General features: G+C 46.4%; 5 protein-coding genes and 2 long non-coding RNA genes across 10 annotated transcripts; 1 reads left to right on the top strand and 6 right to left on the bottom strand.

Annotated features, from left to right (window-relative positions):
• Positions 1 to 1,064: 1,064 nt before the first annotated feature.
• MRPL23 (mitochondrial ribosomal protein L23) lies at positions 1,065 to 13,025 on the bottom strand. The gene is made up of 5 exons (XM_062609384.1): positions 12,888 to 13,025; positions 12,584 to 12,706; positions 11,723 to 11,805; positions 9,812 to 9,885; positions 1,065 to 1,412 (listed from the first exon to the last, which is right to left on the bottom strand). The coding sequence occupies exons 1-5, from the start codon at positions 12,914 to 12,916 to the stop codon at positions 1,254 to 1,256; spliced, it is 468 nt and encodes a 155-aa protein (XP_062465368.1). The 5' UTR covers positions 12,917 to 13,025; the 3' UTR covers positions 1,065 to 1,253.
• A 2,073-nt stretch (positions 13,026 to 15,098) lies between these two features.
• TNNT3 (troponin T3, fast skeletal type) lies at positions 15,099 to 24,726 on the bottom strand. Its single transcript, XM_062609380.1, has 9 exons — positions 24,677 to 24,726; positions 23,848 to 23,893; positions 22,941 to 23,057; positions 22,537 to 22,614; positions 22,179 to 22,292; positions 21,865 to 21,974; positions 20,908 to 20,998; positions 20,175 to 20,215; positions 15,099 to 15,498 (listed from the first exon to the last, which is right to left on the bottom strand). Exons 1-9 carry the CDS (start codon positions 24,709 to 24,711, stop codon positions 15,450 to 15,452), a joined length of 681 nt encoding a protein of 226 aa, XP_062465364.1. The 5' UTR covers positions 24,712 to 24,726; the 3' UTR covers positions 15,099 to 15,449.
• Positions 24,727 to 37,906: 13,180 nt separating this feature from the next.
• LOC134158937 (uncharacterized) lies at positions 37,907 to 40,075 on the bottom strand. The gene is made up of 2 exons (XR_009962960.1): positions 38,014 to 40,075; positions 37,907 to 37,956 (listed from the first exon to the last, which is right to left on the bottom strand). It is a non-coding gene; the product is annotated as an uncharacterized LOC134158937 (long non-coding RNA).
• Positions 40,076 to 40,180: 105 nt separating this feature from the next.
• Positions 40,181 to 46,617, bottom strand: LOC134158913 (uncharacterized). The gene is made up of 3 exons (XR_009962950.1): positions 46,399 to 46,617; positions 41,696 to 41,730; positions 40,181 to 40,579 (listed from the first exon to the last, which is right to left on the bottom strand). It is a non-coding gene; the product is annotated as an uncharacterized LOC134158913 (long non-coding RNA).
• Positions 46,618 to 47,538: 921 nt separating this feature from the next.
• PRR33 (proline rich 33) lies at positions 47,539 to 64,651 on the top strand. The gene is made up of 3 exons (XM_062609418.1): positions 47,539 to 47,649; positions 53,340 to 53,475; positions 62,878 to 64,651. Exons 2-3 carry the CDS (start codon positions 53,455 to 53,457, stop codon positions 64,522 to 64,524), a joined length of 1,668 nt encoding a protein of 555 aa, XP_062465402.1. The 5' UTR covers positions 47,539 to 47,649; positions 53,340 to 53,454; the 3' UTR covers positions 64,525 to 64,651.
• Positions 57,352 to 108,561, bottom strand: LSP1 (lymphocyte specific protein 1). Of its 4 annotated transcripts, none has more exons than XM_062609352.1 (11): positions 108,390 to 108,560; positions 82,326 to 82,478; positions 78,877 to 78,966; positions 75,603 to 75,798; positions 74,475 to 74,600; positions 71,269 to 71,312; positions 71,010 to 71,091; positions 70,505 to 70,645; positions 69,632 to 69,712; positions 68,608 to 68,722; positions 57,352 to 58,734 (listed from the first exon to the last, which is right to left on the bottom strand). In XM_062609352.1, the coding sequence occupies exons 1-10, from the start codon at positions 108,467 to 108,469 to the stop codon at positions 68,633 to 68,635; spliced, it is 1,083 nt and encodes a 360-aa protein (XP_062465336.1). In that variant the 5' UTR covers positions 108,470 to 108,560; the 3' UTR covers positions 57,352 to 58,734; positions 68,608 to 68,632. The 4 variants fall into 4 exon arrangements, with proteins under 4 accessions (XP_062465336.1, XP_062465338.1, XP_062465339.1 ...); XM_062609354.1 differs by lacking the exon at positions 108,390 to 108,560 and adding an exon at positions 95,119 to 95,322; XM_062609353.1 differs by lacking the exon at positions 57,352 to 58,734 and adding an exon at positions 64,624 to 65,173 and having other exon boundaries at positions 108,390 to 108,561.
• Positions 108,562 to 109,329: 768 nt separating this feature from the next.
• On the bottom strand, positions 109,330 to 111,208 carry TNNI2 (troponin I2, fast skeletal type; the record flags this gene model as incomplete). The annotated part of the gene is made up of 5 exons (XM_062609417.1): positions 109,330 to 109,570; positions 109,875 to 110,051; positions 110,186 to 110,275; positions 110,636 to 110,764; positions 111,032 to 111,208. Coding segments are annotated over 5 exons (672 nt in total), but the record flags the coding sequence as incomplete, so codon positions are not given.
• Positions 111,209 to 115,491: the final 4,283 nt, after the last annotated feature.

The following is a 115,491-nucleotide window of genomic DNA, read 5'->3' as shown; positions in this document are numbered from 1 at the left end:
CATTCCCTACCCTGCCAATTGCTCCAAATGGCAGAATTCAAAAGCCGGGGAAATATTAGCTGTATGTTTAACCCTGCATGTGCTTGTGTTATAGCCAGCGGCCTGCAGAAACACATCTTTCTCCCTCTGTTGGTGAAGTCCTTCCTAATCCTCCTATTCCCCCACCATTTCTGACACAACAGCAGAGCATGCTGCTTGACCAAGGCAAAGAGGAAATACCCTCATCAGAGTAAGGACAAAGAGCCACAGAGCCAAGAAACTGAAAACCTGAATGTGGCGGTCCTGAAGGCCTAGAAAAGTTATACCACTGCCCTGGCATCAGCAACTTGGAAGTAGAGGAAACTGCACCCGAAAAAGTCAAAAGAGTCTTTTTATTAGAACTGAGCACAAAACAGCCTACACTGGCAGAAGCATTTCTATGCCAATCCAACTGTGTCCACACAGAGCTCTTGCCAGCACTGCATGGTAGCTGCGGACAGGGGAAGGAATACTAGTACAACAACATTCCTACGGCAGCTGGCCACAGAAGGCAATTACCTGCACTGCACCATAGCAAGCAAAGACTGTGCACCACCTCTGTCTGTTCCTTGAAGCTTCTGGGGATCAAATGCACAGGTGCCCGGTCACAAGCCTATCTTATAAACCCTGCCTCCAGAACATCACAAAATCATTAAATGAGTGCAATTAGACTACACACACATCTCCAGGAATGAAGGGGTGTCCTGGGTTCAGCTTAACTACAACAAGGGGTCACTTTGCAAGAAAGGCAATACCCAGGATGGTAGGACACAGTAACTGACAAATAGGCAATCCTATGTCCTGAGCCTATAGTCCCGTTCTCTACACCTTTCTCTGTCCACCTCTGACTGACCTATGCATTTTATCCATTCTACAGAATGCAACTACACTTACCCTGGGAAATTAAATGACTCCTACTCAAAACAAAGCCTAGAAGCAGGAACAAAGTAAGCAAAATGACACTCTCATAGTCGGAAACAACAATGAGCAATTCCACATTTTAGAAATTGTCCACAAGTTCACAGGAAAGACCTGATGCAGTCAGATTTATTTTACCTTTTTATTTCTTTAGGGCCATTTTGTCATACTCGTGCACAAACAGCCAGGAAAAAAGACATGCTAGCAAGGGCTGCTCTAGAATAAACATTCAGTCATTACAAGAAGAGAAGAGTGCAAGTCTGCTGATCAAAATCCCTCTGAGCCTCAAGAAAGGCAGCCGGCTTGTTGCATCAAAGTCAAAACCAGTCAGGAACTCCACCTCGTCTGGGGTCACCTTCCTGCCTCTGCTTCTCTCTCTCCATATATTTATTCTTGAAGTCATCATGACAGCGAGCTTCTGCATCTTCTTCTTTCTCTGGAAATAGGCTGGGAAACTGAAAGGTTTGTCCTTGGCCCTAATGAGAAAACAAATGGTCAGAGAGACATTCCAGCCTTTCTGCGGTAGCTATGATGAATGTACTTACAATGGAAGACCACCCTGAAGTTTCAACTAGTGCAAAATGGTACCTCCTAACCTCCCAAGACCTCTTTCTACCCCTCTCCCACAGATACACATATATCCCTCCACCTCCCCAAGCTACCTTTCAGCCTCTCTTCTTTGTGTGCTAATTAAGACACTGACATCTTTTTTTTGTTTGTTTTACACATGAATGGTCAGGAGATGAACACCTCTTCAAAGACTTTGTACCAGCTCAGAGATGTTGTATGAGTCATACAGTAAAAGCAAGATGAGCAAAATAGGTGATTTTGTTAAAGTAACACCACCAGGGAAATACATGGTGGAGTAGGCATTCGTTATGTTAACACTCAGGGTATGAGCAGCAGTTATAGTTGTTTAGATCTCAGCTAAGGATAAGAGAGAACAGTCCTAGCAGCTGTTATTGCAGGGCGTAATGTGGGAATACAGAACAACAGATATCAGAGGTCTCTTATCAACAGGAATAAAGACTATAGTGTAAAACAATTACAGTGGGAACAATCTGTCTAATACATTACTAATGAGATTAAAGTGATTACATCTGCATCAGTCATTCTGCCTAACAGACAAGTAATTTAGTGAAACATCATCATCAGATCTATGTCTCCCACTTGGAAAATAAACACTTGCTTGGTCTCTGTTTTTTATCTAACAGCAGGAAATCATTATTCTGTGGAAATGTGCTATCCCATTAACATTACCTACCTACTTTTTAGTAGTGTTTGCACTAAGCACAACTTCATCAAACTCCGCAATAACAGTCCTTCCATTCTGTATGGGTCTTTGCATAAAACTTATAACTAATAATACATAAGTCTAAAATTACTCTCCAAAACACTTACAAACATTACCATACATTAACTTCTTTGGCCGCATACAGAAATCTTAAAAAAAGCATTTAACTGCTTCAGATGAAAACAGTTTGGGGCTTGTTTTTTTTTGCCAGTTTTGTTTTGTTTTTCAGATCAGCCATTCCTTACATTTGCGCAATAAATGCAATCAAACATGAGGCCCAGCTATGAAGTAGTTCCACACAGGACATGAAAGGAACCTTCCACAACACAGCTACCTATACTACATTTCGGGATCAGAAATGTGACGTAATTAAATCCCCCCCACCCCCCCCCCCCCACCCCATGTCCCTGACCCAGCTGAATGTGCGCTATGTCTCATTTAGCCAAATACACTCAACCTGGTAATTTACAGGTGTGAAAGAATTTAAACCTCAAGCATACACTTTGGAAAGAAAAAAAAAAAAAACAAAACAAAACTTATCCCAGTTGAGCTTATCCAGACTGGAATCTAGGAAATACCAACTCATACCCAGCAATGCTCTGGTTGTTTTCATAGTGCATATTTCTTGGGGGTTTCCTCAGAGCCTGACCATACTACAAAAAAAACAAGGGAGCTGCTGTCTACATTGCTCTTTCCTTGATTCTAGCCTGGTTAAGATCAACTGGAACAAATCAAGGTTTTCCTTTCCATGGTGTACACTCTGAGGTTTCAACTCTTTTGTACCTTTAAATTACCAACAGGTATGCTTATGTTAGCTGTCCTATGGCAATTAAAGTGTAGTTCCATTTCTAGGCACAGAAACTGGCCTTATCAATGTCCCTGAGCAATCTCAAAGCCGTAGCCTACTGAAACTCTTTGTGTACTAGGATCAGCAGCAAGCACCCTTGAGGCCAAGCGCTGCCCAAGATTTTAGCACGCTGAAGCATTTGGAAAAGAATTTGTTTATATTACAAAAAATTACTGTGTTTTAACTGCACTGTGAGTGGGTCACTCAGCCCTGTGGTATCTACAGGATGGACAGGGCTGATTCTAAGGACATCTCTGCTCTGGAGAGGAAGCCATTTTAGTTGAGTACGTCAGAAAACAATTCAGGCTAATATGGTAGGCATACCACCTACACTGAAAACTTGAGAACTATTTATGTTGGTAACAGTGTAGTAAGGGACTGTTCTTGTTATGCAGCACTTCCATTCTGGTATGCTTTCAGGACTAATGCACTTTCCTTACTGAGAATGAAGCAAAGCTGTCCCTAAAGCATACTAACAACATCCATGGTAATTCACTAAGCATTGCAAAACTGTTATTATTTTTAAAAGGGGGGGGGGGGGGGGGGGGGGTGGAGAAAGCAAAACAATAAAAAAAAAGATATGCACTGAAGGCTTTAGCAAACCCAGACAAACCTCTCAGCTGTTTATCAAAGTGCTCACAGTTCCCATATCAAGGCTGGTGAAAGTCAAATATTGAGCTGAAAATGTCAATCTGTATCTGGAGTCTTTTAATAAATCAAAATCAGCACAGACAAGTTGGCTCTTTCCAGCTCTTGTTTTGTGAAGAAATTCTGATTTTGGCTGGCAGCCAGACACAACTCAAAACAGCCAAGACATTACACCCTGAGAACTGAAGGTTGATAAATCTTAAGTAACAATACTGTGCAGTAATATTGCACTGTAAGACTCTGGAGTGATGAAAGCTGTATGAAAAATAGCTGTTGTGCATGCTCAGTAGCTAATTTTCAGAAGAAGCCTGGATCTTGGGTATTTCAAAATTTCAAAAATACCAAAAGGCATCAACTTACATAAAGGACTGAGTCTGCCCAAGCATATTTAGATTCAGTGCATTTTCCACATGATGCCAGAGGCTACTGAGGTTCAAGCTCGTGTGCCATCTTCTCAAAACTGCCTACAAAAACAATGGGGGGATTGCCACTCCTTTACTTAGTGCTTTTTCTTACACATCTTCTAGGTAAACAGCAACCATTTGACAACTATGATAAATGCATCCTCAGAATGAAATCCTAACTGAAATAAAGTAAACAACTTTCTACCAAGTTCATCAGGGTTTTATCTGTTTTGCAGACTGCTAGAACATGAAATGCTGCCATATTCTACCAGAAAGCAAAATTCTGGCTTGTTCATAAACCTTGGATTTGTTCACTGTTTTACCTTTTGTAAGCCATTTAACCAAGGTCACCCTTTTAATTACTGAATTACTAAAATTCACATAAATTGAAATAAGCTCTAAAAAGGCTAGGGTTTGGTCCTCCCTTACAGCTTCTGCCAGCATAATCACCTTAGTTAGAAGCACACAGAAAGTGGGAGAAAATATTAGTATCTTCCTATCTGACATAGCTGTGCTAAAAGAAAATCCTGTGAAAAAAGACAGACACTGGCAAAAAAACTGGTTTTGCTCAGATAATTTAGTCTGTCTTGGAACTGCATGCTGCATTGCCAGCAAAAGACCTTTTTCATCAATGTGAGGTGATACAGTGATACCCGGGAATTTGTCAGGATAAGCTCTACCACCACATGTTCTTAGATCTAAGTGAGCCCTCACAATGTCAAAAAGAAGAAAAATAAAAACCAACCAAAGCAAGTCAGAGAGATTATACTGAAACACCTAAAAAATAAAGGCAATGTGATGATTCTACACATTGCTATTCTCAATGTAGAGTCTTCCCAGAAACTTCCCTTTTCCCTACAAATTCTAAGGTTATGTACAAGTGAGATGTGTGGTCTAATGTTCTGATAACAAAAATGGGGCCCATTAAACTTCTACTCCTGCACAACTCTAATCCTCACTTCAGCATTACCCAAATGTAAAACTGATTTATATACAAGGCCTTAGGAGAATTCACATGTTAAATGCTAACAGCTTTTAAGATAAAAAGTGACCTAAGCATTAAACCTGTATTTTCCCCTTAGATTTCAAGCCTCTGTCACTAGAAAGGGTAAAACGACACCTTGTTCTCTGACTTTGTAGAAAGAGTTATCACATGGAATGGTACAAATTGCCTTCATTCATTTTAATGAGAGGTTAAGTGACCATAATTAGGCCTATGTAGTCAAGTGGTAGCCTTCCCACTGCTGAGGCTCAGGTCAGTAAATTGCTGGAAGGATTACCCAGCACAAACTCACTTACACTTCCCTGACCTTTGCTTCCCTTGAAAAGCTTAGGGACGGAAGGTCAGCACAGATATTATTCTGTAGGAATGATGCAGCAAACACTGATCATGTAAACAACTGCAAGATCTTCTGCTTACTTAGATAACTGAAGTACTTCCTACTGTCCTTCAGAATTAGGAGAAGCAATGTTTATAGTATTGTTAACAAAAAATGTTGGACTCCCAACAGCACGGGATTCAGTCCAGCAGTTGCAGCAAATATAGCTAAGTTTAATAATTCAGTGCATTTGAACAATTCTCCTACCATTGCAGTGGTAACATCTGCTATTAAAATATGCTGCAAACAGCACAGAAAGCAACTTCAAAAATCCACACAGGAATGGGACAGTGTATGGAGCATCCAAGTCTACTCTGAATTCACTACATGTCAAAAGAAAATCACATCTGATGTGCAAACAGGTAACTACTATGAATGTACTGGATACTCTACACAGGGTTTGAGGAGAAAGCATTTACAAAAATATTCCCACCAGTGCCATCATTCATGCAGCTAAATAGGTGTTAGTCCTAATGTTGACAAGGTCAGACTCCCTTTTACAGCCACCTCCATTAGATTTCTCAAAACAGGTTTAATTAAAAATGGGTCTGGATTCCAGAGGCTTGTCTACAGTTGTGCTCCCACGGGTGCTAAAACCTGTTGAGCTAAACCAGCAAGAACACTGAAGGAGAAGGAAGGGAGGGGATGTTGTTGTTTTTTAATTTCCCTGATGTTGATGCAACTGTAAAGTTTCCCATTGGTTTTCTTTGCTCCTTTTTTCTTTAAATAACATTAGGATAATTGTAACTATATTGGAGTCAGGAGAGAGGCTGGAAGTTGCTGTTATTACATTCATTCATCTACTCTGCAAAGACATATAGCTTTGTTTTTAATTAAAAAGAAAATAAAACAATGTAAAAAAGTAGCATTTGATACCCAAGGCTGTAAGTCTCCAAAACTTAAACCTTTCTCACTAAATTCTAAAACGGGAAAAAAAGGCAGACAGGCTCTGGAATAGCAAGATATTGTTGATTCACAGCCTTCTATGATTTGAGGTATTTTTTTAGTGTGAAAATATTATGCTTGGACAGACCACGTATTTGTCCAGTTACTGCCTGAGAATAAAGTAAACAGCTCTGAATCTCCAAGAAATAGTATTCAGAAAAGAAAGGACAACAATTCTTACATGTGGAACAGCTGGGGCACTGATCTGACACTTAAGGGTATGTTGACTACGACTTCATACACCTTCCACTTTTGAGACACTTGCAGTAAGTTAATGGATATGTACACTGCACTGGAACACATCAGGTGATGTTTTATAAAGCAGGGAAGCAAAACTGGAGCATATACTCAATTTCATTCACGTACATCTCACAGCTGTTTACCAAGTCACACTCGGAAGAGCAATACTTCCACCTAGCGGGCAATACAAAGATCAACTCAAGACCTTCCAAAAAAAGTCCTTATTTTTCCAGGCATAAGCAGTTTTAACTTGAAATTGGATTAATGAAAGAAAACACAGCTGGTAAAAATGGTAGGAAACCCCAGCTACTCTGACTCACGACAGATGCAAACTAATTCTCATGAAAATAAGGATTTTACAGTGGTTACCAAAGACCTTCCTAAACTAGGCAGATATTCATAATGGACTGCAAGGGGCCTGTTACAATCTAAATCACACCATGAATGAGAATGAAAGCAAAACCTTTAATTTCAGAAATTACACTGGGCTTCTGGCCTCACCCAGTGTTTAAAGCTAGTGTGAACACAGAACTGGGAGCTCACTGTCTGAGACAGAGGCAGCGATGAAAAGCAAAGAACAAAAGGAGAAAGGGGTGGGAAGATACACAAACCTAAATGTTAAAGGAATTACAGGCACCAACAACAATAGGAAAAAAGAGAGCAAAGAGACCAGGAATGAGGTGAGGGGAAATGCACAGACCAACGTTAAATGACAAGAGTTTAGTAAATGGTCACGATTTAGAATCATAGAACAGCTGGGGTTGGAAAGGACCTTAAGATCATCTAGTTCCAAGCCCCCTGCCATGGGCAGGGACACCTCACACTAAACCATGCCACCCAAGGCTCTGTCCAACCTGGCCTTGAACACAGCCAGGGATAGAGAATTCACAACTCCCCTGGGCAACGCATTCCAGTGCCTCACCACCCTAACAGGAAAGAATTTCCTCCTTATACCCAATCTAAACTTCCCCTGTTTAAGTTTTAACCCATTACTCCTTGTCCTATCACTACAGTCCCTAATGAACAGTCCATCCCCCGCATCCTTGTAGGCCCCCTTCAGATACTGGAAGGCTGCTATGAGGTCTCCACACAGCCTTCTCTTCTCCAGGCTGAACAGCCTCACCTTTCTCAGCCTATCATCATACGGGAGGCGCTCCAGTCCCCTGATCATCATCGTGGCCTTCCTCTGGACTTGTTCCAACAGTTTCATGTCCTCCTTATGCTGAGGACACCAAAACTATATACATTACCCCAAGTGACGTCTCAAAGAGCAGAGTAGAGGGGCAGGATCACCTCCTTCAACCTGCTGGTCACACTCCTTTTGATGCAGCCCAGGATACGGTTGGCTTTCTGTGCTGCTCCTCACTTGCAATGAGATACAACACCAAAAGGTGGTCCCTTGATCCCATTAATAGGGCAGTTGGAAAACATGCCATGTCAACTTATGCTGACACTATAGGGCAATGAAATAAAGGGACATTTGCTGTCTTGTATACCAAAAGTAGTCCTCAGCCACAGTACCACAGTGCTCTGTGTATTGCCCAGCAGACAAAATGAGAGGCTAGAGGAATGACCAGTTACTGCTGTGTGACTGCTTCCAGCACGAAGCTAGTTTGAGTAATTCTTCACTCCACTGTGGAGCTACCTTTAAGGTAACGGCAACTATTCTAGGATCAGAGATCTGATGTAAAGGTACTGTGAATGGCTTGCTAAACAGTGCAGCTGCATTTTGCTTCCCCGTCTTTCCCCATGAGTATCTGTGGGTTGCAGACTACCTCCTTAACTCAGCAGACAAAAAAGACATGAGTGAATAAAAGCAAAAAAGTCACTAGCAAGAGGCCAAGACAATGGAAAGTGCCTGCATCCACCTACTAATGACACTTGAAGAAAGCCACTTCTAAGATGCAACATCACTCCTGGCATACAATTCTTCAGCTGTGCTCTCAATGAACCTTTCATACCTGATCTTTGACAAAAACTTAGCACAGACAATCTAGGCGGGAGAATTTGCCCATCAAAACAGGATCTTCCTTGAAAAACGAACGTGTTTTTTAGCCATCATAATGCAAAATCCTCAGAGAGATGAGGTTGCCTTTAACATAAGCACAGAAAAATGAAGCTTAGTCCTTACCTAAATACAACACCGTTACTTTCTATTAATACTGTATACTGTTCTTTTAAAGGAAAGGGCTGCCTAGAAAAACACAACCTTCTCACTTCTGTTTTCACTCCCATTCTCAGAAGGGGCTTAATGAAAAAACTTCTAAGCACATTTAAATTTTGAAAAATCATAAAGTCATCAGATTTCCCACTGTCTGTGCCTCTTTAGTTTAAGCCCAAGTCCATATGAAGTCTTATGCAGTCTTTTAGATTACCGTGTTCTCCCCATATTGAATCCTTGTCCCAGGATGGAATAACACTGAGGTTGTATAGTCAACAGCAATTTTACAACCATAAATAGCATTCCTTTAATGTAATTTTGGTATGTGAAGGGGGTTTCTGTCAGTGGTTGAATATCTTTTTCACATAGAGACAGGTAAGCCCAAGAGAAGTCTAAGCTATAATACGCTCCTGTTATGAAAGAAACTTGTAAGAACATGAAGCTCCTTTTCCACTGGGCAACCAACATACGTTTCAGAACCCGGTTTAGCCACAATGCATGCTTGTTAAACATGACTAAGAGCTCTCCAAGGAATATGCCTTAGTCTTCTCTGAAATCCAAAAGCTTTAATAAGAAGTTCCCTACCCTTACAATATATTCTTTCACTTACTGGATGTTTCAGCAATCAACCACACAAGTCATGAACCTTCCAGCACACAGAGGACAGGGTCAGCATGAAACTCACTGGCAAAGCTGCACTATATGACATCAGACCATAAGTTACACACAGACCTCAAACAAATACAGGGCTTGAAAACTAATAATTTGTTTGAATTTGATTTTTAGACTAAATCATTTAAATGCCCTTATACATTCTGGAACATATTGAAGAAAATGTCATTATTAGAGGACTGGCAAAAATATTCAGACAGACAGACAATTCACTCAATATTACTTCCAGATTGGCTAGATAACAGTCCCTTCCCTTCTTCCCCACAAGCATTCCTGTTAACTCACCAGCTGTACATAGGCGACCTTATAATCTGGCTTCTTCACTCTTTGATTCTTGTGATTTCTCTTGCTGTTGGAACCTGCAGAAATTAAGAGAATCCCACCTTTTACTTCCCTGGATTTCCAAGTTTCCCAAAGCTAGGCCAAGCTGAAGGGAGGACTTCACTAGTTCTGATTTACTGTTAAGAGGAATACTCCTTCTTCAGTACCAACACAGCAACACAATTACTAAAGTGTGGCATCACCAGACTCAGGCTGCTGATAGCCATAGTTACACAAAGTTTGCAAAGAAGCAAGGAGTTAAGTCTCCTGCTCTCTGAGTAGGGAGCCTGGAGGGATAAACAGCCCTTGCAACATCAACAGCTTCATGAAAACAAGCAGGAAACGACCACTAAACAGCTTCAAACTTGTCAACTTTTACTACTCAACTGATGAGCTGGATCTACTGTTTATACACCAGGAAATGACGCTCCACATCCAAACAAACCAAGGCATTTCAACCTTCTGCAAGTATGCTGGTCACAGGCGAGTGGGAAGTTAAACTTACTCTCTGCGTGTTAGGCAGACATTAAAGCTCTCAAATTAGACATTTTTACCACCTTTCATTTTTTATCCCTGAATATGTACGTTCTACAATCGCTTCCATTAGCAGTGTCAGATGAAACTGTTGCAAAAAACATGTTGTAACATGAATATTTTCCAATGCTGTTTAGACCTTTGTGTTTGTTATTTAAGACTTTACTTAATTCTGGTGGTTTGTTTTTTTTTCCACATAAGCATATTACAGATAATCTTTCTGTTTTCTTTTTCTCCTTTTGTATGTTCTGAGTTCTACAATCTTATTTTAAAGCTTCTTCTTTCATTTTCCATTTTTCACTATTACAGTTTTTTTTTCCTATCCCTTTCTTAACATCATCCCTACTCTTACCATTATAAAACATCAACCCTTTGCTAGTCACTGCATGAAAAAAAGAAAAACCCAGCAATCAAAGCCCTCACCAACAAGTCACTCTCCATTTGAATCACACACTGCCTGGTGATCAAAATGTAGAAAACCCATGAAAAGTATATTCCTGACTTTGCACAGCATCCAAACTGCAGCCAGAGAAGCTCTGGAGATGGAAGCATTCATATGTAAAGATGACATTACATAAGTTTAGCTTATTTCAGTTAGAGTTAGATCCCTCTCCTCCAAGTCAGAGTTCAGCATAACTTAAAGTAGTCTTTTTCTCTTGGGCTGGTTTTGCTGTGTTTGTGGGTTTGTTTCGGTTGGGTTTTTTTGTAGGAGTGGCACAGGGCAACACCACAAGTGGATGCATACAGGTCTGTAGTCGAAATGTGGTGACAAGTGACAAAAACTGGAAGTTTTTCAAGATGTTTTTATGACATTATCTACTGGTCTAACAGAATATTTTTCCTTGCTCTACAAACTGCCTTCTGTTAGACCATAACATCTCCTCTGTGTGCATGCCAGGTAATCTCAACTCAGTTTGGGGGTCCTTTTTAAGGTTATGGCTGAAATTAAATTTAATTACTGATTTCTATGATTCTACGATTTTATTAAGACACATGAAGCACTTCCTTCTGAAGTGAGACACCCACTGGTCTTCAAGGAGAAACAGCACCAATTACAAAAGTATACAGCACAAGCTAGGTAAGTGTCAAGATGAACAAGCTTTTTAAAACTCAGATTATTTTTTAACTAAACTTATGTCATAATATAATCAAAGCATTCAAGTATGAAGCGGCGCATTTTTATTCAAATGGAGAAATAAACAATTATACTGATGGATGTCACCAGCTAAGCACCTGGAACCACAGTTTGCTGAGATCTAATGGATCTTTGGATAGTAAAAATCTGTTCTGGCTGTGCAGGGATGTTGTGGTCATCCCTTTGCACCACTCAACTGCACTTACCATACTGTATCCTGGTCCTCACAGCAGCTACTGGCACATTGTATATTTTTTCAAGGTAATTCTTGACATCTATTCTCGTCATTCTAGGCAATGCAAAATTATTTTGGGAAAATAAAGATGGAAAAGTATAAATATTTAAATAAAATACAAAAGAGCCAGAGTATTTACAGAGTGGTTAATACTACGGAATAAATACATCTCTCCTTTTAAGAAAGGTAGCTCCAGAGCACAAAAGTATAAACTCAACATAGATCGCACACTGCTACAGCCATTCATTATCCATAAACTGTAACAAATATTTTATCCCCTGCAGCCTCAATAGTCAAAATCCCAGATATATTCCTTATTCAGCAAGAATAGGTAGCCTTTCTCACTGTCTGACCCTAGAACCCTTTCTAATCTTCTGAATAGCAGTTTCCCATCTTTCCAAGACCTGCCACAGGCCTGTGGATTTTATCGTGTGCAACCAGACTGTTCAGGCTGAAAAAGTACTCAGAAATACCTACACATCACCTTGTTTCCTATGGATCTTCTTATAAGCACTTCCTTCTTCCTAAGCCCACCCCTGGGAAGGCTGAGCTCCATTAACTCTCAGGAAGAGGCGCACAGCAAAGCTCATAGTTAAAACAGTAAATCCAGGCTAACAGTTCTCTCTGAGGCAGAAGACCCTTCCCCAGGCCCAAAGGGTGCTATCTGGCACCTCATATTCCCACCCGTCAAGATAAGCTGCAGCCCAAAGGGCAGTGTGCCGGGGCGGGTCGCACTGCGGGAAGGGCGTGTGTTCCTCTGTACCCCAGGGGCAGCCCTGAGCCCCTTCCGCGGCAGGCCCAGAGCCATGCGGTGCCCCGTCCACGCACTCACTCCATAGAGATGCGGAACTGGACGGTGTCCTCGGGCTGCGGCACGCCGGGCCGCACCGCCAGCATGAAGAAGTTGGGCCGGAAGATCCGAAGCTGCGGGCCGCCCAGCTGGAATAGCGGGTACCTACGGCGACACGACTCCAGTGACCGACCGACATCCCCTGCAGCCGCGCCGGCCCGGCCTCCCCCCACCACACCGCGGCCCGGCCTCCCCCCACCGCGGCCCGGCCTCCCCGCACCGCGGCCCGGCCTCCCCCCACCGCGGCCCGGCCTCCCCCCACCGCGGCCCGGCCAGCTCTGCTCACACGGCCCTCTTGGCGCCTATCTTTGCCATGGCTGAAGCTCGGCCCGATAGCCGTGCGGCGCCAGAGAGGCTCCCGGCGGGGCGGCGACGGCAGCTCTCGCCCCCTGCTGGAGCGGAGGAGCGCGGTGGGGACTGCGCGGAGCGGCTGTTGGGGAGCCCGGGGTGTCTGACCCTTTCATGGCGGTCCCCTCCTCCCAGGTGCCCCTCGCAAAGATAGCTCGACCCGGGACCGCCGGCCCCTGGGCCCACTCGAGAGGGAATACAGCTTTAGGGCAGAGGAGGACCCCTCAGAGGAGCCGCAAGGGCGGGGAGGTGGGAGGTAGTACCTGCACAGTAGTGCCCATGTGGGACTCGGCAACCGTGGCTGCGTTTCTGGAGGTCTTTTCCTCGTGTGAGACCCCAGCAGGGGTGCTGCGGCCAGCTCGGGGGTCTCCAGCACAGAACAAGCATGGGCCTGTTAGAGGAGGGCCACGGAATTGGTGGGAGGGCTGGGATGCCTCTTCTGCAAGGGAAGGCAGAGCTGATGCTGGTCACAGGTAAGAGCAAGAGCTGGGGAGACCTGATGGCGGCCTGAAAGGGGCTTAACCAGCGAGAGGGTTTTTAGCAGGGGCTGTCGTGATGCGACAGGGGGCGGCAGTTTTAAAATGAGAGGAGATTTAGGTCAGACCCAAGGAAATAACTTTCCGCGATGGGGGGGTGTCAAAGAAGCTGTGGATGTCCCATCACACTGGAAATATTCAAGGCCAGGCTGGCTACGGCTTTGAGTAACCTGATCTAGGTTGTAAAAGACCTTTACGATCATCAAGTCCAGCTGTTCCCCAGCACTGCCAAGGCCACCACTAACTCATGTCACTAAGGGCCTCATCCACACTGTTTGTGAACTCTTCCAGGGACGGTGATTCCACCACTGCCCTGGGCAGCCTGTGCCAATGCCTGAGCACCCTCTCAGGGAAGAAATTTTTCCTAATATCCAATCTAAACCTCCCCTGGCACAACTTGAGGATGTTACTTCTTATCCTAGGGCTTGTAACTTGGGAGAAGAGACTGACCCCCACCTCAGTGCAACCTCCTTTCAGGTAGTTAGAGAGAGCAGTAAGGTCCTCCCTGAGCCTTCTCTTCTCCAGACTAAACACCCCCAGTTCCCTCAGCTGCCCCTCATAAGATTTATTCTCCAGACCCTTCACCAGCTTTGTTGCCCTTTTCTGGACCCGCTCCAGCACCTCAATGTCTCCCTTGCAGTGAAGGGCCCAGAACTGAACACAGGATTTGAGGTGTGGCCTCACCAGTGCTGAGTACAGGGGGACGATCCCTGTCCTGGCCCTGCTGGCTATGCCATTTCTGATACAGGCCAGGATGCTGTTGTCCTTCTCGGCTGCCTGGGCACAACCTGGCTCATGTTCAGCGGCCGTCAGTCAGCACCCCCAGGTCGTTTTCCACCAAGCAGCTTTCCAGACACTCTTCTCCAAGCCTGTAGCATTGCAAAACTGTCCCTGCCAGTGGTACAGGGGGTTGGAACTAGATGATCCTATGAATATAGGATGGCATAGCTTGCGCTAACAGAGAGACAGAGTGTGAACATAGGCACCAGAAACAGCCGCAAGTTTGGAAACATGAGGAAAACGTTTTCGAAACATGATGGAAACCCTGGTGGACTTCCTTCCAAGAGGGTATTTCAAGGACTGGCAAAAAGCAAGAGGCCCTACAGAGCAGCTCACATCCCAAATATAGTAACATCCATTTGTGTTTTGACATCTACACTGAATTAACCAAGTAATTCACACTTTAGTATTGGTCTTTAACATTATATGTAGGTTGATAGCCTTGATAAACATTTTGATATAAATATTTGAATTAATGATTCTCTTTATTCTACTGTGAATTGTCTGCATTTAAGAAATGCCGTGTGCTGAAAACTGCCACTTCTATGGATTTGCTCCTTATACACGATTCTTTGAGTCCCTCCATCACTCAGACTTTTAAGTCAATTTCAATGGTATTTGGCATCCAGATTACAAGCTCCCCCAGAACAGCCAGCTTGTATGGTGGCCGTAAAATAGGCACCCAGTCCTGGGTCTTTGTTGGTGATACTGAGCCTCATTCCCAGTTGTAGAGCTGGATCAAATGATATTAAAGGATTTGGAGCAACTCCCAAATCCTTTCAAAATGGGATGCCATTAAATAAAGTGTGAAACACCGTTCCAGAAGGCTGTCATTGGAGTAGGTACTAGTTGTGCTTTATTTACAAAATCCAGAGATTTGTACACAGCAATCTACAGGACAGCATAGGGATGGTATCAGAAGGATAAATGACATGCTCAGCAGGAATTGAAGATGCCAGCAAGGAGTCATTTCAGTTCCACAGGGAACCTGCTTCCTTTTGACTAAGGAAGCTGACAGACCCCTCCAGGAAGAAAAAGAAGAAAAGCAGCAGCAATAGCCAATGCAGGCTGATGTTGTGATTTTTGTTAGCGTTGATGCATAGGAATACAAGTAATTGGTGAAGGAAGAACGAGGAGACCAGCAGGGTTTTGGCACTCCACTAAGGGCCATCCTGCCTGGTTCTTTACTTCCAGCGCCCGCCAACCTTGCCCTTGGGTGGGCCTGCCTTCTTGCTGATATAATACAAAAGGAAAGAAAAACATGTCAGCGTGATGGAAGCATTGGGACTCTGTGACCACTTATGCATTTCTGACTCTTAGATTAGGTTTGAGCTGCTTTCAGTTCTCACATGTTGGGCACACTTGCCGTAGAGCATGCCCTGAGAAAAATACTGTTGCTTTTATGGGAACGGACTCCTCCTCAGGCTTTTGGTGAAAGGCCAGGTTGTGCATGCCTGAAGGGGGTGAACCCTTCCAGACTCCTGCATTATCACCAGAGAAGTCTGTCTGGTCTCAAAACTAATGGCTGGACTATCCAGCCACAGACTTGATGTGTCCTGAATTCAAATCTGCTATTTTAGGATTTAGAGCTTTTTCTGGATAAAATTTCCTCATTATCAGGAAGCTCTGGACAAATTTCCCAGATGCTCTAGTCATCTAGTAGTGGAGGCAAAAAGCTGAGCAATAATTTAAATACGACTAAGAATTGCTTTGCTCTGGTAAAGGCAGAGTGGCTTCTTCCTTATATGATGAGAGCAAGAGCCTCCAAAACAGTCCAAACAACTTTTTAGGCCTCCCCTCATATCAATGTCCCCATCTTGCTCATGACATGTGTGGGATCAGTGCAGCTACACTCCCCAGACAAAGCACCTGGGGCAAACTCTCCATATAGTACCTTCCTGCACACAAAAGGACAATCCTACATGCAAGCCACTTACCTTCTGACCAAGAAGCAGGCATGCCTGGAGTCAAAGAGGGGCCAGGCATGAAGTTAGTTAAGTTCTGCACTGGCTCCCATGGGCAGCACCTTGGCTTTTGGTGCTCAGCACACCACCAAACCTTTCCATCTCACACATATGATGATGAGGCTGCTTCTTGAACTAAAGCTCATGCAAACTGGGGGCAGCTCTTTGACACAGCAGAGAAAGGGGTTGGGGCACAAGGTGGTACAGCCTTGCTATCAACAGAGAGGCCTTCTTCAAAACCACTCTTTCCTCCAGGAAGCAGAAAAAAGGTATGGACAACACATCTGGGGAGATTTCTGTGGGCCTGCCCCATGAATTGGTTCAAGAGCACTAGCCATATTTACAGAAGGATGTAGCACAGTGACACAGACATACATATAGTGGATACTTTACCTTTTGAATAAGTTAGACTTGGTTGATTTGAAAAATTGACCTTTTACATGACAGAGAGCAGAGCATTTTCTGCTTCTTTTAAATTCATCTCAGTGTCCCATTTGCCAGCCTTTCTGCAGGTTCAAAACCCAGTATAGACTTGTGTAGCTCCTCAAATGAAGGCAGAGTCCTTTTATCTCCACAAGCACCTGTGACGTTTGATGTTATGCCTAACCTTTTAGAGTGTGCTTAAGGAGACTTAAAGTCTGAAGAAAAGGATCACTTGATCCTTGTGTAACACATTCAGCAGGCGCTGCTTTGGAATGATAGCATCTAGTGTGGATACAAATTTAAGTATACAAAAATCTCATGAGCTGTGGGCTTCTCAGTGCAACCTTTTCAAATTATGTCCTAAAATAATACCATGTCTTTTGGGAGAATAAGCATGCAGTAATGGTACAGTCTGTTGTGCATGGTGTGGTAGTGCCCCTCAGAAGAGCAGCAGCACCTAGACAAACCATGATAGCCTTCTGCAGCTGCACATTCTGGTGAGGTTTATCAGCCTACAGGTGTTTACAGAAAATAACATGGGAAGGTCAAGCTGTATGTTTGGCAACTACATACAACTGAGGCCCCAGCCTTACATTCATCTGATAAGCCGGGGTGGCTTGGGGAAGTGGGAAGGCAATGTCTGGTCACGCCTATCATCCAAAGATGTCACCAAAGACCACCACTTCATTCCTGACATGACTTTTCTAAGACGATACAGAAGTACAGTGAAGATCACCACTGGAGAGCTGTCTTCTCTTGCTTCCCTGTGGTTCCTTCTCTGTGTCTGTTAGTTTTCTATAACTCTAACCCTGAGGCTTGGTCTAGCCCTGGTCTCTCATAAGTCCACTGTAGAATAGTTACAGATACACAACTCAAAAATCTAATGAAATAGAAGTCTTGTGGGGGAGGAAAGTGAGGGAAAGATGATGAGTGACAAGAACACACAACAGTAATCCCATTATGTTAGTCTTGTTACACACCATTGCTTATAATCTTAGCAACCACTTGTTTACCCTTTGTAAACAAAGGTTGTATTCCCTCAAGTATTCAAAGCACCTCAGTCAGGTGTTTGAAAACCCCAGCAATAAGCAGATGGAAATCTTGCAGACATGATGTGAAGAAACATTAATTTTTTTGTTAGCTGTTACATTCACTTCAGTTTCCCCTTCATTTTCTCAATGTGAGGCAGGATGGTAGTTGTCCTTCCATCTCTAGCCTCATTTCATTGCAATAAGAAAATGTTGGTGTTGAGGCTGAAGCGACTACTTTGAACACTGAAGAGATATGCCCAAGCCAGGAGCTTGGAAGGTACTTACTGCTTCTGAGCCTGATCGATCCGGTTCCTGAGGGTGACAATCTGCAAACAACATACATGACCAGGGTTTTTAGAGATAAAGAAACCTTGTTCCCTCATGGAGAGGGGAGTTTTACCTGCTGAAATGCTGGAAACAGGTGGCTGAGGTAGAGATTAATACTTCCTTGGAAATAAAAGCTCACCCTTGCTTGAAGGAGAGAATGTTGCTCCTTGGCAATAAATCTGCAAGCCAATTTGATGCATCCAGGGAAAGAGGAACTAGAGTTTTATAACCCTTTTAGAAGAGTTCTGACATATACAAATTAATCTCCTATGAACTCATATGTCAAACTGCAGGCAAGCAAGCTGGAATGAGTGTCACCCTGGCCAGCTGGAAAGCTCTTGGATGGCTCCATCACCTTACCTTCTCACTGTTCTCCTAATCCTACACGTTAGGAAGTGTATAAGCTCAAAGAGCTTCAGTGATTTTTGGATGGAGACCTCAAGAATGGAAGATAGGTTTCAGTTACCAACTTCCCAGCAGCTCATTTAATAAGAAAAGATGACTTTTAAAGGGTCTAAAGAAGAAAATATTCAAGAAGAGCTTCAGCAACCACAAAGAAAAAGGTTGAAGTGGTGGCTCTGAAGACCTTCCCCAGATCTGTTGATGACTGAAAGCCACTAGAGAGTCTTTCTTACAAGATGGAACATCTCTTAGTTTAGCCATGAGTAAATTTCATATTCCAGCCTGATGCATGGGAAAGTAAACATGTACCTTGCACAGGATGAACACCTTATGGTCTGACTTACCACCTCAGTCCTGGCCCACAGCCCTGGGCTCAGTACTGAAAATCCTAGGACTGTCCCAGTGGAGGTACTGGAAAAGCCCACAAAAACTAGGGTGTGATAGAGAGCTCTCTTTTGCCCCTGAAACTTCTCATTTGTAACTGAGTCAGGGTTCTGCCTAGCTTTCCTGACGTAGAAAAATGCACTTGCCAAGACATATGCTTTGCATCTGCTTTTGGCTCTACAAGTCCAAGAACTGATGACCCAACATTTGAGTATTTGAAGTGATGCTTGACATTCTCGAGTCCAAAAGAAGTAAAAACAAAAGTCGTACATTCCAATTGGCCTGACATCCAGTCTTTCGTGGCTTGTTTCTTTCCATGGCAAACAGAACAAAGTAAGAGACTGAAACATTAGCGGGAACAAGACAGCACAAGGAATGAAGGATCAGCATATCACCTGCTTTTGTACTTACTCATAAAAGTTTTGATGTCTGCTGCAGTGGTTTAAATTATTGTTTGCAACCAAGTTTTTCTCCCAAGTGTGGAGGAGGACCAGCTGTTGCCAGTTTGACCCAAGGACTTAAGACTTACCTTCAGTGATAACTTTGTGATAGTGACTATAACACTAACTGTCCAATGAAGCACCAAAGAGCAAGAGGCACTAGAGCTAAAGAACAGCTCTGCTCCTGTGTGTCCCAGTTCCTTCCTTTGTCTCTCCCTTGCATACTTGCTTATATCTCTTTCATTCTCTTTGCTGTTCTCACTTATCTTTCTCCTCACTTTTTTTCCCTGCCATTATCTTCCCTTTGGTTTTCTCCCACTTCTTTTTCTCCCAACTCAGCTGTGCGTTTTCCTTCTACTTTGCTCATTCTTTGTACTTTCTCCCCTTGCTTTTCATCAGCAGCCACCTAGCTTTTTGTTTATGCAGAGGCTTCATTACCATAGCATGTAAATATTCCCTGGCATTGCTTTAATTCCTGTTTTACCACACCCAGTTGACTGTTACCAATATTTTGGATGCATAAGCATGTGCCACAAGGTGGAAAATCCTTCCAAAGCCCATACCATTCTTTTCTGTGAAGTCCAAGCCTCTGCGTGTATCCCAGATACATCAGGGTGATTCCCCCACGCACGCAATACCAGAGGTTTGGATAGGGTATTATTTTAGAGATGGTCTGAGTGGGCTGCGTACTCTGTTCTTTAGCCACATCCTTGTTGGGCCCTGACTCTTTTCCTGAATCACCACTTCATCTCTTTTCAATGAATGGAAGGGGAGAGAAAAAGGAAGGGAGAGACACAAGATCCAGTTTTCTCTTTTCTCTCTGCACTTGAAGCCAAGCACCAGTTTCTGCCTGGCACTGGGCTTCTGACCATGCGGCAGGCTCATGCATTTGGTAGCCTTTGCTGCTGCAGTTATACAGGCAAGTTCATTGTACTTACAATTTGGAAAGCTCCTGCAGCCTGCAACGCATTGTTAAAAGCTAAGAGAGATTGAGAGAGTTACAATGATGTTGTTCATTCCTTGTCAGTATGTGTCTGTGTGTGATTGGGCATTAAAAGGAGAGTGAGACCGAGATCCAGTAGGATTTCTCAGCCACTGAATCCTGAGGTAGGTGAGTGCAGCCCTGTCCTGTGACTATGAAGGAAACACATCCACTTTCTGTTACCATATGACACTTCAGCCAGATGCTCCTGTCTGGAGACAGTTTTCGGTGACTCCAGAGAGCTCAAGTCCACAGGGAATCTGTCTGGGATGGGAATAAAACTTGGAACGTTCAAGTGTGAAAGCAAAGATGGATTTAAAAATACTACTTTGCAATAGGGATGAGTGACTTGAGATCTATTGAATTTTCAGGCCACTGTTACCAATAGATAAACAAGAATGAGCAACATAATGTTTGAGCAGAGAATGGGGAGTCCATTTTCCATTTGGATTGCCTTTGCATGGAGCACTGAAAACGCTGAGAGTGATTTACTCAATTTTAGCCTAAATGTGAAATCCAGACCAAGTATGTATGTAAGGGGAATGCAGTTCCAGGTGTCTTGCTGCTTAAATACTGCAAAAGGGCATTGGAGACCCAAATGATGTCACCAGATGGCTTTTGCTAGAGGAGTCACAGAAATGTTTACATTTTGGACCCAGAGCCATTAGCAAAATGGCTTCTGAACTCACCTCGTATTTTTTCCTCTTGATCTGTTCTGTAAAGTCATACTTTTCAGTCTCCAGCTGGTATAACCAGTCCCACAGTTCCTTAGCCTTGTCCCTGTGTGTTTATGGGGAAAGGAAGATGTGAAAAATACATCACATCATATATTTACTGCGGTTTTTATGGCACTAGTAATGAGGCTTTTTAGGTTTTACTCAGTGTAGTTCACATATCTTCCTGCAAAACCTTTCCATCTCTGAAAGCTACTCACCGTTTTCACATTTTTCTCACCTTCTCACCTTTTATACTTGCACTGCTGCATGAGTCACACACTAACGTAGTTCCTATAGATTTAATTTCCTCTATAACTCTTAATGAAAGAAAAGAGTCCACGTGGATCAGATGAGAAGGAAAGGACTCTGAAGGCCACTCAGATGAGCAGAGCAGCTGCTATTGTTCAATCTCATCTGTTTCAGGGCTGAGGTAAGCCAACCTCATCTTCAGATATGTGTGAACTTCAGTGTGTGTAGTTCAGACTATCACCCGATGACTGCTCTGTCTGCACCAGAGCAATCAGCTCCCAAGCCTCCAGCCTTAGTGGAGATATGTACTCATACCTTAGCAGCAATAATTCCCTCCATGGAAAGCTGCAGATACCAATCTATACGTTTGTTCAACTAAACTCAGATCTGGTTTTAAAGTCTGGACCTAGTTGCATAAATGAATAATTCTAATTAGCAGGAGAGGCTAACCAAGCTACACCAGGAGCATGGCTAGGTGGCTACCAAACCATTTCAGCAATTCCCCACATCTCCATTTCCCCACCATTCTCCAGGTCAAGGAAGGGCAAAACTTAACACTGTTCCTGATGAATTTCAAGGAAGACACTCTCCTCTATGTCCTCTTTTCACCAGGGAAGTTTCCATGACCATAAGACTGAATTTCAGTAGATTACATTCAGTAAGTTAGGATAAGCATGTTACCTCAGCTTGTCTTCACTAAGATGGTCAATGTTCAAGGGCTTGCGCCTCTCTGCCAGGACTTTCTTCTTTGTCTCTCTAGCTGTTTGCTTCTTTCCTCTCTTCTGATCAGCCTATTTTCAGAACATCAATTAATGTCAGACTGCAGAAATTCACCCTGAATGAAACAATCTCAGTGACAGAGCAAGTAAGACAATGCGCTAAGGATCCAGAAGAAGGGAATTTGAGCTCTTTTCTCAAATTGTAATAAAGACTGTTCCCAGTCAACCCTGTGGTTTAACTATTCCATATTTCTTCCTCCAATCCATGCTTTTTACCTTAGTCAGATAGCTGCTGTATGTGGCACCCATGGAGGACAGAGCCTTTTTCTTCTTGAGATCATCCTCAGCTTTTCTTTTGGCATCTTCTTCCTCTCTCCGTGCCTTTTCCTCCTGTGGAGCACAAACACACAGAAGCAGCAAGTTACTCTAGGGGAGACTCACAGCTTCCGCAGCAGCCACTTTCACTGCAGAGAAGCATGTTAATGAGAATTGGGAGCTCCTGTTTCCTGCCCTTGCCTTAAGGGTGGCCATTTCTTCTTTGGACTGAGACAGGCTGAACCTGTAGGTTTTTCTGTCTCTAGAGATCACCTTCAATTTGATGCTGAGACAAGGAGAGAGATGCAAAGACACTTACCGCAAGCCTTGCCTGACGCTCCTTCTCCTTCTCAGCCCGGATTCTCTGTTGCTCTGCTCTTTCAGCTCTACGTTTCTCCTGCAACAGGCAGTGGCAGAGGCATTGAGTCATCACTGTGGCTTTATCTACCTCCAGTATTATGCCCCACCGCCCAGAGCTTTGATTTGTAGAAAGTGAGCTACCTACTCCCTTGCCAGAACATGCAGAAGGGTCCCATGTGCAATTCCAAGGTATAAAACAAGAGGCTGAGAGAGGAAACAGGTAGGGGTAGAAGCCATTTGTTGTTGACTAGAGCAGTCACTTCTGTACATAGCAATACAGCTTTCTGCCAAAGTCTGACTGGACTAATGGATTCTCACTTACAGAGAATTTCTCACTCTAGTACAGGGAAATGGCAGACTCACAATTCTCTCCTTGAGGGCAACCAGCTCTTCCTCTTCCTTTCTCCTGGCTTCAAAGTGGCTGTCAATCAAGGCTTGTAGTTCAATCAGGTCTTTGTTCTGCCTTTTCTTTTGGATGTCCTAGAAGAGCAGGAAAATGCATTAAGTAAGCCCATATTGCCCTGTGAACATGCCCTGGACATTCCTAGCATCCTGCCTACACAGAGAAACAAAAGCAGAAAATGTCTGCAGATATCCATGGAAAACCATGGGATTAGCTTAAACAGCTGTTGATGAAGGTCAGCGACAGTCAGAAGCTGACAGTCAGAAGCCCAGAAGAGAACAGAATTCATACCTCCTATCACACCATATTTTATCCCTGGCTTTGCTTAGCTGCCTCCTCTTTGCTTTGAGATATGAATCTTACCTAGATATGTTCCTGCATTTTTGGCAAAGCAAATATTTCTGTGGAGATTTTCAACACCAGAGTATCTAACAACTTTTTAGGAAGGTCCTTGGATCTCTGCCTATTATTGTCATTTTAGGGAGTATTTCACAGAAACAGATGTGCATATGCCTGTTCTATTTCAATGTGCAACTTTCAGACCATTTACAACAATGGGACAGGGAAATCTGAGACCTCCTAAACCACTGACTTTCTCCTTTCTTCATATATTAGCTTAAAATATTCAAGGAAAATAAAAAAAGAAATATGTGACTTTAGCTTAATCACATTATCAACAAATCCATCTGGAGAGTTTCAGGGAGCAGAGAGTAGTCTTTCACTGAAAACAGGTGGCAAAGCATTCATGCTTTTGTCCTTGACTTTATCCTCAGCAATATCCAACACAAGATGAGTTATGCAGGTTTGTACACATGTGTATAGCTCAGGTACAGACAGACAAACACAGCCAATTTCAAGAATACTTACATCAAAATCTACTTTCTCACCCTCTGGTATTTTAGGAGCAGTCAGTCTGCAGAGAGTCAAAACCAAAACAAACAAAAAAAGGAAAAAAAAAAAAAAAGAGAAGGATTTGAATCTTAAAGAACAGGCAGTTTTTTAAATAGCACATCCTGCCCTGTCCTGCCCTCAGGAATGCTGATGGAGATACAGGGGGGTGAAACAGCAAGTCAACGGAAAACGACTCCAGGACAGCACTAAGGATCATTGTCCTTCATGGAAGGTCAGGCAGGGCAGGAAGTTACCCCTAAAATGCTTCTCATTCCCAAAGCCTATGGTCATTCCCTACCACACAGAAAGACACTGGTCCCCAAGGCTGTCAGCACAGTGCTGCAACCTCCATTCTGGGCAGCTGGCAGAGTGGGAAGGGAAGGTGCTGGGGCCCAGAGTAAGAAGGTCCATAGGAAACCTTAGTTAAACTCAGGTCATCCCACCCAGCATTTGCAGCCCTTCCTACTGTCAGCAATCCTGGATAGATGGGTATTTTCCCAGCCATGGCCTCTCACGGAAGATTTACTGTTGTGTCACCTACTGTGGGACTGCTGTATCTTGGTCAGTTCACAAGTCCTCTGACTGTCAAGAACTGGTCTCAAGACCCTGGCTGGTAACTACTGCTAAGGCATCCTCTGGCTGAAGCAGACATCCTGGAAGGGCATGCAGCAACAGCTGGATGTTGCACAAGGGAGGTTTGGATAAAGGCTTCTAGTGGCCATTTGCCTAATAGGCAATCTAAGGGCTTCTGCTATATAAGAAAAATGATTCCAAGGTTTTGAAACTCTCTGCCCCTCATACTTACTTTATTCTAGGCCTCTCCTCTGTATTTGGAAACATGGCCCAAAACAGGAAGGGAAAAAGAGGGAGAACAGTTAGAACAACAGAGATCACACCAGCTGCTAAAGTTAAAAGGAGGGAAGGGAAATTTAATCTTAGGGGAAACATCCCAGAGAAACTGGTTAAATCTCAAGCACTTCTGAAAGAAATACACACACTCACATACCCCTTTTGGTAGGAGTGAATCTGTTTTTACCCTTGAAACAGAATTTGGCAGAAAAGAATCAAGAGACTGTATAAAAGTCCCAGACATAGGATCTGGAAAGCAATGGTTTCATGTAAATATGAAATTATTTTTCTCAAACCACCCTAACCAAAGCTCTAAGGAGGACAGCTGGGCTGGAGGGTAGAAGAAAAAGTTGCCTTTTCCAAATCAGCACTTCTTTTGCTAATGTTAACCTGAATTAACAGTTGTGCCAATGGTAACTAGGCTCTCACAGTTTTGATCAAGTGCCTTACTTGTAAGCCGGGAGGGAAAAAGCTTCATGACACACATTTTCCCCAGGTTCATTGACTCCCAGGATAGCTTAGGGCACATGTCCCTGAGGTACCTTGGTGCCATAGGGATGTTGCTTATTCTTCTGCACTATGTGGTGCTCCTCAAACCCATCTTGGAAAGGCCATCCTCTCTTAGCAAGCATCCTCTCCTACTGAGGTACATGCAGAATTCCCATAGGCATTAATGGGAATGATCTTTGCATCTCCAAGAGAGGTATAATGCCCTGATAGGTGGGCTAAACCATCACAGAGACTGTCAGCTTGGGCCCTCTGGCAGTCAGCAGTGTTCCCCTGCAACAAGTGACCTTTCCGTGGCTTTCAGAAGTGTGCTGTCTTATGAGTTACTTGCTTAACATTTGTGCTGTGATCAGTTCCCCTCCCTACTATGCTTTTTAAACTTTAGTTATTAACTCCAGTGTAATGCCAGTAAGTTCAGCACTGTTATTCTCACAAACAGAAGTAAATTAAACCTGTGTGTTTATTCTGGCCCAGTCTCACAGGGACACAGGTTGACTTTCATAACCACACACTATGTTTGAACTTTCAGGATGCTGCTGGATCCTACAATACAAGACTCTCCCTGTGTTAGTCCAGTGGGAGGAACTGAGGTAAAAATCTCACTGCCTATTGAATCTGGTAAAAAAAAACCAAACCCAGCAGCTTTTTACAGTAAAAGTAAAAGCAGCCTCCTCAGAAGTGGGTACACAAGCCCTGCTATCCATATCATGATACAGAAAGCTATATTTTTCAAATGTTTATTTGCATCCAGCTATTTCGTGATTGATGGAGGAAATTTGGAATAGCAAATGGAACAGAGTAGGATAAAGTAAAAGAAAACATTGTAGGAAAAAAAATAGCAAAAACTGATAGCAAAAATATTTGGTGGAGACCTTAGTTATAAGGATGATGGATAATAAAAAATTAGAAAGTGCCTGGAAATGAGTTATTGGGATAATTAAGAGAAAAGATTTTAGTGGTGCTTCAAAGAGATCAGAACCCAGCCTTTCCTTTCTTTCACACTTTCCCACACTAATTTCAGTAATGAAATTTTGGGGGGTAGACTTTCCTCATTTACTGCAAGATCACTGCCTACCAAAACAGATCTCAGTTGAAGCCTTTAAATGCTAGAGCTATGCTAATAAAATAAACAACATGTAATTAAAAGAGTGGTGTAGACCAGTCATATAAAGGAAGTCACAAACCACTCCTGAAAAAAAATATCTTTAGCCAACAGCATACTTGTCTATTTCTCCAGTTATTTTTAAAATTGTTTTGCTTTTAAATAGCCAGTGAGCTTCTTAACACATTAGTTTAATTGTTTTCTATCTGGAGAAAGGAAAATGAACCACAATTAACCAGTCTATCAGGGATGTCATTCACACAGGATTCCCTTCCTTTATGATATACCCAGATAATTTTCATAAACATTCCTGTTTAAATTAAAACTGCCAGTTAGTTACACTTCAGAGAGAGGGAGGGGAAAAATTAGACAGGAAATGGCTGGGTTTGTTTGTTGACCTTGGTTGCCAGGATCAACACCTGTCTGTCAATAACAATTTGGTTTCAGCTGCCACCAAATCAGCACTTTGAGCTTAATTAAGCCAACAAACAATTGTAAAAATAAAAAGAAAAATTAAGGTTAGTTTTGTTCTTGAAATAAGAAATTGTAGTTAGAATATTTAAAGGGACCTCCAGAAAACCAGAAAAGGGAACAACAAAGAAATAGAAGCCATTATTAAAAATTTAACAGCAATAAATCTTTCCATTGCAGTGCATGACCCAGCATCAGTCCATACTGTATGCACCAAAAGCAGTTCACGGATGTGATTTCATTTGAAATGCCCCTTCTTTCAAGACACTGAGTCAAGGAACTGGGCCAAAAATTGTTGACAAGCAGGAATTGTCATAGCAAATTCCCGATCCTGTGGTGGATTTTGACTGACATTCTGGTCATTCTGCTGATGAACCATGGGGCTGTGACAAAATCCCCACATACAACCCTGCCAAAAGAAGGCAAGAGCCACTGGAAATCCAAGTACATTGCCCTGGTGTTTAGAGAGTGTGAGTTTCTGGTTTCCAAAAGGGTTATCACAGGAAGAGTACACACCACCACAAATACAATATTGGTTTCTCCTGCCCTATCTATGAAATATTCACACGGTGCTCCCCTTTTCTATGAATCCATCTGAACTGGCTTCACTTTGTTCAGAAATCCCTAAACACCCTCCCTTAATCCCACTTCTCAGAAGTAACATATCTAACTCACACTGTGTCCTTGGGGGAGGGCGAAGAAATCCATATGCTATTAAAAATAAAAGGAAGGAAAGAAAGAGAAAAAGAAGGAGAGAAAGGGGCTCAGAAAAGGTCCTCAGGGTATTTCCCTAAGTAAGAAAAAAGCCTGAAAAATGAGAAAGAAAAATAAAAAAGAAATGAACAAAAAGAAAAAATCTACACACACACACACAAAAAAAAAACCCAACCAAAACAAAACAAGGAAACAAGAAAATGCAGAGTGGTTTCACATGGCAGTGGGCTTTGTCTTTCGAAACAGTTGGCCAGGTGTTGAAGGGGTTGGTGCAGTCAGAACACAACCGAGCTACTTCAAAGGCCTGTAAAAGTCTGTGAGCATCTTTCTGTATATTTAAACTGGTTTTGAATTTGGTCCAGAGGTTCTCAGTTGTCTTGCCCACCTACAAGAGCAAAACTGATTTTGCAAACATTTAGATTTGGTCCTTTCACATGAGTCCTGTCCCCACCCATGTGCTCCAGTGCCCATTCAACCAAGTATTACAAACACACTCTATTATGCCCATGGCCTGCCCCACCAGTCTGAACAAATTTATTCGTGTGCTTGATGTTTAGCACAATTTTAAGTGCATGGCTGAAGCAGAAGTTTAAATATCTGTACATTCAGGCCTGAAGACTATGACCTCCTAAAGTTTAGTGAGGAAGGCACGTCTATGCAGGGCTCATCTCCATTTTCAAGTAAGTGCTGAGATTTAAGAGACTTGCCTGATTTTGGGAGTATGGAGAAGGTTTGCAGCTGAGAGCTATGACACAACAGGTCCTAGCTAAAAGACAAGTCCAGAGCAAGATTTTAGAGCTTGGTTTTCACCATCTACTATCCTAATGAGGATGTACAAGCTTCTCCATACAACAGTGACCCCCCTGAGAATGATTGGATATGCACAGTGAGCAATTCTTTGTGGCAGAGAAGTTTTGGCCCAGTTCCTGAGTTCAAAATCAAGTGACAAACAAATATAAAAGTAGGAGTGAGATGTTAGAAAGATGACTTTGTTGTCCTAAGACAATACTGAACTACCATCATAGTATTCGCCGCCTTCATCAGCTGTAGGTTGAAGGATAAAAACAAAAGAGAAGAAGCACAATAGTGAATTCACAACAAGCACTGTTCTCCTAACAGCAACTGTCCCCACTCCCTCCCTTTTATGCTGGGAACTTTGGACTCTCTGGAGATTGAACAAGAAGAAAGAAGACCTTTTTGGCGATTCAATTTGGCAAACATACAGGCCTTTTCTCCATGTTCATCCAGAGCCATCTGGAGAGACCATTTTCCTCCCATGCTATCTTTGTTCTTGAACAAGGTCAGTGTTCTTAACACTGCTTCCCCAGCACTGAAAGAGAAAAAGGATGAGAGTCTGTAGGTGCATCACATACCTTCTTCAGGGGCTTCTTCTGCTGGTGTCATGGTGAAAGCAGTGGTGGAAAGACAGGAAATAGAAAAAAAGAAGAAACAGAAGAGGTATTTAGAGGTCTTGGAAGCCTGAGAAAGAGACCAGGGAATGCATGAAGGGAGGCTGGGGGAATAAAGGAAGAAAAACAAAAAAAAGGAATTAGTGAATTAAGGCAGAGAGAAAAGGTATCTGGAGAGTCTGTCAGGAGTTAAAAATGCTGTAAGGTTAAAATAGCAGTAAGCATGGAGATTAAAGGAAAAAAGGGCTGCAAGTGATCATTGTGGTTAATATTTGTTTTTCTTGGTTTGTTCTCTTTTACCAACCCAGGTTCTCTCTCACACACACATACATACACACACACACACACACACACACTCATGTTGCAACTAGGTAGAGTAAATCAGAAGTCATGTCACATACCTGGCTCTTGAACTTCAGGTGTGAAGTGTCATGGAACAAGATGCAATGGAAAATAAGAGAATGAGAACAGGAAAACCATTGTTTCACACACCAAAAGAGCTTTTGAGCCAAATGGGAGGAGGGGCAGAGAGGAAAAGGGGAGAGGGGAATGAAGTTAAGAAGTAAACCTGAAGTAAAATAAATCAATGAAATTTGAAACAGCATATAAACAGAAGTCATAGCACAGGAAAGGAATTCAGTTATGTGAAACAGGCAGATTTATGAGACTAGTACATTGCTTAGAAAAAACTTTTGAGCATTATATGACATAAAATACAACTTCAAAGCACAGTGTACCAAGGTTTATCTTCATTTGAAATATGCACATGAACATTGTCAGCACTCTCAAACCACGACTGAATCCATCCTTTTTTACAGTAGTGTTCCAGTCACTTGAAATAAATACAGTGTGTTTCCAAAATCTACTGAAATGCCTGCTGTAACTCATCATCAGCATTTAGCTAATTTCCAAAGAAGCTTGGTTCTCTTTTCTAGATCTACAACTCAGGCCATTTTCTTCCTTGAAGACAACTTTGATGTGTGTATAAATGTACTGCTATTCTTCATATTCATTTGTAATGTAGAATTACAAACAGATTACTTCATAGGAAGAAAGGGTTCATTAAAAGTCTGTGCAGGTCTACATTTCATTCTTCTGTTTTTTTGGCAAAGCAGAAATAGATCAGCAATGTAGATTTGCAGGGCAGATTTTGCTTTTCAGCTCTACATGGATCACGATTTTGCAAGGCAAGCATAAAAATAATGCAGAATCTCACAGTATTTATATTCCCTGTATACAGTCAATAGATTAAACTCTGCCCTGAGATTTGAAACAAAGCTTTCTCATACCACTGTGCAGAATTTAACCATACCACATAGACGCTTTTGCTGAGCTACTCTTTCGTGATAACATATGGGTTCTCCTAGTGTTTAGTAAAATGTGCATGTAACAGGTGAGTTTCCTCCTCCTTACTGCTCATTACATTTCACTGAGGAACAAAACCCCAAACAAACATCATTAAAATAAAACAACCTGAAAGGCTTGCAAGTTACAAGCCACTAGTAACAGATGGGTTGCCTTGCATTCATTTTCCACACACACTGTCCCAGCAGATGGACACTGGGGAGTTTAGAAGTTAAATCACATACCTGGAGGGGGGGCTTCATTTAGTAGGAAGTGTCAGGGGAAAAAACATAGGAAAGGAAGATAAAAGAATTAGAAATAAGTTATTCAGGAAGGGATCATCTCAAACTTTGGTAAGACAGGGTTGAAGGAGTATCATTTGCAGACTAGGTTATAGGGATAAAGTGTTAAGAAGAGTGGAAAAGAGGAATAATTACAGTGGGGTGTGGAGCAGAGGGAAAGGGGATGCCATAGAAAAGGAAGATACAGGGAATTTGAATGTTGATGAAATGAGCAGTTTATATCATGCAAATACATTAACAGTGAGCAATAATGGTAATACTGGTGATCTGTAAGTTTGAAAGAAAACGTACCCAAGAAGAGAGTTTTAAAAGTGTGTAGTGAAACCTATGTTTCAGCTATACACATGCCCTTTTAGCTATCAGAGCAGGTATGGGGATATCAGAGATATTGAAGGAAGTACTGGTTTGGATATATCTCTACGTTTGTGTGTGAAGCTCTACCATCTAAGAACCTCCACTGTCAGATTTGGAGCTTAGTCGGGTCTACACATGGGCTTGTCTCTTCTCCAAAGGTGTAGAAACTGCTTGAGGCTGCATGCCAGGATCCTGCTGCAGGCAATACCTGCAAGTGGAAGCAGCTTGTGTTTCAGCAGCTCAGGTACCTGCTCTCTGCCCTGGCAGAGTAACAGCCCTAAGAGTTTTCAGGGGCACTAAAATCATAGAATCATAGAGCAGTTAGGGTTGGAAGGGACCTGAACAATTATCTAGTTCCATTGTTTCTTCTAAGCTTCTTAGAAGGTTACTCTTTAGTTGCAAATAATAATTATACTTTCCTATGTAAATTTTATGGATTTAAATAAGGGAAATAAATTTTAGGGAATCTTAAGAGTGGATTGATTCTTCATGACTGTTTTTCATCAACATCTTCGAATTCCTATGTATTAGATTCATACTAACGCTTCAGATTAATACATAGGAATTTAGGTGTCACAAATGTGACTTTGGTTAGGTGGAAAATGTCAGCAGAGAAAAATAAAGGAATTAGAGCAAGAACAACACAAAAGCAACAACTCTGAACTCCAAAGTCACACCAAAGCTGTGACTTGGAATATGTGTTAGACAAAACACAGCATGAATAACAGAGAAACTAAATAATCAGACAGTGATATAAAAAGCTGGGACAGTCTCCCTCTGACATAAATGTTTTCTTTTAAGCTTGTTATGCTTACATCTTCTTTGTAAATTTTCCTGTTTGTTATGCTTTATGTTACAGAGGGAAAAGAAAATATGGAAAGGCTGTAGGTATGGCTTTATTGTTAATCAGATTACATCAGTATGTGGTGTTTTGCACATATTTCAAGCTCATATGTATGTCAAAGCTTGAGATGAACACTCAAGTAGTAAGTAGCAGTGAGTAAGCCATTCAATAAATAGCAGGGAAAAGAGATACAGAGGCAGCCAAAGCAGCTGCGGGGGTAGTAATGACCTGTAACTTGTGCAAAACAAGGTCAGAAAAAACTTGAGATCAGGTAACAGACAAGAATGAATATGGGTAAAAGGAGGAGAGAAGGGTGTGAAACGAGAAGCAGTGAGAACAGGAAGGAAATGGGAAGCAGCATACAGATTAATGCTGAAGTGTGAAGTCAAGTCATGCAAAAATCAATCAGATGGTAGCTTTCACCTCACTCCAAGCCTAGCTGAAGTACTGATCTAAACTAAGAGGCTGGTCTCCCTCTGTGGACAGCAGAGTGAAATAGCTGGGATGGATAGCTGCTGAGATGCGGCTGCTTTAATAAAGCTACTGCAAATGGCTCAGACTCTCATTCTCATGGACAGTTCAGAGGGTGCCACAAGTTCAGTTTCGGCTTTCCCAAATAATAAACATTGTAACGTTCCTGTGTGCAGTGTGAGGATGGCTGAGTCCAGTCAGTGGCTATTATTACAGCTTATACATTGAGATGTGTGTTTACAAAGATGTTATTACGGTTTTCATGCAACAGTTAGCTCTTATCCTCATTATTATGCATCACATAGCAGAGGAAATTATTACTGGTGGAAGGTGTAAGGAAGCTGCAAGTTACAGTTTGTCATTAATATTTGATTTTTGTCTTTTTTCTTCCACCATCTTTGAATTCCTGAGTATAATATTAGAGTTACTGGTATCATTTTCCAACAGAAATTATAGTTTCAGTTAAATTTCATTATTTCAGAGCTCATGTAGATTTAGCTAAGATTTTGGTTAAAAACCAGAAACAGTTTCATAACCATAAAAGGTTTCACAGATATTAACAAATCCTAGAACAAAACCTTTCCATTTTTTGCTTGGTAACAATCTCTCATTCCAGATTTATTCTTGCATTACACTATATATACCCCACATTATCCATAAAGTAGTGCTTCAGAAGCATCTAAGATAGAATTTTCATTTCAGAATTTGGAAGTCTTCCATAAAGGAAAGAGGGGGGAGGGGAAGTTGGAACAAAATGTTTTGTTTTGACAAAATAAAAATAAAAAAAAAAATAGTTTTGAATAGCTGCCAAACATGCCATTCCTCCTTTTTTGTTGCTGCTGTTGTTTGTTTGAAAAGTCTTCATTTTGTCCCAATTCAGAACATGACCCAGTTGTGGAATTGCCAAGCACAATTGAATTGCCAGCACACAATAACCCTTCAGATTGATGCAGAGGAATTCAGAAGTCACATACCTGGTTCATGGACTTCTTTAAGAGGGAAGTAGCAAGGAAGGAAATGCAAAGAAAGATAAGAGAATTAGAGCAAGAAACAAAGGATGATTAAAGAACACCTTACACTTTTTTTTTTAGCCAGGGTGGAACGGTTAAAGGGATAGAAAAACATTAATAAAATTAAAAGAGAAATTGAGGGCAAATAAGGATGTCAATTAGAAAGAAGAGGAAGGACAAGGGGATGTTGGGAGATAAAAGATACAGATGACTAACATATATTCGTAATGTTATAAATCAAGTACCATTGGTAGCCTGTGTTTGACATAAATATTTACTTGTATTTAAATCCAGTCCATTACTCATAGGTTTGAATGTGCAAAATGTGTATAGACAACCTGTTCTTATTCATGTGCATACAAATCCCAGCCTCTGCGGAAATCAATGGGCTCAGAGGAGCTCGCATTGATTTCCTTAGTGCCCAGGATTTCACCACTGGTGTGTAGCGCTGTTCACCAATGTGGGAAGGTAAGTACAAGCATGTTACTGCTTTCTGACCTGCAGGATAAAGTCTCTGATGAAAGCCTAGCTGGACATGCAGAGAGGGGAGGTAGAAGGACAATTGAAAGTTAAAGGGTTTGAACATGGTAAATGGGTTTGGGCTGGCAGGCTGATGCTTTCATAAGTATGACTTATTATTTTGCTGATCACACAGACTGTCATACCAGATCTGGACTTCAGTTCACATTATAAAATCAAGCAGCAATGTAACCCTGCTACCCCTGGTTTTGCATAATGCACATTAATAGAGAAAAATACCAATATTTATGGCAAAAGCATGCAACTACATTTTTGTTCTGAATAGGCATTTTCTGCAAATATGCTACAACTAAAACAATTACACTCAATCTAATTCTTAGCCCAACAGAAAAACTAGGTATGCCTTGGTGTCACTTGTTGCTTGCAACTTCAGATTAAGTGTCTCCACTTCCACATATATTGCTGCAAAAGCGGGCTTTGTCACTGCACAGTGGTGGGGGAACAGGAGGAAGAGGTGTGCAAAACCAAGGGACGTAGCATTGCCACACGGCACGGCTGTCCCACCTCCAGCCCTGGTGCATGGTGGAGAGGAAGTAGTTTCAGGAACCCTATCCCCATACCAACTGGTATCTGTACTGATAGCCTGGTTAGAGACATCGGAGTGCAGGGAATATATACACAATGCCCAGCTTGTGCCTCGGGCATTGTTTCCAGAGCAGTGGTTAGTAGTTATTACTCATCATGCCTTTTATCCTACGAGTGCGAAGCAGCTGTCAGCAAGTGTGCGGAGGGTATTTTTGCATCCTCTCCTCTTCAACCACCTCCAGACAGAAACAGAGGAATTTGCAAGTCATGGCACATATCTTCTTCATGAGCTTTAGTGGGTGGGAAGAGTCACAGAGCAAGATGCAAAGGAAGACAAGAGTGTTAGAAATGTCAGAACAACTTTTCACTCATATAAAATGGAGGGGGAGGAAAAGACTAAGAATATATTGCAAGGAAATAAGATGAATATGGATATGAAAAGCACTACTGAAAACAGGGCACCAGTGGTCTGAGAAATTAAACACATAAAGCTGATTTAAGTGGCCATATCAGATGACATTTGTCCTATATGCACATCCCGCAATCCTGCATAAACCCCAGAGCAGCATGCTGTTTCACAACCCTGATACTTGCCCAAATGGATTTACAACCTGAAACCATCAGGTTTCTAGTGGCAGATGGCTGCACATGCAGCCGTGTATAATTCAACCACAGTGAAACGATGGTCAAGAAACTCCATTGCATGAAGAAAAAGCCATCTTCAATCATTTGCAAAGCTAAGGCACCAAAATTCTCACCAGTTGCTTTGTATAACAGAGTTAAAGCTGAACAAAGAGGCAGCTGTAAGGGCTATCATAAGAACATCAGCCCAGCAAAGGAGAGCAAATCCTTACCATGGCTGCAGTGTCAGCAGCTGCTGTAGCAGCAGACCAATCGTGGGCACATCTGCACATCATCCAGAGACCTGACCCACCTCAAATGGTCCAAAATAAGCCACCTAGTGTGGTCCAATCTTTCTCAGAGTGAAGGCTTTTCCACCTTCAATCTCTTAAGAGATTGACATTTTGCAGCAGTTTCCATACTTCTCTATTTTTCATGCAACAATTACCACATAGCATTGCCAGCCAGTGCATTTAGTTTTAGAACATGAAGGAAAGGAGTACAACAAACAAAATAAGCTTTATTCTATATTAATATGCCTATCTTTATCTCCTGTTTCCTTTTACCATTTTATGGCTTATTGGCTAAACCAGAGCTTACTCTGAAAGATGTGAATTCAGGAGTCATGTCACATACCTTCCTCCTGAGCTTCTTTAGGTGGGAAGAGCCACAAGGCAGGATGCAAAGGAACATTAGGAGAAATACGTTATTACATGAACTGATATTACACAGGCTGAAAACCCTGTTAAGCTAGAGGGACAAGTTCTATCCCAGTAAATGATGCACTAATGGCCAGGAGGGGAGGGAATCTGAGGCACATGAGGTTGGGAAACAACTTGAGCATGTGAAGGGAAGAGGCAAAAACGTACCAGAGAGGGAAAACCTCACAGTAAGCTCAAATAACACATGCTGAAATTTCTCTCTGATTGTAGTTTTAGAGGAACAACCTCCTGCCATTGCCAGGATGGGCTTTATGGCAAGCTCTGTGCAGAGCAGGAGGGATAGAGAGGCTGCATTACCACCTAGCTAACATCTGTCAGACCTTGCACGGAATGACAGCATTCTTGGTTGTTAGCCTCTGGCAGAGCTAGTCACAGAGGAGAGGTGGAAAGAAAAGACAACAGGAGGATTAAGGCAAAGTAACAGAGTTCTGATTCTCTTGTACCACCCTTGAATCCCCACCACCACCAAGGAGATGGCAGGGAGAAATTTGGAAGTTGATGGCACATACCTGCTTCTTGAGCTTCATAAGGTGGGACATGACAGGGAGCAAGAACAATGAAATGGAAAACAAGAACAGTTAGATTAAAGAGTGTGTGAGTGCAACAGGGGGTCTAAAAATAAACTGCACAGGGTATGGAATAGAGGAATAGAGAAGATGAAATGGAGACAGGCAAGCAAAGCTCGCACAGGTAAAGAAATGTAAAACCTTCACGATCTGGATGCTGTGAAAACCCTGCAAACTGCCGAGGGTGGGTCTCCCATGGCATTATAAACAGGTTTACCCTTTTTTCAAATATGCCCATAGCTCAAAGCTTTGCAAATGCAGAACCAACACACCCTTTGGCTCCTCATACCTGGAGCACCACATCCTGAACCTCTCAAATGCAAAGGGTGGGTTTTTGTTCCAGCCCTTCTTCTGCCCTCTCTGTCCCACCTTGCAAACGCCTCATGCAATGTAGGGAGCCAGCTGGGGTTGCTTGCCAGCATCTATATAGATACAATTAATAATATCTGCATTCTACAGGATTATTATTTATGTTATAAATAATATTATATATATTATGATATATTATAGTCTATAAACTTATAATATATACAATGTACTATATATAATATTACATATTATAGAATATGTACTATGTGACATATGGCTACACACATACCTTACCACAGATGGATTTTGATTTCAAAATCCATCCAATCATTATCTGCCAAGCTACATACAAGAAACCAGTTGATACCTGATAGAAACCTCTCTAGGCAGACCTCAGTTATTCCACAGCGGGCATTGCCAACACCCAGGGCTATAAATCAGCCTTGGAGTCTGCTGTGGCTTGGATTAAGGGATGGTATCTGCATTTCCTCTGCTGTTCCCTCCCCAAAACCAGAGCATGGATGTCCGCACAGGTATGCTCCGCAAGGATATGGGGCACCCTCAGTGAAACTTCTTCAAGGGACAAGAAAAGCCCTCTGCCTGCAGGTCATCTGTCACAGCATCTTTGTCTTGCTTTCTTCTACCACCTTGCAAAATCAAGGCATACATCGGCACCAAGACCTGCTGCAGGAAAGAGGGGGGCTGAGAGGCATTTCACATACCTTCTTCTTGAACCTCTTCTGCAGATAGGAAAAGTCACACAGCAAAGAGAATGGGAGAAGAAAATTAAAACAAGAAATAACTTATTGGAACATTCTTGAGGTTTGCAAGGCTCTCAGGCCATTATGGTTAAGAATACACAATGATGGGATTACGGGGTGAGAGAGAATGAAAAATAATATTTTTATGGGCATGTGATGGGGTTATAAATGTTACTGAAATATGGGAACATGACCACAAATGAAAACCACATTAAAAAAGGCATTCACTGTTTTATTCTTTATTAGAGCTGGCTAAAATTTCTTAAAACTGACTTCTGGTGCATTTTTAACCAAAATAAAATTTCTGTATTTCTTGTAGTTTAATTTTTTTTTTTCCTCAAATGGCAAAAACTTTTACCAACATTTATCAATTTTTGACATTTCAAAGAAATCAATTCCTGATTTTCAACAGATGGATATAAACTTCGCAGGGTGTCCCCCTCCTTTTTAAAAACATAAGTTTTCAGAAAGAAAGGAGGAGCCTTGGCACTGTTGAGACAAAATTGTCAAGCAGTTCATTAAAAGGGTAGACCAAAAAAATACTTATATTTGTTTCCATATACACAAATACACATAGATTGTATATATATTATATATATGTGTGTATTATATACTTTTTTTCATATACATGCGTATTTTATTTCTTATACATATGTATATCTAACTGTTTTGGGTTCCATTTTTAGACAAAAGGAAAAAAAAAAACAAAACAAACAAAAACCAGGCCCAATTTCCTACCAGCTCAATAAATGACATCAATGTCCATCATTGCATTGATGTCTGTGGCTTGGGACCAAGTCCTGGCCACTGGGTGTGAACCATTTGATGTGTATTTCCTCACACGCATTCTTCCTCCACACTGAGAGAGAAAGAAAGTGAAGCCATGCCACAAACCTTCTTCCTGAGCTTCAGGTGGCAAGTGTCATGGAACAAGAAGCAACAGCAAGCAAGAAAATGAAAACAGAAAACTGTTAGAAGCTGGTATTGGAGTGAGCCGAGGCCTGGAGAAAAAAAGTGGTTAGAAAGTGATGGAGAAAAGTTATGTGGAAAGGAAGTGGATGACTTTGGAAGAGAATGCAAAGGTCACACAAGAGTGGGGAGCAAGAAGATAACACCTGAGAGGAGATAGTCATGCAGATTAAAGGAATAGGAAGTCACCTGCCTATTAATTTCACATTAATCATTAAATTCTTGAAACCCAAAAGTAGACAGGGAAGAAAGAAGAAAGGCAAGAAATGCTTCTCCTTTAAAGAAGGCTTGTCTGTAGGACCATCACCCTTTGCTTACTCTTTGGACATTTGACAAGGCATGAAGGATGGAGCATGAATAGCACCTTCACATCCCTGGCTCTGCCTCTCCAGGCAGGACTAGACGTACGATGTTGACCAAAGGCAGCTCTACAGCCCATTTAACAACTCTGCTTTCTTTCAGTTTTTTTCTGAGCCCTTGACCTCCTTAGAACCCATGATGGGGAATTAGAGACTAAAGAATAATGTACCTTAGGGCGGGAACTACCCTCAGCCTGGCCACAGCCACACCTCCGTTCCTGCTACTGATGGGCATTGGCCAGTTGCAGCAATCTGAGGGAATCCATGGCAAAAAAAAAAAAAAAAAAAAAAAATTGGCAGCTGTGTGTAAAATCCCCTATAGGGCCATTTCTACACAGGGACATGTCTCTGTCTCAGAACTGATCTCACACCCTCCACATGCAAATATTTTACCTCCTAGTAAAGGGTCTTGCTCTTGACCCCTTAGCAGATGTCTGGGACACTAAGGGCAGATCCTGGGAAACAGCCCCAGAGTTTGTCCCCTGGTCCCAGACACCTTGGGAAAATGCAGGATGACAACTGGCAGCTACACTCGCCTGAACTGAGCCAGCATGTCAAAAGTGCCCAGCAAAGACAGTGATACATCTCCATATCTTCCTCTCCCCGCTGCCTACAAAAGGTGAAACAACTCAGGTGAGAAAGGCTTTTCATGCTCCATCTTTCCAGATCGGCTATAGCAGCTTGTCAAATCACCTTTTGCCAGCAAAAGGCATGTTAAAAAACTTCATCTTTGTCAGTCAGTTCTCTGCCTCACCTCTTCTATCCATAGCAGCACCCTGTCAGGTGCTCCTTGGGAGTTGATCAACCTGCTCTTCTTTTCAGTTTCAATATCTAAACTCTGTTTGGACATCGCCAAAGTGAGAGTGGCAGGATTTCAGTGATGATACGTTGTGTGGGCTCTGTGCTAATCCCTGCTCTAAAAGTTAAGGGGCAGGTTAGCTTCCAGGTTTACAACCATCCCTATGGCTCACAGAAATCTGCCATAATGGGAAGGTTCTGCACATCACAGCCCAAACCTAGCTGGTTTTATAATTTCTGACTGATTTACTGATCAAGTCTTTCAGATCACCTTTAGCAGCAAGCACCAAAGAGAAGGGTGAAATACAGACAAGGAAAAAGCAGGACAAAGACTCAAAGAAAGATAAATTACGTTCCAAGGGTTTTTGTTACCTTCTTCTTCGTACTCCTCTGCATTGAAATAGGCGGAGGGAAAAAAAAGAGCAGACAAATCAAACATCAGCCTTGACAGATTGGTAAGATGTTACCAGTGGCAGAGCCCTTTGCTCTCACATGGATGCTGGGCAAGAAGGTCCTTAAGAGGCCATTTGCAATTCACCAAGTAAAATAGCAAGTAAAATGACTTAGAGAAAAAGAGGAGGTATAAAAAGGGGAGGAAGGCCGTATTGTATTGAATTTTTTCTTGGGCGAGGGGAACTCAAGTGTGCACACACATTAGAAGGATTAAAGTGTCAGAGAAGGCCTCAAGGTAAAAGAAAAAAACAGCGAAAAAAAGCCCCATGTGTGTAGTTTCTATGTGTATTGCTTGTATATGGGGGGGGGGGGGGGGGGGGGGGGCGGGGACACGTTTTAAACCAGAAAATACTGTGTATACAAAAGCCTCAAAACGAATTGCCAGCAGATGGCAGTGCCCGTACGAAAAATAGCAGCGTCCCCTGCAAACAGAGCATCAGTACGGGGCTGAAACCCCGAGGGCTGCCTGCAGCACAAAGAGAGACAAGTCTTCCTGTGCTACAAGTGCTGTGAAATCACCAGAAGCTGGTGATAGTCAGACAAACATACACAGAGAAAAGAAAACTCTGATTTGCCTAACGGTAGTGAGACTTTTTGTTAAAATCTCAACAGCGGGCAGAAAGGAGAAGATGGACACGGCCAGCAAATGCTGAAGGCTTGCATGGAAGCAATTAGAGACAGAATTAAGACTTACCCTCTCCTTGCTCCCTGTGAGAGAGGGAAAAAAAAGTTATTGAAACTGCGTAAATATTTCTTCCACTCCATATTGTTGCCAAGCTTTAAATCGAAGCAACCCAATGTACTGTTGTTTGAAGTCTTTCTTCTTTCCCCCATTCTCCCTCTGCTCTCCTAGGAACCATCTGGTTTTAAAAGTAGTAAAGTGACTGGGTTTGGGTTTTATTTTAAATAGCGTTTCAAATTCTGAAGGTGTTTATGGTTCTATATCCAGGAAAAATCTTACCACCACAGATCTACAACATGATACCCACATTTGAGCACTGTGCAGGAACTGATGAAGCTGGACCTCAGCCCCACTGTGCCAGGCAAGCCAGCTTACAGCTGATGGCCCACACCAACCCAGATGTGCTACAATGCTTCATGAACCCTGAGGCTGTTTAATAAAAATTTGGCATAAACCAGATGCTGCTCAGTGTTCATCCTGTGGCTGTTCTAAAACCAGTCTTGTGGCCTGTTCCCATTCCTTGCCCACACTTGCCGGCTTCTCCTGTTTTACCATCACCTTGCAAGAAACCCAAACCCCAGAGCAGCCCTGGGGCAAGACCCTGAATGAAGGACATGTTAAGAGATTGTCTGATAAAGGTGCCAAACCTCATCTTTGGAATTTGTTTTTGAGAGCAGGCTTGACAAAATGACAGGTTGAGCTGAGTTGAGAGGAGGAGGCTTAGTGACCACTGCAAGTCTGCCCATGATCCCATGATTGCCCTAAATCTCCTCCCTGTACCTACTGATGCAAAAATGTCCAATGACCCCATTGGGTTTTGTTATATTACTCTAGATTTGTTAAACCAGGGCAGAAAGTGGCTCCTCCACCACACTGTGTGTTTTATTTCCCTTCTCCAGGTAAGGCCACAGGCTGAGCTGTGTAGAAGTATTTGGAGGATGTCCTGTGTTAGACAGGGAGAGTAACAGGTGAACTTTGATGGACCCTTTGACACTCAAAGCCAAGACAGCCCTTCCCCATTTCCTCAGGAGGCTTTGGGCTGTGCACAGAGTGGCACCCAGGCTCTCCTCCCTGCAGACATGCCCTCACTGCTGCATGGAGCCAAGCTGAACAGATATGCAGGCAGCTTTCTCTCTACTTACACTTCCTCGGTATCAGACATGTTGGCAATGAGTTTCTAGACAAAAGATAAAGAGAAAAAAAAGAAGTGTTATTAGTGAGAGCGTCTCCTAAAAAATGCCAAGGCAGGAGCAGATGGGTTCACATTTGAGGGCAAAAAATCCCAGGCACCTGCTTTCCCACACAGCAGCCAATCCCCTACCAACACTGCCATTTTGGGAGCAGCACAGACCTTTGCCAGCCAGGTCAAAGGAGAAGAGGAAAGACATGCCCTGCCAACCCAATTCCTTCCCACAGGCAGGCCCAGGGGAAACCTGGTCCTGGCTTTAAGTAACAAAACATCCAGAGCTCAGGAGATGGGCACAGATCAGGATGTCCTCTTGCACCCATCTGACATTTCCATCACTCCAGTAAGAACAGACAGGTTTTTCCTTCTTCTACGCTTCCACGAGTGGGAAGGTGCCAGCTACAAAGCATCAGTCAGAGCCAAAAAGAAAATAACTAAAACTACCAATATACCCACATACCTACTTACTTGCCAGCACCCAGAAGTGTGTTTGGTTTATACAGCTGATGAATGAATGAACAATTAGCTGTTAATTAGCTTAAGATGAGAACTTGCCAAATGCCTGGGTAGGCAATTCACATTGGTATAACCAGCTGCGTTTATTGCAACCAATCCTTGCACTGGGGGGCAGAAGTGAACTGATCCATGGTGCTGTTGTGGCTTGCATTTCTGTGCGGCCTGAGTCAGGGCTGCATGCAGACCACCACACGCAGAGAGCTACAGCATGGAAGGAACTCCAGCTGGAGTCAGAAGGAGAAGCATTGCTATGCGAAGCATCATGGTAATACAGTCTGCACTGGGTTCAGTGCAGACTGTGATATTGGTGTGATATTGTGATGGCAGTGGTGCAACACTGTGGTTCTAAAAGCATCAGCTGCTCTGAGGCTAAGGGAAGAGGAGGGGAAGGGCCCCTCAAAACTTCCTCCAAATCCACATCAGGTCTTAAACTAGAAAGCCAGGCTCCTCCTCATTGGGAAACCCAAACTGTGACTTTCATGACTTGATTACTCAGCTGATATATGAGAGATGTCTTGAAGGAGCAGGTGGGCTGACTTATGTTCAAAAGAAACAACTGCAGCTTGGCAGCTTTCTATTTCAGAGGAAGGCAGTAATCCCTTAGGCTCCAACCCTGCCCTATAAGGGATTCTCTCCCTTCCCCAGCAATGACCCTGGGCACCATATATTAACACCAACAGGATTTAAAACCCCCATATTCTAAGCAGTGCTAAACAGCTTGGATTTTTTTTCTTCTAGTTCCTCATTTATTTTCTATCTGAAATTCAGCATTGCCCTGGAAGTAGTGCCAGCAATGGCCATGCTATGACCCAGTCTGAACAGCTTGATGGGAGGATAACTTACTGCAAGGACACATGAGATTTGAGTTCAATGATCTCTTGGTCCCAGGCTGCTTTTAACTTGGCAGCTGTGATCGCCCACTCCTCAAGTGCAACAGGACTACTTTGGGTACTCTAAACCCAAGAGGCAAGAGGAATCCGGGAGGAACTTTGTGTTTGGGAGGAATTTCAGCTCTGCAGAAGGCTTTTCTGCTGCATCAGCTCCTGCTGCATTGATTCCTGCTCCTTCTTCTATTACTTATTTGAATGCTACACCACCTCTGATCTCTATCCCTTGGTCTTTTTATCTAGATCATCCAATCTTCCAGATAAAGACTTCCACTGGCTATTTGCAGAGCAGCTTAGCAGGTCTGCAATCTCATTTCAGCCTCCAAAAATTATTCAGTCTATTAGTAATACATATAGTAACATATTATGTTGGTTTATGCAGTGGGTTAGCAGAGCTTCCCCTTGAAAAAGCATGGAGAGGGAACCTGCCAGATGCCCAGCTGCTGGCTTCTTCCAAAATGTGTGATCTGTAAAGACTCAAGTCAATGGCCAATCCTCCCACAGATTCTGCCTTTAATTTGTAAATTCAGATTTCTTTCTTGCCAAGGTGGAGGGGAAAAAGAGGACTTTTAAAGAGCGCTGGGCTAAACTCTTCTTCCCTCACACTCCAGTGAGAAGTAATACTGCTCAATGGTGGAGAAGAAATCAGCTCAAGAGCACTGCGTATGCACGAAGAGAACAAATGTCTGATCGATGTCTGTTTGGTGTAGGGTAGGCACGTAACGCAGTGTATGCTGTTCTTTCCAAGGCAATTGAAGTCAATGGGAGTCTTTGCAATCAGGCTTTCCATTAACAGTTATTGGAATGAGCTCATCTAGTCTCCAATTTAGCTCTAAGGAGATCTTGCCAACGGTTGCCACATTGGCTGTTCCCCTACACCCTTCCATATTTGTTAATCCAAGCGCTGCAAATGCCAATGGGATTTTGCATGGCATCTGTCTGCATGCTATAAAAGCCAAGAGAGAATGCCAGCACCCCTGACACCATAAGACCCCAACCCTGAGGAGGTTTCTAGGCCCCAGATAAAATGAATTAGTAACAAGTGCATTGGCAGACTTTGTGCAGATGAGCCAGACAGAAACCCCCAGGCTACAGTAAGGGGGACAAAAAAATCAGGGGGACATGGAGATTTCAGCCTTGCAAGGGCCAAACATTCAGCCAAGTTCAGTCACTTCATTAGGAGGAGCTGGCATTTAAGGCTGTAGCTGACTGCCACTGCCCTGGCTGGAAAGCCAAAAAGGTCTCACATCAAGGAGAACAAGGTGTCTGTGCACTTTATAGCATTCAAAAGCCATCTGGTCCCTCAAAGCCAGGGGCAAAACACAGACCATCATAGCAACAGCCACCCAAGATGAGAGAAAGGCTGTTGGATGCCCAGCACTGTCCACGTAGCTAAATTTGTCACCAAAGCAGCCAACAAAACCAAACCATATCTACATCCACAAGGCAATAAAGCAAGCAATCTGCTCAGAGTGGTGTTTTTTGCAGTTAGGATTAAGTTCACTGAAGGCAACAGAAAGTGTCCAGCTGGCTCGAGATTACCCTTCTGTGGAAATTACTTTACACACAGCAAATGCAGCCTTGGATTAAGGCTGTTAGCACCTTAAGGCAATAACTGGGCTTTGTTTGTACAGTGGCAGAAAAATGGGATCTGGTCTTGACTGAGGCTTAAGGATGTAATAAAACCAATTAGTTAATGCTGCCAACCATTTGGAGGGAAATCAAAATACATGGGAAAGTTTCACCAGACCAAAAACTTCCTGCCTGCTCCCACCCTCAAAGGTTAAATCAAAGGTTATTTCCTGCATTTGGTTCAAACTACGCAGGTCATGTCTGGAAGGACAAATACCCAAGTCTTCATCAGTCCCAGATAGGCAGGAATGCCATGTCCCTTTTGGCCCCAAATGCTCCTGTTCTTGGCTGCAAGAGCAGAGCCAGCACATCCTAAGAAGCCTCTTAGCAGCTGAGAATGCACCAGGGAGGGGGAATGGGCTGCCTTACACATCCAGGCCATCCCTGGAAATAACCCGCCCATCAATCATCCATTCCCAAGCCAGGCCATACAAGGGAGGCAAGGTAGCAAGAGGCATACGGAAAGGGGGGAGGACAAAAGCAGCCATGCATGGTCAGTGGGACCCGGCAGGGACAGCTATCAGGCAAGGACTAAGGGCATGGTCCACTAGGCACCACATGTCCATGCTTTCCCAGCAGGAGCCTCTGCAAACCCACTGCATCTACTTTTTTACATACATGTATATACACTAAAAAATAGATGTTCTGTATCTCTATTAAATATCTATATATACTTTTCTATATATAAACATACACCTTTTAAAACCTGTATTTCTTCTATCCCTCTGCCTCCACCCTTTGTTTCTGAACTGCACAGCACTTTCCAGCAGAAAATGTTTCTCTCCCCATGGGCTGAAAAGTGAAGCATCCACTGCAGTGCTGCTGCTGAAACAGGGTAGCAGAACCCAAGTGCTGCTGCAAGCTCCACTGACACATAGCAAAATCCTGATTCCCTGCCCCAAAATGTGTCCTTTATCCTTGTCTTTGGTGTATTACAATTTGGCCGATGCCTGCAGGGGGCTTCCTAGGAACAAAGCTGAGATATCCCCCCAAGGAGGGGGCAGTCTGCCATACCAACTGCAGGGGTTTGAAGCCATGCACACAGGGAGCATCCCATCACCACTCTGAATTAACCCCATCCTCCTGCCCCTCCATAAGCACAAGGAGGTTCTCTCACGGTTTTCTTCTTTTCCATGGGATGGGGCAGTTTTCCATGACCACATTTGTGTTTCTCAGGTCTCCCTCTGGTCCCACACCCCACAGTCTTCCTCGCCTGCCAGCAGCTTCCTAACAATCCTGTCCTGCCTCCCTCCCACCTCAGCCATCCTTTTCTCTGGGTGACAGGGAGGGAAGGTCAGCGCTTCCCTCCTGCTACTGAAGGGTTTTGCCAAGTGCCCCAAGAGATGCCATGTCATTCCCAGCCCCACACTTCGGTTTTGGAAGGGTCTTTTCTCCTACCACTGACCCTTGAGACTTCAGAGCACCTGAGTCACTGCAGGTGACACGAACATCATGCAGTGCCTAACCAAAGCCAGGAAGGAAAAGTGCCTCTTAGGATCCTCTGCCAGATCCCAGATCCTGTGGACCCCAACCCTCCCCTGATGCTTCTCCATTCAAACCAAGACCCAGCCCCTTTGCAGCTTTTATCCCCACAGCAGCATCCCTTGCTGTGGCTCCTGCTTACCTGGGAGGAACAGAGAGAAGCACCGAGCTCCCTGCTGAAGGGGACAGGCAGGCTGGGATCTGCGAGCCTCCCAAGGTGGAGCAGCTCTCAACTTATAGTGACATTTGATCGTATGGAGGAGCCAATTGGCCCCAGGCTCCCTGTGCTGGGCAGGGAAGGAAGCAGGGACGGGGTGGGGGGTTGGAGGGCGAAGCAAGGGAAGGGGATAAAAAGGTCATACCATGTATAGGAGCAGCTGGAGGAATTGCACAGATGAGGCTAAGATGGGAGGGACATGTTTGGAGGAAAAAGAAAACCCAGCTCCAGGGCTTGTGTTTCTATATTTACAACCCCAGCAGGCAGGCAGAACCTAAAGAGGGGTATCTGAGGCAAAGGCACCTCAGAAGCAAATTGTGGGTCCCCTGCAACTCCATGGTGCACGGTCACTGCTTAAAACCTGGTTGTGGCATCCTGGATCTTGTAATCCCAACACAGAGCAGCAGCCTCTGCTCTCCTGGCTGGGCAGGGGTTCTTCCCTGCTGCCCCACTACACGTGAATTAGTTAGAGCCTGTGATGGGCTTGGGGACTTTCTGCTGTCTGACACAAGTGGTCACAGGCATGTAAGAATTCAGAAGCACATAGCACATGTCGTGTGTGGGCTTGTGTGTGGCACACTCTGACCTCTTGCTAAGACTACCAGGGCTCTGCCATGCATCAGGGCTTGAGGAGACCTGGAACAAGAAGCAGGAGAATAGATGTGCAACAAGAGAGCTTGTCTGAACTCAAGCCATGCTCAAAGCATGATATGAAAGCAGTGTTTAAGTAAGAACATCTTACAGACAGCAAACCCCAGATGGCTGTACCCCACCAACAATCCAGGTGCCCCAAGGGGTTTCACTGCCTAAGCACCCTCCACAGTTGCATGGCTCTGCCGGCAGAGGATTGCATTGCCTTGCACAACCCTCTGGCTCATGGTTTCCATTTCACTACCCCTCTCAGGCTTCAGCTCCCCATGCCTTTCCTTGGCAGGGTTCCCTGGTGATGCAAAGCGTGCCCTCCAATGTCCCTGGCAACTCCAGCACCCCTATTCCCCCAGCCTGTAGGAGCAGAGAACAACTTTGGTAGCTGCAGGGCAGGGGTTATTTTTGGCCTTGGTCACAGATTGATTCCTGCCCTCTCTTTCCCTGCTGCTTGCAAGAAAGGGTCCCCAGCTGAGGATGTAGACAAGTTTTAAAGCTGTGGAGCAGGAGCTGCAGCCTCCCATTCACCAGGTAATGTGCATGAGCAAAAACCCCCTCTCCAGCTTCTATTCTCCAGCTGTCAGGGACCTTACCCCCTCGCTTCCCCCCTGCAATCCAGCTCCAGGCAATGCTTTTGTTACTCGTTGGGTGAGAGGGGGACCATGCATCCTCAGACCCCTGCCTTTGGCTGGGAGTTTGCTGGGTGGGGGAGCTGGGGTGAGCACCCCACACTGCTTTGGAGAATGGCACCTGCATGGGGACACATGGCCGGACCAAGTATGGCGGCCTCCATGCCCCCTCCCCAGGTCCCTCAAAGGCACTAACACAGCAAACGAGCTTTCACACTGCGTTCTCAGCACCATCGAGCATTTCTGCCACCTTCCATTGGCTAGTTTTCCTCAGACACTCCACCAGCTGGACATGTCTCCAAGGAATACTGCATTTGCCCAAACTGGCTGCAGAGTGGGGATGTATGGAGGGGAGTCCCCCAGCTGTTTCTCCTTTTATGTCCCCAGTGGACCCAATTTGGCAATGGCATTCACCAGCCTCCTTTGCCTGCCTGCTGTTATAGACTGACAGGGCCTCATGACTCAGGTCTCTACACCAAGGATGGGGTTGATTAACCCCACTGATTAGTTAACAGGAAAGCATGTGTGTGCAAGTGCACGTGAAGCCCTGGCTTAGAGCAGGGTGGTTCTCAGCAGATATGAGGCTGAACACTCCCGTGGTTCTGTCTGGCCCATTTGCTGCCAGTCAGTTGGCAGGAGCAATGTGAGCATCTTGAAGGGTTGCACAGCCTCTGCCAGAGTAGTACTGTTTGTGCACCAGTGGCACTCCACATCACTCAAATTCCCCTCTAGGCATCTTGACAAATGTGATGCTGATGCAAGCTACTAGAGGTAACCAGAGGTTTCTACCTGCTGCAGCTCTATTTTCAAATAGATGAGATGCAAACATTACTGTCTGCAGCATCTTCTTTAGTTCCTATACACTCAGCTCAGTTCCTGATCTGGACATGCTGGACAACTGCTCCACACAACATTCATTACGCATGATATCCATGCTCTGTCTTTCCCATCACCACCCCTTGGAAGCATAGCCCATTACTTCATACTGTCTCAAAGGATGTCTGTGCATCCTATAGGCTACCTGTCAAAGCACTCGTGTCAGTGTCTTGCATCTTGTTTCCGGTCCCAGCATGATCCAGTTCCCTCTTTGCATAGGACTGAAGGTATCTGCTCCATCCCTCAGGTATTTATCTGATGCTCATCCCTCTGGACAGATTGTTTATCTGACGCTCACATCCTCTGTTTGCTCTACTGTCATCTAGTTCACAACTGAGGTTCATTCCTCATTGCCCTTCCTTCCCTTTGTGGGTCTCTCTATCCACTTCAGCACACAACTATAATCCTCTTCAATATTTGTTTCACACCTTCGCAGCATACCCCATGCTTCTCACACATACCTTACATCTAGTCCTTATTTCATCTCTTGATGCCACTGCACAGCAGTTTTATTCACAGCCTGCACCATTTTCATCATCAGCTCTGCCTCACTTTACTGTAGATTGTCCTGCTCTGGGATATATATTTTGCCGTCTTGAAATCATCTCTTCTCCCTTCATCAGCAGCAATGTGTACTTGGGCTGCCCTCTGAGCTGCTGCAGCACAGCCACACAAGCCTTGAGAGCAAGCAAACCAACAGCTACACCTCATGCTTCCTACTGATAGCATGGACCACATGAGAGAGATGATCCCATCTGTAGACACATTTCTACCAAAAACTATCAGATTTTGTTATATGAGGGTGCAGTGAGCACCTGTCTTTGGAGAAGCCACTCTCACCAGCTGCCAGGTTAGGAGACAGCATGCAAGCCAAAAGGAGCATGCAATCAGGTCACACACATGAACCAGGGTCTCAAACTGCATAAAGTCCATCCACGTGCTGACATCAAGCCAGAACCTGGCATGTTTTTACAGTGACAGCATCTCTGCCTGGGAGAGGATACAGCAAACCAGTGTTCCTCCTTGAATAGCAACTAGAGGCTGGGCAGGGATCTACAGAAGTTTCCACTAGGTAACACAGACCAGTATCACATTTCTTTATGATAGGTAGGAGCACCCAGACTGGTCATTTGAGATGGGCCACAGGAATATATGGCATAGCAGGACCACTTGCAGGGGAGCTGCAGTCAGCTCTGCTTATCTTTTCTGGCTTTTGGCTGACCTATTGCAGCAGCTAGTACACTCAGGGCATCAAGACTTTAAATGCAGTGCACACACATTAGCCGTGATAACTTTATGGATTGCATAAAGATGGGCACTTTGGCCAAATGCTTGTATTTTTGGTTGTTTTTTTTGATATCCCCCCCCCCCCCCCTGCACACTAGGTAGTATTTCCATGGATCATTGCTCCTACAACACTCAGCTAGCAAACTAAAAGAAGTGTTGGAAAACTGCATCTGAAAACCTCTGCAGCTCTGGAAGTCTGAAATCATCTGTGGCTTCACATTCATTAAAGACTATAGAGTTTGTAAATAAAATCATCTATGTCCTTCCCATAAAACAGGTGCTCTTTCACAACCCAAGAGATACCTAACTCCTGCAATGAAACAGTACATATCCCTTATTCACCAGCTACTGACCTCCACTGAGCAAACCAGCCTCATACCGAAGCAGGTCCTGCTTTAGCCTCGGAGTTGGGCCAGAGAACCTCCCAAGGTCCTTCCTCACCCAAACCCACCCATGACTCTGCACTTATATCTCCATGCTTGAGCTACAGAGGAACTTCCACTGACATTTTCTGTCATCCAAAAATAGTTACATTATCCAAAGTGAATTTGTTGTAAGAGAAATAGGTTTTACTTGAGTTGTTCTATCACCCACAAAGCCTGTTTCTTTTATCCTCCCTGTCATATTTGAGTGCTTTCAAAACATCTTTTGATATTTTTGCATGATACAGCTATTTTGGTTTTGACATCCACTTACACAGACATCAGCACTGAAACACTTGAAGTTAGCCAGGAAAACGTGTTGATTAAGCTGACTGGAGAAGAGTGGGGATGTGTTTTTCTGTTTTGTGACACTCAATTATAAACCTTTTACCATGATTCAGGACAGGTGGGAAATGGTAATCACAAAAGTCATTTAGGAAGGAAAAGTAAATTCTCATCCACTTCTCTCCTTTCTTCTCTTTATTGCACCCCAGAGAAAAGGATTCTGCAGTGGGGTTTAATCAGCAGTTCAAGGTTAAAGTAGATGGCCTACGTTCACTGAAGCCCTCTTTCCAACTTATTGAAAAACCTGCCAATAAGAAGGCAGATCAGATAGTGACTAAGTAAGTACAAGAGAAAAGGCAGAATATATATATAATTAATTTCTGTTTCTGGGTAAAACCCAGTGAACTGTTTTATGCAGCCAGTCAAGCAGAGAACAGAATAGCCTTAAAATTTAAAATCACCTTCTCTATTTAAGTATCAGCACACCACTGCCATTTTACTGGTGATGACAGGATCCTAAGGAAACTGAAACACAACTGAAAAGGACTGAGCAAAGACTGCTTCCTCTCTGGCTCCTCCAATACCCTTGTTTAGCATTTGGGCTCAGGATCTCAGTCCTCAAATTTGTCTCTTCCTCCCCTAGATAGAAGACACCTGATGCCATCCTTGTGATGCAGAGTGATGAACCTCTTGCAGCAGCCACTCAGATACAGGGGCAAGCAAGCATCCACCAGGTTGGGGATTCACCAACCTGAATCCTGGAGTGAGGCTGGGAAACGTCAGGGTGACAGTAACTTCTGTTGATGGTGGCTCCTTGATATTTCAAAATGTTCAGGGGCATAAATGGGAGAATAAAGGGCAACAAACAAGCTTACTCTTATTAATGACCAAATTACCTATGCATGCCTCCATCCACCTACCTGATACTGCTCTCCTCCTCTTTGCATCTGGAGGGAGTCAATCAAATTTTCCATGGAGGATTCTAATGTGTCTTCCCTTCTGAGAAACTTGGTTGGTAGAAGAATGTGCCCCTTCTTATCTCCTCTTAGACTGTAAGACCAGAAACTCTACGTCTTTACATAAGAAATCTGAGGGATCTGAACACCTCCTGCTTCAGCATCAGATGCAGACATAACCCAGCCTCGTATGTCATTCATACAGTGTGTGCTGCAAATAAACTCATTAGGCTGGTGTGGTTTTGGTGGTGACAGCAGCAGAGCAGGGTACAACATGTTCTTGGGCATTTTTAAATCCTGTTGAAATTTTCTTATTCATAATGGTTTATTCTAAGTTTCCAGTTGGTTTGGCTCTGGTTGTGATTATCTGGGCTTTTTTTCCCCAGCAACACTTTCACTGTTGGAGACACACAAAGTCACTAGTGCTGCTAAACGACAATGGCAGTTTTGAGATGTTGAAGTCATCCAACAGAGGAATTGATTGCATTAGGGTATTTGCATGAAGGATGGAGCACCTGCCCTCCAATCCTTCCATAGGTTGGCATTGTCCAAGCCTTGCAGAGCCTGGCATGATCCCAAATCATGCCACGCTCTGCCAGAGAAAGAGCTCTCCATTTGCAGGAGAAAGAAAATGGAGAGCTCACCTCCCAGTACCAACCCAGAAATAACAGCATCTGCATCCCTTCCATGAGAACTGGCCTCATCAGATGGGCCACAACTCTGACGGATGGGGGAAAGGCTTTGCTACCTTGATCCACAGAGTGACTCAAAGTCAGATTAGAGGTACATTAGCACACAGGGTCAGCAAGACACAAGGCTTAGCAGGACAGTCCTGGAAAAGAAGCAAGAATTTGCCTTCAGATTTGGCTTTCTGTCACAGCTCACCAGCATTTCAAAAGCCAGATGGAACAGTCCAAGCTTAACCTAGGTGTAAAGCTACTTTGTAGACTTCCAAAGAAACTGCTCTGGCATGCCCCCATCTCCCTGCAACCATGTTTAACCTACCCGCTGCCTTGGCACCCACACTACAAAGGCTCCTGAAAGGCTGTGAAAAAGCAAAGCCCAAACTGGGATGACAGCTGGAACAGGGGATGAAACACCCCAGGGCTAATAGATGATAAATAACTGCTGGCATTTGGGCAGCTCACACATTCAGCCAGGGCAAAGGCAGGTATTGAGGCCATCCCTTACCTCACTTCAGCAGCCTCAGCCCTGATCGTCAAGTCAAACCGCACACAGACCCCCAACCAAACTCACCAAACCAATCAACTCCAAACCCCCTCTTGCTCCCAGCACAGCATTTGCCATGCGGGCACCCTGCTCTTACAGTACATCCCTCACCAAGAGGAACCAGAAACAGAGCCAGAGTTTGCACTCTTCCTCTCTAGGGACAGTAACAATCAAAGTACAGCTCCAAAAATCGCATTTTGCAACCCTGACTTTTGCAAAACAGCAAATCTGACCAGCAAACTTGAAAAGCCTCCAACTCGTTTCATTGCCTGGAGTGCCTCTGATAAAGTATCTGTCCTGGCAACATCACCATTATCTGCCCTTCACCTCTCCGGTACTTTAGATGCCGAACTTTGCAGGGCCCAAGTTGGGAGCATGCAGTGGTGTTACTCGATAGCTCTTCTTCATGCTAATTTTAGGTGATGGAATTTTTCATGCTTTCAAAAGAATTAGTTTCATTAGTTTTTGAGAAACCTCTTACCTACTGCCTACTGTAAATACTCTTTTTCCATCTGATGCTTTGAACTTACCTACAGGGCTCCAAAAATCACATGAAAACAGCACCCAAAATGATCTCCAAGAAGCAATGACCTGTTAATCTTGTAAACCGAACCAAGTAACATGCGGTACCCAACATGCAAGTGATTGCAGATGGAAACAAATTACACATCAGTAAGTACTGAATTTCATCTTTCTTCAGTTAATATTGATTCCTGATTTTTGTCGTAGCCAAATGCTGCATCATTTAATTATTCACTCTGGGAGATGTGCTTGCTCCATGTGCTTTAGACATCTAAGGCACAACCACTATGGGATTCAGAAGATCCTCCTTGGACACCCTAGATCTAGCCTAGATAGGTCTCTGAAGATAAGGAATCAGGCTGGACCATTCAAGACACAGCCTGTGTCTCATCCTCAGGCGATTTACACCTAAATGGATGACAGTCTGACAGAGAGGACAAAGTCTGAACAGCAGGATAGGGGTCAGGACCCTATCACAGCCGCGGTTTTGGGCTGCTCCCCAAATGAGGTGGGTGAGGCAGGAGATCAGCCAAGGGGCTCACAGCAGCCACACAGCCTCTCCATAACCTTGGGGAAGGACTACCTACCCAACAAAGCACCTCTGATTCAGTAATTACACTTGCAGTTTGCTGCTTTCATGTTTTAAAGTGCTTGCTCATATTAATCCCAATGATATTTTCCCCCATATTTTGCTTCAACCTCCCCCTATTCTTCTAATCATTCTTAGAAGCCCTCAGCCCATGACACATTTTTTCTCTTTATTTGAAGGATGAAGAGTACGTGTCTTTAGCATTGTTAAACCACTATTACTTAGAGTTATCCTGAAGAGATTAAACACCTTTCTAAAACTTTCATCTAAATCAAATTGCTCCACTGCAACTAGTACCCTCAGAGGAACAAATGCAAAAATCACATGGAAATGCCTGTGGTCTATTTACCATTATCAGGATCCTTGCAATGGGTCCACTGTTTCTGAAGCAAATGCTGGCTCTCATTGCACTTCTTGTCACTGTCAGATCCATTCTTTACCTGCTTTAAAATATATATAAATATACACACTTGTATACCACACCGCATTAGGGAAGGAGTGTTGAGCTGGCAAGAGTTACCAACAGACTAACCTCAGAGCCATGTTCAGCAGCACATCAGCTGCCACCTCATTATTTATAGACACCCCGCTCTTTGCGCTGGTTTATTTTCCTTCCCTAAGGTGGTGGTGGCAGGAGGGGAAGCTCTGACATCCAGCCCCAGGTTTCTCAGAGTCTGACCTTTCCCGCAAAGAGCAGGAACTGCAGACACATTTCAAGGAACAAAGTTATTTGGGAACTCCAGGCTCCTGTGTACACCACCTCACTGGAGACCCAGTGCAGAGCTGCAAGCAAGGGTTGAGTAGATTTGTTAATTAGCCAGCACATACACATAAGGATGGCCGTAAAAGGGAGCCTATAATTATTTTATATCCAGAAAAAGAACCAGATGAAGTTTAGCCCCTAATCTTGAAGCAGAAGAAATGCTATATTAAGACATAACAAACTTGAGGTTTGCATCAGCTAAGCTTTCCCCAAGTTTAAACAATGCTAGTTTATGGTCTGCAGGAAACAGGCATTGCAATGGTTGTGGACCATGTTTTTCAATCCCATCTCATATATGCTCATGTAGAATCATCTGTCAAACTTTGCTGGAAAAAAAAGCAGCCATGAAACCTGGTACAGAATACAAGCACAGCACATTTCATGACTACTGTAGCTCCCAACAGATTTAAAACTAGGTGCTGTACAAAAGGGCATCCCCTTCTGCACAATCTAAACAAGCAGAACAGTGAAAGAGAAATTGGAATGAGGCAACACCTTGGGGTATGCCTCAAGGTCAGAACGCTGACAGCCCACACAGGGGCTCCACCCCTTTCTTTGAGCACCACTGACCTGCAAAGGGGATAGTAATCTGGGATAGGATGGCAGCACAGAAAACAGATTGGCAGCCAACAGATACAGGGGCCAAGAAAGCATCACTCTTCTCCACCAGGCTTTGAGGATAAGCTTAATCCTGCAAGAAAGACTCACTTAATGCCTCAATTTGTCCTCCCTACACTCAAAATAAAACAGTCCCAGGAAAAGATAGAGCTAAGGTATCATAACAAAAGCCTAAGAGATGCCAATGCTGAAAAAAATACAATATGAATGTAGGAAAGATACGGAGCAGTCAGCTACTCAATAAAACCAGACCAGTAATTGTTATAGACAGAACACCCTGCTCTGCTTTACTCACATGAGCAAGATGAGCCCCAGAGCACTCTTCCCATCCCTAGGAGTATGAAGGTCCCAGCAACACATAGAGATGCACAGGAGAGCTGGAAGCAGACTTGACTTTGCAAAGATTGCAGCATAACTTCGCTACCACACACTGGTTTCTTCACAGTGAATTCACCAGCAGGAACTTCTCATTTTAGCAGGAGATGAGCAGACACATTTCACAGATACATTTCAAGACATTTTCTTCTGACATGAGCAATAAAATCAGCCACAATGCCCAGTGCTTGCTGCTGAGGGAAGAAATGAGCTTTCATCCCCAATTAGCATTGCCCAAGATGCACATCCAGAACACCTGGGCTGCAGCATCTCTTTCTGTGGGTGTCTTTCACCATTCTGGTAACCGCACTGCCACTCCCATCACTGAATGCACACCACGTTACTTTATGAGGAGAAACAGCAAACCATACAGTTAATTTAACTGTGGGAAAACTTCCTCTGGCAGAAACAGGTACCTCATAAAGAGCTACACACACGTGCTCCAAAGCAGGCCTTTCCCTGGCTCCTCAGCACTACTAGAGCACTCTGGCCTCCCACATAACCTGCTCACTTCTGTGCTGTAACCAGAACCCGAGTTATGCAGTTGTTTCAGTTGAAACCGCACCTAGGTCCAAGTGGGCTTTAAGTGAGGAAAACATGCCCTGAAAATTAACCCTCCTCAGGGAGGGAATCCCACACAAGCAGCCTCTGGGGCTCCTTCTGCACTCTCCAAGCAGGGAACAGGAATAGTAACAGGTCAAATTTCTGACCATGCTTTCCATCAGCAAACTGCAGAATAGAGCTGCAAACAAATTGGTGCAACCAATTTGCATGCATGCAAGGGCACAGTATCATTGCTTTTGCATTAAATCAGAACACCTCCGTACACCCCATTAGCATGCCTCACTTGAAAACCCCAGCATGGCAGAGAAAGGGCTGAAAGGAGGAACAGCTGAAATGAGGAAGATGGGCCCAGATGTTGTCCACACTCCTCAGTGCTCTCTGAGGAACATGCTCCTTGCATTCTTACCTCCAGGACCTGAAGCAGAGAATGAAGGGGACAAGGGTACCAATAAAGCAAGATGACAGTAAGAAGTGGTATCTGAGAACTTTCCTCGTCCTAACAGTTTAAGAAAGTGTAGGTAAGGGCAGCAGAAACTATTTTCTATCTCTGCACCATAGAAATGTTATTACTTGCAAGGTCACCTCCATGGAAAGGTTTCTTCATTAGATGGTTCCAAATAGGATAGCCAGCTCATTAGAGTGCTGGGTTCCTGCACAGACAGCTATATTGATCTCATCTAAACTGTATAAGCAGGCTATAGAGGATTTTTTCAATATTTTTTTTTTTAAACATTTAACATTACCAGTGCTTTTGGTTGAATCTTGTGATGTTCTCAGGTCCATTAGCTGAAGAGATAGGCTCTGTGCTTCATTTATCTGATCACTCCACGGGTGGTGTTCTGCATGCTGCTCCATCTCTCACCCAAACACCACGCATCCCCATTTTACAGTCAATTACCCCAGTAACAATGAAGAATGAAGCAAGATGACAAGGATTTCCTAAATGGGACAGGCACACAACGAGCCCCTTTCCTGCATATGTTAAGCTCCTTTGCTTGTTGTCACTCAGTCTGATGTTTCTTCTTCTCCACTTTCCACTCAAGCAGAGGTTTGCAAGATCTTGGAAAACAGCTTTGCTGAGGGAACTCCTATATCAATAAACTCAGAGTTGCCATCATTACAACATCTTCCTCAAATTTTATTAAATGCTTACAAAACGAAAAAAGAAACCAATCCAGGATGCAGTAAATGGAGGCAGAAAGCACACTGATGCAGGAGAGAGAGAAGCTGTCCTCCCTCCAGGAAAGCAGAAACAAGTTGCAAAATTATGTTGACATGAGAAAAGGGTAGGAACTAAGAATATAAAGAGGGGATGGGTCATGCTAACACTATGACATATGAAGACATGGGAGAGTTCAGAAACAGCCCTAGGAGCTGATTTACAGACCTCAGGCCCAAGGCCAGAGCAACACTCTTTAGGGGCTTAGTTTCCCCATGTTCACAGCAAGCTCTGACCTCCCCAAACAAATCACTAGGATGCCCTTTCACTGAGGCAGCTTTCAGTATAAGAACAGCCGCTGTTTCCCAGTTATCCTGTCCTCCTTCAGGAGCACTGAGGGTGAACTGTCAACATACCCACCACCACTGCCATTCAGAAAAAGTGTTTCAGTCACTGGCACTGGAGCCTGCAGGTTAGGAACAAACAAATATCTTTCACAGAGAAGGGACGTAATACCAGCAGCCAGCACTCCTTACCTGTGAAAGGAGACTTCCAATCCATGTTAGGGAGAGGAAGGCAGCAGCTATTTGAAACAAAGCTGCTATTGACACTGTCAAGACTGAAAAGTGGCAGGAACATTTTGCCATGGGTATATAACTGCGATTAAAGGATGATCTGGGAAATAGACTAAAAAACAGGACTAAGTTGAATGTGATTTGATGTACACAGAATCCAGTAGATGGAAATCCCTCAAAGCAGATGTTGTAGAAGGACAGAGGCTGCATTGTAAACAGGGGAAGACTTTACCCACAGCTGGCACCAACATGGTGATAAGTGGTCCTCACAGTCGCCTCTTGCTCCGGATATGCCCACTGCCTTCCTTCCAAACACTGATTCTTTTGCTAGGTTTCTGTTGAGCTCCATCTCTCCCACCACCAACCACCAAGAACCACAAAGGTAGAAGTTCTTCATCACATAGCAAAATCCCTGACAGCTCAACAGATCCCCCTCTTCCAGACTTGGATGGAAGAGAGGGAGCAGAGCACAGGCTCCCATCTCCATAGCAGAGCCAGATTGAAAAAAAAAAAAAAAAAAAAAAATGGAAAAAGAAAAAAATGCCAGAGTCACATTGAAGGTTATAACAGGGGTAGGTTTTTCCAGCTGATCTAGTTCCTTCCATCCATCCAGAGGCAGCATGGGGTATTACTCATAACCTGAGAGCAGTCAGGCTGTACCAAAGCAGGCTGGCATCAGGCAGAAGAGAAACATTCTTCAATTATCTTCTATGGAGCAGAGGAAATAGTGGCATTGAGAGTTGCATCGAGCCAGGACCAAGCTCAGCTGAAAGACAAGAAATCAACAGGTTTATTCATACCATTTGGCCTGCAACCAGCCATACCCTGGGCTGTACAGAGGCTGCATCTTGACAGCAATTACAGGTGGTTTTGTTCCACCCATTTAACAGAGCCCTGTGAAACATCCCATAAAGCTTCAGCACTGCAGGACAGCCAACCATGCCACGTGCCCATGGCAGAGTAGATGCTGAGGGCTGCACACCGGGCAGAGGTCACAGCTGCCCAGGCAGAAGGAGGAACATGCTCCTACCCACCCACCTCCTCCCAAGAAGGAGATGAGCAGGTTTCCTTCCAAGCCTGACAAAGCCACTGACATGGACAGCATGCTCCTGCAGCCCCCAGCAGCCATAGCTCGCTTCTTGGGACCATCTGCAGCAGTATCGGGTTCCTGCAGCTCTCCATCTGCTCCACGCATAACAGCTGGTACAGCCGAGGGGCTTCACGTGCAAATGACTTTTCCATCATGTGATAAATGACTCCCCCATGCTACACCCTCCCCACCATTCCTGCTTTTGGGTTGATGCAAAGAGAGTGGACCTCAGGAGAACAGTTGGGCTCCAAAGGTGGGTGACCTCCCCTCCACCACCAGGCATTCAACCAGTAGCAGGGAAGCTTAACCCTTTGAAAGCTTCTTAACTCAGCTTCTAGCTCAATTTCCTTCCAGCTTATCACATACACACCAGAGTTCCCATTCAATTTCCCCTGGATTTTCAGCTCTGGCCTTTCCAAGGGCAATAAAGCAAGTCTGTCTGTCCCTTTGCTTTTGCTTCATTATTCAGCAAGGGGGAAGATGCTCACAAGTCTTGCTCATTGCAGAATTTCTCCTGAGCACAAAGCTCTGAAGGAGACTCAAACAAAGCCAAGCATGACAGAGAAGGCAAATAAATTAAAAGCTGATTTCCTTTTTTTCTGTTTTTAACATCTGTCTCCCTCACTAATCAAACACAAATATGCCAGCACAGTCACATGCCATGGAAGTTACCACCCACAAGATCTCCAGGGCCACAGAACAGCAGGTTTCAAGTCAGATGAGATGCTGAGATAGTAGCAAAATTGATTAAGAGCACTATTGTAAGACACCAAAAATCTGAGGCTGTAGGGCATAAAGCAGCCTTGAACTTTGGGAACAGAGGGAAACCCTTCCTAGTGCATGCAGATTATATCTAAACTTCTTACTCCAAGAACCCCCATGGCCTCCTCAGTAACATCTGGCAGTCTGCAGCAAATCCCAGGCAAAATCCTGCTATGGCCTATACAGGCAGATGCCTTTTTGTGGGGTACAGCAGTCCATAGAAAACACTCAAACAGGTCATCAGTATTTGGGAAGTTCGCTATCCTGCCTTTTTATCCCAGCACAAGCCTGATGCAAATCAACCTTGTAATTTTGGTTTACCAGTGCTGCTAGACCACAGCTCATCTTGTAGGACAGGCTGTCCACAGGACCACATTAAACGGGAGCAGATGAAATCAGCTCACAATCAACCCTAACAGATGTACATCCTAGCTCACCTCGCAGCAGATAAAAATCACACAAGCGATTACCAATTCCTATACAATCTGAACCACAGCAGTGATTCACAAAAGCAAGTATGCACCTCTCCAACTGAGGCATTCTGACTTTCTGACCCAGAAGAACCTAGAATATCCACAAGGCTAGGGAGAACAGGTATATGATAAAGGAATGGGCTCTCAGCCTTTATTTCAGGCTAGTGCAGACTTGTTTCTAAGAGTAGCTCCTGGAATAGAGCAAGTCCTAATCCCAGCCTTGTGCCTAAGGCATGATGCTGATAAGCCACTGGGAATGCCCAACAGTTGTCACCCCCAACTGGCATAAATCCCCTCCGAGCCCCCTCACCAAAACAACAGGAGGATTCTCATGCCTGTAGCCAAAATAAATCCTAGAATCACAAAATAGTTTGTGATGGAAGGGACCTTTAAAGGCCATCTGGCCCAACCCTCCTGCAATGAGCAGGGACGTCTTCAACTAGATGTGGTTGCGCAGAGCCCCATCCAGACTGACCTTGAATGTCTCCAGGGATGGGGCTTCTACAACCTATCCCGGCAACCTGTTGGAGTGTTTCATCACCCTCATTGTAAAGAATTTCTTCCCTATATCCAGTCTGAATCCACCCTCTTTTAATTTAAAACCATTACCCCTTTTCCTATCACAACAGGCCCTACTAAAAAGTCTATCCCAAATTTCTTATAAGAAAAGTTTTAAGTACTGAAAGGCCACAATAAGATCTCCCTGGAGCCTTCTCTTGTTCAGGTTGAACAACCCCAGCTCTCTCAGCCTCTCCTCATAGGAGAGGCGCTCCATCAACTCCAATCATTTTTGTGGCCCTCCTCTGGACCTGCTCCAACAGGTCTGTGTCTTCCTTGTACTTCAGAAATCTGTTGGTAGAAGTGCACTACTTGCTAGAAGCTTCCTACGTCCAGCCCATCACAGCCTATGCTATGGATCACAGCTCATCCACCACGGTGAAAGCTTCATCTTGAAGGCTTTGTGCCCTAAATGCCACCTCTTCAGTCCTTTCATTTGCTGCTGCATTTGTTGGAGTTGGTTTAGTTTTTTGTGGGGTGGTAATTTTGGGGATTTTTTGGTTGTTTGGAGTTTTGTTGTTGTTTAATAGCAGTCATCTTTTCATGCCCATCCACAAATCAGTCTTGTCAGATATACCAACTGCTTGTTCAGTACAGATCAGCTTCCCAGCCCAGTGCTGACAGCAGCACTGCAAGCCCAAAAGCAACACTGAGCAGTCAAGCACAAAAAGCTGTTCTGCACTTTTGAGAGTTATATTCTGGATAGTTTTCTGCAGAGCAGGTATGCTACACACCCACACTAGCCAGAGCAGCTTGGGAGCCACCAGGAAACAAGCAGAGCCAGTAGTTCCTCTGGGCAACCCAGACATCATTCCACTTCTTCATTGTTTTGGGATGCTCACTTGCATCCAGCATAGGGGACTAAGGGGCTCAGTGATTTATGCCTAGTTTCACAGCAAAAGTCAGCAACTCCGTGCTGAGTGAGAACCAGGGTAGTCAGATTTTCTTTGGTAGGCTGCCAAAGAATCATTGCAGGTCAGAGGCTGAGTGTTTGGTGCTCCCCAGCCCTGTTCAGGAAGAGAAAGAGGAGAAGAGAGACTAGTTTCATCTTCCTATCCCCAACACAGACCCTTAGCTCCACTATGCAGGTAATCTGATTGGTGCTCACCGGAAAGGATTTGGTGGCAAGTTAACAACAGAGAGCAGTTGTGCATCTCCCCAGGAGCAGCAGAGTGTTGGCTAAAGGTTGTCCAGCTGCAATTGCTACTGGGGATAAGACCTGACTCAGACCACAACCCATTTCTGTTTCACTGAAGAATGAGTGATACAGGCAGGACAGTGGCAATGCTCCCCAGCGGAAAGGGAAAACTAGGTTTTAAATTGAGTGCAGGAGGAGAAGATTGCCACTGTGCTTGGTGCAACAAGGAAATTACAATCAGAGTTAGCTTTGTGACAAAGCACTAACTCACCAGATAATCACAGCTTTTTAAAGCCCTGCATTTCACAGGGATGTCTTTAGGCCAGCTGAAATTAATCAAGGCCAGTGTTGACTTTGATTCAAATGACACATGTAGTTTATGACTTATGTTGTACATTACATTGTATCAGAGTATTAATAATGGGAATTTTAAAAGCCATGAAATGGTATTAATTTATGCCTCTGGAGAATGTTTTAAAGCTTCAGAATTTCAGACCTGCTCTGTTTCTCTTGACAGTTCCTTCTAAATTGCATTAGGAGTTGCCAAGACACAAATGTCTGGGGTCCCAAGGAGCTCTCACTGGATTTTGCTCTAACACCAGGAGAGAGAGGGCTACAGATTCAGTAATACTGCTTCCCTCACTACATCTCTATATCTGCATCCACATCCACACTACCACATCCCCCATCTATATCCCACACTACCCTCAAGACTGGATGAGGGCTCCTTAGGAGATTAAGGAAACCAAGATGGATGCTTTTCTTCCACAATTCTGACTCTATACTCATAGCTTTTGGAGAGAGGAAAAGGAGGCCTTATGTATGAATATTTCAGATCTAGCCCAGCAGTAAGCCCATGTCAACTCTAAGATTTTTGTTTTCTTTCAGGGGATGCCAATGCTGATAACAGTATCATCCTCCATCCAGCCTGCTCCCATTCACCACCACCTTTCTCCCCCTCCCACCTTACCAAAGCCCAGTAAGGACAACCTGCAGCTCCAGAGGCTGCTGAAGAAGGCAGCCAAGAAGAACGCTATCCGAGCTTCAGAGCAAGCCAAGTCCTTTCGGTCCAGCCTCTCGCCCGTGAATGAGGCCAGCTCTGACCTAGAGCACAATGAGAGCGCTCCCCCAGCAGAGACCCTCAAAACCATCATGCCTGCCTCCACCAGCCTCCCAGCCCGACTCTCCATCAAGCCCACCATTCACCGCATCCCCTCCCCTTTCCGAAAGAGCAAGCCTTTCACGCTGAAGGTCACTGAGCAGAGGCGCATTGCCGAACACCTCATTCTCACAAACTCGCCAGCCATGCCCCTGCTACACAAGCCAGAAGCTCCTGAGACTCCACAACAGCCTGAGGGCACAAATACCCACCTCCCCTCTCTACATGACCCTCAGATATCTATTTTCCCCCAGCCTCCTCCTACCAGTACACCCAGTAAAGAAAGGGCACCAGAGGTTACCTACATCACCAAGGTGCACACTTATTTCCACAGTGTCAAGCCACCCAGAGCTAAGACAGCCACATCAAATCCGACCCAAGGAACCACCAGCCATGAAGACAAAAGGCCTTCTTCACCAGCACCTGAAGCAAGTTGCTCTCAACCATACCCAGGGCAGATACCCACCCTGCTCAATGACAGCAAGGCCACGTCTACTGCACTGGAGCATCCCCTCCTTTCTGCTGCAGAGGCAGAGCCACCTAAGCAAGCTCCTAGGCCTGCTCTTACTGAAGATTCCATCAAGACCCCTTCACCCAAGCCCAGCATTGCCAGTGGTCACACTGATAAGCCTATGACCCATGGAAGTGACACTGAAATATCTGGATCAGAGACAGCACCCAAATTACCCAAGCAAGACCAGGACATCCAAAAACTATCCACACCCAGTGCTCCCTGCATGCAAGCACACCCAGCAACAGAAACCCCAGAACAAGCTGACAGTACCAGTGCCACCTCCACAGACACCAAAGCAGAACATGTCATTCAACCTCAGTTGACCCCCAGCTTGCCAAACACCAGCCCTCCCCTCAAAGATGAGCCAACACTATCACCAATAGAAGAAGCAAGGCCTCCTGGAGCTACTGCCAGTGGCTGGCATCGCCTCAGGAAGCACTTAATGGTGCAGCCAGAAGCACCCAGCTTCCCAGAGTCTGAGCCAGAAAAGTTGGGACAGGAGGAAGGGAGCAAGGAGAAGGAGGAGAACAGCTCTCAAGCAATCACACAAGACTGCAGGCTGTTTAAATCGAAGGCCACAAGAATGTGGGATGCTATTTTATACCAGATGACAGTCAACAAGGAGAGGAAACAGCAAGCAGAAGAGAAGAAGCTGCGAAAGGAGGAAAGCTTATTTCTTCCCCGCCGTTTACCCATCCTTCTACACAAGCCACGTTTTGATGCCCGAAAACTGAGGGAACTGGCTACCAAACCCATGACAAAGATCACCACCGCTTTTGAGGTGAGCCGGTTTAGACCCAAAGCGGTTGAGGAGCACATCGAGATCTTTAACAGAACAGCATCAGGATGGTCAGCCAACTGAAGCCAGGCTGCTTCAACAGGCCCACATCTCTGGAGGTTCTTACACGGCACCAAGCAAGAGAACACCTATGACTAAGGTTTACAGCCCAGAGCCAAGCATCAGGAAAAAATAAAATTAAATAAAATCCCTTCAAGCCAGCAGCCTCATGCTGTGGGTTTAAGGATTACTCTCCATGTGTATATAAACTTAAATGCATGACATACTACATCCACAAGTCATGAGCCAGGAAAACAAACATACACATGCACTTGTTCTAAAAAGAGCAAGCAACAACCACTGTATGCAATAGCACAGGGAAGAGAAGGGAGGCACACAGTGAAGAGGACAAATTGCCTGTAGAAAAAGCCCAATTTAGAGGAGGATGATGAAATTTGAATTTATTTTGTTGTGTTTATTTAAGACCAAGATAAATTCTAGAAAGAGAAGCAGCTGTAGATAGGACAATATGAAGGAATCTATGTCACTCCACATCTCCTCTAGGGAATCTTAGAAACTGAACTCCAAGAATATACGCATCTCTATCTTCATGACTGAAACTGCACCCCACACCATGCACTGAAAACAAGGTGGAAACTCATCCTTCCACCGCAGGCACTGACAAGGGACTCCATAAGATATCCATCCCACTCTCACATAGTGGTTCCCCTGCCTAAAAAAGAATGGACATCATCATTTGATGTCTGCCTTGCTCAGTCTGCTAAATGGTAGTGCACAGAACAACAATTTTATTGCAATAATCAAGTTTTACTATTTATTTGACCATGCTTTTAAAGTATAGCTGGGGATCAGTTTTTCCATGATAACCAACAAGAGCCTCCATCAGCATGTGGGTATCCAAATATGTATTTAACAAGGTGCTGTTTTGAGGAATTCTGCTAACCACATGTAGTCTTGTTTTCAGCGGTAACATCATGATAGTTGTGTACTTACTGGTGCCTAATGTCCTGAGAAAAAGGCTATTTAAAACAAAATCCCCAACTCTGCCCATCCACAGGAGACAACTGTGCTTTCCTTCATTACAGTTACCCTTTGCATCTTCATTGGCAGCAGGCTTATGAGCATGAAAGCTGGAGATCAGCTATTTCTATTTCACAAGGAACTCTGTCATATGCTGGGATGTTCCTACACAGCTAATATAGAATTGCTATGTTTAGTCCAAATAGGAAACTTGATACACAGCTCTTTACATTCTCTTCATTTGCAGAGGATATGGAGCTGACCAAAAATTTCCCCAAGCCCAACTTCAAACAGACTTAGAAACAAAACCAAGAGTCACTTATTCTTCTTTGAAGTCTTCCAATTTTGGTTTATGCTGTAAGAAGAGCTCAGTTATCAAACCTTCACTGAGGTTTTCACTTTGCTGGTCTTATTCTGGTTTGCAATTCCTTCCCTATTCCAAGAAAATAAAAGAGAAGGAAGAATAAAGCAAGTATCTAAATTTTGGACTTCAACATCCCAGTTTTCCAAGAAAAAACTGAAAAGAGGTAGGTTGGAAATGCACCAGTCATCATGAGCGGATCCCAGGTAAGCCTCTGCAGGATAATTCAGCATGCTGCAAGAGAAGGCTATAGAGACAGCAGCAATACAAAATCAAAAAGAGTGCAGCATAAAACATGTAGAATACCTAATGCAGACAAAGATGACCTTACACACAGTGATAAAATAGCACTTTCGTGTAGCACAGCTAGATGGATACCTATGCACGAGAGTTTGCATTTACAAGATCACAGCACCAGCATGAGGCAGAACAGCTAATATTGATTACCCTTGGGAGACTAAGTGAATCCAGCCAGAGAAGATGGTTTCAGAACCAGTTCTGCTTTAATTCACTTTGTCCTGTAGTGAGGACAACCACGCAGAACAAAACAGGGATTCTCACATAAGGCTTATGTTTTGCATCTGCTGGGCTTCCCACCAGGCTGCATCCACAATCCATCCCTACTGCATAGGGATGGAGACTGGCTAGTGAGGGGAGCAGCTCCCACAGTGTGAAGCAGAGAAGGCAGATCTGCCTGCATGGGTTAGTCCTTTTGTCCCAGGAGTGAAGGGCAGGGGCATAGGGCAGGCATGGCAAGTCCTGCAGAGACAGACCCTGGCATGAGAGCATCACAGAAGAGAGAACAGATACCTGGAGACAAAAGACTTCCACCAGCAGCTCTGCACTGGGACTCATTGCAGCACGTCCCAGACCAAGTTGCCATGCTGAGCAAGGGAAGGGGAATGCCACTGGGCACAGAGTTTGGTTGTTTTCAATGTCAAACTGCCTCAGGCAGCTGCTGAGAGACCAAATTGCCACGTAGAGAAAACCTGCAGCCTGTTCAGAGATCTTGCAGCTCATGAAGAGAGGGGAGGAGGAAAAACTGTACCTGTGCTCAAGCAACTAGAAAGCTGGTAAGGTGGTGTTGAGTGACATGAGGGTGAGGCAGAAGGGTTTGAGAGCATAAAGGCAATCACAAAGGGATCTGGCAGGATGAACGTAGTTAAAGGGGGCTGGAAAGGAGCTGGGACCTCACAGCACACAAAACAGCTAAAAACCCAAGAAATGAGCCAATATCCTTCAGCTATTGCAGTCATTTTGCTATTCAGAATCAAAAATCCTTACATGGCAGTGTTCTGCCACGGCTATTTGGAGTGCTGGGTGAATCCAAAAGGACAGCCCATGACAGTCAATAGCCTTTCAAGAAAGGATGCTAGAAAAAGGGCAGAGCCAAGGTCACTTGCCTTTGAACTGCCTGCAGGAGCTCAGGTACGGCAAATTAAACCTGCTGACATTCTAGCAATGCCTATTTGCTATAAAGAACTGAAGCTCAGCAGGATCCCACCTGGTGCATCAAAACAGACCTCAGGAAAAAGACTGATCAAAAAGAAGACCTTAAAATAAGTTTCTGAAAGCTACAGGCAGAGAATCAAGTTGAGGCTGTAAGTCCTGTAGGCTCCTCCTTTACATCTAAAAACATAGCTTTGGCCAGGCTTGGGTTTGTACTGCTGCCCATCTCAAAGTGGCATTTAAGAGACCTCCTGCTCTAAATGGGCACCACAAAAGGGGAAAAAGCCTAAATAAATCAAACAACAGACAAAATGTGCTGCACTCAGAAGCCAGCTTCTTGAAGGAAGGAAAGGGGGAAGAAAAAAAAGGAACATGGCTCTCAGAAGAATTCAGAAACAAAAGGTGGTTTGTAGTAGACAGAGCTATTTATAAGCTTGGCTACAAAATAAAGCTTCTTTTTTATAGCAGAAAAAATGAGAATGAGCTTGTTTTTACCCCCAACAACTTCCTCTCCTCTCACTGTGCCAGATGCTGCCCAGTTGGATCCAACTAGTTATCACAGCCCTGTACAACATTCCTCCTTATTGCTGCAACCCTCTGCTATCATCCACTCAAGATAACACCAGGATATCTATTAAAATAAACACAATATGAGCATGAGATCCAAAGACTGTTTCAAGAGGGCACAAAAACAGCAACCCAGCTCTGCTTTCCCCCTTGCTTCATATCAGAGGACAATCCTTTCTGCTTTGTTGGTCTACCCAGCACAGCAGATGTCCATGTCCTCCCCACTACAACCCTATTACGGACTGGTTCTAAGAGGTTATTGAAATCATTAAGAGTTCTTCCCTTCCCCTGATTAATTCAGTAAATCTGGGAATTGGACCCCAGAAGCATCTGAATTTCAGAACTGTATCAGATCCCATGCTTAGCCAGAATGACCTTCAGCTACCTACTTATCCTTGCATCATAAGGGAGTATAAGAAAAGACAGCAGATAGAGACTGTTCCTTTGAACTAGCAAAGGCAAGCGCATCTTCACCCAACCAGCAGTAGCTAAGGGATTTACTCTGCAGATTAACTCGGATATCAAGCTTCCTAGCAGCATCAGAAAGTCAGAGACCAAAACAAACCCCTACTGTGTACCCGCTCCTTCCCAGCTCACAAAGTCAGGCACCTGCCCAGAAGCAAGGCTCCAGCTGTTACCATGTAGTACCTTCCAACTCACCTAAAGCGTAGCTGGCAGAAATAGCCCCAGCGCCCTGCCAGAACAGTACCAGGAGCTTGTAAGGCAGTGCAAGGTCATACCCCACCTACCTGGTTAATGAGTTCTCCAGGCATGCTATTTCTCTGCAGCATCGTCTATCAACACCTTCTTGTACTGGCCATGGCCTGTTGCAATGAATTTATACTTTTTGCCAGAAGGAGTGGACTGAACAGGAGAGAAAGAAAGAGCCAAAGTCAACAATTTTCTCTCTCAAATAGGCAGGCAAGATTAAATAACTGAAGTCAGAGGAGCATGTGATATGGTTGTCTGTAATCCCACAGGACTTTGAGACAGTCTACTCTGTACTCCCTTCCTGCCCTTCCACGTAAACTCCTTGCACAGACCAACCACCACTTTTTATAGGCATAAGGTAACACAGCAAGCACAGGATGTGTATTAGCAAAGGGAAGATGCAATGCAAGGCATCATGAGGGAGGGCTCATCTAAAACTGAGACCTCCCAAAACAGAGCTGATTTCACCCATGCAAAAAGCTAGTTTCATATACCACATACTGGCAGCATACTGACGCAGGAACAGGCAAGATACTTAGATCTGCCTCTCCCAGCCTGGAGAGTTTGAACAGCAGCTGCTTGCTGCATTTTAAAAGGCATTCCCACAGACATACTGTAGGCACAAAACATCAGATTCATCTGCAAGTGTTGACGCTGTTTTAGATTCACTTCCACTTTATTTTGCATGGCTTTTTTACTCTCAAGATCAAAAGCTATAACAAGAACAAAGTAACTCACATATGCAGTTCAATTTGAGCCTAGAAGGCTGGGGCTTCCAACGCATGGGCCAAGAGCAACATGTTATTCAAGAGATCCCTCAGTATTATTAGTTATAAAATGGGTTTTGCCCCCATTTTCACTAGGGCTGAAGCAATAGCTGCTCACTGTTGGGACAAGCTTTTAAGGTAAGCAATGGCACTGATAGGTACTGCTTGTATCTATCAATGCAGTTGCGTACCTACAGAACACCACCATCTTCTCAACACTTCCAACCCAGTCAAGAGCTCTATTCTTTTTCACAAGAGATCAAGTACTTTCATACTCATACAGATGCTAACTCACCTTGGTATTGGTCTCCAGTTTGGGATTGCCCTTCTGTTCCCAAAGGCTTCTTTTACTCACAATATCTCCAGCCACAATATCCTGAGAAAATTATGTTCTTATTAGTATTCTCTGCTAATACTGCTGAACATGCCTTTGTTCATATATCTTTCAAACCCATATGTTTGACTTTATTTATAATATCACATCATCTGGCCTATGACAACTGCAGGTAAAACCCATGACTATGAAAACTTCCTCATATTCCCAGTATACCCTATGTTTTCCTCTCTCTCACTCTCTTCAACAAAAGCCTGGATCAGAGATCCAAGATGTTTATTTTCTTAAGTTCATTAAGTATTTAAAACATGCTAACATCAAGCCTTTTTTTATGTGGAAGGAATTTTGCTCACATAAACACAGATTTGCAACCAGTGGGTTACAGAATCAACCTCACTCAGAATGACCAGAAAGTGAAATTAAGAGAGCAATGTGTTATACTCTCTGCCTTTTTCAAGTTTACAAGATTTATCATCTTGGTACAAGATGCAACTTTGTGCTCAACAACTGGAGCTCAGTCCTAGCCCCTGAAGAAGACATATGCATTCTCCCCACCAGCTGATTTGATTCCTAGTTCTAAACAGAACCTCAACTAGCATCATAGAGGCTTTCCTAGGTGTACTACCAAGGAACAATTTGGTATCCTAGCACAGGTGAAGCAAAGCTCTGAGGTATGACGCCTTGCACCCTGAAGGAGAAAATTTGATCTCTAACACAGATAACTTTAAAGCTGGTACCAACAACAGCAAGCTAACACAAGTGTAATGCATATTGTGCCCAGAGGCCAGTCCCTCTTCCTCTACACAAGCAACACAAGTCCTGTATGTGCCGTACCTTACAGGGCAAGGGCTTCATGGCAGACTGAGCTGTGACCTCTCCAGTCTCCCAGAGGCTTTTTGTGCTGGCTACCATCATGCTCGTGGTGGGAAGGTCAAGAATGGGTTGTCGAACAGGTTTTGGAGCCTTTGTGGATGTCTGGAACGTAAATGAAGAGAGACCACCATCAGGGAGTGTGTGTTTTCTTTCCCCACCCCTGTAACTGGAGGTCCTCAGGGATAAGGGATTGTAAAAGAAAACTTACAGGGTCTTGCTAGCTCCTGCCACATGCTCCCACCCTTTAAGCAGGGAACATGCAGAAACTGGGATAGGACAGCTCACCAAAGAAACCTCCTTTATGCTGTGGAAGGAGATAGAGACTGGAGAAAGGGCTGCTCCCATCTAAGGCGAGACTGTTCAGTTGTCACCCCCGAGACAGTAAGACTAAGAGGCACAGTGGGAAATCAATGCCTAGCAGAGAGGGCTCCTTGGAGAGCGAGGAAGAGACAACGCAGCAACCCACCTCAATAGCCTGTGTGTACTGCTCCAGCCTGTCATCGATCTTCGACACAGGGAGGGGAGGCTGACTCTTCTTTATGCTGTTACTGGAAAGCAGAAGAGAGAAGAGTATTAAGGTGATCCCCCAGGGCCTCAAGGAAAGGGAGGACTTCGAGGGCCACAGGCAGCCTCTCACTCCTGCCCTACCCAGGAGGGGGGACCCTTCAGCATGCTCCACTTGCAGGAAGGGCCCTGCTTTACCCTGAGGTCAACCCTAGAAATACCTTTTCTTTATTGAGCGATTCAGCGACTCAGTTCTGTCTGTGAGCTGAAGTGGGAGAGAAAAGACAAAGACATTACTTTTGTCTGTGGACCTCAGATGGATGTAAGTCACCTCCACTGACCATAATTCAATCATTTCTCTGCTCTAACTCTTCACCCAGGTTTTGTTAGAAACGCCTCACTCAATTCCATGTCCCCACACTGGTTGGAAGACACTGTCATCCCCTTTCCTTCTCCCTTCCCAGGCAGGTGAGCAGAATCCCACACAGTTTCAGGTGCAAAACAACAACATGCAGCTTGACTGACAGCTGAAACAGCAACCAAGACCATTTTCTCTACTCCCTCTGCCCAAGGGCCAGGCATCTTTCTCAACACTTGGTTTCCTAGACAGACACAACAGAGAACGTAGCAAGTGTGGAAAGACAAGGGGGAAAAACTAGAGATACTGCCGGCTAAGTCTGTAGAAGAGTAGCCAAGCTTGAGAGCAGCACAGGTATGAGTTACATTGACTTATCCACACCAAAGAAGCACACAGGGCAAGTCAGCACATGAAGCCACCTGCAAAGAAGCCCTTCAGGTCAAGCCATAGGGAAAGTGAGTTTTGCATAAGAGGCCCCTGTGCAAGAACTCTTTGGCCAAAGCAAAGGAAGGCAAACACCTCCTAACCACCAAGTAAAGGAAAGCTGAAATGTTTTCGGCTAAACTTCATAACTTTTGAATGCCCCCCAAAACAAGAATACAGTGAGAAAAATCACTTTCAAGTTAAGAGGGGGCTCTTTGTCAACATCACCTCCTACAGAGCCAAGGAGTAGCAGCCATGTAACAAGGAGCCTTCTCTCCCTGTATAACTGCTGGCTGTGCCATGGGAAACATCACCTACCAGCAGATAGAAAGTAGCCCTCGGTGCTCATTTTAAGATGCTTTCAGGATGCCAGCACTAAATTTTACCTCAGCAGAAGACAAAACAGTGTCACAGAGAACATACATTTAACAGCCATGCCCAAGAGCACAGGGCCCATTAGAGATGAGCACAACCATCAAACAGTGCAACCCTGGCTAACAGAAATGCATTAAGAGTCATCACTCTGCAGGGTCCCAGCACAGCAGCAAGATATCCATCCCACCACCCAGCTTTTTCTGCTGGGCAGGCTGTCTGCCTGCTGCTAGGTTACTACTTTGCTTTGTGCCATGAGAATTATGCTTGTCTCTGAGCCATGAGTCCAGAGATTGGGTTGCTCATTCCTCTGGGACATTGATGGGCAGGCTGGCCCCTCATGGGACATAACAGCATCCAAAAGGGGAACCTGGTAGATCCCTGCCTATGTCTCAGCTGTTCAACCACAAGTCAATGAGATATCAGTAGGAAGAAGCCTTGCCAGCCCTGCCAACAGAGAGATGCTGTGCAGGTGCAAACCACCCACAGGTGCTTCCAAAATGTCATAAATGAGCATCAGGTTATATAGAAGGGTCTAGGAAAGGCTGTAGGTGACAGCAGATCTCAGCACAACACTCTAGGTGTGAACAAACTTTTCCTAAGCTATTTGGAGACCACCTCCCCATGCCCCATAGGGCAATTCCTTGCAGTGAGAGTCATGCATTTCTCCGGTCCAAAGCACTTTCTGGAGGTCAGAAGAGACCACAGTTGCTCACTCAGCCAACCTTAAAACTCAGAATTCACAAGAAGGGACAAAATGGGGCTGGTACAGTGCTTCACCCCTGCGATCCCACATCTATTTCTGCCCCCAGGCCACACTGGTCCTCTGAACCCTGAAGAGCTGCCTGCCTCAGATGTGTACCTGGCCTCCACCACCCACGGCAAATGCTCTCATCTTTCTACTACAAGCAGTGTTTATGCTGAGCGATCCTGTACCAAAACACCTCCTTGGTGGTCTACATGTCTAATTCTTTGTGTTCACATAAAGCCCTCCCAGCTGGGGTGTAAAGATCCTCCTTCCTTTGGAACGATCCCAAGCTCATATTTTTCCTGCACTGCTTTACATTAGGCTTTGTGTACTGGTGAGCTTTGACATCACCATTATAAAACAGAGACTATATTTCTAAACCTTCCTCAGGGCTGATCCTAGCAGCAGCAGGTGAGCTAAGGAAACTATGTACATTTTGGGGTTGTAATGACAAAGCTTTCAGCATATAAAAGCTGTTGGAAGTGTTTCACACATTTCCCCACCAGCCCCACTCCAGGGATGTGTTTTGACCACCCCACCCCATTTTTCAGACCTAACATTAGCACATGGCCTGCATCCAAACCCACCCCTTCTCTCCTTTTATTTGACTTTAAAAAGGCTTCTCCATAAACAAGAATCTGATGGTTGTAGATGATGAAACCTTCTTCTTACAATCTGTTTACTTTTGCAAGAGGGAGTGCTCATACAATCACTCCCTCCAGCTAGGAAATTTTGACCAAGAAGCAAATAGCACAGATTAAATGTAAGAAAGCAAAGATACCAACAGGAGATTAGCAGGCTACACAGGCTCCTCACTATTTCCCTCATTGATACAATCAACAAGCTTAGGGCTTACAAAGACAAAAAGCCATTCACTACAGAAACCACTTAATCTGTATCTATTGCATTTTAAAAGGACAAACATAGAATTGAGGATTTGTAGTAAATGCAACAGAAGTCATGAGATGCAATTCAGGTAGTGTTAAAAATGGAAGCTTTGCAAGAGCATCAGTGCAGAGAGATGTCATTGGGAAGGACTCTATGCTTCACAGATCCGGAATCTCAGCTTAAGAAAACTTAAGTCATGCTTTCTGATTTTATTCTAAGTAAGACCGGGAAATTCCAGTGCTTTGGTTTGGGGTATTTTTGGGGGAAGGGAAACTTAGTTTTCTGATTAAGTTCACATGTAGTTTTTGACCAAATGCACAAGCTGAAAGCACAGACATCTTTCTCAGTATTACAATATTCCCTGGAGTCCTCAATGAGCTTTAGATTTTTACGGTGATTGGCAAAGTATACACAGAGACAGTTACATCTCCAACAGCTCAAGCAAGAAGAGAGGAGGCTAACAACCAAGGAAGATGAGGGAAACAGATTACATGATTTGTCCCAGCCTGTAGTGGGAGTGGGATATCAGGATTCACACCCTACATTGCAGTAAGCCCTGGATCCTCTTTCCTCATCATTAGTTAGGTGCTCTGTTGCAATAGCTGTCATGCCCCTAATGAGGCCCCAGGAACACAAACCTTAGTGGAGCAGACTAAAGTGTGGTCAGGGCACAGCTCCTCCTCTTCCAGGCTAGCAGGGCTTGGGGCTTTCTGGCGTTTTTCTGGTGTCATTTCTTCTTCCTCATTTCTCCTTCTCTTCTTTTCCTGATTGCAGAAAATGAGCAAGCCAGAAAGTGAGCTGGTCAAACTGCTTACTATGCAACAAAAGTGACTTTTCCCCTCTCTCACAGGCTTCCTGCTTTACACTAAACAAGCACGGAAGCAAAGAAACTTTAGCTCACATTATCTAATTCTGAAGCATCCAGGAAGCAGCTCATGTGTCACGTAGAGAGAGGGAAGTCTGAGAAATTTTGCAGATTCAGGGTTCCAAACTTATATGGAAAGAGGTCCTTGCATCAATCAGCAAAGATTTTCTACCACTATTCGGGATAGCAAAATGTGAATTTCTTTTTTAGAGGCCACAAGGAGACAGAGCAGCTGGCCTTAGAATGAAGGGCTAGAAAGAGCCACACAGTTCAAATGTCAAAAGCATACTAGCCTCCACAAGTCAAAATCCATGAATTCATTTACAACAACAAAATATACTTGAAGCTCAGCCACCCTAATGGACTTGCACACTGCTAATGGACTTGCACACCACTCAAGCTCTAGCTTTGTCTCTCTCACTAACCAGGAATTACACCCTCTCAGAAGGGCAAAAAAGAAAACCTCAGCTGGGAGCAATGCAGTATTTAGTGATACATCAAGACAAAGTGCTCCAAAGGTGCAACAAAGACTAGGGAGGGAAAAACAAGTAGTAAAATTTAGACTTGAGTTCTGAAGAGCTACTCACTGCTCACAAAACCACAGGAGAAATAGTAGAACTTTGCTTCTTGGTATTCCAGGGACATGACTAAACCGCCACACACTCTGGGAGCAAACACACCACCCTCACAAGAAGCCAGAAGCTGCCTACAGTGACCTCAAGAAGGCGCATAGGCAAGAGTGACACTGGGCCCAGGTCTTGCCATGAAAGCATGTTTACTTGGGCTCATCAGTCAGTGGTGTCAACAGTAGTGGTGAGCTAAGTTCTTAGAGAGCAGCCCCCAGCCACAGCTATCCCACCACTCCCGGGGAGAGGAAAAGGTCAGCCCCTCCTGATCTCACCTCTTGCTCAGCTCTCCCCTCTTCTTCCTGCTCTTGGACCTGTTCTGCCTCCTGGCACAGTCTCTCTTCCTCCCCAGTAACCACATTCTCCTCTCGGATCTCCTCCGGGCTTTCCTGATCCAGCTGGATCTGCTCCAGTTTGACTTCAGCTTCCTTCACACGACTGTCCTCCTCTTCGTATGACTGTTGTGGAGATCTGGAGGTGGGGGAAAGAGGTCAAAGAAGCAAAATATGTTTTTATGAACCTACAGATACTATCAAGTGTGTCAGACCTCTAGAAATCTGGTTTTATCACTCTCCCAAGTTTACAACTTGCTAAGTGTTTTACAGCAGGGCCACAGCCACTTCATGATCCACTTCCAGGCCCCCAGATGTAACAGCAGTCACATCACACTCCCGCACTTTGAATGTCCGAGACTCAGCTCAACTAAGAGCTGTGGCAGATCTGAAAGCATCTGCACCTTTCCACCCTCACCACAGACAAGACCCACAGGAAAACAGAGATCGGACCTCCACTCAGACCCCAGGCACAGAGGACACTACCACCATTGCATGGTGCTGGCTCAATTCTCTGCTGAGCTACAGCCTAAATATCAGGTGAATCAGCATGTTCAGTGGTCCCAATACACAAACACAGACCTGACACTGCCCCCTCAGCTCCCAGCATCAATTCAACTTGGAGCACCAAACACAACCTTTTTCTGCCTAAATTCAACTTCCATGTTAACAGAGCCTCTCGCTGGAGAAGGATCCAACCAATGACACATGAACATGATTCCCAAGATTTCCATTCTCTTCAGCTGAAACTAAACTGCAGGGCAAGGCTGTACAGCCATTCACATAGGGTTTGGGTTTTTTGCAAGGCACAGTGCTTCACAAGCAATGCTGTATCTACATCTGACCCCATGCCTCTGTTTTGCCCTCTGGAATAAATTACACCTCTACTCATGCACTCATATCATAGCCCAGAAAAACAAAGGAGTCCCAAAGCAGGGTTTGTACAAGAGGATTCCTCCTGGGCTCTAAGACCCAGGAGCATGTTTAAGCAACAAGCTTTGTGAAAGCAGAGCAGTCCACGTCTTTGGTCACAGAGTCAATGGGAGCTCATGATCCCAGAGTTCTCATGGGCTCACAGCCATGCATCAAGGTGTTATTGCCATCCTACTTTCCCTGGCCAGAATATAGTTTTCTCCTCCTACACATTTCTTGGAAAACCACCTGGCTTGTGACAGCAAGGCAGGAGAGCTGCTAGCAGGCAGCAGCCAAAGCATGAGGCTGACTCACTGCTTCTGCTCCACCAGCCAGCACCAAAACATGACAGAAAGTTCAAGCAAGGCTTTCCCACCCACCTCTCTGCTGCTGGGAAGGCAGCTCACAGGACAGCCCTCCTCACTGACCACATGGAGACAAACACTGATGCATATGCTGGCTCACTTGGCTTGCTACTAATCATCCTCCCACGACAGCGCAGGCACTGACAGCAAACAAGCTCCAAGTAACTAGCTACTCTCAACCAGGATGCCAGCGATGCCTCTAAGCTGAAGTGCAAGCTCATATTGAAAACTAAGGCCAGCAGATATGGTGCAGTCTATAGAACGCCTTTCACATCACAGCAGTCTTATATGGGAGACAGCTAGTCTGACACATGCCCCACATTCTTGCACACCACTAATAGCATGGCTCTCCCTCCACAAAGCAGGGGACCAGAACCAAAAAGACAATGCGCCTTAGCACCAGTGCCCTCCGGGGATGCACAAGCTGTTTTAGTTCCATTCAACAGAGGATAACTGTCTTCACCTCATTTATATCCATTCACTTGAACACCCTTCAAATGAAAAAACAGGGCTTGCTCCATATTCAGTTAAGCAAGAGAGAACAGAACTGGGAAACCCTGGCAACAGCACTGCTTGTCCCAGTGTGGGGCACCCCAGCCAGAAACAACCTACCTGTGCTCACAACACACAGGAAAATGATCAGGGACAAAGCTGCTGAAGGGACTTCAAGGGCACAGCCACCCACTAAGGAAGCAAGCCCAGATTTTCCAACAAACCTACTCCCAGCAAGCCCACAGGGTCTGAGCCCCTTCACCTATCTCTCCCAACCAGCCTCTAGCCACAGAAGCACTCTAGCTACAGCCACTGCCTTTAAAGCACCATACCTCTCTGATGGGCTCCACCTGCCATGGATGCCACCTCTGCTGCTCAGCACCTTCCTGCCCCACTACAGAATAAATCACATGAAAACTCGAGCAATTTCTGTAGGGGATAGCACAACCCTCCCAGCTAATCTTCTTTTGAAGGCCAAAGATGGAACTGCCAGAAAGGGAGCTGCCACCTTTCTCTCCGGACAAGCTCTTTGCAAGGGGGGTGGAAAAAAGGCAGCCTGCCGAAAAGCAGATGGGGCTGATTTCTAATTGCTCCCACAGATGTGATAATCAACATCACAGCAAGGTGCTTGAGAAATGCTTGTAGGTTAGGGCTGCAAAGGTGCAGGTTACAGACTGCTTCAGCTACAGTGTTTGGAAAGAAGTAAGAAAGAGAGAAGCTCTATTTATTTGTTCAGCAATAAACATTAATCTTAGGAATTTTTTCAGGCTTGGGTGTAAAGAAGAGGCTGTGTCATCACAGGAGAAAAATTCCCTATAAAATCAAGCTTCCAAGAGAGCTGAATCACAAGAGTTCACATGCAGGTAGATTGTGTCCAAGGGAAGAGGTTAAAGCAAGAGTTTGGTTCAGCTCAGCAAAGGGAGAGTCATGGGAGATGGGGACTAAACAGCCAGCACACACGCACCTCTCAGGGCTCTTTGCTGCCTGTTTTCCCCTGCTGAAAGAGGAGCCAACCACAGGGTGGGCTGGGGCCATAACACTCACTATGCTGACATGAGCCAGGAAGTAGCTTTTTAGGCTGGCCTGGATTATGTTAGAGGCCGTTTCAGCCCCTGCAGCAGCTCAGGTGGCTTAAATCCACCACTGTCCCTCCTCCAAACCCAAGCATTCTGGCAGGCTGCCACTGTTTGCAGTGCAAGGCTCCATCCAAACATCCCCAAAACCTGGGGCTGTCCATGAGCCTTGCTCCTCCATGTTAGCCCAAATGGCAGGCAGAGAGCATCCATCCCAGCAGTGTGAGGCCCATCCTGTCCTGATGATGCTCCAGTCTCTGGCTTCATGCTTATGCATGTGAGGTTTGACCTGGGCTTGGTCACCCCTCCTTAGGGATGCTCCTTTTGCTGGGCATGTTGGATCCGCTCCCCACAGTCTGGCTGTGTCCTACCCACCTCTGTTTGCGCTGCTCAAGCTTCTGAGACCAGTCACTGAACCCCTCATCCTCCTCCAGCTCTGAAGTCCCATATGGCTTAAAGTCATAGCTGAAACACAGCAAGAAGGAAAATTAAGGTGAGAAATACAAAAACCCCAAACCTGCCCTGAAAGAGCCCCAGCCTGGTACCATTCTTCTCTCCCTCCAGTTATTGCATCTTCTTTCCTCTGGCTGCTCCCAAATTGCATTTGAAGCCTTACCCTCGATTACAGAAAAGATGCCTTTGCCACGTGCTTAGGAGCACCCTTACACAAAGGTGGTTTCTTGGGGCATCACTGCAAGATGGAGAGGTAGAAGGAACAGTTCCATGTCTCCAGCAAGACCACCCCATTGCCTGCCTGGACTCTGCGGCTGCACACAGGCAAGCAAAAGACAAGCAGCTCATCAAAACCATAAAGTCAGTGCACCATGGTTAGTCTGCACCGGAGCTGGCCTTACCTTGTTTGGACCAGTGGTGTTTCAAACACAGTTGCTGCTTGTCGTATGCTTGTACATAGGCCCATAGAAAAGACATGAGCAGGAGCCAGCCTGAACAGACTGCTGGATAAGGAAGGCATGAAGATCCAGATACTGGCTCAAGCTCTGGATTGGGTCTTCATTTTCCCCTACAACTCTGAGCCAGTCACAAGCACTTGCATGACCCTGGCTCCCCACCTCCATATACTGCAGCCCTGGCAGGGCACACAGCTGCCAGCACCAGATGCAGGATGCCCAAGCACTGGGATTGTTGGGTTCTCCCTGTTTTTTCCCATGTGTTTGCAAGGAGACTTGCCTCCCAGGCAGAAGTCCTGGGGGAGCAGCCCCATTGCAAGCATCAGCCTGAGGAGGTGGCTTCACAGATGTTTTTCAGATGCAGGGCAGTCACATTGCCTGGGAATGGGAATTAGGAAGTGGGACCCACAGATTAATTTAAAACTCAGAGGTTCAAAATAAGTAACAAACACGAGTGAGCCTTTTCTTTGCCTTCCTGGGCTCTCAGGAGGTACCAGAAGGTACTTAGCCTCCTAAATGGGGACTTCCTTTGAGTTTTGGGAGCCTCATATTGAACTGACTGCAGGAGCTGAAGGTTTACAGAAAACACGCCTTCACCAGGCTCACCAGGAAGGATAGCAGGGGATGCACACTGAAAACAGTTGTTCAGCCACAAGTTTGAGCATAGCCCAGCTGCTGCTGTAGTTCAGCATCACCTTTGGCTGCCAAAAAGTGAGGCCACGTAAATCCAGGACACTCCAGCCTAGGCTGGATTATTTTCCACTGTGTGTGTAGTAGCAGCTTGTGGGTGCCCCAGGATAACACTCAGGAAACTTGATGAGGAGCCAGGATGGGACTGCAGACCTGGTAGGGCTTCAGGTTAGCTGCAGCACTGATGATGCCCAAGGCAGAATTGCTCCAGTATTTGTGGCCACGGCTACAGATGTGCTCAGGCTATCAACAAAGCTATCAGGGAGCAAGGGACACCAGCCAAATGCTATCTGAACACTGGTCCTTTCCCTGTGCCCCTCTGCAAATACAGCCCCAGGGGAAGCAGTGAACCAGGAGAGTGCCATCTGCGCTGCTTAAGATGACATCCACCCCTCTGGCTCCCAAGGCCACTGTTTTGCAGGTTATTTCTCTTTTTTCTTAGTGGGGGGAAGGGAGCAGAGGAGCTTTACTCTGTCCCTCTGGTGCAAGGAAATGCCGAGGGTAGGTTTGCACAAACAGGAGTGACATGGATGGGATGAGTCCCAGCGTGGGAAGAGCAGAGGGAAGGAGGGGGCAGTGTTTACACAAGAGAGAGCAAAGCTCTTCAGAGTAATAGCTGGGGCTGACCATGGCTGCATAAGCAAGCCCAGGTGGCTGTGAGCAGCTGCAGAAGAAACCAGGGGGTGGCCAGAGAGGAAATACTCTTCTGGTGAAGTGTGGCCCAGCAAGCTCAAGCATCATGGAGGAAAGAGCAAAACCCCTTGGTTTAGTTCTTCTTGTTATTACTCCCTTTGCAGATGCTTAAGCACTCAGTTAAAATGGGGCAATGCCAGTGGCCCTGTGGAGTCAGCAGCATGTCTGTGCCTGTGCCCACAGGAACAGAGCTTGCAAGCTGGGTTACTGGGGCTGCTGCATGCTGCTCTGTGCCGGAGCCCACTTACAACATCTCCCAGCAAAGCAGAGGCCAGAGATCTGGTCTGCTGTTTTTAAGACCTTTATGAATTATTTTCCAGTCCTGATGTGAAGCAGGATTTGGAAAAGCTAACGATTATTATTAGTTTTCAGATCTTCTGTTTGCTTTCAGGGCAGACTACAGAGGCTTTGTTTGCGGGATATCACTGGATGTATTTCCACAAAAGATTTTGAAACTTCTTTGCAACTTTCTTAGACCCCCTTCAAAAACAGTACTGAATAATTTTGAAAGTATCTGAGGAAAAAAAGAATCTTTTAATGGAAAAAATATATTTTTATGAATAGCCTTTGCTATTTTTCCAGTAAAATGAAGCTGCTACTTCTCTCTGACTGTAATCCCAAATCCTGCTGCCACTTTTCCATTGTGTTTAATATAGTTAGAAATAAGTTGAACACACAAATAGTGGGAAGACTGGAGTCTTCAAGACAGAGTTTTGTGACTCAAGAGTGCAGAACGGTTTTTGTGCCAGCCCCAGTGCTGCACAGCACCTGGGCTGAGCTGTGGGCACAGGGAGCCTGTGGTGGGATACTGCAGTGGGATGCTGGGGATGTGACTGGTCACCCTATCACTTCCCCAGTTCTTTCTTCTCTGACAGCAGATATCTCAGCATCACCATAAATATCTCCTGAAATATTTCCATTTAGGACCTGCCCCATTAAAGCATCAAGTTAACTTTAACCCTTGGAGCTGCGAACTGCACCAGCTGGAAAGCTGCTCCATGCTCCCCACTGCTGGGCAGCATCCTCCAAGAGAAGAGCAGGAAGCCCAGCTGGGAGAGGTGATGGCTTGCTCTGCCATGTGATCTGCTTGGGGGTTGTGTGTCACATCCTCAGGCACATGTCTGTCTTCCCAAGTATCAGGAATTTCCATTAGTTTCAGTGTAGGATGATTCACAAGCTGAAATGCAACCAGGCAGTTGAATCCCTGGCAATGGGGACTCCCTGCCTGAGCTCAGCCTTACCCAAGCTGTCCTAAGTTTAAACTCCCAGGCAGTGAAACACCCAGCATCAGCCAGAAAAAAAAAAAAAAAAAAAAATAAGCAAAGCAGATATTCTGGCTTTTTCTGCCCAAACTCAAAACACACTTTTTGTTAGTCTGGGCTAAATCCCCCAACCCAAATCTATTAGGGAACTTCCCCGCTTCCCCAAACCAGACTGAGCAACAGAGACACAGGGACACCCGCTCTGTGGATGCAGGAGGGTTTTGCTGCAAGGAAAGAGTACGTCACTGGAGCATTTATCCACAGTTCTTACTGGTTTTCCTGTGCTGGACCCGAGCTCTCTGAGCAGGAGATGGTGCCATTCAAGCCCTCTTCTGCCTGGGACCTCAGCTGCTTCTCCCTCTCCCGCCGCCGCCGCTCTCTCGCCGCCTCTTCCTCATCTTCCACACTCCACTGTGCTGTCAGCCTGCCAAGCCAGAGGGAAAACCCATCCTTAATGTTGGGCAGTGCCTGTGAAACCTGTCAGCAACCCTCTGAGGTGCCTGGACTTCCTCCAGCAAACAGGAGGCTCCAACAGAGGAGTCCTCCCACCATGAGCCATGGTCCTCAAAGCAACATCCCCAGCCTCCATCGGCACAGCTCCACAGCAGGATCGACCAATGTGCAATGATAAGGTGGGCCACATGCACTGGGAGAGGGCTGCAGGAAAGCCTTTTCCAATGCCAAGGAAGAAGTGGTATGTAAGAAATCTCAATCCCACACTCTCATCTCAAGCTTTGGTCCAGGGAGGGCAAAATCTTCACCTTGAGGGTGAGTTTCCTTAAGCAGCTGAGATGCTCCTGTCTGGCCAGGAGCAGAGGGAACAGTGTCAGAGGGCAGTGGCTGTGTCCTCCTCTGCCCTGCCCAGCTTCCTTCTACCCCTGCAGAGAGCAAAAACCTGCCCTGGCTTCTCCCAGACATCTCAGGCGCTGGATAATAGTGCCTCTGTCAGCAGAATGGCCTCTTACACCCCTGAGGAAGTGATAAGGCAGCTGCCACACTCCTGCATCAATGCTGGTCCCCACACAGGATCGGCTCCCTCTCCACAGTGGCAGCACCAGCCAGGATGCAGGCAGAAAGGGGCATGACACAACAGCGTGATCACTGCTCACCCAAAGAGTCTGTGATGGCAGCTGCAGCAAGGCAGGTCTGACTTGTGGTACCTGGGGCTGATGCTGGGGCAGATTCTCCCTCACCCCGCTCCATGAAGGCTGTTTTCCCAGGTGCTTGCAAGTCTATTTAGAGAAACGCTCTTGTGCAAGGCATGGACACAGGGATCAGGAAGGCAATCTCCCACCAGCAGCAGCACCCCTTCGCGGAGTGGTCCCCCCACCACCCTGGCAGGAGGCTAGGGGTGATCCCGCAACCCTGAGCTGGACAGAGACAGGCCATCCATCCCGGCCAAGCTCACGGGGGAGCAGGGAGCAAAGCAGATCCCAGAACCAGGCCAAGAGACAGCTCCATGGCAGTGTAATTACTGCTTGCCTCATTTTGGGTGGGGTCTTTGGCAAGCAGCAAATTCAGCCATCCTTTCCCCTTCTCCCCACTCTCACCCCTGGCCACCTTGAGCAAAGTGGACCCAGACTAGAGCCTGGGTTCCCCTCCTCCCTTCCCGACTCATCCCACACTCCTATTTATTATTTCCCCCCCAGGTTCCCATAGAAACCCTTGTCTGTGGGCCTGGCAGGAAGCCACTGTGTTGTTGTTGTTTTTTTTTAATATATAAATGAAGTCATTCATTAAACTCTGCCATGATCTCCCTTCCTTGTGCAGCAGCTCCAGATAGTCTCCGATTTGGAAAGGCTCTTAACTCCCTCTCACCCAAATCACCCCAGTTACAAGAAGCAAGGTCCATGCTTATGCCAGAATAAGTTAGATTTTGATTTAATTCCCTGGCACCCTCCTCCAGCTCCTTGGGAAGCCACTGCAGAGGCAGCACTGCACCAACCCCCTGGTTTAGCCAGGGTGCGGGGGGGAGCCAGAAGGGGGTCCCCTCCGAATAACATGAGCTTCCTGCAGTGTGAGAGCAACGTTGGTTGGCAGCCCTCTCCCTTTCCCAGTTGGATGTGACTAACTCTCTCTCCATGACCTCACCGGCTCGCTATTCTGTCCCTGCATCCTCCAAACAGGCTGAGGACAGAGCTGGGGGCTACCGTTTTGGGGAGATGGATTTTTCTGCAAAAGCAGGGAAAGAACTTTCCCAGCTCCTTTTGTCACAGAGCAAACCAGCCTCCAAGATGCCCATCACCATGCTGGGATGCGGCTCAGGCACACATCAGGGCTGGGCTGCGATGCTGGGAGCTCCATATCTGCTCCTCTCAGCAATAAGTGCATCCTCCAGCAAACACCTTAAACAGTTTACTAGCAGATTCAGAGCTCCAACAGGCTGGCAGCAGAGCAAGGTTTAACGAGAGATGCTTTGGGGTTCAGTAGTCACATCAACAAGCTGATGGAAAAGGACAATTCCTATTTGACTGACCCAGCAGAACAAATATTTGTGAAATCTTCAGTGAAAAAAAAAAAAAAAGGAAACAAAAAAATACCCCAAACAAATGAGAAACTAAACCTCACCAAAGGCCCTGCCTTTGGGTCAGCTACAAGGGTTTGTTGGGCTGGAGATAGAATGTGCCGTTTCGATTTGGACAAGCAAAAGTGTGAGGAGGGGGTCAGCTGTTAAATTGCTTTTCAAAGCAAAATGGTGGAAAGATTTAATTTACAAACAGCTCTGTTTTCTAAGAAGGGGCCGCAGTCTCCTGTTTGCTCCAATTGCTCGTAATCACATTCCGCAACCCAGTGTGCTCAGCCCACAGCAGTATTGCACAACCATCTTTCCCACTTCTAGAAATAATTTCCCAGCACTTCAGGATCCAGATGATACCACGTATCACTCTGCCTTCACCTCCAGCCAGCACTTTTCCAGGTCAGTCTCAGGCTGGAGAAGTCTGGGGAAGAAACAGGCTCATAGCTGTGGCTGGGTCAGAGAGCTCCCCACTTCATTTCACGCAGCACAAGATAGGGAAATGGTAAATAAGAAGACTTAAAAGCTTAAAGGCTTGCAAGATGAGCAACAGAGTACTTCACTCCTGCATTCAGTCACCACCCTGTATAGAGCAATTTTCATGTGAGGGGAAAGGAAATTGATTCTCTCACACAAACATAACAGGAACTGGAGAAGGGAGGATAGAAAAATGACTTTGTTGCCCCTGCAGCTAGGAGCTGTGGCAAGGCTTGCTCCAGCAAGACCTCATCATAGGATTGGATCGTTTCTCTTTATGCAGTCCCCAGCCAGCCAGCAGCTTTTGGAGGTCTTGACTGGGGGAGTTGGTGGATGAGAAAATGAACATGAGCCGGCAGTGTGCGCTCGCAGCCCAGAAAGCCAACCGTATCCTGGGCTGCATCAAAAGGAGCGTGACCAGCAGGTCGAAGGTGATCCTGCCCCTCTACTCTGCTCTTGTGAGACCTCACCTGGAGTATTGTGTGCAGTTCTGGTGTCATCAACATAAAAAGGACATGGAACTGTTGGAACAAGTCCAGAGAAGGGCCACGAGGATGATCAGGGGACTGGAGCACCTCCTGTATGAAGACAGGCTGAGGAAGTTGGGGCTGTTCAGCTTGGAGAAGAGAAGGCTGCATGGAGACCTCATAGCAGCCTTCCAGTACCTGAAAAGGGCCTATAAGGGTGCTTGGGATGGACTCTTTATCAGGGACTGTAGTGATAGGACAAGGGGTAATGGGGTAAAACTTAACCAGGGGAAGTTTAGATTGGATATAAGGAGGAAATTCTTTCCTGTTAGGGTGGTGAGACACTGGAATGGGTTGCTCAAGGAGGTTGTGAATGAGCCATCCCTGGCGGTGCTCAAGTCCAGGTTGGACAGAGCCTTGGGTGACATGGTCTAGAAGGATCCCTGCCCATGGCAGGGGGTTTGGAACTAGATGATCTTACAGTCCTTTCCAACCCAAACCATTCTGTGATTTGGGGAAAAACAGTCTTTGTGGAAGGGGCTTATCTCTTCCTGAGAAGGCGAGGAGATCCTGCAAGCCTAAGGATAGGCAGAAAACACCTTGGTTCAGCTTTGGCCATAGAGTCACAGCTTGCCAAGCATCTGGGATGCTTAGACTTCTGCTCTGACTGGGTCCAGCTGCTCGTTTCAGATCTAGCTCTTGACTTCACCTCCCTCCAGACTCCCAGACAAGGGAGGGTTTTTATTTCCACTTGCCCTACAAAACACCTCCTCATCCTGCAGAACAATGTCACAGGCACCCACACTCTGGCTGCACTGTTCCACATGGCCACGAATGCCCGCTCCAGACAAGCTAATGTTGATGGAAAGGTTAAGTTTCCTTTGGGCATTTCCTCACCGGCACTTGAGGAGATTATAATATTCAGGCAAGGGAAATTTATGGCACCAGCTGACCTGTGTTTAAGGGAAATGTTGCAGACTTGAGGAGTCTTCTGCATGGCCAACAGCTCAAAGGAAGCTTTTCTGGCTCAAACCCAACCTTCAGCACTAAAGCTAATTCCAGAAAGGAAAATGAAATGCCTCCCAGAGGGTTTGAGCTTTGCAGACCCGTGCCAGACAAACCCAGGAACCCTCTACCAGCACACTGAACATTCCTGTCTCCTGAGCTCGCCGGGGTATTGGAGCCAGGACAATGTTGACTTTGGTCACCGCCTCTTTCGGGTAGGCTGTACCTGCAGTGCCAAGGTTCGTGAGTGAAGAGTTTTGGGAACATGGTTTAGAAGGAGCCATGTGCAGCCCATGGAATGATGGACACCCTTTCCCAGAAGACATATTGACCCATCACCTGCAAAAGCGTCTACCACCATCACTCACAAGAAGTGGGGCTACATGAACTAGAGAAGAACTGAGAAGGGTAGCCCTGTATGCCCCAGCAGACTTCCCTTTGATCTCTCTCTTGAGGTTAGGAGAAAGGGAGATGCCAGAAACCTATGCAAGAGTCCTTCCCCTCTAATCGACTGCAGCCTCCCTTGCCTTGTCATGATGCTAGGTAAAATATGGCCTAGGGCTGTCAACAAGTTCATCCTGCTGCCATATATAAAGGGCCCAGATATGACTGGCAGGAATATGGGGATGTGCAGCTCACCCTTCATGGCTGAAGATATTTGCATGCAATGCATGGTCATGCGGCCATGGCTCAGTTTCTCTCCATCCCGGCAAATCAACACAGGAACGCATCAACACAGTTTCCCAGGGGATGCATCACAAAGCAGGCATCAGTATTAATCATCAGAATTCAGCATCTCAGCCCCTTCAAAGATCCGTCTAAGGCCCAGGTTTACCTCCACCGACCAAGAAACCTTCAAAAACCTGTCCTTAACCCAAGGACTTGTCCAAGGTCACCACAAAGCCAGAAGACATAGGGAATGGAGCTGAAGTCCAGCTGGCATCCCAACCCCCTGATCAATGTTCTGCCAAGAGGCTGTTCCTGAAAACCAGCAACCACAGGGACCATGTGCTCCCTGACACCAGGGGACATGGACTGGCAAAGCATCCGTAGTATGACCATCACCATGTCAGACAGCAAGCAACAGTTACATTTCTTGATGGATGGGTTTCTGTGACTTCAGAGTAATGCAGCAAAGACTACAGCTGGGTAGTCTTTGGGATACAGCTTTATCCCATTGGATAAAGAAGGGGGTGTGGATAGTGGTATGATACAGGGATACTGCAAAAATAAATAAAATAAAATATTATGTCACAGCCTGGAGTTTATTTCAGCCTAGTCTCAGGGGAGATGATTATCCTGGCTCTGAAAGACCAGTTTGTCAGTCAAAGACATCCAGAGATGCTGCACAAGCCGCTCCTTCCCATAAATTCATGTAATTCCTCAGCTGCATTGCTCTGTTCACAGTACCGGCTACACAGTTTGAACGGGGGGGGGCAAGGAAAAAAATGCACCTATATGCTTCACCCTCAGCCTTTTTCTCATACCAAGCTTCCCCACCCCACCCATAGCTGCACAGTCTCAGCCACATCTCCCTGTTTCTGCTATAAATCACGGCTCGCCTTCAAGATGTGAATAGCAGGATAGAGCTGCTTCACACCCAGGAGCAGCCATGGAGCCTGTCCCTGCTGACCCACTGGAGCTGGGCGGGGTGCAGAAAGGCATCACACATGGGGCGATAAGGACACGCCAAGGCGCCTGAGCAGAATATGATACGGCCCAAACTTTCATCAGGCAGGAACAGGAGAAAAAAACCTCATGCAGCTCCTCTTTTTTAGATGAATCTTGGATTTTTTCCACAAAACCATATCCCATTTCTGCCCAAAGAAAGATATGCAGATGTACAGCCATGCATCCACACATGCCAGGTATAAAACTTTGCCTGGTTTAGCCTTCACTTAGTTCCCTGCTAAGACTGACTTTCACCGGCATGATAGGCAGGGAATACCCCAAGCTGGTAATTTACCGCTTCCACAAGAAAAACGAGAGACATTTTGAGAAATCTGGTGGTGAATGGCAGGAGCAGACCTTGGAGGAGGGACACAGGCAGGGTTGGTCCTTCATCACGAGCTTCATCTGTCCCCTCCTGCCTCTCACAGGATGGCAGCTCCAGAAAGACAGAGGAGATGGTCCACACTTCCAGATATCATGGGTGATGCACAGCCCACTCATAGAGGCACAAGGCAGCAGATGGGAGCAACTGCTTCTTTTTATTATTATTGGGTTTAATCATAGCAGACAGAATCCAAACGAATCCTTTACAAGATGATGGATTGCACCCCGAGGACCATGGGTCCTTAGCACACAGATAGGCTGGTGCGGTAATGTATTAACATCATCAGTCAGGAATTTGGCAGGGGGGAGGAAAGGGCTGGAGTTCGAGCCCTTCCAGCGATCCATGGTATTCAGTAGGTGTGAGAAATCAGTGCTGTGTACAACCTCAAACCATGGCCCTTTCTCACAGTCTCTCCATCTCAGCCCTAAGGTTCAAGAAATCTTTTTTCTTCTAAAGAGCAGGAAGTCTAGGCTCTGTTTTTGCAAGGGAGAAGCATGCCAGAAGAGAAAATAAGACTTGTCAGAGAGGTTCAGGCTGCCTTGCCCAGCTTTTCTACTGTACTTTCCTCCTGTCTCAGAGGGAAGCAAGCTTCCATAGCTTTCTCGGCTTGGCTACAGTCAGCCAGCATCCTTCTTGATGCACTCATGCTAGAAAACAAGTCTGAACCTAGGGAGGTGAGAAATAGCCTTACCCCTGCTTCAAGCTGGGATTTAGAGTGAGATTCAAACCAGACATTCTGCTTTTTATAGCACTGCTGTCTTGGCCACAAGTCCTTCATTTTGCAGCCCTTGGAGAGATGTGGTCCCCCCAGCCCCTGCGGTCCCCAGCAGCAGAAGGGAGTTTGCTACCCAAGCACTGACAGGAGGCAGCAGGGAGGCCGTGAGAACGTGCTGCTCTGCTCCATGGGTGAGGATCTCTTCGTTTATAGCCATCACTGATCAGTTGTGCTGCAACAGGAACTGGAGTCAGCAGCAAGCCCTCGGTCCCTGCTGTGCTAAAGCAGCATGTCTTCGTGAGAAAATACAGCCTTTGCCCCAGAGTACTGATTCCAACCCCTGTGCTTAAGAGCATGGTCACCCCCAAGCTCTCGCCGTGGGACAGAGGCACTTGGCAGCCCAAGTTGCCACTGCCTGACATATTGCTGAGGGACAGTGCTGATGATGTTTGGTGCCCACTGAACTCAAAAAGGCTCAGTCACACAAATGGTGGGAGAAGGGGAAAAAAAGCAGTTTGGAAGCTGAAAATTTGTTCTTACACACCATCCCAGCTGCAAAGCTTCAGACCTCAGCTTTCCCATTCAGTGCCCTTTCCAGATGAACCACGCTCAGATGCACATAGTAATCCTCCACCCTTCCAAAGGATACGGATAACCTGCAGCTGCAGCCCCAAGGGGCTCAGAGGCTCACTACAGCGCACAGAAATGCTCATGGGCTCACGTTCAGGCCCTGAATATCCAATTGCTTGAGAACAGGCAGAAGCCCGAGACAAGCAAGGCTAAAAGCAAACAAAAAACATCAGCTGACTTCTGGGAAAAGTCAGTGTTAGGTGGAGTGTTTCTGAAGAAACAAGCCTCAGGGCTGGGAAAATCTGGGAATGGAGGAGACACCCCAACTGCAGAAGGATGAGCTGCCCTCCTTGAAGTAAAAGCAGAGGGTGAGCATCCCACAAGGCACACAGCAGGGGGTACACACCCCGCACTGGCCCACCCAGCCCCACGCTCAGCTGGGCTGCAAAGCCCCGGGTCTCTCTTGGCTTGCAAAATGCAGTGACATAACTCTGCAAGCAGCTGACACCACTTAAGCTGAGCCTCAATGGGGTATGGAAAGCCCCCAAGCATGCCTTGCCTGAGCTGGGTGATCAGGGCTCTCCTGGCCACTCCTCCCAATCAGCAGCTCTGGTCACTTCTCTCTTCCCATCTGCCCTCCACTCCTGAGGTTCACAAAGGCACCCATAAACTCTTCCATGGCCCCAGTGGTGGGATGCAGAGGAATAAAGAGCACTAATAAAAGCACCAAAATAGGGAGGACTTGGGAAGGGGAGCACCACGGTGGGTAAACCCTGCAGGGACCATAGGCTCCTCATCACAGGCTGAGGCAGCACTGCAAAGCATGAATTGCACAGATGAAGGTCCCATGTCCCCTGCTGTCCCTATGCTAGCATCCCTCTCTTCTTCCGAACCCAGCAGCTCTGCTATTGGCTCGATCTTGCACGCTCATTTTCCCCATCTCCCCTAAAGAGATGCCCTGCTTCTTCACAGCAAGCTTTCCTCACTCACCAAACCTACCCACAAACAAGGGAGGTGGAGTAAAGAGATGCTACAATAGCCTCCAGAGGGAGTAGCTACCTTCCAGGCAACAAACTGTGTCCAGACCATGTCCTGCCATCAACCACACACACCCCCCGCAAAAATGCCCTCCCCACTCAAAACATCATGCATCCTTCTCAAGCATTCTAAGCTCCTTGTTCCCAGCTCAGCATTCAGAAGGTCAAGACAGAAGTAGCATCTTCCCTGCTGAGACACATCCTGGCAAGCTCCAGGAAATGCAAGCGGAAAGGAAGGCATCCCACAGAGGTGGGCAAAGCCCCCAGATCCCAATCAAACTAAATATTACAGTCATGACATACACCAAAATTCAACGAGTTTGGAGAATTTTAAAGCTACCCTTAATGCTGAGCATCACCAGGACATTGCTCAACAACGCAGCAGCATACTGCAGGGAGAAAGAAGAGGCATGCAATCACCTGGTCCACCAGGACCATGAGTGCTGACATCAGCTGGAGTCTGAAAGCATCTCATGTATGGCAGGCCAAAACACACCGGTGTGCAAGCATGATTTCAGACCTCATGGTTCAGCTTCCCATGTTAATGACTCCATGGAAGATGAAGAAGCAAAAGTCACAGCCTAGGAGAAAATAATTAGTTTTATCAGCCGATCCAATTTTCCAATTCATTTTCTTCCCTAAGCTTTTTCATCCTAGAGATTCAACCCCCCTTCCCCACAGCATTATTTGCACTTGAGACTCAACAGCATTGCAGAGACATGTAATTATAGACACTTGTTTACTTGGTGCCTGCTCAGTAGCCATGCTTTGGAACCCCTCTTCTGGACCAGGTTCCCCATTGTGCCTGGAGGCATACAAGCAGCGTGCCAGAAAACTGTCCTTTATCCCCAAGACCAGACCACAGCTCACTTCCTAATGTCACCCGAGATTCACCCACATGTTGGATAAAAACCAAACCAGCTGAGACAAGAGTGGTAGTGCTTCTAACACACATCCATCTGTAAGCACACTTGACCCCCCTTACCCCACCCAGAGCCCAGCTATGGGGATGTGACTGCAGTCAGCTGCTGCAGCACTCAGCAGGAACAGTGTAAACCAAGAGGCCGGATAATCCAATTGGCACAGCCAATTTACAGAGAAGCTGATTTGTAGGTTAATTAAACAGCCATATTCTTCCGTGAAACACTCGATAAATAGAGGGAGAGTAAAATTCCAGCAGGAGCAGATAACGAACTGAATGAATCGACATGACAGGAGCTGGATCCCTATCTTATTTATTGGAATTCATTAGAAAGATAAGGAAAAACAGACCACAATAACAAGATTAAGCAGCTCATGTTTGGAGAGGTCTTAAAACAAAAAAGAAGTCTTGCGGGCATGTGAGGGATTGCTGCTGTTCATGTGCTACAAAGGGAGAAATCTTTCCCCAGGTATATCTTGATAGAGTGCCTGGGCACGCTCCTCAAAGGAGGGAAGGCAGATAACCCTGATACTGCCCATTCTTTCCCAGGTAATCACTCAGCCACTCAGGGCATAGCCCTGAGCTCTCTTCAGCCTCCAACCTTTCAGATGTAAATGGCATACTCCTGCCTGCACTTTCTGCAAAGCCAGGGAGGAACAAGGAGAGCTAATTTTTACAGCCTACCTCTATCCAGGCTGGGAAGAGGTGAAGGATGTTTCCCAGAGCGCTGACTCAGCACTTCAGCCTGTGGTGCCTTTGACACCCTTAAAGCACAGTTTGCACTAATCCTGTCAGGATGGTCCACAGAAAAGCCATTCCATGGCTTCAATTTGGCTCCTGGGACAGATGTTCAGGTGATGGCAGCCAGGTACTCCTGCTCAGCACATGGGCATAGGCCACTTCATCTGAAATGCTGGGATTTTATCTCAAGCACAAGGTTGGATGCCTAAACACTGGGACTCTGCTCTTCAACCCAACCACCAAGATTTTTACACTGCTTCCAATTCAGGATCCTTTAACCCTGATGCAGGACAGCCTGGCAAACAGCGCCCTTGGCTGAGCAATGCTCAGAGAAAGTAATTCCCTGGGTATCCCTGCTGATGCTCTGCAGCAGTCTAACCTGTCATTCTGATTACAGTTTGTTCTCCAGATCTTGGTGACAGCAGAAGCAGCTAGGTAAATCTCAGCATCACATCAAAATCCCCAGTGCTCACAAACGTGTGTCTGGGCAGCCGTTTTCACTCTTGGGCTCCAGATCCCTGATGCACTCAGGTGCATCAGAAGAGCCTAGGACCTACGCTCTGTAAGTCACCTTGGGACAGATAAAAGCAATCTTGACAGCAATATATCTTCAAGCCAGGAGCCTCAAGCCATTGTTCAACAACTGAAGGAGCTTGTTCCTGCACCTGAAGTGGCAGGTCTTACAGAGTAAGCCTCATGACCAGGCTTAGGAGGGAAACTGCTGGGAGAAAATACAACACAGGCTGTCCTTTGCAAGGAGCAGATCCTGCCTATCCTCCTGTTGATTTATGTGAGCATTAATGGGGTTATTTGGGTGTAAACCATGGATGAAATCCCTCATACATCTTCACACACCACCTCCCTGTCTGTTAAGTAGGACTGGAAAACACAGCCACAAAGCCAAACCTCAGCCAGATAAAAAGGTAATAACCCCACTCTCATGTCATCCCAGAGTTCCTCTAGTAAAAACCCCTGTGAGTCTCTGCAGCACCAGAAGTCCCATATCCACAGTAGGAGGAACTTGGAGACACCATTAAGGACAGGTAAACACCCCTGGCTTGGGCTGTGCCAAGGGCAGCTCTTTGGACACCCCTTTTCTGTGTATGAGGCATAGGTACCTCCTCCACAACCCCCCACCTGACACCCTGCAAAATAAGTTGCCACCCAGCTGTAAGCAGGCGATTCCCACCCCAGTTCATTTGCCTGGCCCTCCTCAGTACTAGCTGGCCCCAAATCTGAGCCAATCCCTACCTGCTGTACACCTAACATGGAGATTTCCATACTGCTCATGAGTCCCTGACCAAGCCCTGTTCTGAAACAGGGATACATAACAGAGATCCCAGTCCCTCTGGGCTGAGACCAAGGAAAGAGTGCAACTGGCCAAACAGGAGAGGATTTGGTTCCTCCTGCCCACTTTCCATCCCATGCAAACAGTGGGAGCTTTCCAGACAACTCCCCTTTGTCCAGAAAGGGCCCAGGGAGAAGGTAGGGGGAACTGGATGGCTGTAGAAGCCAGCTCCCTTTCCAAGGCAAGCAACTCACCTGAGAGGTGAGGTTTAGAGGCTGCATTACCCCCCAGGGAAATCACAAAATTGACAGGAAAACACCTGTCCAAATAAATCCCACCCTGACATCTCCTACCTTCTGGCTAGAGACCACCAGTAGCCACAAGGGAGCCAAGAGGTGCTCAAGGCACAGGATGGGAGTCCAGCACTCCCTAATTCCATTTTCACTCATCCAGCTGCTCAATTAAATTTAAAGAGGCAAGGAGTGCCTCTCTTCTGCCCAGTCAGAGCCAGCAGCATGACACACCACCACCAGCCAGAGGAGGATCCCAGAAACCCACAGAGAAAAGCGACATTTCCAGCCCTCGAGGACGAGCAGAGTGACCACATGGAAGGGAATCCCAGCGCCAGCAGACAATGTAGCCGTCCTCCCGGGCTCAGCTCTGGCTGACAAATGGGAATAACCCAGCTGAACTGCCCACCTCCCAGCCCTGGCAACTACACTCCGAGGGACAGGTTCAAAGCACTATTGCAATTAATTAAATTGGAAGACAGAGATGTCAACTTGCAGCCCTGGGAGGATCTGGCTCTTTACAGATCTCTGAATTGAAAATGCACATGCAGCATGCACAGCATACGTTTCCAACCCCCAAATAAATAAATCAATCATTTTTCTAGGCAGAAGCCTTCAGCCCTCAGGGGACACAAAAAGACACACTGAGACATCCCTTGCGGAGAAAGAAGGGGTAGAAATCAGCCGGCTCACGTGAGTGTCACAGCACAGTTGTGCTCAGTTGTGTGCTCCTGGAAAAGCCATCAGTAAGTTCAAATCTGCTTTTCTCATATTGCTTTTGGGGAGGGAGGGTATCTATTTGGGTGTCTATTTTCCTTCCGTCCAATGCATCGTGTCTGCTGAAGCAGCAGGGTGAGGGAGAAATCCAGCCGGTTTAAAGGGACCCGAAGACGGTCGATCCGGAGCACGTTTCCTTTCTCCCACCCGGCACCCCCCACCCGCGGGCCGGGTCGGGGTCCCCGCGGACAGGTGTGCGCTCACCTGATGAGATTCTGCAGGCCCTGCTTGCTGGAGTTCCTCCTCAGGATTGCGCTGGTCATGGTGGCCGCGGCTGAGTGGCGCCAGGGTCCCGCTGCCGCCCCTTCCCCAGTGCCGCAGGCAGCTGCCTGCCTCTCTGCCCGCCTGCCTGCGCGCTGCCGCGTCCCCCCTCTCCGCCTTCAGGAAGTTCTGCAGCTGGTTTCCTTTTGTTTCTGCTACCTCCCCTGCTCCACACCCCCGGCTTGGCTCCTCCACCTCCTCCTCTTCCTTCTCCTCCTCCTCCTCCTCGTGGAAGTGTCACGGGAGAATCGGGAAAACCGCGCGGAGCTGGTCCCGCAGCACAAAGACCGGCGCTCCCCACTCCTCAGCGAGGGGGGCGAGGGGGCCTTCTCCCGCGCCCTTCTCCGCTTTAACTCTCTTCTATCCCTCCTTCATCTTCTCCAGCCCCCTCCTCCCTCTCTTCTTCAATACCCCCCGGCTCCCCTTCTTTTTTTTCCACCTTTACCACTGCTTACACAAAGCAACTTGGGAGCAGAAATCCAGGTTGGCGACTCGGAGGGCTGTAAAGCCCTGCTGGTCATTCACAGCAGAAGTCTTCTGTGAAGGGCTCACCTCCCAACGATCCCAGAACGCCCAGAGGTGAACCAAGAGCCAGATTAATACGAGATGGCCTTTGTGCTGGGAAACACCACACTGGACAAAAAGTGTTCTCCTGGGATGGAGGTAGCAGATGGGTTTTGGGGGAAGCCACTGGGCTGCAGCCCTGGGCAGACAAGGCAGCATGCGTCCTGCTTCTACTTTCAGACCTGCCCCTCACCTGCTCAAGTGACTGACTCTTCAGTGGCTCAGTTTCCCCAGCCATCAAATTGGGTAAGAGCAAAAAAAAGTGGCTTGCCTCCTTGAAACACTGGTATTTCGGGAGATGAAAGAAGTGTGTGAGCGTCTGATGAACAACTAACAACATTGCCGCCTGCTAAAACAAAATGCCCATCTGCCATGCATTCAAGAGGGTTGTTCATGCTATCTCATCATGAGAGCAGGCTTAGAAAGAAAGAACAAACAGTCTTCTTTTTTTCCCAACCTGCATCTCCTGGTCCCTGTGTGTTGGTTTTTGGGGAAAAGATCTTCCTCTGTAGCAAACCAACAGGTACCTGCACTCATACATTGAAAGTTCTAGCCTTACCTTGTATTTGCACATCACAGTGCTCATGGCATAGCGTGTCCGGGTTTCCCTACAGTCAGTGGCAATGTTCCTCTGGCTGTGTTTGAGATGGGAGCTGTTATGATAGGATCATCCTGCTTAGACCCTCACCTTCTTCCTGCTTTCAGTCCCCTTCATCTCATTTACGTGTTTCCCTTCAGTCACTTCTGCAGGAGTGCTTCTTGCCTCCTGGTAAGTTGAAATAGGGAAGTTGCCCATAAAATACACCCAGAAATCTCAATTAACAAGGCAGTGCATTAAAGTCAGACAAGAAGGAAGTGCCTGTCTTCCTTCCCACTGTCTCTTCATTTCAAAACAGCTTCTTTTTTTTTTTTTTTTTGCAGGTATTTACTAAGCATCCCCTAAGTGGTCAGGAACAACAAAACCCACCAGGCACAGATATTGATGCTGGCCCCACTCTGGGCTGCTCACTTGCTGTCACACTGCTTTTTTTTTTTTTTATCAATTTTTCTTTCTCAATTTGGTGAGAAGATGCAAGAGATCCACCATAAAAGGTCTCTTGCTGAAAAAAGAGCCTGTCCCAGCCCTGCAAGTACTTACAGGAATAATTAGGTTTAAGCATGTGAGCACCCCTATTGACTTCACCACAACTGCCCACAGGGTTGAAGTGAAATATGAACCTACAGGGTTTTCTCTTTGGAGAGAATCAGCCCAAGCCTGCCAGCTTCTCCCGTGGCCTGAGACAGCCAAGGATGCACAACGGAGGAGCCCTGGCAGGCAGGGATGCAGCTGGCACCCATGGGCCAGCAACAACTGGGTGCTGAACGAAATCACAGCAGCACTCTTATTTCAGGCAGAGATGCCGGGCAATCCGCAGGGAGCTGAGGAGGGGCAAGGAGGAATGCAGCCATTGTCGCCAGAAGAAGGCAGAAGCTTGGTATATGTAGTGAGCAGAAAAGGCAATGGCACACCACTACCTAGTGGAGGCGAGATCCTCTGTGTAAACAGACAAGGGGAAAAGCTGTTGATTCTCCCAGCAAGAGAGCCTTGCCTCCACACCCAGGTTTGTCTCTCTGAGGGTGCCAATGTGAGCTCCTCATCTTGCAAGCACTTGGCAGACTTTCACCCCAAGCCCGGGACTGACTGCCTCTCAGACATGGGGGCCTTCAATGAACAGAGCTGACAAAACCCATGCTTGGGTGATGATATCCAGGACCAGAGAGAGGTTGTGACGCTAGCTCTTGCTGGTCTAAGGTGCTGCTGTCATTTGGAAACACTGGAAGTGAAGCATCCCTGCATCGGAACAGGCAGCAGGCTGACCTCTCCATTGCTCCCAGGGAAAGATGTTTTTGGTACTGAATTCCACCTGGAAAATCCTCCTGGCTGTGCTACTCAACCTCTGGGGAAGGTTTCCTGCCCTTCTCCTTGGCTTTCATCTTTGAGAAAGACATCAGATATGACAAGAAAACTCATCCTTCACCCAGCATCAGCAGGGTCCTCCAGGACCACAGGGAAAGGAGAGCAGAGCAGGATTCTCTTCCTAAGCTCACAGCTTGTAGGAAGGGAGGGAACTGAGCACTGACACATGGACAGAGTCGCTATCCCCATCTCCATGGGGAGAATTTAAACCCACTATTCAAGAGCACAAAGGCTGGGCCTAAAGGTCCATGGAAAAAGGGCAGTGCAGCAGAATCCCCACACCATCATCCTGCAGAACAGAGGTGCCTTCTGTACCCTCTCCTCCCTCGCTTGCTGCCAAGCCCAGGTGCATCAGTCTGAGTCATGCCACATATCCAAGTACAGTAAGGTCAGCACCAGTCCCACTGCTGCTCCTAATCCCTTCACTGAAACAAACCTCCTGGTCCCATCAGGAAGTGGGTAGGAGTACAGTGGACACAGGAAAAAAATAAACAAAGAATTAATTCATCTGTTATTTTTTGGCACAGTTTAAGCTAGGAGAACCACCATAAATCTCTACAGCAAAACTGCACTACAGGAGCAGGGATGCCTGGAGCACCCAGAAACACACTGCAGGGGATCGGAGAGCTTCCCAGAGCTCTTCCCAGCAGCAGGGGAAGCAGAGAAGGTGAGGGAGTTAATCTGTCTCCATCACTGTGGGGAGGAGGGTGGGAGTCCCAGAGAGATAGGGCTGCACCAGTTCCTGTTAATTACACAATCACTCTGCTATGTAGCACTAGTTGCAAAATCAGTTGGAGGCTAACACATGGTGTAGGGAAAAAGAAACAAAAAAGACTCGAGTCCTGCTAGCAAAGAAACACAGCCAAAGTTATTTTCTGCAACTTTGCTGGGATGCACAGCACTGTCAGCATCAGCTCCAACATACAGCATGCAGTCCGTTATAGGTGCCATCAGCTGACAGCATGGTCCATGCCTGCATGTCAATGGTGGAAACACACCCATAGAAAATGTTCTCACAGGAACAGCCTAACCCCTTCAGCAAGGACTGTGCAGCACTGCCTCAGCCACAGACCTGCACTTCCACCAGCAGCCCCCCTAGGATGATGGAGTAGATGGGGTCTCTCTGTTTAGCCTTCTAAGTGGTGCATCCTTCCCTCTGCCATCCCAAACCTCTGTCCCTCTCCTGACACCCCCAACCTCTTCAACATGCACGTGCAACCCCCACTTTGAAACCAGCCTGGCAGACATCAGAACTTGCCTAGCCCACTAGGAGCCTCAGTCCAGTGAAAGGGGCACACCAGTTGGTACGTCAGCTGTGTAGATGGTGGGGTTTACATGTTAGCCTGATGGATCGGGTTGTTCATCTTGCCTTCATCCCTAATAACCAGTTAGCTCAGCCCAGCTTTCACTGCCAGCACTCGCTTTTGGGCAGCTAAATACAGAGGCCAAAACAGGCAGCCAGAGATAATCCCAAGGATTATGTAGCAGCCAAGAGCAGCACATTGTCTCCTTCACACCAGAACAGCTAGTTACAAGCTCCAGAAATGTGCTATCAATAGGCCAGGGCATCTCAACTGTGCAATTAGCTCAGGGTGCAGGGGAAGGAGTCCAATCCCAATGATACTCCCAGCAAGCCTTCCCCTGCCTGGCCATGAGTCAGGAGGGGACATTCCGAAGCCAACGCGTGACCCCATGGCTGTCGAGGGAGAGGATGCTGTAGGCAGGAGCTGTCTTGGCTCAGAGCTGGTTCCTGGCCCACACTCTCAGAGGAGCACCATGAAGAACATGCGTAATTGTGGGCTGCATCCAAAGAGTCAACAAACACCATGTCATACTAAGTCTGAAGTACTTGGCTTGGGATCAACGATTACTTTCTTCCTATGACATCCAAAGAGCCAGAAATGAGAAGGAGAGGAAGCCAGGTCAAGAAGGAGCATCCCTTCTTCATCTACTCCACCACTACCCCTCACCTTCACACAGAATGGAGGGACCCTCCCTGTGAGGCACTTCATGGGTACATGCATAAACCTAAAATCCCCAAAGTTTGGTTCACCTTCCAGTGAGAGGGGAAGATGCAAGCTTTCCCTGCCTTGTAAGAGAAGATGCTCCAGGGGTAACACAAACAAGGGCAAAGGATGAGGGGACTGAGGGAGAAGGAATATCTGAAAGCTGGATTTAAGAAAGGGAGGGGAGGGAAGCAAAGGGAGGTAGTGCAAGCACTAATTGGGCAGCCCTGCATGGTTAAAGTTGATCAGAGTCCCTGTTACACTAGGTGCTGTGCAAATAGGGAGAGATATCACCTGAGCCACTGCAGTGAACTACCATCCGGTTTTACAGACCAGGGCCAAGGCCAAGTGACTCAGCCAAGCCCTGGAGGGATGCAGCTAGTCCAGCACATGGAGCCAGCATGGTTACTGCAGCCTACACAATACCTATATATTAGGTTAAACAAACAAAGCCATTGGGAAAGAGACAGGAAGACAAAACAATGGCTTCAGATAAGATGTTCCCAGCCCACACAGGAGGGTCGTTACAGAACAAGAGGAGAACTATTGGCCCCAAATACCGGCTCCATCTCTCTGGGATGCCTCTCCAAGAGAAGCAGGACAAAGGACTCCAGCCAGGATGAATAAGCCACAGGCAACTGCTGCCAAGGGGTTGTCCCCCCACCAGCAGACACTGTAAGAAATGTCCAAAACAGACCTTCTGTCACTGGTTTCTGTTCACCAAGGTTTGGAAAGCTGCTGAATTAATTTGAACTTGGAATGCCCATTTAAAATAAATGGAGTAGCCTTTGCTTTGGCTTGGTGGATTAGGTAGACACTGGGCAGCCAGAAACACGTTCAGACTTCTCTCATGTTTTGCATAAGAGGGACACAACTGTAATAGAGGCATCACCTTCTTTCAGCAAGTAAGTGGCATGTGAGATGTGTTTAAGCATCACCCAAAGCCAAGCAATACGTTTTCTTGATAGGCTTGTAAGATAGTGCTGCTGTGCAAGTATGGCTCTGCCCAAGCCATGTTGCTCAGCTGACCAGCACAGCTTTCAAGAGGTGAAATACAGATTCTGCCCAATATAAACTTATTAGTATATCTGCAGCCGGCTCGAGGCTCTGATGTAGTACTGCGTTGTGCAACACAAGCAGTTTTAGCAACCATTAATCCCTGCCTCACACTGCCAGGCTGGTTACTCCAGCTGGGGTCAGGGTAGACTAATGGATAAGAAGGATCCCCAGCATCATCTGACAGTTCCTGCTCTCAGGCTATACCCTCACTTCAAAATGCATCTTGTCTAGGGAAAGGCATTGAATATCAGCTTGCCAGTAACGCCCATGCCCCCCTCACCAAGCTGGGCAAAAGATGGGAGCTGTTATGAAAGGTCAAGCAAAAGTATCATCATGTATCCAAAACGCCTGAAGACCAACATATACCTCCATCGAGGAAGAAGATGCCCCTCTACTCTGCTCTTGTGAGACCTCACCTGGAGTATTGTGTGTAGTTCTGGTGTCCACAACATAAAAAGAACATGGAACTGTTGGAACAAGTCCAGAGAAGGGCCAAGAGGATGATCAGAGGGCTGGAGCACCTCCCATATGCAGACAGGCTGAGAAAGTTGGGGCTGTTCAGCCTGGAGAACAGAAGGCTGTGTGGAGACCTCATAGTAGCCTTCCAGTATCTGAAAGGGGCCTATAAGGGTGCTTGGGATGGACTCTTCATCAGGGACTGTAGTGATAGGACAAGGGGTAACGGGTTAAAACTTAAACAGGGGAAGTTTAGATTGGATATAAGGAAGAAGTTCTTTACTGAAAGGGTGGTGAAGCACTGGAATGGGTTGCCCAGGGAGGTTGTGAATGCTCCATCCCTGGCAGTGTTCAAGGCCAGGTTGGACAGAGCCTTGGGTGACATGGTTTAGTGGGAGATGTCCCTGCCCATGGCAGGGGGGCTGGAACTAGATGATCTTAAGGTCCTTTCCAACCATAACTATTCTATGATTCTATGTTTAATGCTCCAAAGCAAGGCCCAACATAAAGTTAAAAGACAAGCCTTTCTGCAAAATGGGCAGCTAAGGGTATATGCAGAAAGATGGCAACTGAGTGAAGAAGCAGCAGAAGAGACAACTGCCACCTGAAGGAAGGAAAAGCCCCACCATAGTAAGAGTGTACTGGCTGTATAACATATCAGTCTGTCCTTCAAGACAGCTCAGCTCAGACACACTGCTGTCAGCTCCTGTTACGTGACGCTAGGTGACAATGGCAAGGAGGCACTTATTTTAAGAGGAAATAGTTACTGACATCAATTTTATTGAGGGAGAACTTTGCCCCCCTCCCAAAAGGCTGGCAGTCATGACTGTTTGCGGTCTGTCAATAGTTCAGAGTTTGTTGATGCTAATGGCTCTGGAGCAAGCTTTCACTGGAAATTACTTTTGCAGCAGAAAAGCACATGCATGCACAAGCATGGAAGAAGAGATCGTATTTTCCAAAGTGTCTGGCAAGGGCTTGATAAAAGGCATTGCACATACTGTCTATTCAGCTGCAGCAAGCAACAGATACCTAGAGCTGGGAGAGAGGCTTCTTCGTAATGCAGAACTAATCCCTAGCAAAGGATCTATTTTCAAAATGAGCATGTAAGCAAAAGAGCTGAAGACCTCCAGCTGATGCAAACTGGCACAGATTTATGGCAGACAGTAGGGTGGTGCTGATGTACACTAGCATTTGGGCCTACAGGTCTGTGCAATAGCAAGAGAAATCCAAGTAAACTGAGCTCCAAATAAACCAAGTCTTTCACATCTCAGACCAGTTGCTCTGAGGTGGCTCCAAGTTTTTAGACTACCGAATGCAAGTCACCAATCAAGCTAATAATAGATGCCCACTGACTGCCATTTCCATTCATTAATAAATCCTGCTGGATTTGCTCATCTGTCTTCCTCTTTACCCATGCATTCCCTGGGCAGTTATCAGACACACCAGGCTTGTATGAAGCACCACTGCTCCTTTGAGATAGGATGAACCCAAGGAGCTCCTGCGTTTAACACTCACCTCGTATGACTCCAGATGGAGCTATCAGCATCAGCTCTGCTGCCAGCCCCTGCAACCCATCCCAGGAGTGACTTGTTTGAACCAGCAAATAAGAGAAGACATTTCAACCTGCCTTGCTGCAAATTCTCCTGCAGAGGATGGGGTCTGCCAGGCTCCCTGCTCAGCCATTGCAAGAGCACTGGCGGAGCCCCCAGAAAGCTGCTGAAGAGCTGCCCGTGAGAAAGACAACCGAGTGCCGAAACCTGGGATTAAGACGCTCCAGTGGCTGCCTCACACATCTGGTGTGTGTTAGGAGGGATACACTGGCAAGGAAAACACACATAGTCTCCAAGTGGGGCTGGTTAACCCATTTGTGACTGAGCCTCTGTGGAGCACCCAGACAAGCTGAGGACTCTTAGATATCTAGCCAAGCCTCAGGAGAGCTCAACTCCAATCTCAGCAGTGGCCTGTGTTTCCTACATGATATTTGGAAACCGGGGAGTAATTCAGGTGCCAAGTGTCACTGAGGATGCCTTGGGTTACCCAAGACACCATCCAAGGCCTGACAGATGTCACATGAGTCCAGTAGGAAACCTCCTCTTCTGGGTACCCAATCGGCAGTGGGCAAGTGCAATGGCTGGAGCATCTCTTCCCCTTCCTAAACATCTCAACCTCAGCTGTCTGGTCTTGCAGTAGAGATTACCTGTTCGCTTTTCCCTGAGGCAGTAGGCCATTGGGATGACCACAGAGCACCCACCATGGTAACACTCTGACTTTGGCTTGGCACTGTAGGTTCTGCTCTAGTATCAATCATCCTGCAGTCATGTTGTGGAGGACAGCTGCCTTCCCAGCACATGCAGCATCTCTGAGGGCACATTCTTGATCCATATACCAGACGACCATGATCCAGAACACAGTCTGGGTAAAGAGGCCCCTGAGTCCCTATCATATAAATACACACCCATGTCTTCTTTTCACTGACGTACATCCTCAAGGTTTCTCCTTATAAACAGCTTAAGAAGAACAGAACCACCCCATGAGAACCCATTCCCTGTGCTTCTGGCCCCAAAGGATGTCAAAGCATCTCCTCAGTGAGCCCAAAGACAGCCTGATGAGGAGCTTGGTGGACTCATATTAAGGGAATGGGAACTGCAGCTATGGGACATCAAAGCTGCTGCACAAGCTGGGTGTTGGGTAAAGCAGAACCCTCCCTTGCCTGCACCGTCTTTCCCAGGCAGGTTCACACAGTCAGACTGTACTGGGAGGGCTGCATGTGGAGGATAAAGTGAGACCAGCAAATCCTTGAGGCATTTCCTCTGAGCCAAAGGGTGACAGCAGGTTTGCATTGTCAGTCAGAGCCAGATTACAGCCACAGGAGTCCAGCAGCCACCAAACCCCCCTGGAGCCTGGGCAACAACTTTCTTCAGGTTAGGAATCCCACTCCCCCAAAGAGATAGCTGTTCCCAACCAAAATGCAGTGCCAACAATGCCTTGGAGCACCTCCCAGACAGGCGGTCTGCCCAGATGCGAGTCAGTGTCCCGACAAAGTCAGCACCCAGGCTGGATGAGTGCCCTGCTGGGAGAAAACCCAGCTCTGGAGAGAGCACAGAGGCAGCAAGGGACCCACTCAGACCCCGCAGCCAGGCACATGGATCACAAGGGTGATGGATGCAAATGGGAGAGATGCAGGCAGAGCATCAGCCAGGGCTGGGTTAGCAGGGTCAGTGGGGGTCGGAGCAGAGGGGCCCAGGATCCCCAGGTCATGCTCAGGTTAACCACTTCACTGCCACAAAGCCAGCTGTGGTAGCTTCTGCCCTTCCAGTTACTGCTAGAAAAAAGGCTTACATGTTTTGGGAAAAGCCTGAAACCCTCTGAAGCAGCATACCACACAAAACTCATATGTCCAGGGAGGATGCCCAGACCAGGGGGGTGGAAGAAAATCCCTCTTTTTTCCCCACCTTCCTGAACCAGCCCTCCACACACCTCACACATGTCTAAGTTGAACTCAGCTGTGCCCACAGAGCAGCACTTGTCCTGTTCCAGCTGCAGCAAACATGGGAAAGCCCATGCACTTTTAACCCATGTGTGGAGCACGGCTGCAAACAGACCCTGAGCTGTCCTAAGACCAGGACACCAGCCTGTCCCAAGATGTCATCATATCCCCTGATATGATGAGCCTCCCTTGGGGACATTTCCACCCTGGGGGATGCTTGCCTGCTCTAAGCAAACAGTAAAGTCCAGCCATGCCCCAAAACTCTGCCTGGACATCTCCACTTTCCTCACTGCTGCAGATTTATTAATGCTGTTGGACAAACCAGGGCAAGCAGAGCTTGCCCCATTGTGGGGTGCAGCCAGGGGATGCCTGGGCTTCTGGAGACAGAGGGGTTGGGTGCCCCAGGGTGCAGGTGGGGCTGTGCCTCTGCTCCCCTTCCCCAGGGCAGCAGGAGCCCCAGCACCACCTCAGACAGCAGAAGTGATTTTTCACCCCACACCAGCAATGGTGGTCTGGCAAAACCTCCTCCTAGCAGCCCGCAAGTATGGTCCCTGAGTCAGCCAACCCAGCCTTCTCCACAGCCAGGCCTCTAAAATCCAGGAGCAAGGGATTCCCACAGGCTTCAGAGCCAGACTTCACCCCAAGGGTTTTAAAACAGCCAGCAGAGTCTCCTGTGGTTTAAAAATAGTAAAATTCAGATAACTGCTGCTGGGCTGCTTTAATGCTCACACCTCCAAACCCATGGGTTTACATGGCAAAATAAGCTCAGAGGCAAGGCAAGGGCCTTGTTGTTCTTCTTCTTCAAGGAGAAAGGGGCAGTGAAGGCACTTGATACCTCCCTATAATTAGAGACAGTTCTTTATCCCTAATGCCACTGCCAGAGCACCTACATTGAATTTGGAAACACTAAAGCATTGCCCAGTTCCGCTAAATTATCCATCTGGCCCATGTTCACTTCCCTACTATTTTTCCACTTTAATAAGCCCAGCTGGGTCAAACAAACCAGTTACTCCTGAGCAGAAATCAGCCATCCCTCCCCCAAGGAATTCAGTGCACCAAGGTGTCCAAAGACTCTCCACGTATCAGTTTTCCTAAACAACCTCCTTCCAACCATGGGTATACTTGGCAACAGCAGTCACCCTAGCAAGGACCCTCAAGATGCCTCTAGGGATCTGGAGAATTCAGGACAGCTGGGGATAGGCATGGCAAAGAGATGCCTGGGGCTTGCTAGCACAGCAGAGCCTGTCCCCAGACAGTGACCATACATGGGCTGCCAAGGTCTCCCTGTAGCTCACAGCATGGGAAGCCCCAGAAGAAAGGAGATGGGGGAGTTTGGGAGAAGCCAATCTCTCACCTCATACCCCGCAGACAAGAGAAACCTGCCTCATGAGCCATGCTGCTGCTCAGGGACAAACAGCCTGCAGAGCATAGCCCAAGCTGTAGGGACACACACAGCAGTGGATGTGGAAACCAAGGTCAAGGACTGCCTCAAGCCTCCAGAGCATTATGGAGAGCGCTCATAGTACAAGACCCACAGTACATAGTGGGATCCCAACCTCCCATCATCAAGGCAGGACAACCCAAGCAGTCTGCCTCAGCTTCTTGTTGCTTTTGGGAAGGTTCTGCATCAGGCCCACACCACAGTGCTTTCCTATACAGCAATTACAGTTCATGGAAGAGAGCATAACACCAGTTTGGTTTAAGTGGTGTTACAATTGGCATCAGCAAGACTTTGACAGCATGTTCCCATTTGTACAGGAAAGTAGAGTACAGTATGCCCAAATTAGGATTTCTAAGACATGCAAGCTTCTCTATATATATGCTGAGCACAGTTAAGTAGACAATCTTCATTATTTAAGCACACCCAGCACTTTTTTTCTTCCCGTGTCTTCTCACTGTGCATTTATGCCAGAGAGCCTTGGGATTTACTTTCCTGGAAGCTCAGTCGCAAGACTCAGGGCTCATACCTCCAGCACACCTTATGCTGCCTTAGGAGCACTATCCTGACTCCATGCACACACAGGTCAGCTTGACAAGAGCTTTAGCCTCAAGGAAAGGAGACCACAGAGCTGAGCTAACCACAGGCTGAGAAAAGGTAGCCCTAAACAGCAAGTAAACACTTCCTTCCTCCATTCTGGGAGAAGAAACCCCCAGAGCCTAGCAAGCCTTTTAGTAGCACAAGTAAAAGCAGGAGAAGTTTAGAGCTGCACATGAGACTATCAGATGAACTGGGAGAGAAAGTAATTCCCCATATTTTAGAAACAGAAAGGAAGTTATTTTTGCTCACTGCTTTTGCCATCAAGTTTTGTATTTCAGTACAACTCTAAAATGCAGCTAGGGAGGAAGGGCTGTGCCACCCTGCCATCAGCATTCACAGACACACTCCTTAAACATGTCTCTAAAGGCTGTAAGAGTTGGAGTGCTACAGAACAGACCCCTCCAGGCAGCCCCTTATCTAGCTGAAACTCCAGCAGGAAACAGAGGAGGGAACAAGCTGATACTGCCTCCACAGCAGCCCCACTGCTGGCCCTGGCTGCATCAACTTACCAGTGCCTGCCACAGCAAAAGGGAAGTGGCAAGTCCCAGTCACCTCGGGTCATCCCAGCATCTGCTCCTTGCTCCTGCAAGGTGAGCTGAGCCTGTGGTGGAGGCACAGCCAGGCTGGAGCGATGCTGGGAATCACATGGATCACTCTGCATTCCCCCAGCAGCCAAGGCTCCCCTTTGTATCAGCAGAGAGTCAAGCACAGAGCCTTCCAGCACCTTTTGAAGCTTCCAGTCAAGCCTTCAGCTAAGGCTAATTGCTGTCAAGTGTCAGTCAAAACACTTAACTGCAACCACTAGTGACAGGAGATGACACACCTTTCTCCTCTCATCCTCACCCAAGGGTTTGGGGTTTTCTTCCCCCCATCAATATTAACTTAGCTGGCTTTCAGAAGCCTTGGGGAGAAGTGCTAATGCAAGCTTTGAAGCTGGAGGTGAAAAATCAGGCAACCCCCCAAGCTCCCTGGATGCTCAGCCTGAATCCAGTCTAAATCTGAGTACTTCTGGGTGATATACCTCAGCCGAGCTTATCTAAGTCTGCCTCCACCACAGACAGATGTGATCTCTGCTACAGATCTTCTTTCAACCCGCATGGAAAGCTCTCTGTGTTAGAGTGAACAGACTCCAAATTTTACAGTCTCTGCTGATAAAGCAACAAAGCCGAGTGGAGGCACAGGGAGATGTATAACCTCATGGCAACTAGCCTGCAACATTGCCACATTAACTTGGTTATAAATATAGGGGATACAGCAAGAAACCAGTTGTGCCCATTGATTGCTGCAAGGAGAGGAGGCAGCTGATGTTCACTTGCTGGCCTTAAAGATGGGGCTGATTTTAGCTGCAGAGCAGGTCCAGGTTGCCAGGCTCCTAGCTGAGCTTGCCGGCTGCTGGAGCTGTGGTTCCCCACTTGATCAACCCCTCCCAAGGGCTTTGAAGTTCAAAGGAGATGAGACCTTTAGGAAGTCTAAGTCTCTCCTTAGCTGGAGGTACTGGTCAAAAGCCAGCCAGAGCAACTGACCCATTTCAGCCTCATGGGTCATTACCATTTTGGCTCTGCACCCTCCTTTCCCACCATCACCCTCCCAGTTTCCCATGACCGGAAGGCAGTCATGGCATTGGGGCGCCAAGTCCCCAGGCCTCACCTCTCGCTGTCCCCAGGGTTTTCATCTCCCACTTGGTTCACACCTTCTGCACCCTCTTGGTATCCCTCCAAGTCTGACATCTTCTCCTCTGTCCAGCACAGTGGTCCTGCAGACAGCTCTGGTGTGAGGGTGCTGCTGCTGTTTCACTTTTCCTGTACTAAGCAGAAGTGAGCTCTGCCGGAAACCTCACGGGCTGAGGGTTTTGGGGGGATGGGAAAGGGAAGTCAAATATGGGGGGTGTGTGTTTGTTTTTGTAAAAACAGTGGGACTATTTTAAGGTTTGCCACTACCAGCAGTTCAAAATTGGGAAGTACTGGGCTAACCCAAAGGCAAAGCAAGGGGCACAGACATCCCCACCGTGGCAGGGAGAAGAGTGATCTGCCACTCCCCAGTTGCCTACAGAGCTTTGGGTACAGCCAGCATCTCTAAACTGGGGCACCCTACACTTCACCGGTACTGGGGCACTGCTGCAGGAGCTGATGAGGTTGCCCTGACTCTGCACCTCTCAAAGCCCACTGAAGCCAAAGGTCCCACTTCTGCCCTGTAGCTGTCACCCTTCAGCATCCTACCCAGCTCTTCTCCTTCCCCATATCTTCCTGCTGTTGCCACCATGGGAGGAGGTTCTGCATCACCTCCTGGAGCTTGGGCTCATGTCTTTGTCTCTTTACCTCTAGTGAAAGACATGGCAGGGAGCTGGTGGTACAGCATGGAGGGAAGATGCCAGCAGATCTTGGTGGCATGGCCTCAACCTTTCCTCTCCACAATGACAGGATAAGCATCCCAGCTTTGGAAGGAGACCAACAGTAGAGAGATCCTTCATCCCCACAGCACAGCCCCTCCAAAGCCTCCCTGTCTTCACCAGGAGCCCCACAATGGCAGAAGACCCATTGGCACCATGGCGCAGGTTGGAATCTGGCTCCCCAGGCAGGCAACACCCACCTCTCCCACCAAAGCTTTATTTACACCACTGCTGCCAGGATGCAGCTCTTCCAAAATCAGAGAGAAATGGCACCTAGCAGGTGCCCCTGAACCTAGGGGGACAGCAGGGACAGGAGGGAGGAGAGGATGGGTGATGCAGGTGCTTAGGACTCGCCAGTCTCGAACATCTTCTTCCTGCCCTCCATGCCGGACTTCTCCTCAATGTTCTTCCTCCAGTCACCAACATCACGGAGGTCCTTCTCCTGGGGAAAGGATGGGCGTGTTGGTGTGCAGTGCCTTTCAGGGTGAGAACCCACCCAGGCAGGGCCCTTCACCTGTCCACCCATGGAAAACCCTGTGCCAGCTAGAGGAACCCAATTCCACCCATACATCTTTTCAGGCTGCACCCTCCTTTTTCAACATGATGGGTGCCAGAGGAGGAAATGACAAGCAGGAAGAACTTTACAGAAAGGCTCATGCTCAATCTTACCTATTACGCAGTGAGGCATGAGCCCCCCAAAACGGGGGACAAATCCTATATGTGCCCAGGGCAGAGGGAAAGAGTACCTTCTCAGTGTCTTCCTTCTTGACTTGCTTCAGGTTGGCTCGGAGATCCATGCAGACTTTGTGCTTGGAGCCCAGCAGGGCCCGCAGCATCGCATCAGCAGACATGCGCACCCTGCGCAGGGGCGGCCTCTTGAACTTGCCCTTCAGGTCAAAGAGCTTCAGGCTCAAGTCTTCCAGCTACAGGGGGATGAAATGAGGAGGGAAAGAGAGAGAGCAGGGCATGGGTTTCATAACACAGACCCAAGCGGCACAGGGAGGCATGAAGGATGGACTGGAGACTTCCCTGAAGGATGGCTTTGGAGAAAACTCACCTCCTTGTTAGTCTTCTGTAGCTTCACCTCTATGTCATACCTCTCCTCATCCACTGACTCTATCTTGGCATGAAGCTTTCTGCACAGATCCTGCAAAGAAAAGCAGAGAGGGATGTTGACTTCAAGGACTTACCTGTGATTCCTCTCTCCTGACCAGTCTGGCTCTGAAAGACCCCGTCCAGTAGACCAGATGGGGTCAACACCAGTTGGGTAGCTTGCAGGCCAGCTCCTGGTCCCCATGCTGCTGGCTACACACAAATGCTGCCTCAACACATTGTTAGAAATGCAACTTTCTTGCCAGACAGACCCTCTTTCTTATCCAGCCAGCTCCAGGGCACCCACAGGTAAGAAGGGGTCAAGATGGGAAGGCCAATCTATATTCATCAGGCTGACTGATGAAGCAAGATCTTTTCTGCTCCGGCACAATGAAAGGGTTACAGAAGTCTTTACCTGAAGTTCCTGCATGGATCCTGGGAGAGACAGAGGAGGGCAATGCTCTGCCAGGTAGTTTTGCTTTTCCACTTCTTTAGCAGCTGCTTCTTTTTCTATTTCAGTGACAGCAAGTTGGAGCATAGCACTCTGGAAGACATCAGGAAGATGGTCAGCATAAGGTGGAGGCAAGGGAGGGAGAACCCTGATGAAGAGGCAGCTTGGGGAGACCCCCATCAATACCAGCATCTCTAAGCAAGGGATACTGATGGGGACCCAGTAAGGAGTGGGATGGGGGTCTTTCACACTGTGCATTATTGCCTTTTTCAGGAGGAAGAGTGCCAAGAGCTGTCAGGCTCAGGATGGGAGATAGGCTGGTCTGGACACATTTCACCCAGCCCCAGCAGTGCCACGTACCTTCAGGTGCTGCCGACGGGCAGTGGCTGCCCTCCTTTTTTTCTGCAAGTGGAAGGAACACGACAAAAGCAGGTTATCAGGTGGCTTTTCCTCTTTCTGTTCCCCTTCCCCATGCAACCCCCCAGTCCCCTGAGGACCTGCAGCCCTGCCAGTGAGCTGGCTCCAGCCAGTTGGTCCCCAAACCAGACTTCTCAAAGTGGCACTCTTTGAAGTGGCACTCAAAGAAGAGGTTTCCTGCCACACTCTGAAATGGCACAGCTTGGCATTTGATATGAGGGAGTTGAAAGCAGCATTTGAGTGTGACACTGCATTGCATAGAGGAGGAAGTGGATAAGGATCTGCAGAGCAAAATGTAACAAGATGGTTTGCATATGCAAATGGTGCCAATGCCCTTCTGACAGGGCTGGAGGGCTGTGCAGAGAAAAGGCATCCAGCTCAGAGATGCAATGCATCATGAATTGATTTTGATCACATGAATCTAGGTATGGGCCATAACACAGCAGATCCCTTTGAGCACTGTTAGGCCAGGCTTATCCTCCATCTGAAAACTGGTGCCTTAGCACAGAGTGCCCTCCCAGCCTTTTCTGGGGGCACTGGGTTTGATGGAGAATAAAAGCACCTGTTGGACATCAGCGCCATACAGTGGAGTTTGTCTGTGTCTCTGAAATCCTCTTTTCTCTCAGTGTGGCAAGCCTGAGCTTGTGGTATTTTGGACGCATGGGGAGATGCCAAGCAGAGATGAAGGATGGAGCAACTTGCTAAGAGGCGATGCAGAGTGACAAAGCCATGCACAGCCCTTCCACACCAGCCACCCCCAGGCTTCAAGCCCAACACCACTCCAGCTCTGCCAGAAGCCAGAGAGAACTAGCTAAGAATGCAAACTCTACTCTGTTCATGCTTCCAGGTCTCCCTGAACTGCCCTCGCGAAACGATTTGGCAGTGCTTGGTGGGCAGAGAATGAGAGGCTAGGTGTGGGGAAGGATGAGAGGATACTAGGCCAAGGGCTGGGTGGTGGATTGATGATGGAGAATCAGCTCTATACCACCGCCTTCCCAGCACTATCTCGTGGCTGGCTGGGGAAGCAGGAAAGGAGGGGAAAAGCATCTTAACTCCAAGCCAGGAGGCAGAAACAACGTTTAAAATGGATTTTTCTTCTCCTCCCCATCTTTACCAGGAGCAGTCAGCAAGCAGCAAGCCTTGCCATGAACTGTTCTTACACACACACAGCCAGCAGGTGCTTGTCCTAAGGAGGAATGGTGAAGCCAGGATTGGCTTCACCATGAGCATCACTGAAGGAAAAACCCCAGCAAGACACACTTACCTCTTCACTGTTCAGGAAGAGCAGATGGACAAAAAAGGGAAGGAAGAGAAAGAGGAAAGGGGGAAGAGAAAGGGGAAAGTTAGCATCCTAATTGCAAACAAGCAGAGGAATAGTAACAAGCATAAAAATTTGGCAGTTAAACAAAAGTTCTTAAATGCCAACAACATATCAGAGACAGAAAAATGGGAACTTACTCAGACATCTTGCCTTAAATGGTTATGAGCCTGCAGTGAAAACCAAGAAAAAAGATTCACAGTTATTCATGCTGGTGGGGACTTTCCTGGGTTTAAAAAGCAAGATTCCTCTAAAAAAAAAAAAAAAAAACAAAACCAAAACAGAAAAAGAGGAACAGGTTTGCTCTTATTTCCCTACTTCTCCTAATTCTCATCACATAGGGAACTAGACTGCTGTTTGTGGATGAGAGCCAAACATGTGCTTACTCACAGCCACACAAACCTCAGCACCGGGATTGCTGAACCAGACCAAATAGTGCTGGGCCAGAAGAGAGAGATTTATGATACTTATTCCTGCAGGTATGTCTCTTGTTTGATCCCCAGCAAACCATTTTATGAAATGAAGTAAGACAAGGAAAAGGTAATTTTCAGTTTACTGCTTCACTTTGCCATGCAGCCTTTCTCCCACTTCATGAATAAGAGATACCAAAGCCTGCGGAGGGGTGGCAGGGGCCCCAGATGACGAGGAAAGACTTCATAGGATGCTCCTGCCAGTTATATGCACCCATTGCATGGGGCAGGGGAGCCTGTTGCGACAACCTCGCCACAGATGACATAGAAAGGGGCTGTTGTTGAGTTGGTAAAGGCACAGGTTTCCCCAGACAATTCCTTGCATTTCCTTTAAGTGGAAATTTGACAGGTACAATGCAGAGAGAAGAGATGGAAAAGCACCTTTGTTTTGCTGAAAATCATTTCCCTGTAAACAGAATTTTACTTTTCTAGCAGAGCAATATCTCCTGCTCATGTCTCCTAATGGAAGGATGCAGAAGCGCTGCTGAGCCCAAAATAAGACAGTCCTTTGCAGAGAAAAAGAGCCCCCATAACACATCCATCTGCAGACGTGGGAGGCTCCTTCAGGAGGTGAAGTGTTAACAGGGGCTCATGCCCAGGGGGGAGGCACAGCTTAGAGGGCCAAGGAAACTTTATCCTGGAAAATGTGCAGGCCCATCACATTACTTCAGGGAGGAGGGGGGGAAAGTGCTTCTAAAAATGGCCAGGGAGCTGCAGAAGGAGCTGCAGCTGTCTCCTCGGACAGCAGTGTGTCCCCAGTGCCAGCCCTGTGACTCACGGAGGTCGGGGCGATGCAAAGCAAAAGCCACCGCAGGTGCCGGGCTGCAGCTGAGGGACAGGGCGGCCGAGGAATGCCAGCTATTTTTACTGACAATCCTGCTCCATGCGCGCACGCACCCGCCTCGGCGGCAGCAATGCCAAAGAAACAAGGGGACAACACCAGGCTGCGGCTCGCTGCCTGCAACATGGGCTTTAAATCACCTGTTCTGGGGGGAGGACACCGTAAATCTGGATATCGGCCCTGTCTGAGAGGGGTTTTGGGGAGGAAGGCACTGCAAGGACTGGGTTGGGAGATGGAGGAAGGGGTGTAAGTAGGGAACATCGCCAAGGTACCGCAGACAAGGATCCCGCATCCCATGTCCCACAGAAGGTCAGCATTAGGGAGCCTGCGGCTCCATTTGCCCTCACCACTCAAGCTGGAGAGCAGAACCAACGAAAGGAAGAGAAGGCATGAAACCAAAGAGAAAGGTCACTGGAAAAGATGAAGACTTTCCAATACACAGATCTTCTCTAACAGGCAAAGGATGAAGAATGCTTTATGAGCACCTATGTTTCTCCCAGCAGGTCATCCCCACCTGGTATTTATCTCCCTAGAACTCAGGTGAGTGAATTTACTCCCCCATTACCCCCTAAGAGCAAGCTGGGTCATTAAGAGACATGCAAAACGGCTCACCCGTCTGGAGGAGAAAATCAGGGATTCCCACTGGCTGGACAGGACAGACTGGCGGGCTGCAGGCAGCTGCCTGAGTAAGGAGGTATAAAAGGGCTTCTCGGGTGGCTCAGCAGAAAATCCACCTTCTCTTTAAGGGCATGGAGACCTCCTCAGACCAATGATGTGCAAGAGTCCCCTGTGCACCTCCCTTGGCTGGGGCAGGCCAGGCAGGCAGCCCTGGAGGAGAGGACAGCCATCAGGATGGAGGGGTGGGAAAGGGGAGGACATCTTCTACCCGTGGGGTGGGCAAGCGGAGCCATCCCAGGGGAGCCAGAGAGGTGCTTTCCCTTGCAAGTGCGGAGGAGGGAGCCTTCCTCTCCCTCTTCCTCCCACCAACCAGCCACACCAGGTACGGCTTCAAGGTTGCACAGAGCCTGGGCTCCCTGCACACAGCCATCCAACTGCAAGGCCTCTAGTAAAATTTCCCCTTGGATACACAGAGTGACTTATCCATGGACAGGGCACAGCTCTGTTCACCTCCAAGGGCTTGGGAACAGCCCTTCAGGAATGAAGAGGGGAAAGAGCCTGCACCCCACAATCCATTGCCGATAGCATGTGCAAAAGCAATCTCTGAGTGAGCCAACCCATCACCAGCATGCTCTTTCAACCTCACTTACCACACAGGAAACCTCTGCAGCTCCTCCCCATGTGAAGCATTGCAACACAACAAAGGTTTTGTTTAAAAATAAACCACTGGAGCTGCTGCAGGCAGCCCCAAGGCTCCCTGCACTGCAGGAGCTGACGAGAGGCAGCAAAGCATGGGAAAGCAGCCCCACACTGCCAGCAAGAAAGATAATCAGCCCATGGGATGACCCAGACCTGCATCTCCATGGATCCAAAGGAGAGGTTTGTGGAAGGTAGCTGAAAATATTCACCAGCCCTAGTCACAGCACATGCACTGTGTGTGTGTAGGGGATCCCATGAAGACAGGAGCCCAAACAGCTCCTGCCCTCCTCCACAGCCGAGGTCCTCCCTCTGCTTTTAGCAGGGGCTTTTTAGGCTGATTGAGATGTATTTTCTAGGCACCTCTCAGACATTATATAGACAACAGCAACTCCAATGCTGCTGGCTTCCTGTTTCACAGCCTTTAGCATCATACAAGTAATACTGCAGATGCCAGTGA

The sequence above is a fragment of the Pezoporus occidentalis genome, unplaced genomic scaffold (genome assembly GCF_034315485.1).
Source record: "Pezoporus occidentalis ecotype Australia unplaced genomic scaffold, CSIRO_AGI_Poc_V1 ctg137, whole genome shotgun sequence".
Classification (NCBI taxonomy): Eukaryota; Metazoa; Chordata; class Aves; order Psittaciformes; family Psittacidae; genus Pezoporus; species Pezoporus occidentalis.
This window is presented reverse-complemented; position numbering and strand designations above follow the sequence as displayed.

Bases quoted from the DNA above. Each gene is read 5' to 3' on its own strand.
- MRPL23 (XM_062609384.1), bottom strand. From the start codon at position 12,916: ATGGCAAAGATAGGCGCCAAGAGGGCCGT. The intron at 11,806-12,583 runs GTGAGTGCGTGG...TGCATTGCCTAG, and splicing joins CAGTTCCGCATCTCTATGGA to AATGACGAGAATAGATGTCA. The intron at 1,413-9,811 runs GTGAGTTAACAG...TTTTCTCATTAG, and splicing joins AGGTCGCCTATGTACAGCTG to GGCCAAGGACAAACCTTTCA.
- TNNT3 (XM_062609380.1), bottom strand. From the start codon at position 24,711: ATGTTTCCAAATACAGAGGAGAGGCCTAGAATAAA. The intron at 23,894-24,676 runs GTAAGTATGAGG...GACTCTCTGCAG, and splicing joins GAGGAGAGGCCTAGAATAAA to ACTGACTGCTCCTAAAATAC. The intron at 20,999-21,864 runs GTAACATGCTTA...ATAAACACACAG, and splicing joins CTTAGTGAAGACAAGCTGAG to GGACAAGGCTAAGGAACTGT.
- PRR33 (XM_062609418.1), top strand. From the start codon at position 53,455: ATGGAAACAAATTACACATCA. The intron at 53,476-62,877 runs GTAAGTACTGAA...GTTTTCTTTCAG, and splicing joins TGGAAACAAATTACACATCA to GGGATGCCAATGCTGATAAC.
- LSP1 (XM_062609353.1), bottom strand. From the start codon at position 108,469: ATGTCAGACTTGGAGGGATACCAAGAGGGTGCAGAAGGTGTGAACCAA. The intron at 75,799-78,876 runs GTGGGTAGGACA...CCCCACCTCCAG, and splicing joins CTTGAGCAGCGCAAACAGAG to ATCTCCACAACAGTCATACG. The intron at 69,713-70,504 runs GTACGGCACATA...TAATTTTCTCAG, and splicing joins TGAAGCCCTTGCCCTGTAAG to GATATTGTGGCTGGAGATAT.